This window comes from Ranitomeya imitator, chromosome 5 (genome assembly GCF_032444005.1).
Source record: "Ranitomeya imitator isolate aRanImi1 chromosome 5, aRanImi1.pri, whole genome shotgun sequence".
NCBI lineage: Eukaryota > Metazoa > Chordata > Amphibia > Anura > Dendrobatidae > Ranitomeya > Ranitomeya imitator.
In genome coordinates, this window is record NC_091286.1 from 39,510,791 (window position 1) to 39,622,927 (window position 112,137).

The 112,137-nt window shown below is 44.7% G+C and overlaps 1 protein-coding gene and 1 long non-coding RNA gene across 2 annotated transcripts; one reads left to right on the top strand and one right to left on the bottom strand.

Annotated features, from left to right (window-relative positions):
* Window positions 1-344: 344 nt before the first annotated feature.
* Window positions 345-61,920, top strand: LOC138680519 (uncharacterized). Its single transcript, XR_011321631.1, has 3 exons — window positions 345-461; window positions 38,714-38,921; window positions 61,813-61,920. It is a non-coding gene; the product is annotated as an uncharacterized lncRNA (long non-coding RNA).
* COX7A2L (cytochrome c oxidase subunit 7A2 like) lies at window positions 28,503-35,728 on the bottom strand. The gene is made up of 3 exons (XM_069768591.1): window positions 35,573-35,728; window positions 29,812-29,940; window positions 28,503-29,073 (listed from the first exon to the last, which is right to left on the bottom strand). Exons 1-3 carry the CDS (start codon window positions 35,642-35,644, stop codon window positions 28,933-28,935), a joined length of 342 nt encoding a protein of 113 aa, XP_069624692.1. The 5' UTR covers window positions 35,645-35,728; the 3' UTR covers window positions 28,503-28,932.
* Window positions 61,921-112,137: the final 50,217 nt, after the last annotated feature.

The window sequence follows — 112,137 nt, forward strand, 5'->3', positions numbered from 1 at the left end:
GCTAAATAGTGGAAATTCTGTAGCAAGCAAACGGCTGTCAGTTTTGCGGTGCGGTTCACGGTCAAGTGTAATTTCTCAGCCGAGACTGCAGTGTGAGAAGCGAGTCTTTCTAAACTTAAGTTGCGCCACGGTTAAATCAGAAATTCCGGTTACAAAATCTGATGGAACATATTAGATCACTAATATATTTGCTTACATATAAAGCTTAAAGCAACAAGATTGTGATTCTTTTTAAGTCTGTGAAAAAGGATAAACGCATGTGACATAGCAAAAAGGAAGAAATTAATCCGAAGCTCCATTACTTTCAAAGGCCATGACTGTGACTTTCTTTTCAGAGCTCGTATGGAGAAGAAAGGGTTTGTGATCTAAAATGCCCTTGGATCTGAGTATCAGAAGCAGAAAGTCAATACGACGTGAGCCTTGCAGCATCTTCTAAGGATTTTCACAACTCTAGGATTATGGTAATTATTTTCTCTTTAACTATGTCGTGACCGGGGAGCAGCTGATAATACCTGAGACTGGTGCATCCCAACCAGTGGCGGAGGATCCACATGTGCCTCTCGGCTCCCGGTGAATGTGGCTTCTCAGCTGGGAACACTGATGGTACCAGCGATGTCATATCATTACTAGCTGTTGGTGGTACCCAAATAATTAAATTGGGCAAAGGGATAGAAGGTCATAGTGGGCGAGACAAGTCATGTGTGCAAAGTAATATATGATGGTGGTTGTATGTGCATCCAAAAGCCATGAAAGCAATGTAATTATTACTCTGTGCTTCCATAGCTTTATTTTCTACACTAAACCACCATGTTAGGTATGAGACCATACATTTATGGTAACTTGGCATGTAAAAAACTTTTGGAGGGGACATCTCAGAGATTCTTTAGTGTCACATTTACAGTTTTTTAAGATACCCAATGCCCATTGTCTACAGCCCAACAGTACTTGACAGTATATAGGACCAGATTGATTATGCTGCAAAATGAAGTATTATAGAGAATTTGGCACTCACAAGTAGTTATGGGGAAGAAATAGCTTTTATTTCAGTTTTCCACTAATGGTGTATATACAATAGGCAACGTTTCGGTCATTATAGACCTTTATAAAACCACCGTCGCATGACAGGACAGCGTTCTCCTGACAAGCAATGGTGGTCGCATTCATGTCAGAGCAGCTTCTCCTTTGCATCCAGGTCCTGTGGCGATCCACTATTAGTCTTGGTTTGATAAAGGTCTGTAATGACCGAAATGTTACCTATTGTATATACACCGTTAGTGGACCACTGAATTAAAAGCAATTTCTTCCCCACACCTACTTTTGAGTGCCGGATTCTCTTCAATACTTGACTTTGGACTTTGAGGGGCCAGAATATTATCCAAGCACCTTCCAGTTCCCAGGAGTTACCGGTATGTATTCTTTAATGAATCGCTGTAAAACAAAGATATACCACATCCCAGATTCCCTAAATAAATGCACACAGAAGTGTCAGTTGCTATATGTAATAATAAGGGAGGACACTATGTAATAAGGCATGGTTCCCCATCTGTAGCTCGAGAGCCACATGTGGCTCGCGACTGTCTACCGGCTTGGTTGATTTATTACCAGGTGTAGCAAACAACTATTAAGAGTAGATCTCTCGATAGTGACTTTTGTAGCGCCCCTGCACAGAAGAGCCAATCTGAATGGGAGTAAGATAGGAAACCCTGGAGCTTGGCATACTGCCTTGGTGTGATTTCAGTGGAAAAGCTTAGGCTGCCATTATACCGGTAATAGTGGGCTCTGGATGTCACCACTGTGAGTAGGGTAGATGCTGAATGTGGTCCGCGACTCTCTCTCACAGCTGATTATGACTCTCAAAGTCAGAAAGGTTGAAGACCTATTAAATAAGGAATGGCACTATACATAATATGGGGAGACACTGTATAGAATAATAAGGTACAACTGCATACAAAATTAAGGGATGACACTCTATATAGTGTTAGGGTAGGATACTGTATGTAATAAGTAGCAATGCTTTATATACTAAGAGAGGAAACTGTTTGCTTACACTTACAGGTAATGCCTAATCAGGTTTCATACTGTTTTATTTTATTCTCTATCTGTTCCAGGCATTCATAATTACTTCTCCCTGCCACGTCTTGTCTCTGCAGAGTTCATAGCTCAAATAACTTTGGCTCATTCCTATTATCACAGATGCACACATTGTGCCCTTGAACAAACCAGTGCGACATATACTATATATGTCCCCAAAATGAAAAATGTTTGATTTATTACCTCTAAATATAAATATTTCCACATTGTGCCCCCGAATACTCAAATGTTCCTCAATGTGTTACTAGAATAACAAATCTGCCCCATAATGTTCCACTAAATAGAAATTTCACCACATTGTTCCCCCTGAATAAATTACTCATTATGTCCACTAAAATGTATGCTTAAAGGTGTTATCTGGGCAAAATAAAAAAATTCCTGGTGATTTGGTATGTTAAAAATAACAAACCAAGTGATAATCACCTCACAGCACTTACCCTGATACAGTGCAGGTCACTCATTGGTCCATGTTTACAACAGTAACATAGTAACATAGTAACATAGTTAGTAAGGCCGAAAAAAGACATTTGTCCATCCAGTTCAGCCTATATTCCATCATAATAAATCCCCAGATCTACGTCCTTCTACAGAACCTAATAATTGTATGATACAATATTGTTCTGCTCCAGGAAGACATCCAGGCCTCTCTTGAACCCCTCGACTGAGTTCGCCATCACCACCTCCTCAGGCAAGCAATTCCAGATTCTCACTGCCCTAACAGTAAAGAATCCTCTTCTATGTTGGTGGAAAAACCTTCTCTCCTCCAGACGCAAAGAATGCCCCCTTGTGCCCGTCACCTTCCTTGGTATAAACAGATCCTCAGCGAGATATTTGTATTGTCCCCTTATATACTTATACGTGGTTATTAGATCGCCCCTCAGTCGTCTTTTTTCTAGACTAAATAATCCTAATTTCGCTAATCTATCTGGGTATTGTAGTTCTCCCATCCCCTTTATTAATTTTGTTGCCCTCCTTTGTACTCTCTCTAGTTCCATTATATCCTTCCTGAGCACCGGTGCCCAAAACTGGACACAGTACTCCATGTGCGGTCTAACTAGGGATTTGTACAGAGGCAGTATAATGCTCTCATCATGTGTATCCAGACCTCTTTTAATGCACCCCATGATCCTGTTTGCCTTGGCAGCTGCTGCCTGGCACTGGCTGCTCCAGGTAAGTTTATCATTAACTAGGATCCCCAAGTCCTTCTCCCTGTCAGATTTACCCAGTGGTTTCCCGTTCAGTGTGTAATGGTGATATTGATTCCCTCTTCCCATGTGTATAACCTTACATTTATCATTGTTAAACCTCATCTGCCACCTTTCAGCCCAAGTTTCCAACTTATCCAGATCCATCTGTAGCAGAATACTATCTTCTCTTGTATTAACTGCTTTACATAGTTTTGTATCATCTGCAAATATCGATATTTTACTGTGTAAACCTTCTACCAGATCATTAATGAATATGTTGAAGAGAACAGGTCCCAATACTGACCCCTGCGGTACCCCACTGGTCACAGCGACCCAGTTAGAGACTATACCATTTATAACCACCCTCTGCTTTCTATCACTAAGCCAGTTACTAACCCATTTACACACATTTTCCCCCAGACCAAGCATTCTCATTTTGTGTACCAACCTCTTGTGCGGCACGGTATCAAACGCTTTGGAAAAATCGAGATATACCACGTCCAATGACTCACCGTGGTCCAGCCTATAGCTTACCTCTTCATAAAAACTGATTAGATTGGTTTGACAGGAGCGATTTCTCATAAACCCATGCTGATATGGAGTTAAACAGTTATTCTCATTGAGATAATCCAGAATAACATCCCTCAGAAACCCTTCAAATATTTTACCAACAATAGAGGTTAGACTTACTGGCCTATAATTTCCAGGTTCACTTTTAGAGCCCTTTTTGAATATTGGCACCACATTTGCTATGCGCCAATCCTGCGGAACAGACCCTGTCGCTATAGAGTCCCTAAAAATAAGAAATAATGGTTTATCTATTACATTACTTAGTTCCCTTAGTACTCGTGGGTGTATGCCATCCGGACCCGGAGATTTATCTATTTTAATCTTATTTAGCCGGTTTCGCACCTCTTCTTGGGTTAGATTGGTGACCCTTAATATAGGGTTTTCATTGTTTCTTGGGATTTCACCTAGCATTTCATTTTCCACCGTGAATACCGTGGAGAAGAAGGTGTTTAATATGTTAGCTTTTTCCTCGTCATCTACAACCATTCTTTCCTCACTATTTTTTAAGGGGCCTACATTTTCAGTTTTTATTCTTTTACTATTGATATAGTTGAAGAACAGTTTGGGATTAGTTTTACTCTCCTTAGCAATGTGCTTCTCTGTTTCCTTTTTGGCAGCTTTAATTAGTTTTTTAGATAAAGTATTTTTCTCCCTATAGTTTTTTAGAGCTTCAATGGTGCCATCCTGCTTTAGTAGTGCAAATGCTTTCTTTTTACTGTTAATTGCCTGTCTTACTTCTTTGTTTAGCCACATTGGGTTTTTCCTATTTCTAGTCCTTTTATTCCCACAAGGTATAAACCGCTTACACTGCCTATTTAGGATGTTCTTAAACATTTCCCATTTATTATCTGTATTCTCATTTCTGAGGATATTGTCCCAGTCTACCAGATTAAGGGCATCTCTAAGCTGTTCAAACTTTGCCTTCCTAAAGTTCAATGTTTTTGTGACTCCCTGACAAGTCCCCCTAGTGAAAGACAGGTGAAACTGCACAATATTGTGGTCGCTATTTCCTAAATGCCCGACCACCTGCAGATTTGTTATTCTGTCAGGTCTATTAGATAGTATTAGGTCTAAAAGTGCTGCTCCTCTGGTTGGATTCTGCACCAATTGTGAAAGATAATTTTTCTTGGTTATTAGCAGAAACCTGTTGCCTTTATGGGTTTCACAGGTTTCTGTTTCCCAGTTAATATCCGGGTAGTTAAAGTCCCCCATAACCAGGACCTCATTATGGGTTGCAGCTTCATCTATCTGCTTTAGAAGTAGACTTTCCATGCTTTCTGTTATATTTGGGGGTTTGTAACAGACCCCAATGAGAATTTTGTTACCATTTTTCCCTCCATGAATTTCAACCCATATGGACTCGACATCCTCATTCCCTTCGCTAATATCCTCCCTTAAAGTGGACTTTAGACAAGACTTTACATAGAGACAAACCCCTCCTCCTCTCCGATTTTTACGATCCTTTCTAAACAGACTGTAACCCTGTAAGTTAACTGCTCAGTCATACAGTCATAGCTTTCATCTAACCATGTCTCGGTTATTCCCACTATGTCAAAGTTACCTGTAGATATTTCTGCTTCTAGTTCTTCCATCTTGTTTGTCAGGCTTCTGGCGTTTGCGAGCATGCAGTTTAGAGGATTTTGTTTTGTTCCAATCTCCTCACTGTGGATTGTTTTAGAAATGTTCTTACCTCCCTTCTGAGTATGTTTTCCTGGGTCGTCTTTGTTCGAGTCTAATGTTTTTCTTCCCGTCCCCTCTTCTTCTAGTTTAACGCCCTCCTGATGAGTGTAGCGAGTCTTCTGGCGAATGCTATGAAGTCCTCACAGTTCAAAGAATGGTGGCTCAGTAGTTCTAGCTGCCAAAAAACAGCCAAAAGCATAATGCTACCTTCACCATGCTTCACTGTGGGTATGGTGTTTTTTGTTGATAGGCAGTGTTGGCTTTGTGCCAAACATAACTTTTGGAATTATGGCCAAAAAGTTCAATTTTGCTCTCATTAAACCATAACACTTTTTGCCACATGCTTTTAACAGACCCGATGTAGGTTTTGTCAAAACAAAACCAGACTTGAATGTTTTTCTTTGTTAGAATCGGCTTCCGTCTCTGCAGCCTACACCACAGACCAGACATATGAAGAATGTGGGAGAGTGTTGTTACATGTAGTACGCAATCAGTATTTGCCACAAATAGATGCAGCTCCTTCAATGTTGCTGTAGACCTCTTGACAGCATCTCGGACCAATTTTCTCCTTGCCTTTTCATCTATTTCTGTAGGAAGTCCATTTCTAGGTAATGTCACTGTTGTGTTCAATTTAAGCCACTCATTGAGGACGTCTTCACAGTATTCCATGGTATATCTAATATCTTGAAAAAAATTTTTGTACCTTTCTCCTGATTGATAACTTTCAACAATGAGATCCCTTTGCTGTGTTGTAAGCTGCTTTTAGACCATGGCTTTTGCTGTAAAATGCAACTTAGAAATTAGCAGGAAAATCCTAGTCTTATCTTCTTCAGTGTTCCATGGTATATCCAATGCCTTGGCATTTTTTTTTAACCCTTGTATTGGCTGATACTCTCTGAATGTAAAGTTCTGACAATACGCCGACAAAATTAAAATTATCCACTGTGCTCCTTAAATATCAAACTAGCCACTGTACTGCATCCAAATACATACCTAGTTACTGTGCCAGCTAAGTATATAACTAGCTACTGTGTCCCCTGAATATATTACTAGTTACTGTAGCCTCCCCCCTCCTGCAAAAATATAACATTGCTGCAAGGTACTAATATTTGCTTAGTAACGGATGATATTTTTGCGTCATTTACTTGGTGGCGGCTCTAATATTTGTATAATCCATTTTATCTAACATTATTCCATTCATTTATTAGCTAACAATGACGAGTCATTCTTAGTTACACATACTTCCAGACGAAAGTTTTCATTCTGAAGCCGTTCTGCAGAACTTGGGGAAAATTGGACTAATTAAAATGAATGCACATAAGACAAATTGCTTAAAGACATATTAATTAAGACGATGTTTCACCATATTGAAGGCGTGTGGGAGAGCTCGCAGTAAAACGTATTGGCATGTGCACTCTGTCTCCTAAAACGAGGAGAGGAATATTAAACACATGGCGGCCAGCCTTAGGGGGTGCCCCTGATAAATGAGGCACAGCAGAAGACCTGGCATCGAATATTTATGGTCACCGCTAATCTTAAAATTGTTTAGTGAGAAAAATAAATGAGATTGCATTGCTATTAGATTACTTTTATTTATGGAGATATTATTTTTGTTTGTTATTAAAAAACACTTTTATTTGATTGGATGGGTGAAATATGCTAATTTATTGAGACAGTTTTTTGGGTTATCAGGAGTTGTATGCCAAAATCATCAGTATTAAAACAATAAAAGACCTGACAAATTTCAGTTGGTGGATAATGAATAATGAATCTATAATATATGAAAGTTTAATTGTAATCATTACATTATGGTAAATAATGAAATTTAACACTATATGCTAATTTTTTGAGAAGGACCTGTATCTCCGCAACAGAGAAATTTAAAAAAATACAAAACGTTTTATTATGCTCTGCAGCTGTCGTTACTTCATTTGTCCAATTTAAAATGAAAAATTTGGCGAAATGTCCTTTATAAGGCTGTCAAATCTAAGTCTGACAGTAAATTTGTAGAATTGGGATTAAAATTATTTTTTCATGTACACGTTTTTCAAGGATAGAACATCTACTCGTTATAGACTACGGGAGTGTTTACGTGTCCATATCCAAAAAAATGTCTAGAAAGCAGATCTAAAACACTGATGAAAATAGGTCTATTTTTTTTTGCATTCTACAAAAAATCACTGATCAGGCTGTAGGGCTTTATCAATGATTTTACATTAGCCTTTTCTTGTAAAAAAAAAAAATGTTGCACCCAATTTTTGTCCAAAGCTGGAGCTGCACTCACATCTCCCACAGCGTCAATCACCCAGGATCCAGAATGTCTCCAGAGAGGGCTGCAATGCACAAAACTAGTAAATAACTGAAGCGCAGCCCCCTAGCGACCTCATGTTCCAGGAGAGGCGATCGACGCTTTGAGGCGTGAGTGCAGCTCCAGCTTCCTGTGATGTCACGTTTGAAACTTCTCTCAAACAAAACGTCACACGAAGTATAGTAAAAAAAAATAAAATTTAGAGATTAGCTTGGTAAGAAGAGGTGTAGGGCACTTTGTAATAAAGTAAATTTCAAAAGTGGTTAGGATAGATATTTAGAAAACACATTTTAGGTACTGGACCACCCCGATTAGGCAGATTTATGAAATACGAATTCACTCCAGTAATGGGTGCAATAAAAAGTGAAAAACCCATTCTGGATTGAAGTCTTATGTGCCAAACATCTTGCGACACTCCTGATGAATTCCCCCCTATATTTCTCCATGCTAACAATGCTTCACTGGGGGAAACCATCCAGAGCATGTAAACTCAGATTAGTCCTTCTTAAGGTACCGTTACATTAAACGACTTACCAACGATCACGACCAGCGATACGACCTGGCCGTGATCGTTGGTAAGTTGTTGTGTGGTCGCTAGGGAGCTGTCACACAGACAGCTCTCTCCAGCGACCAAGATCCGGGGAAAGACTTCGGCATCGTTGAAACTGTCTTCAACGATGCCGAAGTCACCGGGTAACCAGGGTAAACATCGGGTTACTAAGCGCAGGGCCGTACTTAGTAACCCAATATTTACCCTGGTACCATTGTAAAAGTTAAAAAAATAACAGTACATACTCACATTCCGATGTCTGTCACGTCCCCCGCCGTCAGCTTTCTGCACTGACTGTGTCAGCGCCGGCCGTAAAGCAGAGCACAGCTGTGATGTCACCGTTGTGCTCTGCTTTATGGCCGGCGATGACAGTCAGTGCAGGGAAGCTGACGGCGGGGGACGTGACAGACATCGAAATGTGAGTATGTACTGTTTTTTTTTTTACTTTTACAATGGTAACCAGGGTAAATATCGGGTTACTAAGCGCGGCCCTGCGCTTAGTAACCCGATATTTACCCTGGTTACCAGTGAACACATCGCTGGATCGGCGTCACACACGCCGATCCAGCGATGACAGCGGGTGATCAGCGACCAAAAAAAGGTCCTGATCATTTCCCAGCGACCAATGATCTCCCAGCAGGGGCCTGATCGTTGGTCGCTGTCACACATAACGAGATCGTTAGCGAGATCATCGCTACGTCACAAAAAGCGTGACGTTGCAACGATATCGTTAACGAAATCGTTATGTGTGAAGGTACCTTTACTCTTCCTTTTAGGCCATGTTCACACATTCAGTATTTGGTCAGTATTTTACCTCAGTAATTGTAAGCCAAAATCAGGAGTGGAGGAAAAATGCAGAAGGGGTGCAAATGTTTCTATTATACTTTTCCTCTGATGGTTCCACTCCTGATTTTGGCTTACAAATACTGAGGTACAATATTGACCAAATACTGACCGTGTGAACGTGGCCTTCATCTGAGAGATCCCCAGGTGAATAGCTCAACTATGAAAAAGAATTTTTGCATTACTCACAATGTCTGAGAGAGTAAGGCCGGGATCACACACAGCGAGATACGGCCGAGTCTCGCTGGTTAAAACCAAGCTCTGGCACCGGCACTCCAGAGCGGAGCATGCGGCCGCACAACAAAACACGGAACCGCACGCTCCGCTCCGGAGTGCCGATGCGAGAGCTTGTTTTTAACCTGCGAGACTCGGACGTATCTCGCTGTAGTGTGACTCCGGCCTCACCCAAAAGGTTTTCTTTTTCAAAGTTGGCCATCTGTCGCTAATCATCTCGTGACATTTCAAGCCCAAATCAAAAATAAAGAAGGGCACATCTGAGCACGCAGACTATGGGGTCCTCCACATGTTGGCTATTGCTATGGGACCCCTCTACTCTGCATTCCTGAATCTTGCCCGTATTTATACCCTGCAGGTGACAGGAGGACACAATCTGGATTAAACCTCTTATTTTTAGCGATTTGCTTTTCATAAGGGAATGCAGTTTCGATCCGAGCATCTAATACATGACAATATTCTATATTTTAGCATTGGATCAGATTTTCTCATTCTGATTCTCCAAACTATTGCAACGCACCAGGAATCTGCCATCATTAGATTTGCTTAATCGTCTAGCAGGGATTATTTGGAGGATTATGTTGTTTATCTGGAATGAAAATAAAAAAAAAATAAAGTTTTATTCTGAGTTTGGTTTATTTGATGATCAAGTGGATGCAGATTATCGGATTATTAAGTTTCCCCCAGAAATCTAATGTTCTTTAACTCTTGTGTAATCTTAAATCACTGGCGCTGGAAATAATTCACAATGCAGATTTTTTTGGGGGGGTTATTAGGTAGCCCCACTGGGTTATCTTTTATGTTTTTTAGGTCAGACACTAAAAACGATGAGGTACATATGGGGCAAAATAATTTACTGTATGACCCGGACTGATACATGGGGTACTGTGGTCATTGCGAAAACTCATTTGCATATAGTATCTGATTTAGGAATTATTAATTAAAATGAGGGGTCTTGTGTTTAGGATTCTCATCTCTGTGCAGGTGTCTGGATACAACGAACAGAGATCACGAGGCGGAAGCAGTCAGGGGTTGACATAATGCTGCTTATATACAACAGTAACTTTAAACAATTAGTGTTAGTAATTATGCAAATCAGCAGTAAAAGGAATAACAATAAGTTTAGAATAATCAAGAAAGTCTTTTACTATTTCACATTAATGTCCTTTTCACAACCGTGGTGCGTCCAGTCATGGGAGTCACCATGTAGGTTCTCTCTGAAGCTCTGGCCCAAAAGGGGGTCACTGGGTTTTCCCGCTAGGCCACAAGAAGTCTCTTCCTGACGTAGTCTATTAAAGCTCATTGAGCCTCCCACGCACCAACCGGCCGCCTCCCAACCTGTAATCATAGTTCTAGCCGACCCGGTACCCTAGGTGACAGCTGGAAGGGATGGCCCTGCTTACTCGCGCTGCTCCTCCGCAATCGCAGGCGTGCCTCCCCTGTCGCAGTCTCCGCACGGCTTTTCTCGGCTTAACCGTCAGCGGACGTCTCTCAGGCTCAGGGCAGAGAGGACTGGGCCTCAGCTCTTGACCGGCGTAGTCGGGTCTCAGAGGCTTCACCAGCGCATGGCGCAGAGCCTGGCACTGACAAGAGTATGTGGTACTTGGGGATATCCTCTGGGGAATCCGGACCGGCACCTGGGTGGTGCAGACTTCCCGCTGAGGCCTGCCGCATTGGTCCCAGTGGTATCTCTGGAGAATGCCTGCCCTGCTCTCTTCCCTGGCGCCAAATCTCCTCTTGGTTGGGAGCGCAGGGCTTTTATATCAGGAAAGTCTTTCCTGTGGGTCACCTGATGTAGTCCAGCACCAGAGGTCACTTCCCCTGCAAATCGTCCAGCACACTTTAGTTCCTCTTAATTTCGGCTGGCCAGCAGATGGCAGTTTCTCCTCATTAATGGCACATCCTGCACAAGTTCTCCAGAGATACCATGGTTTCTTGTTAGTTAGATGGTAAGAGTCTCGCTCTGGAGGTCATGTCCCATTCTGCACTGCACAGACATCCCACTGATTTGAATAGTTATGGTGTAATTCTTAAATTCACCTGTGGTGGTGCTATAAGGAAATGAAACACTTATTACGTGGTTTATCCACACATCACAGTTGATCGTTGGCAGTTCTTTCAGGGAAACACTTTGTGATCTTCTTATTGCCAATAGACCCTTCATGGCCAGTAAAAATGGCAACAAAATCCTTAAATTGACTGAAAAATGTGTGACTTTTTGACCTACCAGCCATCTTCCATTTTTCTTAGAGACATAATCTGCTCAAAAAAGCATGCATGTTTACTTCAGTGGGGAATGGATCACTTATAGTTTTGGGCAACACAGTGGCTCAGTGGTTAGCACTGTTGCTTTGTAACGCTGGAGTCCTGGGTTCAAATCCCACCAAGGACAACATCTGCAAGGAGTTTGTATGTTCGTCCCATATTTGGGTTGGTTTCCTGCCACATACTAAAGACATGCTGATAGGGAATTTAGATTGTGAGCCCCGATGTGGAATATGATGGTGCTATATAAGAAACACATAATAAATAATGATTTACCGTATTTTTCGGATTATAAGATGCACTTTTTTCCCCAAAATTTGGGGGCAGAAATGGGGTTGCGTCTTATAATGCGGATATACCTTACCGGCGCGGTGGAGCAGGGTCCCAGGCTCACTGCTGGAGGAGGCAAGAGTGAAGCGTTGCTGCAGGCTGGGATGAGGGGGTGTTCGGTGGTGCGGGGGCTCTGCCGACATTATGTGAAAGCCCTTAGTCCCTGCACTTACATGGTTTACTATGTAGTAGACTCCAGAAAAATGGCTGCCGGAGGTGGCACATGTGCAGATGGAGCTCTCGGCACCAACATCTTGGGAGATGAGAGCTCTGCGCTGAGATCTTATTTTACAGTCCGTTTGCCAGTCTACACCTTCTACAGATCGGATCTACTACTCACTTATGACCACATCAAAGTTCAACTGGTTGTTAAGGCTGAGGTTATCCAAGAGAGACATATTTGTAGGCCCGAGAACGAGCTTACTGCAGTGTATTATATATTGTGATACATAGAGGAGGTATAGAACAGTCAAACATTTCAAATGAAATCATAATGCAAAATTTATTTTAGCCAAAATATGTATTTAATAGTGATAAGCGAACGTGTCGGGATACGGTGTCTTCGCCGTGCTCGAAAAATATGTTTGAGTCCCCGCGGCTGCATGTCTCACGGTTGTTCGACAGCCACAACGCATGTATGGACTGACTGTTAGGCTATTACTGCATGGGTAGTGGCTGTCGACCAGCCGCGAGACATGCAGCCACGGGGACTCAAACATATTTTTTTACCATGCCACACGGGTTTTGATGCAGAAAAATCTTCTGAAAATACTTACGTAGGCTATTGGTTTGCAATACCTTACACTTATTTCCCGTTTCCATCATTAAAAAGTTTGGATGTTATTAAGTAGATGTTTTTAATACTGAACTGATATTTTCCTATAAACACGATTATAAGTCTCACTACAATGTCACCTGGACTCATTTAATCCTATTCATTTATTCCAAGCGATGAGACTCTGGATCCTGGAAAAGTTTACTGTGGTATCACATACTCCTCATTAAAATAATAGTCTTCCTCCTAAATCACAAGGACAACAAAGCCAATCACAAAATCCTCATTAAGAACTATACTCCATAACACTCAAGCTCCTTAAAGCTTAACAAGAAAGAAAACTATTTAGATCTTTTCTGCATTTTCAAGAAATGCGAAATTAGGAGCCCCAAAAGGTAAAGTATAACTATAGATGAGAGAATCCATTGGCAGGACACTGGCACATATCACGTTTGACACAGAACTGAGCGGCGCAGGATAATCCTCTTAAAGTGCTTGAATCCCCTGTAAGAAAATGGCATTAGACTGTTTTCAGAGGAACACGACTCTCATCTTCAGAGTACCGAGAATTCGAAAACATCTCATCTTAGTTATCATTAACAATACCTAACCTAAGAACAATGATACTGAAACCCCAAAGGAGCGATAAAATGTCTTCATCTTGAGCCTTATAATAAAAAACTATATGCACGTCTCTGCAAAGTGAGAATAAATGGGAAGTCTCAGTAGTCAGCGCTGGTCACGGTGCGAGGTTCTCAACAAAAATCCATTCCTCTAACATTCCCGGAAGAGTCAACCGGTCTTTCATTATCCACAATGTCATCGTCTCCGGTACAAGTGTGAAAAATCCCAATACACTCCCGCAGGCGCATTCCTAAATTCCTGCATGTCGCAACAACCAGTGTCATAAGTAGCTACAAGCTCACAGCCCCGCGTGCTATTCCGGGGCATGGGGTAATTCTATGCTATGTATTATCTGACAAGTAGAAACTTTCTCCTTGTGATCACGGATAACGTGTTGTTCCCTGAAGAATTACTCAGAGCCGCGCTTGTTTCTTAGTGCTTCCTCCATGACATATTTAGTGCACCCTCCTTGGCATATTTAGTGCACCCTCCATGACATATTTAGTGCACCCTCCTTGGCATATTTAGTGCACCCTCCTTGGCATATTTAGTGCACCCTCCTTGGCATATTTAGTGCACCCTCCTTGGCATATTTAGTGCATCCTCCTTGGCATATTTAGTGCACCCTCCTTGGCATATTTAGTGCACCCTCCTTGGCATATTTAGTGCACCCTCCTTGGCATATTTAGTGCACCCTCCTTGGCGTATTTAGTGCATCCTCCTTGGTGTATTTAGTGCACCCCCTTGGCATATTTAGTGCACCCTCCTTGGCATATTTAGTGCACCCTCCTTGGCATATTTAGTGCACCCCCTTGGCATATTTAGTGCACCCTCCTTGGCATATTTAGTGCACCCCCTTGGCATATTTAGTGCACCCTCCTTGGCATATTTAGTGCACCCCCCTTGGCATATTTAGTGCACCCCCCTTGGCATATTTAGTGCACCCTCCTTGGCATATTTAGTGCACCCTCCTTGGCATATTTAGTGCACCCTCCATGACATATTTAGTGCACCCTCCTTGGCATATTTAGTGCACCCCCCTTGGCATATTTAGTGCACCCTCCTTGGCATATTTAGTGCACCCTCCTTGGCATATTTAGTGCATCCTCCTTGGTGTATTTAGTGCACCCCCTTGGCATATTTAATGCATCCTCCTTGGCATATTTAGTGCATCCTCCTTGGCATATTTAGTGCACCCTCCTTGGCATATTTAGTGCACCCTCCTTGGCATATTTAGTGCACTCTCCTTGGCATATTTAGTGCACCCTCCTTGGCATATTTAGTGCACCCTCCTTGGCATATTTAGTGCACCCTCCTTGGCATATTTCGTGCATCCTCCTTGGCATATTTAGTGCATCCTCCTTGGCATATTTAGTGCATCCTCCTTGGCATATTTAGTGCACCCCCTTGGCATATTTCCTGCATCCTCCTTGGCATATTTAGTGCACCCTCCTTGGCATATTTAGTGCACCCTCCTTGGCATATTTAGTGCACCCTCCTTGGCATATTTCGTGCACCCTCCTTGGCATATTTCGTGCACCCTCCTTGGCATATTTAGTGCACCCTCCTTGGCATATTTAGTGCACCCCCCTTGGCATATTTCGTGCATCCTCCTTGGCATATTTCGTGCACCCTCCTTGGCATATTTTGTGCACCCCCCTTGGCATATTTCGTGCACCCTCCTTGGCATATATAGTGCATCCTCCTTGGCGTATTTCGTGCATCCTCCTTGGCGTATTTAGTGCACCCTCCTTGGCATATTTAGTGCACCCCCCTTGGCGTATTTAGTGCACCCTCCTTGGCATATTTAGTGCACCCCCCTTGGCATATTTAGTGCACCCCCCTTGGCATATTTAGTGCACCCTCCTTGGCATATTTAGTGCACCCTCCTTGGCATATTTAGTGCACCCTCCTTGGCATATTTAGTGCATCCTCCTTGGCATATTTTGTGCATCCTCCTTGGCATATTTAGTGCACCCCCTTGGCATATTTAGTGCACCCCCCTTGGCATATTTAGTGCACCCTCCTTGGCGTATTTAGTGCATCCTCCTTGGCGTATTTAGTGCACCCTCCTTGGCATATTTAGTGCACCCCCCTTGGCATATTTAGTGCACCCTCCTTGGCATATTTAGTGCACCCCCCTTGGCATATTTAGTGCACCCTCCTTGGCATATTTAGTGCATCCTCCTTGGCGTATTTAGTGCACCCTCCTTGGCGTATTTAGTGCACCCCCCTTGGCATATTTAGTGCACCCTCCTTGGCATATTTAGTGCACCCCCCTTGGCGTATTTAGTGCACCCTCCTTGGCGTATTTAGTGCATCCTCCTTGGCGTATTTAGTGCACCCTCCTTGGCGTATTTAGTGCACCCTCCTTGGCGTATTTAGTGCACCCTCCTTGGCGTATTTAGTGCACCCTCCTTGGCGTATTTAGTGCACCCTCCTTGGCGTATTTAGTGCACCCTCCTTGGCGTATTTAGTGCACCCTCCTTGGCGTATTTAGTGCACCCTCCTTGGCGTATTTAGTGCACCCTCCTTGGCGTATTTAGTGCACCCTCCTTGGCATATTTAGTGCATCCTCCTTGGCATATTTAGTGCATCCTCCTTGGCATATTTAGTGCACCCCCTTGGCATATTTCCTGCATCCTCCTTGGCATATTTAGTGCACCCTCCTTGGCATATTTAGTGCACCCTCCTTGGCATATTTCGTGCACCCTCCTTGGCATATTTCGTGCACCCTCCTTGGCATATTTAGTGCACCCCCCTTGGCATATTTCGTGCATCCTCCTTGGCATATTTCGTGCACCCTCCTTGGCATATTTTGTGCACCCCCCTTGGCATATTTCGTGCACCCTCCTTGGCATATATAGTGCATCCTCCTTGGCGTATTTCGTGCATCCTCCTTGGCGTATTTAGTGCACCCTCCTTGGCATATTTAGTGCACCCTCCTTGGCATATTTAGTGCACCCCCCTTGGCGTATTTAGTGCACCCTCCTTGGCATATTTAGTGCACCCCCCTTGGCATATTTCGTGCACCCTCCTTGGCATATTTAGTGCATCCTCCTTGGCGTATTTCGTGCATCCTCCTTGGCATATTTATGTAAAGTGTATCCATCTACTATTTCAGTATACAGGTAATTTTCTATGAGGAGCGCCGATGTTGGGAAGGTAAATGCACTTGCATGACACTCGCAGCACACGTATGCAAAACACGGTAATTCTCTTGCTGAAATGTATACTAGTGCGAGTCAAAACAGTAATGTTTGCATCACTCATGATAAACATCAGAGCAACTATTTTCCATGCTCTGTATAAACCCAGCACATGTGTAGATGTCTGACCAGGGCTCTATTCTACACTGTAGGGGCAAACACAACATTTTTTAAAGGGTGACCAAATTCTTGATTTCTAACTACAGGGTTATTCCCAAATGGCAAGCTACCCCCTAAGCCAAGTACAGCGCTTGGCCATTGCCAACAGCCCTATAGACAAGGAATGGGAAAGTGCAAGCATGCACGATTCCATGGTGATCAACATGGGGCTTCGCGAAGCCTTGGATTCAGGGTAGCTAGGTATATAGTGCTGTGGTGGAACCACCAGTGATCACCATTTCATCCACAGGATAGGCAATAAGTTCTTTTTTTTTTGGGATAACTAAAGCAAAAAAAAATTTTTGTGTTTCATGCCTAGTGTTTGCTTGTGGAAGTTGTCGAATTCTGTGTTACGTGAAATGTTTATGCTCCATGACAACCAGTAATCCAGTCTATCGTTGATATTTATTGCACAGATTAATCCTGATCATAAAGAACAGCATTCTATAATATAGTGCAGTAAATCAAACAATCAAAATGTTGATACTTTCATGCAGGGAAGAGGTGGCTTCTCCTACATCACAGTCTTTGTTTCCAATTTTTCCTTAAAGAGAACCTGTCAGCAGGATTTTGCTAAGTAAACTACAGGCATCGTCATGTTGCTGTTATACTGATTAAAATGATACCTGGGTTGAAGAAATCTGTCTTGTGGTTCTGGTGTAATCAGCGTTAGAAGTTTTCAGTTAATAATATGCCTGTGCTCCGGGGTGGGACTGTAGGCAGAGTCTTATCTTGGTGAACTAGGCCAGAGAAACCAAGGAGAGACCCGACAGGCCGCCCTGAAGCACAAACAAGTTCCTCATCATAGAGACAGACTGTTTGTGTTTTGGGGCCTGTGGTCAAGTCTCTCCTTGGTTTCTCTGGCTTAGAGCAGGAAGATAAGACTCTGCCTACAGTTCCGTATCACGGGCATCTCATTAATTGAAAACTTCTAACACTGATTACACAAGAACCACAAGACAGATTTCTTGAACCTAGGTATAATTTTAATCAGTATAACAGCGCCAACCTGACAATGCTTGTAGTTTACTTAGCAAAATCCTGCTGACAGGTTTGCTTTAATATCTTTTTCTTATTGTTTATACCAAACAGCCTAGTAAGTGACATCCCTGGAATCAGGCTTTCTTGTCCTCTGTTATACTGCTCTCAGATTATACAGCAAAAACCCAATGACAGATTCTCTTTAAGGGAATGGGTGGACTGCAATAACAAGACTGGTGATCAAACTTGGGGTGATCCAGTTTTGAAAAATAAAGGTTTAGGGATGATCTTATTGCAATGTACAAATATATGAGGTGACAGAGATCTTTCTAAAGATTCTAAGGCTTGCAACAATGACAAGGGGGCATCCTCTACGCCTAGAGGAACAAATCATCACAGAAGGCGATTATTTTCTGCGTGAGCAGCGATACTATGGATTATTTACCGTAAGCGCAGTGAGATTATGGATTCTTTACTGTAAGCGCAGTGAGATTATGGATTCTTTACTGTAAGCGCAGTGAGATTATGGCTTGTTTTCTGTAAGAGGAGTGAGAATATAGATTTACTATAAGAGCACAGATTATGGATTATTTACTGTAAGCGCAGTGAGATTATGTAACTGAGATATGTCATAATCAATTCACTAAATAAGTACAAGAAGCGTCTGGATGTGATTCGATTAATAGAAAACATTACAGGTTATGGCCTCTAGGTTTTGTAATGGGATGTTGCTCCAGAAAACTAGTCTGATTGGCATATGTGGATTCGGGAAGGAATTTTCCTCCCAATATGAGGTAGATAGCATCTGCCTCATGGGGTTTTTCCTTCCCTCTGAATCAAAACGTTAACTCAGTTTATAAATCGATGGACATGTGTCTATTTTCAACCTAAACACTACAAACTATACATAATTTCATGCCTCTTTGATAGCCGGTGCATATCCGCTTGTCTTCCAGTTCTGGCATGTGTTTGCACAGTGAAAATGAAATTACTTGCACTGAGCACCCGCTCCTGACGGCTCCCTGCGCAGTGTGTGGACGCAGCCAGTACAAGTACACCCAGCGTCACTGCGCATGCTTCAGAAGACGTAGTCGGCCCCCTGGGACATGAAGGCTGCTTGTGAGTGTTTAACCCCTTCCCAACCTGTGACAGCATAGGCATCATGAAAGTCGGTGCCAATCCGACCTGTGACGCATATGCTGTGTCACAGAATGATCGCGCTCCTGCAGGCCGGGTGAAAGCGTTAACTCCAATTTCACCCGACCTAGAGGAACAGGGGGAGAGGTACTTCTGTCCAGGGGGAGTGGCTTTGCCCCCCGTGGCTACGATCGCTCTGATTGGCTGTTGAAAGTGAAACAGCCAATCAGAGCAATTTGTAATATTTCACCAATATTACAATCCAGCCATGGCCGATGCTGCAATATCATCAGCCACACGGCTGGAGACCCCAATCTGACCCTGCCACCGACTGACAGCAGCGATCCGCCGCCGCCGTCAGTCTATCCTACCCCTCCGTTATGTCCTCTGCGCCATCCTCTCCCCTCCAGCCCCCCCGTCCTGTCCGGCGCCCCCCCACTGTCTGTTCCAACCCCCCGTACCTCCGGAGTCCCTCCCGGTGTCCGTCCGGCCTGTAGCATTTGCGCCGCCATCTTCCAAAAAGGCGGGCGCATGCGCAGTGCGCCCGCCGAATCTGCCGGCTGCCAGATTCATTCATTCATTCATTCTGATCACTGTGATAAAACCTAAATAAAAAAAAATAGTAAATAGCCCCCCCCCCCTTTACCACCCCCATAGGTAGAGAGCAGCATAAAATAAAGAAAATATATTTATTTTTATTTTTTCACTAGGGCTAGGGTTAGGATTGAAATCAGGGTATGCGCACACGGTGCGGATTTGGGTGCGGATCCGCTGCGGGTTGGCCGCTGCAGATTCGCAGCAGTTTTCTATGCGTTGTACAGTACCATGTCAACCTATGGAAAACCAAATCCGCTGTGCCCATGGTGCTGAAAATACCGTGCGGAAACGCCGAGTTGTATTTTCCGCAGCATGTCAATTCTTTTGCGGATTCCGCAGCATTTTACACCTGCTCCTCAATAGGAATCTGCAGGTGTAAAGCCACAGGAAATCCGCAGGTAAAATGCAGTATGTTATGCCTGCGGATTTTTCAAAAACGGTGCGGAAAAAATCGGCACACAAATCCGCAACGTGGGCACATAGCCTTAGGGTTGGAATTAGAGTTCGGGTTGGGATTAGAGATGGGGTTGGAATTAGGATTAAGATAAGGGTTAGGGGTGTGTTGGGGTTAGGGTTACGGTTGGGATTAGGGTTAGGGGTGATTCCAGCCTATCTTGCATTCAAAAAGTCAAATGGTACTCCCTCCCTTCCGAGCCCCGACGTGCGCCCAAATAGTGGTTTACCCAAACATATGGGGCACAAGCGTACTCAGGAAAATTTGCAGAAGAACGTTGGGGGTCTAATTTCTCCTGTTACCCTTGGGAAAATAAAAAATTGCGGACTAAAAATAATTTTTGAGGAGAAAAAATAAGATTTTTTATTTTCACGGCTCTGCGTTATGAACTTCTGTGAAGCACTTGGGGGTAAATAGTGCTCACTACTAGTGTTGAGCATTCCGATACCGCAAGTATCGGGTATCGGCCGATACTTGCGGTATCGGAATTCCGATACCGAGATCCGATATTTTTGTGATATCGGGTATCGGTATCGGAAGTGTAAAATAAAGAATTAAAATAAAAAATATTGTTATATTCACCTCTCCGGCGGCCCCTGGACATCAGCGGGAGGATCCGGCGTCCGGCACGGCTTCTTTCTTCAAAATGCGCGCCTTCAGGACCTGTGGTATGACGTCCCGGCTTCTGATTGGTCGCGTGCCGCCCATGTGACCGCCACGCGACCAATCAGAAGCCGCGACGTCATTCCTCAGCTAAAGTCCTAGAATGAGCGCCTTTTAGGACCTGAGGAATGACGTCGCGGCTTCTGATTGGTCGCGTGGCGGTCACATGGGCGGCACGCGACCAATCAGAAGCCGGGACGTCATTCCACAGGTCCTGAAGGCGCGCATTTTGAAGAAAGAAGCCGTGCCGGACGCCGGATCCTCCCGCTGATGTCCAGGGGCCGCCGGAGAGGTGAATATAACAATATTTTTTATTTTAATTCTTTATTTTACACTTTAATATGGATCCCAGGGCCTGAAGGAGAGTTTCCTCTCCTTCAGACCCTGGGATCCATGAGGATACATTCCGATACTTGATGTCCCATTGACTTGTATTGGTATCGGATATCGGTATCGGCGATATCCGATATTTTTCGGGTATCGGCCGATACTATCCGATACCGATACTTTCAAGTATCGGACGGTATCGCTCAACACTACTCACTACACATCTTGATTAGTTCCTTGGGAGGTCTAGTTTCCAAAATTGGGTCACTTGTAGGGGAGCTCCAATGTTTAGGCACACAGGGTCTCTCCAAACGCGACATGGTGTCCGCTAACGATTGGAGCTAATTTTTCATTCAAAAAGTCAAATGGCGCTCCTTCCTTCCCTTCCGAGCCTTGCCGTGCGTCCAAACAGTGGTTTACCCCCACATATCAGGTATCGGTGTACTCAGTAAGAATTGCCCAACAAATTTTAGGATCTATTTTATTCTGTTGTCCATGAGAAAATGAAAAAATTGAGGCTAAAAAAAAATTTTTGTAAAAAAAAAAAAAAAAAAGTACTTTTTCATTTTTAAGGTTCAATTTGTGAAGCACCTGGGAGTTCAAAGTGATCACTATGCATCTAGATAAGTTCCTTGGGGGGTCTAGCTTCCAAAATGGGGTCACTTGTGGGGGAGCTCCAATCTTTAGGCACACAGGGCTCTCCAAATGCGACATGGTGTCCGCTAAAGCTTGGAGACAGTTTTTCATTCAAAAAAATCAAATGGTGCTCCTTCCCTTCCGAGCCCTGCCGTGCGCCCAAACAGTGATTCTCCCCCACATATGAGGTATCAGCGTGCTCAGGACAAATTGGACAACAACTTTCGTGGCCCACTTTCTCCTTTTCCCCTTGGGAAAATAAAAAAATTGTTACTAAAAGATAATTTTTGTGACTAAAAATTTAAATGTTCATTTTTTCCTTCCATGTTGCTTCTGCTGCTGTGAAACACCTGAAGGGTTAATAAACTTCTTGAATGTGGTTTTGAGTACCTTGAGGGGTGCAGTTTTTAGAATGGTGTCACTTTTGGGCATTTTCAGCCATATAGACCCCTCAAACTGACTTCAAATGTGAGGTGGTCCCTAAAAAAAATGGTTTTGTAAATTTTGTTGCAAAAATGAGAAATCGCTGGTCAAATTTTAACCCTTATAACTTCCTAGCAAAAAAAAAAAAAATTTGTTTCCAAATTTTTGCTAATGTAAAGTAGACATGTGGGAAATGTAATTTATTAACTATATTGTGTCGCATAACGCTCTGGTTTAACACAATAAAAATTCAAAATTTGAAAATTGCGAAATTTTCAAGATTTTCGCTAAATTTTTGATTTTTTTCACATATAAACGCAAAAATTATCGGCCTAAATTTACTACTAACATGAAGCCCAATATGTCACGAAGAAAATCTCAGAACCGCTAGGATTCGTTGAAGCGTTCCTGAGTTATTACCTCAAAGGGACACTGGTCAGAATTGCAAAAAATGGCCAGGTCATTAAGGTCAAAATAGGCTGGGTCATGAAGGGGTTAACAACCTCCATAACACTTTTGTTGTGCAAATTATTTTATATGCATTTATGTTAAACTACAGCTAATATTACATGTAATGACAACTACAGTAACAATAAAAGCAGAAGTTGGGGGTTTAGTAAATTGCTTTCTTTAAAGGACGCAAAGAACTCAGAATACAGCACAATGCAAGTTTCTGTACCAGAGAACCCTACAACTCACACAGACCCTCATTATCCCCCTTATATTAGGTCAATAAGTCAGTTCTACATAAAATCTACATAGTGCAACAAGTCAGCAGCTTTAACCCTGCTGTTCTGTTGGTCAAAAATGACCGACTTTGAACTTCAATATTCTTTAAAATATTCAAGATGCGGCTCTGAAACCCGTGGCCGACCGACCCATCCTCATTTAAGTCAATCAACCACAAGTTTCAGAACCGCATCTTGAACACCCCAAAAAATACCAAAGTTCAAAATAGGTCTCCCCAGACCGAACAGAACAGCAGGGTTAAGAGAACTCTGCATTGTTTTTCACGGTGAGTTTCATGCAAGTTATTTACAGGCATCAGTGGTATGCATAAAGTTGTCTAGTCATCCTGAGTTTCTTTATCTTTGAGCCACTTCTCCCCCCACGCTTTCTGATCTCATCAATCTCTCAGAAATAGAGTTCAATATATAAACTTGCTAAACACAAAACAGACTACCAGCTAACTGAGGAATCAGGTTACAGCTGCCTGAAGTCAACGGAGAGAGGAGGAGCAGAGAGAGCGACAAAATCAGATTGTGCTGCTACTTTGTAATCACAGTGCTGGATTCACATTCATAATGCTCAGTACTGCTGTATAATGACCTCCATACAGCGGCTGCTTTCTAAAATTACAGTGCTGGGTTCACAGCTACACTGCTGTATAATGACCTCCATACAGCTGCTGCTTTCTAATAGCAGAGTGCTGGATTCACAGCTACAATGCTGTATGACCTCCATACAGCTGCTGCTAATATCACAGTGCTGGACTTCCAGCTACACTGCTCAGTACTGCTTAACGTCTTCCATGCTGCTGCTGATTATGTGCTAAGAGACAGGAGAGCAGGAATATCTGGTGTATTTGTGTGCTCTGTATAGGAGATATCACAGTTGCAGCATTAGTAATACACGCATTAGATTTTTTTTTTTCCTTCTTCCCTCCTGAGGTTAGGAAAACTGCAGGCTGATGCAAATTTGGTTATGACAAGCATGTAGGTTCCATTGTGACCCTAGTCACTTGTAACATCTATGGGCATACAACAATCTTTAGCCGTGGGACCTTGGTCACGGCCAAGGTTGAACCTGTAGTACAGAAGTCGTAGAAGGGCCAGAGATAGTTCTTCATCTACACACAAATGTAGTTTACTCTGCAGTTTCCAACATGGTGCTAAAGTAGGCAAAAGGATGATACAATGAGCACCCCACGGTCCCTTAGTCCAGTATGTGTCCCACCTTATGGTCCTGGACACGAGGCCTAGAGATAATTTAGGAAGTTTGATAACCAAAGCAAAGTCCTCTCCCCTAACCTCAGTACTAGAGCTATATTATAATGGATGAAGGAGGTGCCGAGGGAGAAGGACCAGGGTCGGGAACAAGCCGCTGATAACGGTGGCATGTAATCTCAGAGGCTATTTTGGGAACATTTCTCTTGACAACAACGTTGCTGTTTCGGGATTCTAGTAGCTGAATTGTGACATCTTTAAAGATAGGCTCATCATCGAAATGGAAATTAATAGCGGAATGAACGGGGTCTGGATAATTCACCTCCACTACATGCTCTTTCAGATTAACCAATGCGAATATCACTTATCTTCCTTTCCAGGAGCCTCTTCACCCGTCACTCTAATATCTTTCATGTTCCTTCAGTCATCAATTATTTTTGCATTAAGCTTAGCAGAGTGAAAATCAAATTATTCCACCTTAGTGTCTGAAATAAAAGGCAAGAAGAAGCCACAAGATGCAAATAGAACGCCGCATCGACTATCATTGCCCTGCAATATGCCACATCGGCCAACATTGCCCTGCAATATGCCACACCGGCCATCATAGACCCACAAAATGGCACAACGGCCATCGTTGACCCGCCATATGCCGCAGCGGCCATCCTTGACCCGTATTATGCCGCAGCGGCCATCCTCCACCTGTAATATGCCACAGCGCCCATCCTCCACCTGTAATATGCCGCAGCGGCCATCCTAACCTGTAATATGCCGCAGCGCCCATCCTCCACCTGTTATATGCCGCAGCGCCCATCCTCCACCTGTAATATGCCGCAGCGCCCATCCTCCACCTGTAATATGCCGCAGCGGCAATTCTCCACCTGTAATATGCCGCAGCGCCCATCCTCCACCTGTAATATGCCGCAGCGCCCATCCTCCACCTGTAATATGCCGCAGCGCCCATCCTCCACCTGTAATATGCCGCAGCGGCCATCCTAACCTGTAATATGCCGCAGCGGCAATTCTCCACCTGTAATATGCTGCAGCGCCCATCCTCCACCTGTAATATGCCGCAGCGGCAATTCTCCACCTGTAATATGCCGCAGCGCCCATCCTCCACCTGTAATATGCCGCAGCGCCCATCCTCCACCTGTAATATGCCGCAGCGCCCATCCTCCACCTGTAATATGCCGCAGCGCCCATCCTCCACCTGTAATATGCCGCAGCGCCCATCCTCCACCTGTAATATGCCGCAGCGGCCATCCTAACCTGTAATATGCCGCAGCGCCCATCCTCCACCTGTTATATGCCGCAGCGCCCATCCTCCACCTGTAATATGCCGCAGCGGCAATTCTCCACCTGTAATATGCCGCAGCGCCCATCCTCCACCTGTAATATGCCGCAGCGGCCATCCTAACCTGTAATATGCCGCAGCGCCCATCCTCCACCTGTTATATGCCGCAGCGCCCATCCTCCACCTGTAATATGCCGCAGCGCCCATCCTCCACCTGTAATATGCCGCAGCGGCAATTCTCCACCTGTAATATGCCGCAGCGCCCATCCTCCACCTGTAATATGCCGCAGCGGCCATCCTAACCTGTAATATGCCGCAGCGCCCATCCTCCACCTGTAATATGCCGCAGCGCCCATCCTCCACCTGTAATATGCTGCAGCGCCCATCCTCCACCTGTAATATGCCGCAGCGGCCATCCTAACCTGTAATATGCCACAGCGGCAATTCTCCACCTGTAATATGCCGCAGCGCCCATCCTCCACCTGTAATATGCCGCAACGCCCATCCTAACCTGTAATATGCCACAGCGGCAATTCTCCACCTGTAATATGCCGCAGCGCCCATCCTCCACCTGTAATATGCCGCAACGCCCATCCTCCACCTGTAATATGCCGCAGCGGCAATTCTCCACCTGTAATATGCCGCAGCGCCCATCCTCCACCTGTAATATGCCGCAGCGGCCATCCTAACCTGTAATATGCCGCAGCGCCCATCCTCCACCTGTTATATGCCGCAGCGCCCATCCTCCACCTGTAATATGCCGCAGCGCCCATCCTCCACCTGTAATATGCCGCAGCGGCAATTCTCCACCTGTAATATGCCGCAGCGCCCATCCTCCACCTGTAATATGCCGCAGCGCCCATCCTCCACCTGTAATATGCCGCAGCGGCAATTCTCCACCTGTAATATGCCGCAGCGCCCATCCTAACCTGTAATATGCCGCAGCGCCCATCCTCCACCTGTAATATGCCGCAGCGCCCATCCTCCACCTGTAATATGTCGCAGCGCCCATCCTCCACCTGTAATATGCCGCAGCGGCCATCCTAACCTGTAATATGCCACAGCGGCAATTCTCCACCTGTAATATGCCGCAGCGCCCATCCTCCACCTGTAATATGCCGCAGCGCCCATCCTCCACCTGTAATATGCCGCAGCGCCCATCCTCCACCTGTAATATGCCGCAGCGCCCATCCTCCACCTGTAATATGCCGCAGCGGCCATCCTAACCTGTAATATGCCGCAGCGGCAATTCTCCACCTGTAATATGCCGCAGCGCCCATCCTCCACCTGTAATATGCCGCAGCGCCCATCCTCCACCTGTAATATGCCGCAGCGCCCATCCTCCACCTGTAATATGCCGCAGCGGCCATCCTCCACCCGTAATATGCCGCAGCGGCCATCCTCCACCAGCACATGTGTATTCAATTATGTGCTAAAAAGTCTAGAAATTTAAATTGTAATATTACTGGGTGAGGCAGCATGATCGAATATAGAGAGCGTCCGTATAACAACATGGAGAAATGTTCTATTTAGGAATTGTACCGTGTGGGATACTGGTGGTCCACCATAAATCCATGTACTTAAATGTAATTTTGTGGAGGCCGGAAGTTGGGTGATGTAACATCCATAAAATGTTTTGTATTTCATCTGTGAAGATACGTTCCCACCATGTGTTTTTGATGTTACAGATTTTTGTCATTTCTGCATCCGTAAAATAGGATACTTGCATTTTTTTTAAATACGCAGAGTAAAAACACTCACCAAAAACTTATGGGAACGTTGCCTTTGTCCACCACTGTGTTAAAGGAAATCTGTCTGTAGGTTTTTGCTATGTAATCTGAGAGCAGCATGATGTACAAGCTGAGACACTGATTCCAGCGATGTGTCACTTAGTAGGCTGGGCGCTGCAGTTTTAATAAAATCAGGGTTTGATTAGCAGGATCACTACAGGACTAGGTATCTCATGGCTCCTGGTCCTACCACGCCCCAAGCTCTGATAAGCAGCTTTCTGTCAATATACCGTGTACACACACTGCTGCCAGAGATGTGGGCGGGGTTATATACCGCTCAGCATTTGAGCTCTGCTAGATCCTCAACAGAAAAAACTGTGATTGAATCACAACTGCTGCACCCAGTAAACTAAGTGATACATCGCTGGAATCAGGGTCTCTGCAACAGAGCAGGGTGCCAGTGAGCATACATGTAGGGGTGCAACAGAGCAGGGTGCTAGTGAGCAGACATGAAGGGGGTGCAACAGAGCAGGGTGCCAGTGAGCATACATGCAGGGGTGCAACAGAGCAGGGTGCTAGTGAGCAGACATGAAGGGGGTGCAACAGAGCAGGGTGCCAGTGAGCAGATATGAAGGGGGTGCAACAGAGCAGGGTACCAGTGAGCGTACATGCGCGGGGAGGGGGGGGGCACAGACCAGGATACTAGTGATTGTACATGCAGGGGTGCAACAGAGCAGGATGCCAGTGAGCGTACATGCGGGGGGGGAGGGGGGTTTGCACAGGCCAGGATACTAGTGATTGTACATGCAGGGGTGCAACAGAGCAGGGTGCTAGTGAGCAGATATGAAGGGGGGAGGGGGTGCAACACAGCAGGGTACCAGTGAGCGTACATGCGGGGGGGGGGGGGGGCACAGACCAGGATACGAGTGTACATGCGGGTGTGCACCAGAGCAGGATGCCAGTGAGGTGCAGCTTCAGCTAATTGTAAGACTGGATTGAGCAGCTGTTTTGGTAAGGACCCTGGTCTGACATTTTGGTGCCCCTTAGAAACCAGCACAAACATTCACATGTACCTTATCTCTACAAAATAAAAAAATATTTGGGCAGGTTTATTATAAAGAGTAGTTTCATATTTTTTACTTTGGCGGTAAATGCAAAAAACGTTAATCCACATCGGAATCTGGCTATGAGACCTACGGTAATTACACATTTATGCCATTTTTTTTGCGGGTCATTTGAGAAAGGGGGCATAATTTCATTAAAAAAAAAAAAAAAAGCGGTGTAAAGATCGCCCAGCCTGAGCCACTGGTTGTGTAGTATCACAGCTCAATTGGAGTTGAGGCCCGATATGTAATATCACATACAACTTGGCCAGATGTGCGCAGTTTTTGGACAAAAAAAAAAAAAAAACATTTTTCTAATCCTGGAGAACCCCTTTAATCCTGCTAATGTGATAAATGGGCCCTCCACTGCTACAACACAGTACCAGCAGTCATTTTGTGGTCACCTTTTATTTATTTCCATGTACATCTTTCCATTCTTGATCTCTATTGTACATATGACTGATTCCCTTATAAAGCTGCAGGGTCGCCGCTCATTTTATATTAACTCTTTATATTACGAAGACTTGATACGACCATTTTATGGAGGAGCCGGCGACAATGTGCCACATCCTTGGATCTCTACGGTCAAATATTAGGAAATCTTCGGCTGTGAGTGGAGGAACGAACTTTGCATACATTTTTTTCCCTAACGACTAACGAGTTATTCGCCTGGATGCTCTTGGCGTCTTCTGTGCTCAACACATCATTAACCTATTAATTATGAAGACGTTGACCGGTCTGTAGATTTTCTTAACCAAACATACATCAAAAAAAGCAGCAAAATGGACAGAATTCAGAGGTCTGCTGGAACCGTACTGGTTAGTTCTTTTTCGGCTGCGATGCAATGTAGATTGCTATGACGCAATAGATGGCCCCTCCGACTGTCAATGCCATAGTGGTTCTGTACAGCAGTTTGTCAGGAAATCCTCGCTTTAAGTGGACAGGAATCCCATCTGGTTTCTTATAGGATAGAAAAAAAATATATATATAATTAAACATAAACATCAGGATAAGAAAAAAAAAAAAAAAAAAAGAAACAGATGCAAACGCACAGGCAACATAGCTGGCTGGAGTAAGAAGAACATCTTCCATTGTTCCCAGACATTTTTGGGGGGTCTATCACCTTTTTCGGGACCATCATAGTAATTTTAAGTAGATAACAGGCCGCTCCCAGGGCAGGCGGCGGCCGCTAGATTGTGCAGATGATGCACAGCCTCCACTTTATTCCGTAAGTTTTGACAACTGGTTCTGGGTCCTTTGCTCCAATAGTGCGGTGGTCACACATGCGCCCAGTCTAGTGCCTGGCTATCTCCATCAGCCGCAAACATTTCTGTCAATCCACTGACCTAGAAGCCATCCACCTATCCGTGGAAATGTTATATCTTACAACCAGAATATCCCCTTTAGGGCTCATACTCACTTGCGTGAAATACGGCCGAGTCTCGTATGTTAAAACCCGGCTCTGCGGCCGGCGGCACTTGGGAGCGGAGCGTGCAGCTCCATGTATTGCTGTGCGGCCGCACGCTCCGCTCTGGAGTGCCGGCGGCAGAGCCGGGTTTTAACATACGAGACTCAGTCGTATTTCACGCAAGTGAGTATGAGCCCTAAAGGTTGTGTACAACTGTTCCACCCACCAATGACCCAAGAGGTAGGTAAAACATTTCCCATTTCTACCATTATTCCCAGCCCATTACTTACCTGGAACAATTTTTGCAGCTCTGGCACTCTGTTTTTACCGCGATATTCAGAACCCGCTTCACTTGGAAATTTTGTTGGAGAGGCAAAAATGGGAGCAGGAGCCTCTGGATATGTGAATGGTCTTAGCCCCTGTAAGGACAAGAAAAACGGGAAAAAAAAAATAGAATTTTAATGAAGAAAAACACAGAAATGTTTAAAAAAGGATGCAGTTATTTTGATTCCAAGAATAAAGGGGCTATATAGCCGAAATCAGAGTTTTCTCTGATCCTGGCCATCACCCTCTCCTGTAGATCACTTTGATGGCACAACCATTGTATCCCAAGATCACAGAGGCCTAAATGTAATTACTAGCTGCCAGTTAAATGGTCGCTGTCATCTTTCATCTTCAGGAGTACACCGCTCCCCTGCCTCCCGATTTCATGTTTGCTGGGAAGCCTCTAGCCCTTTCCTATGGAGCTACAGACTGATATCGCCTCCTATGTGCATGAGGCGCAACAAAAACCATTGCAATCAAATATCCAGTAACAAAAACATTTTTTGTTGTTGCCATGAAGGTCAGACTGATCTACAACAGCCAGGGATATGTTGGGTTTCATTTGTTTATCAGCCTATATTCCAGTGTCCCGCGGCAGGGATGGAGGAGAAAATAATGATTGTGGGCCATAAGGAATAAATAAAAGGTTACCACGTAGAACTGACACTCTCTGTTCTCACACCCGCCTGTCACATGTACTTAGCAGTTGCCAGGACAGCAGGCGAGGTGGCCTATTTCTGGCCGACCACCTCTGGCTCCTGCGGGAAAAATCAGGGTCATTTGCTGTACACTTATCACACGAAGGTGTCTAATGATATGAAAAAGCCTCTCAAAGTCTCGCTGACCTTGAAAGCCGCTCACCCACCGAAGAGTGGAGACGTGAGACTGACGGCGGCAGAATAGAGGTTTCCTGCTCCCGCAGAGCTCATTACTGCGCGTGTTCTGTATCTCCAGCCACAAGATTTCAGCCTCCGCACCCAACCTAATATTCAGTACACTACAGCATCCAAATACTAAAAAAGGTAAATCCACCACAAAATGCATCTCTGCTCAGACAACAGGTCATCACGGAACGGTACAACATGGTCCGGAAATAACATGGCCATGTGTATCAGGCCTTAGATGCCATTCACATGGATGTAGCCTCGTTCAATGTACCACCGTTTGTCCCCTGAATAGTGAGCTAGCTCTGTTACAGACTTTGCAGGTTTAACTCTGCAGCGTGAACATGAGAATTTGCAAAGTTTAATAACGTAGACGCTCTGCACACGAGTCAGCAGCTATCAGTCCTGTGTGGAGGAAAGCTTCTTGGAGAAGAAATGCTAGTCTTCATTAGGATTTGGCCTGGATTGGGGAACGTGCTCAGATACGGTGTTATTCGAGCATGCTCGGGTGTTCACTGGGTGACTTCAGTATGCTCAAATAATATATTTGATTCCCTGCGCCTGCATGTGTTGCGGATGTCGAACATGCTCATATTTGAGCATGCTCTGATAACACCTTATCCCAGCACGTTCGCTCATCACTAGCCTGGATCAATTTATTTTTTCTTCTTCTTCAATGAAAGAAACATCTTGGGATCTTTTACCCATTTGTCTCTAAATCATCACCCAAAAGGCAAAAGAAAAGTGGCAAAACATCAGTACATAGTGAGTGAGTTGCTCAGGAATCACTAAACGTTTTTCTTGCAAAAATCAAAACCAAAAGTGCTAATAGAAAGCGACCCAAGAAATTCTGTTTCAGAAGGACTTTTCTAGACCCGTTTGCTTCTCGATTCCGAAGACTTTCTCCTTTCTTACAATAACATTGTAGAGAGTTATTACAACACTTTGGATTAAAGAATTTTCCAGATTTCATCACTTGTAAGACCAGGTTAGCAAGAGGTGAGAATAAAGCAGAGGTCTCTCGTACTGCCTGGACCCCACAGGAGGTCTGAGTGTGGTCACCAATTCATTCATATCAGTGGAAGAAGCAAATGCATTCGGGTGGGGGAGGATGGGACCTTATTTCTCTAGTAAGCCAGGATCTCAGTGGTGGCATGTTACGGCCAAACCAATAATCTGCAAGTTTGGAATTCTTGCAAATGGGTTAGGCCTCATTCTCCTGGTCAAAGTACGGGCTGCGACTTCAGGACTGGCCACAAGTCTCCTAAACCGAACACAATCGCCTCATATATTCAGATCATGATACATGGATGGCGGAATTCAGCCAGAGAGCAATAAAACTTCAATCGCTTTTTTTCTAAAGGAGGGATCATATACAGTACATCAGATACCTGTGGGGAGTCACCTTGATTACACACAAAGCATCCATCATTGAGGAATACAGAAAACATTATGGGGCATTATATATAAGAAACCCACAGCAAGCAGATTGGAGCCCTTATTAACCCCCTCCCCCATCACTACTGATAATGTGTGCTGGCTTTGAATTCATTACACTGCCTCCTGTCTGTATCCTCATGATCGGTCTGAATTTTTTTAAATCAGAGCAGATTGTTAGCAGAACAGAGAGCACAGGTAGAATGTCTCCAACACTTCTTTCATGCTGCACCAGTTCTCTGGAATCACTACCATAGGCAATCGGGTTAACTCCCAATGGCCACAGTTTTAAGCGAGCACTGAAAAAAAAAAAAAAAAAATGAAATCTTAATAGACAGGCTTAATCAATTTACTAACTTTTCTGTTCCCCCTTCCTATATTTTGTCGTCCCCTTTTTCACCTGCTCCCACACCTTCAATGTACTCAGTAGCAGACTGTGTCTGTACAGATAGAAATGATGGATGATGGCCGCTTCAAGCAACTTTACATGAATATCCTGATTATAAAGTTGACTTGGCCATAAAATACAAGGAATTTTTACGCCCCCTATTTCCATGTAGACTCTAAGCTCTTGTCTTGTGAGCAGGGCCCTTATTTCTCCAGTTTGTGTTGTTGTTGATCATCTTCTATCCATCACTGACCTGACCCTGCAACCTATTTATGGCTTCAGTGGTCAAGAGACTGTAGACAGCAGGGTCGGCACCAACATACAGCGAACCTAGATAAGTGTCAGGGCTCAAAATGCCCAAGAAGACCCTCTCTGCCCAGGTTTCAATTTCTCATATCGACAGTATGTGTACAGTGTGTGCACAGCTCAGGAGCAGAGTTTGCAGTCAGAACTCCATTCTAAGGGCTTTTTCACATGTGTTGTGCTTTTTCCCCAACAGAAAATATGCAAGTTTTACAGTATCTGCAAAGTAAATAAGATTTCTGAAATCTCGGGCACACGCTGCTTATTTTTCCCTTGAAGATTTGAAGGATTAGAGTGTTTTATTTTTTCTCAAATTTGCAGCTCGTCAGTTTTTAGTGTTTTTGCATGTCACCCATTCAAATATATGGGGAAAAGAAAAATTAAAAAAAAAAAAAAAGCGTTTACTTTATGCAGCGTTTTTGCTGAAAATACTATAAAGTGTGCATACAGCCTAACTCTGATCAGGGCTGTAGAGTCGGTATAAAATAGAGCGACTCCTAAAATATATAATACATTGGGTACAATAGTAAAGTGCAGAATGTGCTGGAAGTGTTTTCATAGTAATTTGGGAAAGTCATTAAATGTCTGTTCCTGATCTAAGGATCTCGACTTTTAGTTGAGAAGAATCTGTGCTGCACTTTATGCACATGCTCAGTAGTGAGATAGTGCTGTAGAGACGGAGTCAGAATTCAGGGAAATTGAGGAGTCGGAGTTAAGAGTCTGAGTCGGTGGTTTGACTTACAGACTCCACAGCCCTGGTTCTGATTGCAGCAGCGGCTGTCTGTGCTCCACAGAAGATTGGTCATTTAAAATTTTTTTATTTTTTTTTTTTTTTTACACTTACCGTAATTTTCACGGTCTGCCGCAAAAATCTTGCGGAGCGCTGTTTTTCTGGTTTTGAATACTAGGGAATAAGCATTGAAAACAAAAAAACGGCGCTCCGAAAATCTGGTCTTTACGGTGCACCGCAAATACAAGCTACCGTTATTTTTGCGGCCCCACTGACTTTCAATGGGGGCCGTGTCCGTAAGCCGTGAAAAATGTCAAGCAGGCTCGATATTTTTTCACGGCCGTAAGTACGGCCCTCACAGCCACACAGAGCTCCGACAAATTTTTGCGGATGGTTTTTTCGGCCCCATAGAAATGTATTGGGGCCGCAAAAACACGACAAGTGCAAAAGAAGCCTTAAACTAACACAGCGGCATTGCAGCATTGTCCAGTGAATAAATGATCACAGATTCAAAACCTCAAAGAGGGACAAATAAAAAGTAAAAAAAAAAAAAAATACATATATGATGCAAAAAATGTCAGCATTCCAAGATTCAAGTAAACAGAAAACGTTTTGCCTTTATTAAGCCATGTGGTTACAGCAGCTCGGTGCTACTTCTGCTCTACTTACACAATTTTTTTATTGAATATATACAACTAAATAATTGTGTGATCTGACAAGGTGGAATAAAAATCAGTGACCCAAAAGACACCCAGAACAGTGCAGAAAATCATAAAAGATGGCAATCGGGGAGTGAATTACCGCACTTGCACTACATTTACAAAAGTTCAAACAATAAAAATGTTCATGTGCGTGCTTCCTTAAAGTGAACCTGTCACCAGAAAAACCCGCTACTAGCCTGCAGATATGGGCTTATTCTGCATGTTAACAGCCTTCCTAACCTGCCCCAAGAAGCAGAGCACTGCAGGGAGAAAGTTACCGTAAGTTCATTCATTTGGTTTGAGTCACGATCAGAGTACAGGGGGCGGCGGTTGTAACTGCGCCCCCAGCCATGAGACTGCAGAGCGGTGACTGAAACCGCGCCGCCCTGTGACTGATCCCGGAACGCTGCCGGGAGGAATAAAGTTCATTTTCTCCCTGCAGCGCTCGGCTAAGAGCAGGCACCGGGCAGGTTATTAATGCTATTAAACTGCAGCTTAACCCCATATCTGCAGATTAATGGGGGTTTTTATAGTGACATGCATTTAGGGCTAAAATTTATTTTTTTACTTTTTTGCAGTTTGGTTCCTTGAAAAATTTTGCACCGCTTGGCATTTATCATCTCTTTTTTTCTGCATATTCTCCAACTTGGCTGTGGGCAACAAACAGCTGAGAGGAGCTCGGAAAAAAAAGCCAGACACCGGTCCTAGCGAGCTCACTGATGGGGTCTCAGAGAGCTCATTCTGCAGCCATTTATAGCGTGCAGCACAGAGACTATTATTATTTATTATTATTATAGCGCTATTTATTCCATGGCGCTTTACATGACTATGGGAGGAAAGCTACTCATTTCTGAGGAAACCCCAGTCTTAAAAATGATTTTTAGCCAAAAAATGCGAGCATTTAAATAAGAGAAAAAAAATATCTCCAAAACGGGGGGCGACCCCAGGCAACGGGGGACGTATAACCCAGCATGTGACATTCCGGTACAGCCACGTCTCCTCTCCATGGGATCCACTAGATCTGACTCCAGGGATGGGCTCAGTGCAGGATCTGTCACATAGAAGCTCGTTTCAATAAACTTTATTTATAAACCTCCAGAACACACTTGCTAAACAACTAAACTGCCCCCCGTCACCCTGTGCAGGAGCGAACATTTTACTGACACCCGCGGTATTTGCGGACAGTTCCCCAGCAGCTGCCGGCAGTGCCCGGTGAAGGTCAGGGCCATCTTCCCGCCTCCTCCCTGCTTCCCCTCACGTCCCGGCCTCTCCGCCTCCTCTCACCTGAGGACTGTAGGCCTCCGCTGGAACAGACCCCACCAGCTTCTGGGTGAAGCCGTTGAACTTATAATACATGTTGGCGACCTCGGTCCGTCTCCGGACGCTGTTCTTTTCCGCCGGGAAGGACCTGAGAGGGTGAATCGTCGCCGTTTGATGACGCAAGAGTCTCGCTTTGACGCTGCCTGTTGTTATTTACAAGGTTAAATATCTATTTTCTTGTCATTTCAACACAAAAATATTTTATTAATCATTTATATTTCGTTTTCGCCTATTACTAGTAAATAATGTGCTGTTATTTGCGCTAATAAAATGTTATCATGTTACAGGCAGGGCGCGGGCAGCCCGCCCGTGTCACCTTGTGTGAAGCCGCAGACAGCCGGTCGCCTCCTGTGGCGTCACGTGACCTGCTCACTGGCTGCGCTCTGTAATGGGGGGTTATTATGATGGAGGATTCATGCAACTATTCATTTTTTTAAATCATTATTTATTTATCTATCCTTAACCCCATCATGACCAGAATTTTTATTATTATTATTTTCTCTGCTTTTGTTTTATTCATCCTCTCCCTTTTTACAAGAGCCAGCATTTTGATTATATATATATATATATATATATATATATATATATATATATATATATATATATATATATATAATTTTTTTTTTTTTTTTTTTTTCATTTTACACATTTTTGACAAAGCCCTATGAGGGCTCTTTTTTTTTGTGGGACAAGAGTGGCACCATTTATTTTTATTTTATTCGCTTATACCTCATTCACACGTCCATGTTTCACGGCTGTGATCTAACGGTGGATTTCACGGATAGAACACGTACCCGTTACAGTCTATGGTGCTGTTCACTTGTTCTTTCTTTTCTGGTATCACAGTTCAAAAAAGGGCCAATGAAAGTCTATGGACCCGCGAAAAACAACTGATGGCATCTAAGTACTATCCGTGTGCCGTCCGTGTTTCACATTTCAAAGTACAGAACAAGCTTTATAATCTATTTATTTGTGAAAAACACTGATGGTAAAAACGGCACATGGAGCGTACACTGATGACACCCGGATCCAAAACGCTAATGACATCGGTACCGTTATTTCACAGATGTGTTAAAACATGGACGTGTGAATGAGGCCTATGTAGCGCCATTAATTTCAGCAACACTTTAGAGACATCATCATCACTGTCCCCGTTGGGGCTCACAATCTAAATTCCCTATCAGTATGTCTTTGGAATGTGGGAGGAAACCGGAGAACCCGGAGGAAACCCACGCAAACACGGGGAGAACGTACAAACTCCTTGCAGATGTTGTCCTTGGTGGGAATTGAACCCAGAACTACAAAGCAGCAGTGCTAACCACTGAGCCTCCGTGCTTTTGTGAAGCAGATGGGGTGTTCCAAATGGGGAGCTACTTGTGATTTAAAAAACAAACAATCCCACCATTGTTTTTTGAGTTTTATTTTCATAGCGTACATTATGCAATAAAAATCAGTACGATTACGGCGATACCGAGCTTTTCCTTTGTTTTTATTTTTACTGTTTTTGCAGAATTAAAACATATTTTCTTTAAAAAAAAAAATCATTTGTTTCCCCATTTTCTGAACACCAGATCTTTTATATTTTTCCTCAGCCGGTGCTGTGTGAGGACTTGAGATTTGAGGAGCGAGCTGCTGCATTTTTATCACTATTTTGGGACACGTCACTTCTTGTCTACCTTATATTCATTTATTTTTTGCACCGTAAAGTGATAAAAATAGTGCAATTCTGGCGTTGATTTTGCTTTAACATAGGCTGTTATGGATACACAGAAACCACTTGTGTGAGTCCTTTTTAATGTATGTACTTTTCTTTTTTATAATACATTTTTATATTTTAATATTTTGTTTTCTATTTTTAAACACTTTATTTTTTTATCAGACCTTACAGTCCTCCAGCATTGCATTGTATTATCATCAACAGCACAAAGTCTTGGACAAAGCTCAGCAGTTAGGACAACCCGTCAACACCTGTCAGTCGAGTCGCATTGTTGGCAAATCTATGGGGTTGACAATCCCTTTGTCTAACCACTTAGAGACCAAACTTGAAGCCCTATTTATGTCATTAATGTTCTTTTATTATTATTATGATTTATTTATATAGCACCATTAATTTAATGGTGCTGTACATGAGAAGGGGTTGTTTTTAGCTCATTACTTTGCATAATCCTTTAAAATGTTGCACATAAGCCTTCAACTGCGCCAAATTATAATCTGCCAAAAACTTTACTTTAGCCATGTGCGAGATGTGCCCAAAAAATTGCGACATTTTTGAAAAAGTTGTATTTCTCCAATCTGTCTAAATGCATCTGGACCCAAAACGTTGTCGAAGACAAATCGAAAAAGACTTAAAAGAGAAAAACAACATAAAAAGTGGCGCAAAACTTAGAATAAGGAGCAAATACTGAAGATAATAAAGAACAAATTAACCCAGAAATTAGTTATGTATGAACATTGCTTTATTTTTTTTGCCCTCTGTTGAGTCATGAAATAGAGCAAAGACCCCTATTTTGGTGGTCTCTCTATTCCTATAAAGGGGTCACCATACCACAACGTGGCTCCACTTCATGTTGCTTACGAATTTACATCACGAACTTCGTTCTGATTGACGCCAACTTTAATCGGTGTTACCACCCTGTAAATTAATGTCACCGCATCATCTCCTCAGCACGAGATGGTACAAAGGGGATCATAAGAGGGGCTGCTGTCATCCATTAAAATTAAAGAAATTAGCCACAAAAATGGCTGCAGATCCTTGAATACAGGAAGACACTGGACCTGTCATTTGTACTGGAATTTGGAAATTGAAGTGTCAGACGGATTTTACACTTTAAGAACAGTGGCCCATAAACTGTGTCAATGATGTAGATGGCACAAGCCGCTGAACTTAGTGATTGCCTGCAGCGGTGATGTGAGTCGTGATACATATCACCACTGCTGCCAAAACACTAAGACTGGAGCAGCGGTGGAGAGTCGGTGCAGGACCCAGGGAGAGTGAGGCCCTGCTCTGTCTGTTATACTCCAGACATAAAAGTAGATGAGGTTTACTTTTTTTAACATGGAAAAGCCTTTTATATGAAATTACTGATATGTTTTCATTTGGGGCAGATTTTCTTTTGCAGAGTGCTCCTTTAAAGAAGTGTAAATCCAGAAGAATCCTGCATGGAAGACTTTTCTTCTTTATCAGCTGTAAGAAGCAGATTTTCCACGTGAGGACTGATGACGTCTTGTACGTTGTTGCACTATGGAAGAAGACACAATGGCACAGTGACTGGCACTCACCTGGTGATCTGAATCTTAATAGCACTTTGTCCAGGTGAGCAGTCGTAGTGCAGTAAGGAGGTCCAGATGGAAAAAAGAAGCTGTGGTGGCAGATGAATCAGCAATGAAGAACTGGAACAGCTGAGCTCAATTGCACAACACATTGTTAAAGTGGACTTATTGATATAGCAGAGCTGAGTTTAATGCTGAGTTCATTAAAGATCTGGAAATGGTATAGGAGATTTGACATGGTGATATAGCAGAGCAGAGTTTGCCACAATAAAGAGCTAGCTTTGGTAAGGAGTTAAATCAGAGATATAGCAGAGCTGACTTTGCCACAGAGTCTTTCGCAGAAGTTGCCAGCAGTATCGTAGAGTTACCCTGCGAAGTAGCAGACCTGGGTTTATCATAAAGTCCAATGCAGAACTGACCAGCCCAGCCATATGGCACAGTAGCATAATGATGTAGCAGAGCTGGGTTTATCATAAAGTCCAATGCAGAAATGACTAGCCCAGCCATATGGCACAGTAGCATAATGATGTAGCAGAGCTGGGTTTATCATAAAGTCCAATGCAGAAATGACTAGCCAAGCCATATGGCACAGTTGCATAATGATGTAGCAGAGCTGGGTTTATCATAAAGTCCAATGCAGAACTGACCAGCCCAGCCATATGGCACAGTAGCATAATGATGTAGCAGAGCTGGGTTTATCATAAAGTACAATGCAGAAATGACTAGCCCAGCCATATGGCACAGTTGCATAATGATGTAGCAGAGCTGGGTTTCTCTGGAGGTTAATACAGAGTTGGTACAGGAAATCAATCCAATGTAGAACCATGGATGCCACCTTTATAAATACTGAGATAGCATGCCGCCTCCTGAGCCTTGCTAGATGGCAAGAGAGAGATGTCACTGAGGTGCATTGGGTTTCCATTGTAACCTGATGTGCAGAGGGCCCTGGTGGCAGCAGAGGATGAAGAGCCTGGCACTGGATTCAGGAGAAGTCACAGTGCTTTCTTGGCGCTTTACATTTTTTCAACTATATTTCCATAGAGTAGTCCATGCTTCCATGGCAGTAGAAGTAGGACAACCCTTAGGCTATGTGCACTCTGCGTCTTTTTCTGGCAGATTCCTCCTGAAATCTATCTGTAAAGGTGCTGCAAAAAATGAACATAATACACAGCAATGCCAAAAACGACATTGCTGTGCTCATGCTCTGTTTTCTGTCATGTATTTTAATCGCTTTAGGGTTTGGGAGCCACTATATGATTAAAAGAAGTGACATGCTCATTCTTCTGATGGCTTCTTCTAGAAAGCCGCCATGAATCCATACTTTCAAATACAGATTAAAAGATGCTGGAGGCCGAGCCATTGCAAGAACGACGGCAAAACCGCTTCAGAAATATGACCACCAGCGTATTCCTGAAGCAGCTTCGCCTGGGAAAACTCAGCAGGTGCGCTGACGTCTTAAATAAGCCACGTGTACACTCTGTTTCTTTGGAAAATAGAACTTTATGAGCACCAACTGTCATCTTCCATCGTAGTAATGGGGAAATCTGTATTCTCTGAAGAGTTGTGAATTTTCAGAAGGAATGATCGGTACTATTGATTTATGAAAAGAAAAAAACTCCTAAAACGACGGTTGCTCTTAAATAATATGGCCAGAATGCTTACTATATGGTAAAACTGAAAATTTGTCTGGATAATGGGGGCGATCATTTTCAAGAGGTGGTCTTTTATAGAGGTATCACTATATATGGTGCACAGGATCACGCTCTTAGGTAGCTGCTTAGAACATGAAGCCACCCGGTTTTTATCTCCGAAACAGAATAATGTGTATTTCCACAGTTTGCCCAGAACCAAAGCAAAACCATAAACCTACAATCCCTAGCCTTATCCAGGCACTAAACAATCCAGACACTGGCTACTCAGACTCAGCTGAGCTAGTCCCAGTTCGGTCACACAAAGGAGCTATCGTCCATAACAAACAGTGATACTTACAGTTTGGTGCACGCGGTCTGTGCATTGTCTTCTCAGAGAGATGTCTCTCTCCAGCTCCAACACAAATCCGCTCTGCTCAGCTTCCCCCCCAGCTGACTGACCAATGCTCACATGGTCTGGTTCTAGTCATAGCTATCTAGGTGCACCTAATCATGGCCTGCATTGCTAGGATTTAACCCCAGCCAACCTACTATTTCTGGAGCCTTCACCTTCGGGACTTACATCACAAAGGCTAGCCACCTCAGTGACACACATCTTCCTTCCAAGACTTTATCTAACGCTTTCCTACAATGGTGAGAACACAAACTGCTTATATATGCCCATGTCAACAATGCCTTTATATTTGTAGCTGTGCGACTTTCTGATGGACTCTAGGGCAACTTTTGAGACCACCGTAATTTGCCAAATTGTCCATAACTGTTGAGCTGGAACATCTAGGCCAGGGATCCCAAACCTGTCGCTTGGGAGCCACATGTGGCTCGCCATCCCATGAATTGTGACTCGCGGCTGTCTGTCAGCTTGGTGAATTAGCTCCAGTTCTCGCAAACAGATATGAAGAGCAAATCTGAAAATGGTGAATTTTGTGAGCAGCCCTGCACAGAAGAGCAGATCTGGATGCACATATAAGGGTCTTAGGTGTTTTGAGATGATTTCATTATGGTATGCTGGAGACAGGATGACACCACCTGTCAGAGGATGTGTTTGAGGCTGGATGTGACCGTGTCTTGGGAATGCTTTATAGAAGAAAACTGAATGGGAGGTATTGTAGGAACCCCTAGATCTTTGTATACTGCTTTGGGGTGATTGATTTTTTGTGGAAAAGCTTTGGTTACCATTATTCCTGTGATGGGTGCTTTGGTTGCCACTATTGTGAAGGGGGCACGAGCTGAATGTGGATCGCGACCCTCTCTCAGAGCTGAATGTGGCTCTCAAGGTCAGAAACGTTGGGGACCTCTGATCTAAGCTCTGCAGCTAGACTATTCAGAGACACATTGTTCTGTCCTCACTAGCTGAGGCAGGCTCATACGTAGCTATACAGTCAGCTAAACCGCTATACCGGGGTCCAATAAGGAGACTGTGGTTGAGTCTGTGCTTTATTAAACGTAGTGGTATATTGATGCGGTGAAACTGTGAACAATAATATACATAGAATCAGTGCATGGCATAGAACAGATACATAATACACATGATATACATTATGCATAACATTTAGAAAGCTAGTGACTAAACTGGGAGTACAACTGGTTAAACTAAGCTAATATAGAGCAGGAATATCTATATGAAGCATAAAGACATACCGGCAATGCAATCGCAAGGGGGATGAAGTGAAGCGTCTTTCCTTGAAGGCAAACTGAAGAAAGTGAAAGGAAAAATGGAGGGAAATGGAGGCTGAGCTACCATAATGCATTGCAAAGGAGGAGGAGAATCAGACATGGATAATACAAAAACAAGATTGAACTGCCAACATAACTCTGACCGCTAGAGGGAGCCAAAGCATCACAGATGAATAAAGGCATGAATATATCAATACTGTATACTGAGGAAACTGCAATTATGCAAGCAAATAATCAGGGTAACAATATTAGATGGCGGAGACAGAATACTCCCCGTCTGGCATCAACGGATGTCACTACTCCTTTCTTCCGAAGGCAACAATAGGACCAGTTCAGATAACGGTCTGGAAAATGTCTTAGGTTCATTCCCTTTGCAGTGGCGTAGGAAGGGGGGTGCGGGGGGGGGGGGGGGCGGTCCGCCCCGGGCGGCACAATGCTGGGGGCGGCCGGCGCTGCAGGAGAAGAAGATAAAAAAAAAAAAAAAAAGACGCCCCTTTAAATCTTCGGGCGGCGCCGTCCGCCGCCACGACCAGGGCCAGCTCCCCCCACCCCCGGGTCCCGCCCCCGCCCCCGCCCCCCGCTCTATACTCACCTCTCCTGGTTCCTGCGGCGCCGGCAGCTGCAGCGTCCTCTGACTCTGCGACGTCTCAGAGCAGAGGGCGCGATGACGTCACTACTGTGCGCGCCGCTCTGCCTCTCTGTCCTGAGCGTCGCAGAGCCGGAGAGACGCTCACTGCACCGGACCAGACCTGCGCTGGGAACGGGAGAGGTGAGGATTTTACTTTTTTTTTTTTTTTCTTTATGTCTGACTGTCTGGGGCTGGGGCAATGCTGGAGACCATGGGGCAGATTGCTGGACACACTGGGGCAGTACTGGAGACCATGGGGCAGAATGCTGGACACACTGGGGCAATACAGGAGACCATGGGGCAGAATGCTGGACACACTGGGGCAATACAGGAGACCATGGGGCAGATTGCTGGACACACTGGGGCAATACAGGAGACTATGGGGCAGATTGCTGGACACACTGGGGCAATACAGGAGACCATGGGGCAGATTGCTGGACACACTGGGGCAATACAGGAGACCATGGGGCAGATTGCTGGACACACTGGGGCAATACAGGAGACTATGGGGCAGATTGCTGGACACACTGGGGCAATACTGGAGACCATGGGGCAGAATGCTGGACACACTGGGGCAATACTGGAGACCATGGGGCAGAATGCTGGACACACTGGGGCAATACTGGAGACCATGGGGCAGAATGCTGGACACACTGGGGCAGTACAGGAGACTATGGGGCAGAATGCTGGACACACTGAATACTGGAGACCATGGGGCAGATCTCAGGACACATTGAGGCAATGCTGGAGACCCTGGGGCAGACTTCTGGACATACTGGGGCAATACTGGAGACCATGGGGCAGATTGCTGGACACACCGGGGCAATACTGGAGACCATGGGGCAGAATGCTGGACACACTGGGGCAATACAGGAGACCATGGGGCAGATTGCTGGACACACTGGGGCAATACTGGAGACCATGGGGCAGAATGCTGGACACACTGGGGCAGTACAGGAGACTATGGGGCAGAATGCTGGACACACTGAATACTGGAGACCATGGGGCAGATTTCAGGACACATTGAGGCAATGCTGGAGACCCTGGGGCAGACTTCTGGACATACTGGGGCAATACTGGAGACCATGGGGCAGATTGCTGGACACACCGGGGCAATACTGGAGACCATGGGGCAGAATGCTGGACACACTGGGGCAATACAGGAGACCATGGGGCAGATTGCTGGACACACTGGGGCAATACTGGAGACCCTGGGGCAGATTGCTGGACACACTGGGGCAATACTGGAGACCCTGGGGCAGATTTCTGGACACATTGAGGCAATGCTGGAGACCCTGGGGCAGACTTCTGGACACACTGGGGCAATGCTGGACACTGGGGCAGATTGCTGGACACACTGGGGGTAATATACTGGACACACTGGGGCAATGCTGGACACTGGGGGTAATATGCTGGACACACTGGGGCAGACTGCTGGACACACTGGGGAAAGGCTGGACACTGGGGCAGATTGCTGGACACACTGAGGGCAGATTGCTGGACACACTGGGGGTAATATGCTGGACATACTGGGGCAGATTGCTGGACACACTGGGGGTAATATGCTGGACACACTGGGGCAGATTGCTGGACAACATGGGGGTAATATGCTGGACACACTGGGGCAGATTGCTGGACAACATGGGGGTAATATGCTGGACACACTGGGGGCAGGACTTGAGGCATGGGCAGAATGTATATACGGGGCATGATTGGAGACACGGGGCAGGATTGGATCATGGGGCAGGACGGATACGATGGAGGCTGGTGGGGCAGGATGGGGAGATCATATGGGGTAGAATGGATACTCATGAGGGCAGGATACGACAACATATGGCTGGAGCCAGGAATGAGATAAACGGGGCCAGGGTGGGGAATATTATTACCATAGGGGATAATTAAGGGATATTGTTACTGCAGTGATGTATTTATTTTATTTTTTGAGTATACTGTTTTAAATGGGGGGGCGGTCCTGTTACTGTGCAGAGTGACACTATATCACCTTTTTTTCTTCATGTGGTGTAATGTAGAAGTTGTGAAAAATTAAGTAATGTGTTCTGCAAGCGGAGCTCGAGATAACTGTGTTATTTCCTGCAGAAACGAGTCCTGGCTGGAAGAAATGATGGCGGTCTGTGCTGGATAAAAGATGAAGGACTTCACCTAGAGACGTCACTGGTGAGTCAGTGTTACCTATACACTGACACTATACACTGTATACTATATAGAGGTCCTGTGTATAATGTCACCAGTGATCTCTGTATTACCTCTACACAGACACTGCATACTAAGTACAGATCTCCTGTGAATACTGGCACTTATGGTGATAGTATTGTGGTTTTTTTTTTATTACTGATCAGTATTGTAGTATTCAGTCACTATGTGGTGGTAATATGTGGTCTGGAAATGGTGCGGTGGTATTTGTCCCTTGTATGTAGTATTATTCGGTCACTATGTGGCCTGGTCATGGTGTGGTGGTATTAAGTCACAGGTGTGGCATGTGGGGGTGACACCATTAGGCCCAGTTTAAGTTCTACAAAACAGGAAAACCATTTTTGGTAACCTTTGTGTGTATTGAGCTGGGGTAGGGCGCCAAACTCGGGAACAGCCCCGGGCGGCAAAAGCTCTAGCTACGCCTCTATCCCTTTGGTCATCCTTAGCTCAACTTTGCGGACGTTGCCGTCCTTGCTCGGGAACGTTGCGGTAACTAGACCAAGTGGCCACTGGTTCCGGTGAATCTGACAGTCTTTCACAAGAACAAGGTCACCTATGTTCAGATTAGGTTTAGTAGATTGCCACTTCGTCCGTGGCTGCAGGGTAGACAAATATTGTTTGCGCCACCTGTCCCAGAAAGTATTTGCAAGACTTTGTACCTGTCTCCATTGGCGCTTGTAGAGGTCCTTCGCGTCGAATCCTCCTGGAGGGGCACTGGACAGTCCTGTTTTCTGGGTAAGTAGAGTAGCTGGAGTCAATAACAAGAGCTCCTCAGGGTCGTTAGGAACTGGAACCAGGGATCTTGCATTGATTATAGCTGCAGCTTCAGCCATGAAGGTGATTAGGCTTTCGTGGGTAAGCCTCGCTGCTCCTTCACATTTTTCCATGTCATGAGTTCTGGTGGTCCTGAATGAGCGAGCTATATGTGTCAGGCAGGTAATGGCTCGAGTAAGTGACTTCCAACTTGAGAATCTGTCGAACCTGCAAGATCCAAGCTGGATAACAGAGGTCATTGTATGTAGTGTAGACACCTGAGGGCGGATTTCAGCATCTGAGTCCTCTCCTACAAGTTCGAAGGTGTCTGGAAAACATTCCTCAATGTACAATAGTTTTGGTCCCGAGAGCCACGTTGTGCTTCCTAGTCGACTTGCGTCAACTGCTCTAGTTGCATGATCTGCGGGATTCTGGTCTGTGGGTAGGTAATGCCACTGCTTTGGATGAACTGATCTCCTGATTCGTAGCACTCTGTTATTGACATAAACGTAGAATTGCCTGGTTTCGTTGTGGATATATCCCAGGACTACTTTGCTGTCTGAGTAGAACTTGGCTTGTGTCAGGTCGATATCCATTTCGGATGCGATGAACTCCGCTAACTCAACGGCTAAGACTGCGGCACAAAGCTCTAACCTGGGTATAGTGTGCTCTGGTTGTGGTGCGAGTTTGGCCTTTCCCATGACGAAACCAATGTGGCACTGACATTTGGAGTCTACAGTTTTGAGGTAGGCAACAGCGGCAATTGCTTTGACAGAAGCATCTGCAAATACGTACAGTCTTTGGCTCTGTATCTCAGTAGATGGCACAGGGGTGTATGGTCTAGGCATATGCAGGTTGGAGAGTGCCGCTAACGAGTTCTTCCACTCTTCCCACTGGATCCTCTTATCAGGTGGCAGAGGTGCATCCCAGTCAGATGTTTCCCTAGTTAAGTCTCTTAGTAGGGCCTTACCTTGTATAGTAACAGGAGCTGCGAAACCCAAGGGGTCGTACAGACTGTTGATGGTAGACAGGACGCCTCTACGTGTGAAAGGCCTTTCTTCCTGGCTGACCTGAAAGGTGAAAGTGTCTGATTGTAGATTCCAGAGAAGCCCGAGGCTGCGTTGCATTGGTGCGGGGTCTGACCCCAGGTCCAGGTCTCTGAGACCATTACATAGGTCTTGAGAAGGGAACGCTTCCATGAGTTCTTGGCTGTTTGAGGCTATTTTATGAAGCCTAAGGTTCGAGCAGGCAAGCATGTCCTGAGCTCTCCTGAGAAGACTGATGGCAGTCTCATTTGAAGGCATGGCTTTTAGACAGTCGTCGACATAAAAGTCCTTTTCTATGAATTGTCTAACATCTGCTCCGTATTCTGGTTCTCCTTCCTGAGCTGACCTTTTGAGTCCGTAAATGGCGACTGCAGGTGAAGGACTGTTGCCAAAGATGTGCACTCTCATGCGATACTCTGTCACTTCTTTAGTAGGATCATTGTCTCTGTACCAGAAGAATCTTAGGAAGTTCCTGTCTCTCTCTCTCACAAGGAAACAATGGAACATTTGCTGGATGTCAGCGATGAAGGCAATGGAATCCTTACGGAAGCGCATAAGTACACCCAGTAGTTTGTTATTGAGGTCTGGTCCTGTCAGCAGAACATCATTCAGGGAGACATCATTAAATTTAGCACTGGAATCAAACACGACTCTGATCTGGCCTGGTTTCTTAGGGTGGTATACTCCGAACATGGGTAGGAACCAGCATTCTTCAGAGTCTTTGAGAGTGGGAGCTAGTTCTGCGTGACGGTTTTCAAAAATCTTTGACATGAAGGAGAAAAAGTGATCTTTCATCTCTGGTTTCTTTTGCAGATTACGAATGAGAGAGGAGAAACGTTGTAATGCCTGATTTCTGTTGTTCGGTAGACGTGGTCTGTGGGTTTTGAAGGGAAGAGGTGCGACCCAGCTGTTGGTCTCATCTTTAACGAGTCCCTTGTCCATTACCTCTAAGAACAACTTGTCCTCTACCGACATTGCCACTTGGTTGTCCTGCTTAGTTCTCTGGAAGACTGTGCCCCCTAACTGATCCTCATAGCTTCCCGACACTATACTGCTGTCGTGAGTAAAGTCTATTAAATGATCAGGTAGTTGGATGCTGTGTGGCAGTTCCCTGACATGGAACTCATTGTTACAAGGTTGAAACAGAGATGGACGTCCTTTCTCCAATGTATTTGTCAGCATGCTTGTCACAGAAGATGGGGCGTGCATGCGTCCCAAGCATACGTTGCCAATTATGACCCATCCTAGGTCTAGCCTTTGGGCATAGGGAGCATTGTGGAGTCCATTGATATGACGTCTCACTTTATGAACCTGTAGGATATCTCTCCCCAACAGCAGAATTATCTGGGCCTGATGGTCGAGTTCCGGTATGAGGTGTGCTATTTGTTTTAAGTGAGCGTGATGGATTGCTACATCTGGCGTAGGGATTTCAGATCTGTTGTCTGGGATCTGGTTACATTCGATGATCGTAGGTAGTGGTAGGCAGAATTGTCCGTCTAAAGACTCGATCTGGTAGTCAGTAGCTTTCCTGCCTGCTGTTGTCACAGTACCTGCACACGTCTTTAAGGAGTAGGGAGTGCTTGGCCCTTTGATGTTGAATAGGTCAAAGAACGTTGATCTAGCCAAGGATCGATTACTTTGGTCATCTAAGATAGCATACAGTCTTACAGCTTGGTCTCTATGGCCCTTCGGGTATACTTTGACGAGGCATATTTTTGAACAGGACCTACTGTCTATTGTCCCTTTGCAGACCTCGGTACATTGTGAAGTGATCTCTGGCGTAGCTGTATCAGTGTTCCTTTCCTCCCCGCCATGCTCACTGTCAGCTGGCGTGTTTTGTGTACTCCATGGAGCTGGGCCGGGGTGTAGAGCAGTGTTATGATCTGTGGTGCCACATTCTGTGCATTTTACACTGACCTTGCAATCCTTGGCGAGATGAGCTGTGGACGAGCAGCACTTGTAGCAGATACCGTTTTCTTTCAGGAAGCTTCTGCGATCTGGCATAGATTTTCCTCTGAAGGCTCTGCATTTCAGGAGAGGATGAGGCTTCTGATGAAGTGGGCACTGCTTGTCAGGGTCCTGCACCTTTGTCTCTGATTGGGAGCAGCCAGCAGACCTGTAATTAGAACCTGGAGAAGAAACATAAGTCTTGTGTACTTCCACAGATGTTCTGCGTGGATTTGCAGGTGGTGACGGTGTGGCATATGGTATTGCAAAGTCAAAGCTGGGATCGTTTCTAATTCTTGCTTGTTGGTGTATGAAGTCAACAAAAACGGAGAAGGGAGGGAATGGAACGCTGTGTTTGTATTTGTACGTGGAACCATGTGTGAGCCACCTCTCCTGTAGATTGTAGGGCAACTTCTGGACTATAGGGTTAACACCTCTGGCTGTGTCGAGAAATGCAAGTCCCTGTAGGTCGTCCTCGTATTTGGCAACTTGGACTTCCTTTAGCAAGTCGCTTAGCTCTCTAAGTTTCTGGAGACCTTTGTTAGATATTTTAGGAAAGTCATCGATTCTTTTGAACAAGGCTCTTTCTATTACTTCTGCTGAGCCGTAACACTCATCCAGCCTTTTCCAGATCTCTTTGAGGCCAGTCTCAGGGCGGTTTATATTAATGTCTCTGATCCTTACTGCGTGTTTGACTGACTCTTCTCCCAGGTATTTGACTAACAGGTCTATCTCTTCCCTGTGTTGTAGCCCCAAGTCTCTAATGACATTTTGGAAGGAAGCTTTCCAAGCTCTGTAACCTTCAGCTCGGTCAGTGAATTTCATGAGTCCCTTGGCAACCAGTTCACGTCGTGTGAAGAACTTGGCAAATTCTGTCGTGAATCGGTTGTCAGCAGAGTATACTGGTGATGGGTCGCCCTGATAGTGATGTGAGGTGCGTTCGTACCTGTTAGTGTCCTCATGGTGGCGCCAGCCGGTGTCGTATTGCTTCGGCCTGATGTACGGTGCGTCAGCAGGGTGATCCACGTTGGTTACCTGATGAGGGGCAAGGTAGTCATTAGCAGAGTTGTTTTGCCTCACATTTTCGAGTTTGTTTCTGTCCTGAGCCTCGTGACGACTCTCGCTCACTTCGCTGGAGGTGTCGTATTCTGGTTTTGATACTGGTTCAGGGTTATAGTTTGGATCAGGAAGGTCATTAACATACTGAGATGTGCGTTGTGGTGAGTCTTGCAGTGGAAACTCCAGACTCGACGTACTGCTTTGGCTATGCAGCTTGGGATTTTGCACGGCTTCTAGCGATTCTGCTTCAGCGAGGGCTGCGGCAGCTTCCCTTTTTGCTGCTAGGCTTTCTAAGGCGGCATCCACACGTGCCTTCTCTAACTGCGTTCTTCTCTCTTGGTCGGCTCTCTCTAAGCGTGACCTTCTCTCTTGCTCGTCTCTCTCTAAGCGCGACCTTCTCTCTTGCTCGTCTCTCTCTAAGCGCGACCTTCTCTCTTGCTCGTCTCTCTCTAAGAGTGACCTTCTCTCTTCGTCATCTAGGCGTGCTTTTTCTAATTTAAGTTGCATCTCTTGGTCAGCAAAGCTCGCTCGTATTTTGGCGGCTTCAGCATTTGCGCGGGCAATGGCGACCGCGCTGCTGATGGATGTTGTCTTTGAGGAGACGGAAGTAACAGATCTTGTCCTATGTGATTTGTGAGACATGGTGTCTTGGGAGAGTGCTTGGCTGTGCAGAGATTGCTGCAGCTGTATTCAGTCTCTGTGTAGCCGGTGACTTGAATCCCACTAGTTGGATGGCTGCCGTTTCACTGTTCTGTCCTCACTAGCTGAGGCAGGCTCATACGTAGCTATACAGTCAGCTAAACCGCTATACCGGGGTCCAATAAGGAGACTGTGGTTGAGTCTGTGCTTTATTAAACGTAGTGGTATATTGATGCGGTGAAACTGTGAACAATAATATACATAGAATCAGTGCATGGCATAGAACAGATACATAATACACATGATATACATTATGCATAACATTTAGAAAGCTAGTGACTAAACTGGGAGTACAACTGGTTAAACTAAGCTAATATAGAGCAGGAATATCTATATGAAGCATAAAGACATACCGGCAATGCAATCGCAAGGGGGATGAAGTGAAGCGTCTTTCCTTGAAGGCAAACTGAAGAAAGTGAAAGGAAAAATGGAGGGAAATGGAGGCTGAGCTACCATAATGCATTGCAAAGGAGGAGGAGAATCAGACATGGATAATACAAAAACAAGATTGAACTGCCAACATAACTCTGACCGCTAGAGGGAGCCAAAGCATCACAGATGAATAAAGGCATGAATATATCAATACTGTATACTGAGGAAACTGCAATTATGCAAGCAAATAATCAGGGTAACAATATTAGATGGCGGAGACAGAATACACATAAAATACTATTACCGGTGTCGTCCTAATTTATAGAATTGATAGCTAGATGTCCTTAAAAAAGAAAGATAATTTCAAATGGGAGTCGTCACCCCCGGCAGATGGGTGATTTTGCCAGAGGAAACCACATCTCTGCAGATTGGACAAATATAGTAATACATGGCGGACATTTGTTCCTCTCTTTTCTAATAAAAAAATGGATCCCTAAGCAAGCGAGCCCTCCATATTGTATCCGATTGCCGCAATATGTTGCATGAACCTGTATTGTTTCCATAGCACAGGGTCATTATGTAACACAGAGACGTGCAATGATTACCATGAGAATACTATCTAGATGCAGAGAATACAGAATCAAAATAACCAATGGCTTTCTTTTTTCATTGCCAGCAATCAGTAATTATCTTTTCTAAATGACGAGTAAATGCGGCAGTAGATAACCTTGTACATAACAACCCAATGACTAATATTCTACCTTTGATATCAGCCAGATTCCCGCAGTAAGAGGCAGATGTTCCCACTCATACAAGTCTTATTCATTGTAAAATGTTTCAATCAAACACAACTCACCTTTTTTTTTTCTCTTCTAGGACAGTTTTCGCATTATGACAAACCCAAATAAAAAAATTAAATCATTCTCTCGTACCCGTACATTTTTTTTGAAAGTAGACACCTCGCACTTTACAGTCGTGGATGCTTACATGCAATATTGCATCGAAGTATAATAATGTGCTGCAAAAAAAGGCATTAAAATGAGTGTGGATAAAAGTGTGATCCAAGTAGAGCCTGAAATGCACAAAACCTGCTAACAATACAAGACCTTCATTATGCCTTTGTTTTCCTAAAATACCTGCAATGATGGAATACATTCGGGTCCCAATGGTCTGATTAGGTACTGCTGGTAATTAGATATGCATCTGCTTATATTCTAACACTTTACTAAAAATTTACATAACTTGGTCCTATGAATGTGACAGCCCAAGAGTACATGTACTCCCTGATGGGTAAGGAGGGGTGATAACATAAAGAAAAGTTCCTGTTTTTACCCAGAATTAATTGGAAACTGTATATTGTGAAATGACAGTAGCAGGCTGTTACTGAGCGAGTAAAGAGAGCACGTGTAAAATATATTTCTAAGGGTGATATTTTCAGTGTCTCCCCACTTAAACATGGCAAGCGGACAGAGCAGGAGACATGTAAGCTATGCCAGATATTAAAGCAAAACATTCTCCTTCAGTTGTACTACACCAGATCATACTTCTCTACTTCATATATGTTTTAGCTGCTGCTTCCCTTTACCTCTACCACCCTTTCACATATTCTACTAAGTCTCCATACATGATCAGCCCCTCTCTCCTCCCCTCTCCCATGTACAACACTAAGGTCTCACTGACTTTTCTCAATCATTCCAAACCGTCCAATACCCCTGTGAGGAGCTGGCTACTTAAAGGCTAGAGGAAGAATGGACGTAGAGCGGAGTCCACAGCTCCAAGTGATTTTATTAGATATTTTCTTTCTGTGTTTTATTAGTGATTTACTGGCTAGTCAGTTCTTCCTCGGGAATCAATGTTTCCATTCAGCGACGGAAAGCGGAGGAAGGTGTGCAGGCTGGATCTTATGTATACCTATGGCCAGATAGGAGATTGCCAAAGGTAAAGGTACCGTCACACTAAGCGACGCTGCAGCGATAACGACAACGATCCGGATCGCTGCAGCGTCGCTGTTTGGTCGCTGGAGAGCTGTCACACAGACAGCTCTCCAGCGACCAACGATCCCGAGGTCCCCGGTAACCAGGGTAAACATCGGGTTACTAAGCGCAGGGCCGCGCTTAGTAACCCGATGTTTACCCTGGTTACCATCCTAAAAGTAAAAAAACAAACACTACAAACTTACCTACCGCTGTCTGTCCTCGGCGCTCTGCTTCTCTGCTCTGGCTGTGAGCGCCGGGCAGCCGGAAAGCAGAGCGGTGACGTCACCGCTCTGCTTTCCAGCCGCTGTGCTCACAGCCAGAGCAGAGAAGCAGAGCGCCGAGGACAGACAGCGGTAGGTAAGTATGTAGCGGTTGTTTTTTTTACTTTAACGATGGTAACCAGGGTAAACATCGGGTTACTAAGTGCGGCCCTGCGCTTAGTTACCCGATGTTTACCCTCGTTACCAGCGAAGACATCGCTGAATCGGTGTCACACACGCCAATTCAGCGATGTCTGCGGGGAGTCCAGCGACGAAACAAAGTTCTGTACTTTCTTCCCCGACCAGCGACATCACAGCAGGGGCCTGATCGCTGCTGCCTGTCACACTGGACGATATCGCTAGCCAGGACGCTGCAACGTCACGGATCACTAGCGATATCGTCCAGTGTGACGGTACCTTAAATGTAAAGCAATCATCCCATCAATCTCATCTGTATCTCAAGGTCTCAATCCATTGTGCTGCCAGTAACTAGGCTCATTGTGTGGATGGGGAATGTAGACCCAGGGAAGCCATAACCACAGGGAGTCTCAGATGCAACCCCATGTGATGGGCTTATGGAATATGCTTCATTCTGTGAGCTAAAGGAAAATGTTTAAAGGGGGAGGGACAAAAAGATGCAACAGATTTATTGAGGAGATATTGGAGTGACTTTGAAGGGAGAGGATCCAAGCTGGGATGGATGGATGGTCTATGGAGTTTTGGAGATTGGTTGCTGGTTGGGCTGGAACCCCCTTATGTGGTTGAGGGATCTGTTTATTGTTGGTCCTGGATACATGGACTACAGCAGCCCTGGCAGACGCTGGAAACACGTTTCCTCCAGCGCTGCTCAAGGTGTGCTGAGCGTCTTTGGAGAAAATCACTTTGAGCAGAAGACTTCATCCACTATAAGTTTATGCTCAAAACTTACAACTCTGCGCTCCATCTGGCTAAACAAGTCTACTTCACCACCCTTATCACATCACTAGCCAGCAATCAGAAACAACTATTTGATGGGCAAGCACGGTGGCGCAGTGGTTAGCACAGTAGCCTTGCAGCGCTGGGGTCCTGGGTTCTAATCCCACTCAGGACAACATCTGCAAAGAGTTTGTATGTTCTCTCCGTGTTTGCGTGGGTTTCCTCCGGGCACTCCGGTTTCCTCCCACATTCCAAAGACATACTGATAGGGATTCTAGATTGTGAGCCCCATCGGGGACAGTGATGATAATGTGTGCAAAATGTAAAGCGCTGCGGAATATGTTAGCGCTATATAAAAATAAAGATTATTATTATTTATTATTATTTGAAGCCTCTCACTTCCACCTGAGCCCTAAAGTGCATGCCCCTGTCACCAAAGTAAGTGCTGATCTGGCCACTTATTTCCTACAAAAAAAAACAATCATCCATCAAGACTTTTTGCACAATCCCCTCAGAGCTTTGATTCTTTTACCACCCACACCTCAAGTTCACTTTCCATCTTTGAACAAAAAAGTGACCAGGCTTCTCGCTTCTTCTAGAGAAATCTATGTTAGCTCTGTGACCGAGCACTCCGCCCATCTACATGTGGTGGTTTTAATTACAGCAAGATCCTACCTACCTATAAATGCAGACTTTGCTGAGAGTGGTGTCCATATTCACCCAGGAATTCAGACTTCAGCCTGAATGGGCTGACCCCCACTAGTGCAAGAACTGCACTAAGTGCTACCATTTTGTCTTGATTTGCTGTCTAGCCCAGAGGACAGTGTTTATTTTTGTGCTTAAAACCTTGGTTTATGCTGTACTAAATAAACCAAGTGCACCCTTAAAGGCACAGTGTTCTATTGACTACCTCCGTGTACAGCCGAGTGAGACAATCTACCACAGGTGGTATTAGAAGTGCGGGCAGCATTTCCAGTGAACACAAGTGACGGCCACAAGCCAATGGACGATCACAGGCAAGATGGAGGACCTGCTCAAACATCTACTACAAGCACAGCAGCAACAGTAGCTACAACATCAGCAGCAATAGATGGTGCAACAATAGACAAGTAAGCTGCTTATACAGCAGATGCAGCACCAGCAGCAGATTGACTTGCTTACAGAGGCGGTTCATGGAAGGTCGGCAGCCCCTCCCTCAATTCCGGTGATGACATGTACGTACGGAAGACGGTAAGACGAGCCATGCAAAAAATAACACTGGGTGATGATGTGGAGGCAATTCTGACTGTGTTCGAGTGGGTAGCGGAGCGTGAGAAGCTACAGCCAGAGCAGTGGGCGGAGGTGCTGGCCCCCTATTTGAATGGTGAGCCCCAGAAGGCCTATTTTGATCCGGCATTACAAGATGCGCAGGAGTATGCCAAGTTAAAGACTAAAATTTTGGCATGCACAGGAGTGACTATGTCAGTCAGAGCACAGCGGGTTCACCACTGGGCTTATTATGGAGACAAACCGCCTCAGTTCCGAATGTTTGACTTACTGCATCTGGTACAAAAATGGGTGCAGCCGGAATCCGCCACTCCAGCCCAAAAGGTCAAGCACGTTGTCATGGACAGGTTCGTGCACTTCCTTCCTAGGCCTGTGCAGACCTGGGTTGCCCAGGGAGATCCCCAAAATGTAGACGAACTGGTGGGCCTAATGGAACAGTTTCAGGTGGTTGCCTTACCTATCAGTTGATCCCGAGGAAACACATGGGTGTACGCTGTATCCATGGGGAGGCCAAGGACTAATCTATGCCCAGAGTGTCAGATAAAACAAGCTGGGGTACGGAGTCCCATGAGATCGAGGTGGTCGAAGGTTTGCTGCACCCCGTGATAATCAGGAGGAACCTCAGCCTTTTCTGGGACTTGTGGGGAAAGGCGGAGGTATCAAAGGACAAAGACAGGAGCCAGCCCAACCCTGTCGAAAACCCCATCACAGTCGGAGATGGATGAGTTCCCCTTGTGTGTCCTGGCTGGTGACGAGGATAAGATGGTGAGCAGTGAGACTGAAATTCCTGAACTGGGGGTTTCTGATGGGAATTTTGGGACTACCCAAATGCAGGACTTGACTTTGAAAAAGGTACGGTAAAATGTCACTGTGATAAGTGGGACTGTCCAAGAACCAGGGACTGACACCAGGTTCCCGTACTTTGCGGTCAATGGGGAGTTGCTATATCGGGTCACTAAACAGAGAGGGGAAGTATCAGAGCAGCTATTAGTCCCAAGACAATATAGACATAGGGTACTAGATCTGGCCTATGCTCATGTCTTGGGGGGGGCACCTAGATGTAGATAAGACCAAAAAACGAGTCCTTCAAGGTTTTTCTGACCTGGGTGTCTCAGGAACATTGTTAATTTCTGCCGCTCCTGCCATACCTGTCAGCTAAATGCCCCTGCACCCCACTTCCGTAGACACCCCTAGTTCCATTACCATAATCAAAGTCCCGTTTGCAATGTACCTCATCGGGCCTTTTGTTAAGTCCGCCAGTTGTCATAAATACGTCCTTGTGGTAATGGACTACGCTACGCAGTACCCAGAAGCGGTACCCCTGAGAAACTCTTTCGAACGGACTATAGCATGAGAGCTAGTCTAAATTTTATCCCAGACTGGCCTGCCAAAGGAGATCCTGACAGACCAGGGGACACCGTTTATGTCCACAGTAATGAGGGAGTTGTGCAAGGCACTCCAGAATACCCAACTTAGGATGTCGGTGTACCATCCGCAGACAGACGGCCTGGTGGAGAGGTTCAATAAGACCCTGAAGTCCATGCTGAAGAAGGTTGTGGAGAAGGATGGCCGAGATTTGGATTGCCTCCTGCCATATCTACTGTTCGCCATCAGGGAAGTCCCCCAGGCCTCTACGGGATTCTCACCATTTGAGCTGTTATATAGACGGCACCCCCAGGCACTTCTAGATGTTGCAAAAGAGACTTGGGAACCAGAAGTTAAACCCCACCGGAGCGTCATCCAGCATGTGGTCCAAATGCAGGACTGGATCACAAGGGTGATGCCGATTGTGAAGTAAAGCCTCCTTCAAGCACAAGAAGCCCAGGCGAGGGTCTACAACCTAGCCGCAAGGCTTAGACAGTTTAGCCAAGGAGGAGGTCACAGTGACAGAGACACTATCGCCGGCCCAGAAACAACAGTGCTGTGAGCTGCTTCAGCGGAACTGAGACCTGTTTTCGGAGTTACCAGGATGTATGCCGGTGGTGGAGCATGAAATCCTGATGGAACCACATGTGAGGGTGAACCAAAGGCCATATCGGATTCTTGAAGATTGCCGTGAGGTGATCTCCCTAGAGGTGAAGAGTGGGTGTCATCGAGGAGTCAAAGAGCGGCTGGTCCAGTCGAATTGTCCTGGTGCTAAAGCCAAATGGAGAGTGGCGCTTCTGTAATGATTACAGAAAGCTCAATGAAGTTTCCAAGTTCGACACGTAACCGATGCCCCGGGTCGATGAGCTTATTGAGAGGCTAGGGTCAGCCTGGTACATCACCACCCTGTATCTAACGAAGGGGTACTGGAAAATTCTCCTGTCTGACTTCAAGGAGGCCCAGCCACCTTCCAGGGAGCTATGGACTGGATACTAGTCCCTCACAAGAAGTAGGTCACCGCTTATTTGGACGATATTGTGATTTTCAGCCCGGATTGGGGAAGTCACCTGCAGGCAGTCAAAGCGGTACTCGATGCACTAAGGAAACCGTGGTTTACCATAAACCCAAAGAAGTGCACCCTCGGGAAAGAGGAGGCGAAGTACTTGGGCTATATCATTAGAAAAGGCGAGATAAAGCTGCAAGTAGACAAAGTAAAGGCAACCCAGAAGTGGCCACAGCCGGTCTCCAAAAAGCAGATCAGGGCGTTCCTTGTAATTTTGGGATATTATCGTCGATTTGTCCCGAACTTCATCATGATAGCTGCCCCCCCTGACTGATCTTCTTAAGGGCACAAAATTGACAATGGTCAAATGGTCATCTGAGCGGAGATGACATTCCAGGAGTTGAAGACAGTCCTGTACAGACAGCCAGACTTCACTGAGGAGTTTGTGCTCCAGACGGACACCTCCAAAGTCGATTTAGGAGCTGGAAATAGATGGTGATGAACACCCAGTCCTACACTTGAGTAGGAAACTCTCCTCCTGTGAGAAGAACTATACCATCTTGGAGGAAAGAATGCTTAGCTATCAAGTGAGCATTCGACACCCTGAGATACTACCTTTAAGGCAGAAGGTTCAGGCTAATATCCTATCATGCACCCCTGAGATGGATGAGGGAAGAGAAGGAAAAGAATGCCCTGGTAACAGGGTGGTTTATGGCGCTCCACGACTTCGCTTTCCATGTGGAGCACAGGCAAGGGAGGTTGCATGGGAATGCAGATGGCCTGTCCAGAGTTCCCTGCTTAGCCAGTGAAGGTGCCAAAACCCCCGTCTTTGGGTAGGGGGGGAATAAGTGACAGAGTCACTGGTGAAGTGATGGAGGGGAGATACATGTCACTGCGCATGATGGTGTTAGTGATGTACAACCAGAGTAGTTTGCTCCAGCACACCACATGTTGAAAGTATGGAAGGAGAGTTATGTTATGGACTGGTTTTAGTGCACCTTCATAGAGTGGGTGGGAGGAGGTCCACCGTATCTCCACATGCAGAGTCCTGACAGGACCTGTGTGATATCAAGATTATGTGATCAGTCACATGATGCAGAGTCATACGATCTGGCCTTAAATAGCTGAACTCCAGGGTTAGTCTGTGCTGTTGAGGGCCTGGAGAGGAAGACTTCAGGAGAGTGTTTAGGCTCACAGTGCTTGTGCAAGGACATTGTTAACCCGGGAGGAGTAAGGCCGGTTTCACATTCGCATTTTGCTGATCTGCGGAGGGCTGTGGACTTCCTCCGTGAAGCCCCGCCTTTGGCCGCACCTCCGCCGCTAGCTCCGCCTACTTCTGCATGCGGCATATATGCGGCCTGCGTACCTGTCTTTAACATTAGGTACGCAGGTCGTGCCGCTATATGCGGATGCTTCCGCATGCGTCGTTTTAACGATGTGGCGACCAGCGTGGGACGCAGCTTGTAGCAATTTTTTTTCTCCTCATCGTCAAAACGATGCATGCGGAAGCATCCGCATACAGCCGCACGAGCTGCGTACCTAATGTTAAAGATAGGTACGCAGGCCGCATGCTGGCCACATGCAGAAGTAGGAAGAGCTAGCAGCGGAGGTGCGGCCGAGGGCGGGGCTTAACGGAGGAAGTCCGCAGCCCTCCGCAGATCAGCAAAATGCTAGTGTGAAACTAGCCTAAGATGCACACTGGTAACACTTTCCTTCTACTATTTTTGCTGCAGATTTTCCATCTTAAAATTCTGATAGAAAATTTGCAAAAAGTGGACGTTCCCTTAAACACCTTTAACTGCTTATAAATAAGTTTAAAAAAGACTCGAGCTCTACAAATAATCACATAATACTTTATTACCAGCCCAATTACACTAATAAAGCTTAATGCGCACATTAGGAAAAGTACTGGCATAACGAAACAATATCCCCTGCGACAAATAAAGGTGAGCGTTGCTCGTCACTTGACTTCCACTAAATAATGCAGCATTTCTCCTCAGCACATATCCATATTTATGAAATCATCATTTTTAAGCCTGACAGTTGAAATCGCTCAATTAAAATAACATTTATTCCGCACAACCATCCACGAAGCAGGAATTAATCAGATGAGAAGTCGGAGCTTTTCACGTTCGTTGGACTACATATTCAGCAATAGAATTTCTTCACTTTGATTTCTTTTTGGTTTCCCGCTATTAGGAATGACTGGAGTCACAACGGTCTTCCTGGACGAATCGTCAACTCAACAATAACAACTTTGTTGTTTGAGGAACAGACTTCTCCAGCGAGATGAAAGCCTCCGTCATCTGCCAGGGTCTGGGATAGACTGACAAGTGGCATTTTCAGTAAAGGTTATCACTTGTAGCTCATTAGGCAGCCATTGTTGTGCCGCACAGAAGTCCTTTAACCATGCGTTGCACTCACACAGAGGTCAGTCACTCGCTGATGTTTTTCTTGTTCCCATATAGAACTATCCATCGAAACATCAATAGTGAAAATGAATTTCCCTGCTAGTATTTTCATTAGTGAGCATCAAGTATTGAGAAACTAAGTCAATATATTCATTTATTTACTGTAAGATGTGGATCGCCACATTCATGTATAATCTGCTAAGTTTTCCTTCAACGACTGCCCCAGCACTATCACCTCCTCTTCTTTATGGAGCATACAGTCACCCATCTTTACAGAGATATTGCCATTCTTCTGATCTTACGGCACGTCAATAGTACATATCATAACTTTATGATTGGTGTGAATGGTAAAATTAAAGGGTTATTCCATCGTAGCAAGTTATCACCTATCTACCGGACTGGGGCGTTTAAGAGATCTGTCATGCTGTTGCAGTGCAGTATAGCGCAACCTCCACTAGGGGGAGCTAGAGAGGGAAGTGAGACTGCACACACAGAGCAGCAGCACAGACGCCACCAAATGGTGAGAGAGTGGTCAGACAAGCTGAGTCAAAAAAACGTTAGAAGCAGAAGTACCAATAGTAGCAGCAGTATACGTGGTCAAGAACAAGCCAGGGGGTTCAGCAATGGTCAGAAGTGCATAAGACAAAGACAGAAGGCAGAAGCGAGTCGAATACGAGCCAAGTCAAAAACCAGAGAATGAAACCAACAGACAGGGAAACACGGGGAAAAGGACAGACAGAGGGAGTCAACAAACACGGGGCAAATCATGGATCACAGCAGGACAGATCAAGAGCTACCAGAGTCAGGTTCACACGCAGAAGGCAGAACTATAGGTGACACCGCCAGTAGGAAGCATCGGAGCTAAATAGCAAACCTGAACCCAGAATGAGGCAGAGCAAGGTTAACCCTTGAAATGATCCGCCCGGAAAAAGGGAAGACCGGATTAAACCCTGGAATGGATCATGACAAGATCCTCATCCATTAAAGAGGTGTTCTGAAATCCAAATTAATTTTCATCCTAAATCCCTATATATTTAACACTATAATCTAATCTATTTTCTAATAAACATTAGATAAAAATTCCCTATCCTTCCCTAACTACACTAATTGCTTTTCTTTTTTGTTCCTACTCCCTTTTTGATGATGCTTTGTTCAAGAATCTCAGTGCATGCTGGGATACTCAAGCAAAGCGTCACCAGCGGGAAGATGCTGTGGTCACTGCCACAGCCTCTTCCCCTTCTCTGAAACCAAGTGTCATCAATGACCTTCATGTAAGGAGCTGGGCAGTCCCTGCGTGATTTACACTGTGTGATGTACACAATGACAGTGCGCTCTCTGTCCGGCCAAGATCAGCAGTAACGAGCTGGCAACAGAGCGCACTGTCAGCGCGCAGAGACCAGTGATGTCACTTGCAGGGGGGGTGCCGCTTTCTGCAGAAATATTATTTATGACATAAATGCTATTCCATTCCACATTACTGAGAACATGCATTGAATTCATTAGGTAGTGTGTGCCTCTTAATGAACGTACTCCAACGAGCCCTTCAATGCCAGTTTTGATGAATCGATCCCTTTGTGTGTACTGGAATTGATGTGGATTTTCTCATGAAATATGAATAAATCTGTGAAGTAAAAAAAATCTACAACAAAACACCACAGTTGTCCATTTCCTAAGGGAGTTTATTTATTTTTCACCTTCAGCTTTTTCCGTGGGGAAATCGAGAACCAAATCTGCAGCAAGAAATCAAGAACAAAATCTGCTGTGAATTATCCTGTGGATTCTGGCAGAATTCCATAACTTATCCGAACTGTTTTTGCACTACATACTTTGCTTTGTGTCCTGCATTAATTGCCACGTCTGCTCTGTGCGTAAACAACATCGGAACCCTGGGTGTTAAGATGAAGCTCCGTCACTGTCAGATCAATGAATTATCTCCTTCTCAATCTGCAGTTTGTATAGAACAGATGTGAAACCGTAAAGCAAGGTAAGCTCGTTCTGTGGCTACATTCATAGTTCCAAGAATCTGCAGGCGGAAAGCATCTGTACCCGTTACTTCTACATGAATCTGCAGCGTGCCACCGGCGGCCAAGAAGTGAATGAAAAATTAATTGCTAAGAGCGTCATGATTTAGTTTATACTACAAGATATGATGTGAGCCGAGTATTTTACTTTTGACTGTTTTTTTTAAATGTAAAGCTAATTTAAAGGGCTTTTCCACTTTCAATTTTTTGTGACCTATAAAATAATAATCACACCTGTTTGTTATTCACTCTTTTATATCCAGTCCCGCTTCTTTGCCATCGCTTTGGCCTTTGTTGATAAACTGAAGCAGTGACATTGGGTTTACGGCGCACATCACCACTGCAGCCAATCACTGAGCTTAGCAGTTTAGAGGTCTACATTAGTATCACCGGCGTTGACCCTAGTGATTGGCTGCAGTGTTCCCATGCATTGTAGATATGACTTTACCAATGCAACCTATTAACAATGAGTCGAGCAGTGATGAAGAGGCAGCACTGGACCTGGGGAAGGTGAATAGCAGATTTGCAGTTCTACTATTCTATAGGTCTGCAAACCTATGGCCAACCCCTTTAAAGAGTACTTGTTAATATATTAAAAAAAACATGACAGCCAGCCCTTCAAAGTTTAGATGAAGCTAGAAATAGTGCGTGGAACCTATATATTTTATGTTTTTTTCTCTTCTACAATGTTGAAAATTTTGGAAAATGCACAATTTTGTAACCGACCCTCGCACTTGTGATGTCAGAGCCGTACTGATGCCGTCGTTTGCTGTTCCATCTCACATTTTCACATAGGATGAGACACAGAAACTGCAGCATAATCCTCCTCATCTTCATCTCTTACAGTATTGAAGTCATATTAGTTGCCCAACAAAAATTGTGCACTGGACAACTCCTTATTAACAGCTCCACGCCCCATTATACAATATAGAGACGTATACTTACCTCCAGGATCGGTGCCGTTCTTCCGATCACTGCGCTTTGTTCACCAGCACAACCCCCTCCATATTCCTCAAAACAGGGTTCTGAATCCCAAAAGCTGGGCTCGGTAAAAAAGTACCATTTTTAATGGAACAGAGGTGCACGTGTTCAATGTCTTCTCCAGAAGGGCAAAGCCTATTCTTGTGATCCCTTGAAGTCGCAGCAGTCGGACCTCAAGCAATCGGTAAGTCATTCACGATCCACAGGATAACTTTAAATTCTGGAAACATCACTTTCAAGGAGCCAAAAATTCATACAGAAAACAGGGAGAGCTGGATGCACATATGCAGGACTCTCTCCATTTAATGGGTAGCAAAAATTTCCAAATTTCAAATACTTTTTGGGGAATAAACTGTCCCCTAAAAGATTATGAGGAATAACACTATTTCTTGTCATGATATGACTAATATTCTACATTTCATCAGTTTTCCCCTCTGAGGGCTCTTTCTCTTAATTTGATATTTGACTGAGCTGGTAAGTGTAAACTAGCTGCTGTAATCTCTGCCATACACAGCACAGCACACAAAGAGAGATTCCTGCTCTTCATTCCGTAATTAGCCCACAGTAAGGAGCAGCAAATGTATGGCGTACAATATACAGCGGTACTGAGCAGTGTAAATGTCAATCCAGCTCTGGAAGGAAGTAAGACTTGTTAGAAAGCTCAGCATGATCTTTCTGTCTCTCCTTCCGGTATATCCGGTTTTTGTATGTCTTATAGCCTATTTTTATTTTAAATGAATACTATTAAAGTTAAGTGATTTTATCTCTTGGAGCTGGATTCCCTTTTTTTCCACATGTGCATGGAGTACAAAATAGAGGAGTACTAAGCAGTGTAGATTTCAATCCAGCTCTGGGAGGAAGTAAAAGACTTGTTAGAAAGCTCAGCATGATCTTTCTGCGTCTCTCCCTTTGCTTCTTACTCCTCCTTCACCCTCATCTCTCCATAGAGTATAATGGACTGTGTAACATGATACCACAGTGAGCTGGCTGTCCGTCTTCTACTGAGCAGGATGGATTTGATCTCTCCTTAAGGGTACCGTCACACTATAACATTTCGATTGCTACGACGGTACGATTCGTGACGTTCCAGCGATATCGTTACGATATCGCTGTGTCTGACACGCAGCAGCGATCAGGGATCCTGCTGAGAATCGTACGTCGTAGCAGATCGTATGGAACTTTCTTTCATCGCTGGATCTCCCGCTGTCATCGCTAGATCGGTGTGTGTGACACCGATCTAGCGATGCGATGCGATCCAGCGATGCGTTCGCTTGTAACCAGGGTAAACATCGGGTAACTAAGCGCAGGACCGCGCTTAGTTACCCGATGTTTACCCTGGTTACAAGCGTTAAACTAAAAAAAAACAAACAGCACATACTTACATTCTGGTGTCCGTCAGGTCCCTTGCCGTCTCTGCTTCCCGCACTGTGACTGCCGGCCGTAAAGTGAAAGCAGAGCACAGCGGCTGTGCTTTCACTTTCACTTTACGGCCGGTAGTCACAGTGCGGAAAGCAGACTGCAAGGGACCTGACGGACACCAGAATGTAAGTATGTGCTGTTTGTTTTTTTTTAGTTTAACGCTTGTAACCAGGGTAAACATCGGGTAACTAAGCGCGGTCCTGCGCTTAGTTACCCGATGTTTACCCTGGTTACCCGGGGACCTCGGCATCGTTGGTCGCTGGAGAGCTGTCTGTGTGACAGCTCCCCAGCGACCACACTACGATTTACCTACGATCACGGCCAGGTCATATCGCTGGTCGTGATCGTAGGTAAATCGTATAGTGTGACGGTACCTTTAGAGTGGATGACAACAGCAGGAGGCAGGGGATAAGAAAGAAGTGTCTCATAAGTGAAGAAAGAAGCATATTTTTCTGATAAGATATATTACAAAGTTTCTTATTTTTTCGTATACTTTTGAGTGATTCAAAGTTTCTGAAAAGTATATTTCCCTCTTAACACTTCTAAGACTACAGAAAAATCTAAGTCTGGTGCAGCCGCTAGTATATATAATATAATCAATAAAATATGCTAATCTAAGATGACACACATGTCTAACAGATACATATGAATTTTTATCTGAATGATGCTTGAAACAGTTAAGGCATAGTCATTAAAGTTCCTGGTGGTACTAGGTAGTGAAAGTTTACATGAGCAGCTCTCAGTTTGCTCCTGGAAACCTTGACCTTGAGGGACCTGTAGGAAATGGGGGTATGGCGTCATTTCCCAATGCATCACTCATTACAATTGGTCCTGCCACTGCGAAAACAGTCACAGTTTTGACAACTAGCAGTTAAATATCTAAGTAGGAAACGTTTCCCCTTCTACCAGGTATTAGAGGGAGCGCTGCGATCTGTCCGCGCACTTTATTCCACCATTCAGTAGGATCTTCCATCTGTAGACGCTGAGATGGGTTTGTCAGTCTCGTCCGCTATCCCTGCTGTATTCTCCCCGTATTAGTGAAGTCGGTGTTGCTAAGGTAAAACTTTCCATCAGTAATGGACACACATATTATTTCCCATCACTTTAGCACAGATGTCTGTTCTGAGCCTTCATCATAAATCCTCCCGTGCAGGTTTGTTCTTACATAATAGAGAACAAACGAGTGGGTGGATGTAGAACATGAAATTGCAGCGTGTCCTCTTGTTTTGTTTATGGAGCAATCGCTCTGAAAAGGTTTAAATTTCATGTTTGCCCTTTATACAAATGAATCTTCCTGTAGTGAAGAAGACACCACTGGAAAACTGATTACAATGGCCGCACTGCCGAAGAGAGTGGTAATCGGACCGCTCGGCGGCGATGGGGACTGCACGGGAGGGCGGCGATTATTAAACCTTATCAATAAATATATATATGTATACTTTTATCAAAATAATAGTGATGTAACATGATAAAATACTATTTATTTCTTCTATCTTATCAGTCTTCTATCTATCATGTAATATGGAATCTAATATTCTATATAATACTCTATCATATATCTAAGTATTCTATCTATCCATCCATCCATTATCCATCTATCTATCTATCTATCTATCTATCTATCTATCTATCTATCTATCTATCTATCAATCAATCATCTATCTATCTCTCTATCTATTATCTATCCATCCATCCATCTATCCATCTATTATCTATCTATCTATTCTATCATCCATCTATCTATTATCTATCTATATATCTATCCATCCATCTATCAATCTATCATCTATCTATTATCCATCCATCCATTATCCGTCTATCTATCTATCTATCTATTCTATCTATCTATCTATCCATCAATCTATCATCTATCTATCTATTATCTATCCATCCTTCCATCCATCTATCATGTATGTATTATCCATCCATCCATCTATTTATCTATCTATCTATCCATCCTTCTATCTATCTATCTATCTATCTATCTATCTATCTATCTATCCATCCTTCCATCCATCTATCTATCAATCTATCATCTATCTATTATCCATCCATCCATGTATCCATCTATTATCTGTCTATCTATCTATCTATCTATCTATCCATCAATCTATCATCTATCTCTCTATCTATTATCTATCCATCCTTCCATCCATCTATCAATCTATCATCTATCTGTTATCTATTATCTATCTATCTATCTATCTATCTATCCATCTATCTATCAATCTATCATCTATCTATTATCCATCCATCCATCTATTATCCGTCTATCTATCTATCTATTCTATCTATCTATCCATCAATCTATCATCTATCTATCTATTATCTATCCATCCTTCCATCCATCTATCATGTATGTATTATCCATCCATCCATCTATTATCTATCTATCTATCTATATATCTATCTATCTATCCATCTATCTATCAATCTATCATCTATCTATTATCCATCCATCCATCTATTATCCGTCTATCTATCTATCTATTCTATCTATCTATCCATCAATCTATCATCTATCTATCTATTATCTATCCATCCTTCCATCTATCTATCTATCGATCGATCGATCTATCTATTATCTATCCATCCTTCCATCCATCTATCATGTATGTATTATCCATCCATCCATCCATCTATTATCTATCTATCTATATATCAATCTATCATCTATCTATTATCCATCCATCCATCCATCCATCTATTTATCTGTTTTGGCTGCCATGATTATTGGTACAATGAAGCTATGTATATGAAAGCTATGGATGTGTAATATAATAACCAGTACCTAACTGTTTAAATGTTGCTTATAAGAGACAGACTACATTTCAGAATTTTTGTGAATGTAAGAAAATACGGTACAAGAAGTTGTCAAATTTCAGACTCCTTCTAACATCCAAAGGCAAAGATACTGCATAAATTGTCTTCAGCCCCGGAGGATTTGGCAGAGCCTTCTATAACCAGCGTCTGATGCTACATCCTCCCCGGGGATATCAGCTGACGACACATTGGTCTATGGCAGAGGTTGGGCTTTTGGGACAAGCCCTTTTATTGGAATCTGTCACTCCAAAACACTAATTAAACCACTTGTACCTATAAGTCCTGTAGTGTCGGATCACCGGTGGCTCCTGCCTGCGGCTGCCGCTCGTTACTGTGCCATGAGCCAGCGATGAGAGCCAGGAATGACAGTGTGAGTGCGGCTGGGCTCCCGCAGTGTCGGTGCAGAGGTGCACGACCGCAGATTCCGTTCAGGCAGCGCTCTAGTGCTTTCAATCAAGATATGACAAAGTGGTCAGTATACAAATTGAGGGGGTACAAAGATGCACTGAGGCCTACCATACCAATGGTGCTCCGAAGTCCCTCACTTGCAGGCAAAATAAATGTATTTTTTACTGGCAACTAAGCCGTTATAATCTATGCTACAGGTATGAGTTTTATAGGGGTGTAACTGGGCCCCAACGGTAGTCATGTGAGTGGCTGCTATTTCCAAGCTACAGAAAATTGAGTGTTGTGAGTAGGCTTGAGCGAAACGGATCGGACAAATTCAAAAGTCGCCGACTTTTGGCAAAGTCGGGTTTCATGAAACCCGACCCGATCCTAGTGTGGGATCGGCCATGCGGTCAGCGATCTTCGCGCCAAAGTCGCGTTTCGTATGACGCGTTTGGCGCCATTTTTTCAGCCAATGAAGGAGCGTGGGCAGAGTGATGACATAGGTCTTAGGGGCGTGGACCCCTATCGCCATGTTGTCGCTTGTGCGCTGTAGCGATTTGCAATGTGTAACACCAGCTTTTCTGTTCAGGGACGGGAGGGAGAGAGAGAGAGAGAGATATTTTTCCCATTGACTTTGCATTGGGTTTCGTGTTTCGGTCGATCCCCGACTTTTCGCGATAATCGGCCGATTTCACTCGACTTTTGAGATAGTCGGGTTTCGCGAAACCTGACTCGACACTAAAAAAGTAAAAGTCGCTCAACCCTAGTTGTGAGTGTGCATGTGCAACAGATTCTGAAACTTCCACCATCCATTCTGACGCACTTGGCGCAGTACCGTTCCCTTTATCCTTTACAATGAGGAAACTGAGCCAGCTTTTACATGTCCTTTTTATGCGTGGCCAAACTGGTGAACAGGAAGTAACAGGTCATGCATTCTCCATCGCCTTCCATCCAATACACCGGCTCCTTCCCCAAAGTTATAGTTAGCAGTTTGTTCCCGGCAACATGTACAGCAAAGGAAGAGGCGCACGCTTAGAATGCCTGCATATTACTGGGTGTAGGGTCATACAGGTCCAGGTGTGTCGCTATGACCCTCTTACCCTGTTTCTTTCCTTACTCTAGTCCCAGGGACCACTTGTAAAGTTATTGCTCCCCGACAGTCCCCGTATCAGTACCCACAGAAGGGCGCTACCTTTTCCTAAAGATCCCTTCTCGCTGGACAATACGATTCCTGGACTTGAAAGACTTTTCCTTGCAGGGGGTTCCCACTTGCCTGTGATGTCCTGCCGCCTCTGTAAGAATTCGCTCTTCGTGCTGAGCCTTGTATGTTCAACCACTGGTCCACCTGTGTTCTCCCTTTCACCTGGTCTCCAACACTCACCCCCAACACCATCTATATCCATAAAGATTTCCCACTAGGAATCCGTCTCCCTTTAGGGGCCAGCCTTGCAGTTAACCCTGACACAGACCACGGCCATAGGGATAAATACTTTTTAGAATAAATTAGAATATAAAACATATTTTTTACTTTAACTTCAATTATGTCCTCATGGGGGGGACATAATATCTTCTTCTAGAAGGAGGTGACAATTAGAGGTATCAATCTCAATAATGTCCACACTGCCTCATAAATCATGTAGAATGGGGTTTGTCATTTAGGGTACGTTCACATTCGCGTCTTTGGACGCAGCGTCGTCGCCGCAAAACAACGCATGCGTCATGCGTCCCTATCTTTAACATTGGGGAGGAATGGGCATGCGTTGTCATGCGTTTTGGTGCGTTTCGCGACGCATGCGTCGTTTCGGCGCACCTGGCAGGGCGCGGCAAACGCAACATGTTGCATTTTTTCTACGTCCAAAATTTTTTAAAAAACGCATGCGTCGCACTTGCGTCATTGATGCGTCAAAACCCCCATTGAAATGTATTGACAACGCAGAATACGCAAGTACTTGCGTTGTTGTGCGTTGTACGATGCATGCGTTCTTTAATTAAAAAATAGGATAAGTGTATAGACGGTGTCTAGACACTGAAAAGACCCTACATATATAAAAAAAGGTTGAACGCATGCGTCAAAAAAGCCTGCGTTTTACATGCGTCTTTCGTGCGTCGTGCGTTGCGTCCACGACGCTGCGTCCAAAGACGTGAATGTGAACGTAGCCTTACATGACCTTAGCATCTGATCAGTTGTCCGTTTTCTTTTCTGCCTTTCTCCCTTATAACATTTATGTTGTTTCACGGGTGGACATACCAACGGTGCAATCTGTGCAGTCGCACAGGGGCCCAAGAGGTTCGGGGGCCACATCAGCCACCAACGCATTATGATGGAGCTACTGGGCTCCAAAGGTCCGATACGTTGTTCTTGTACAGTGGCCTCTTCTGTCTGCGTTGCTTTATTGATTTTTCCAATAAGAATGTAATGATGAATTTCTTTTTTGATGGAAAACTAGTTTGAGGAATAAAGGTATCGATTCTGCGCACGTGCCGAGATCTGAGCAGGTAATGTGGACACTTCAGACGTACAGTAATTGCACAGAAAATTGCAGTCAGAAATGGCCTAAAAATCCTGCGCTGTGGACAGGAGAGGAGGTCACATCGGGCCGTGTGTGGGCGCTACCAGAACAGTGCGGAGACTAAGGAAAGAATACAACGGAGTATGATCCATCTCATGAATGAAACGTCTCACGGGGATATTTTTGGGGTAATAATTCTTAGAAAAATATTTGTTTTCCTTAAAGGGGGTTTCTAATAAAAGCTTATCTATTGCATAATGAGAAGATCTGAAAAATTATGAGAAAGGTTGGTATTCACTTCCTTGTCATTTTCAACATCTCTGCTTTCTGGGAACATTCTTATTTACATATAGAACCTGAGAAAATAGAAAAAGGGAATCTGTCAGCAGGATAGCACACCCCAAAACTATTTATATATTCAGTATTAAATCTGTTTTAATGAGGCTGAAGAGCTATGGTAGATCTGAAGCCTCTGTCACTCCAGCTCTATGCCCGGCGCCGCCTCCTCCTGCGTGACTGATGGCTCCTTTGCCTGAAGTCACACAACATGAAGGCCATCAGCCAAGAAGTATGAGTTGGCGCTGGGCAAGGAATAGAGCTGGAGTGACATTGACTTCAAATCTATCCTAGCTCTTCAGCCTCAATCAATTTCAAACTCTGATTTCTCAGTAACGGAGGAACGGACTGGCCATGTAAAGGTATCACTTGACTTGTCTTTAAAAAAAGCTACGTGTGCATATGAATAGTTTAAGGGTGAGTTCCTGCTGACAGATTCTATCAGTAAGCTCAATGCCCCCCCCCCCCTCAAAACCGCATACATGGAAAATTGTACATCTATAGACACCTTTATATCTTTTATCTGTTGCTGCATTCCTAAGTAACCTGCATTTCAATACATATGCAAATGAGGTGTTAAGGGCTCGGGGCATGACAGAGCACTTCCCAAGCCTTCGGGAGTCCTCACTCTTACTTACCTGGTTTCCTTTGTAACCTTACTGTTATTACTTTCCACTTTGTGTCATTAATGTGCATTATATGTCCTGATTTGAGGCTGATTGGACTTTAAAATATCAGCGAGGAATATTTTGCAGATGAGACTCTGGAACTGTCGACGTAACACTGCCGGTCCATTATATCCGCGTACAATGAAGCTTTTTAGCACAGGGATTATTATCAAAAGCACATTCTGATAACATTTCGTCTGTGACCGGTCCCCTGGATGATAGATGATATTTAGAAACCTGGAGATGCAAGCAGCAAAGGATCCTTAAGTGCGATGTGTGAATAATTGATTCTTTCTTTAGAAGCGGCGTGCGTACTGTTGGCGAGCCGGGCAGACAGGATGCTTCCCTGACATAACAATGGGACATTCTCCATTTAATTCTCACTGATTTGGCAGCAGAGAACGAGCTAATTATTCCTCCAGCCCTTCTGTCGGATTTTTAAACAAACCCATATGCTTATTTTCAGTTATCATCTAAATGCACTCACGAGACGAGATTGAACAAATGAGTCAATCTTTTATGACATGGACCCCGGAAGGGAAGGATGATCATTTCTTCTGTCTTTGCCCATGTATGTTTGCAATTGCTGTTTACTTGTCTACCTGCGCAATAATTGGAAAACAACTATATGGAAAAACTGAAGCGAAAATCCCCATCTATCCCCAAGATACTGTTCTCCACCTAAGCAAAAATCACCGAGTCCGACTGCTGGCACCCATCTGGTTGCCTTGTGCCCCCCATTCAAGTTTTTTTTGCGCAGCTCCACCCCATGAACCTGAACTTTGACCCGAACATCGGGATCGCTGGGGTTTGCTAAGGTCAGATCCTCACTGATCGGCCATTGATCGCGTGTCCTAGCCATACGCCATCACTTGCTAAAGGTATGTTCTCACCAAACAGCCTTGATGTTCTGCTAGATACCAGTAGCACCCGATGGATCCTCATTGACTTACAAAAAAGGTTTTTTGCTTGGGTTCCACCATTGTTTCTGTCTTTTTTTATTTCGAAAAATAACCCTGTATCACTGGCGAACACGGACAGAAGAAGGCTCATGTGCAAGTGTGAGGATGATCTCTTAAAGGGAGATCAATATGATTGCTTGTACCTGACCAAATATAAGCTGAGTGCTAGTTTAGAGGACAATAATGCATCAGATTCACAGAGATGATACACACAGCCTCTCTCGGCGAAAGTTGTTCCCCAACTGAACTTTATTCTGAACAAAGGAAGATACTAAAAACAAGGAATAGGGGAGGTCGCACAACTTCTGAATAGTTAGTGTCACTCTGATTGGTTCATTCCAAGCTTCATTTTCAAATACGGTGTATTCCAGTATCTTCACTCCTGCATTCCAAAGATTCCTTCCAAGACAGTTTCAAGGGTTTTCAAGACATCTTCAAAGACGCAATCGCCATCCTGCTACACCATATCTGAACTGACTTATATAAGGTTTAATAATTGATTTCATTAGCCATTTTCTCCTTCACATAAGAACAATATATGGGCCCCTTGCAGGCCAATAGCTCATCATAATGCACAATTCCACCTGCTTTGTAAGCAGTAGTGGACCCCTTACTTCTTGGACCAATGATATGGCTGTCCCTGCCCAGTATGCAGTCATGGAGATGGTCATTTTTTCCTGGTCACAGGTCCTCTTTAAACACATGCAATTTACCCTTTCCTTTTCTGTCAGATAATACAGCACTGTTTATATATTTATTGTATTTATCCCCATTTTTATATGCATCCATACCTATGTTTTCATTACTATCCTCCAATATGGACATTAATATGAAAAATCTATTTACGTTCCACCATTGTCCCCTGTTGATGTTGTTCCATCGTCCACTGTGGCTTTGTTTTTATCCACAAATTTTATTATGTAGTGATCAAAAAAGGTTTATGAAGTTTCTCATTTTGATGGTTATGATGTACCATAATTTTTTTTTAAAGTCCCCATATAAGAATAGAATTTGTAATTGCTTACCCAAAAGTGTTACGAGTGGCGGGATGAAGTCATGATCACGTGATGTGCGTGACATCAGGGATTATTTATAGGCGATATTTGTAAGCTGCGCTTGCACCTGTTACTTTATTGTTCTGTTCAGGTGCAATGTTCTTATCATTATATTTTTTTCACATATTAATAGTGTTATTGTTGTTTTTGTTGTCCAGTGTGGTTTCTTTAGAGAGTGGTATAGCAGTGTTGCAGAATATAGTGGCAGGACGGCAACTACCTGTATACTCCGCTGCATGAGCCGTGGGGGTGGATGACATGTGTCACGGCTCTGTTGTCCGGTGTCCCGGGACTAGGGTCTCCTTCCCTGTCCCTAACGCTATGGCCGGCCTATCGCTCTCTCTTCCCCGTATTACTTCTGATGGTGACGATGTCGGGGCCACGTATCTTGCCTTAGCTCCTGAATCCACCCTCAGTCTGTACCCTTCCGTCACCCATGGAAGAGGGGAGTAGTAGTGTACCGTAATACACCAACCAGACTAACAAGGTAATACGAACAGGGATAACGAAAAATACCAAACATACAAGTATACTCACACATATAACAGAGGAATGCACCTGGGAGTGGAGGATGAGGTTAAACAAAAGTAGGAGATGAAAGGGAATTATCACACACTCAAAACCTAGCAACAGTCACACATAAATCCACCAAACACCTTCTTAAATAGCAACCACCAACAACCTTCAGCCATGCAGCATAAGCTAGCTCTGACAATGAGTGCTAGCAAGGGCCCAGATTATATAGGAGATGGGAGTGGCTAACAGTGCACAGCTGAGAGCCTTAATGCTCCAGGAGCTCTCAGCAGTGCAGTTTAACCCCTGCCCTGCTAAAATAAATTTACATTGTTTAAAATGAAAGTGAAGTGCTTCTAATCCGTGCAGGGGTAGGAGAAATCAGACGCTGCGGTCTTCTGGCTCCTCTGTGTCGCGGTAAACCCATGACAATATTTGTGATGTGCATCAGGCTTCTGTGGTAACCTGATGCACATGTGAGTATGCTCTTCACTGTATCCAGACCAGGTGAGTAACGAAAAGAAGGAAACAAAGTTCTGTTTATCTTGTGCTCCATCCTGTAGTAAGGCTCATTGAAAATAAATATGAAGGAGCCATAACATATCAAATGAAAATGTCGCATCCAGTGCCACTAGACTAGCATTTCTTAAATAGTAGCCCTTTTATTATAGTCTTTACCTTGATATTTGTCCGTGTCGGTATGTTTTCCGCCGCCTGTTTATCATAGCAGTTGCTCCTTACAATGATTGCCTGATTAGGAAGCTGCGGCTGTAAAGGAGAGACTGACAGATTGCATTTACCACCTATAACAGCAGACGGCATTGATTATAATGTTACTAATGGTTAAGTGTGAATGGCAGGCCAGATTTCAGCATCCGTCATTGTTAATAGGAGCCGTGTCCAAGGCCGTGTCAATATGGAAGGCGCAGATGATGGAAACAGCCTCAGCTTCTCTCATGTCAGGGTAAGATGTTATATTAGCAGGAATTGACTTTCAGTGTCCAGGATTCTTCTTGACTGTTCATACGACATGGCTGCAATTTATAGAAACATTAACGATTTATTTTTTGGCAAAACTTTGATTAAAGGAACACTTAAAGGGGTTTTCCAGGCTTACAATATTGGTGATCTATCCTTATCAGATTGTGGATGGACTCCGGCTCCTTATTTACTGGTAGGTGTCAGCTGGGGCTCTCAAGGAAAAGAGAAGAATTATATGGTTTGGGTAGGGTCACTTAACCCCTTCATGACCGGGGGATTTTTCGTTTTTCCGTGTTCGTTTTTCGCTCCCCTCCTTCCCAGAGCCATAACTTTTTTATTTTTCCGTCAATTTGGCCATGTGAGGGCTTATTTTTTGCGGGACGAGTTGTACTTTTGAACGACATCATTGGTTTTAGCATGTCGTGTACTAGAAAACGGGAAAAAAATTCCAAGTGCGGTGAAATTGTAAAAAAAGTGCAATCCCACATTGGTTTTTTGTTTGGCTTTTTTGCTAGGTTCGCTAAATGCTAAAAATGACCTGCCATTATGATTCTCCAGGTCAGTACGAGTTCATAGACACCTAACATGACTAGGTTATTTTTTATATCTAAGTGGTGAAAAAAAATTCCAAACTTTGCTAAAAAAAAAAAAAAAAATTGCGCCATTTTCCGATACTCGTAGCGTCTCCATTTTTCATGATCTGGGGTCGGTTGAGGGCTTATTTTTTGCGTGCCGAGATGACGTTTTTAATGATAGCATTTTGGTGCAGATACGTCGCGGCGACCCAAAAAAACGTAATTCTGGCGTTTCGAATTTTTTTCCCGCTACGCTGTTTAGCGATCAGGTTAATACTTTTTTTTAATTGATAGATCAGGTGATTCTGAGCGCGGCGATACCAAATATGCCTAGATTTGATATTTTTTTTATTGATTTATTTTGATTGGGGCGAAAGGGGGGTGATTTAAACTTTTATGTTTTTTTTATTTTTTTCACACTTTTTTAAACTTTTTTTCTTAACTTTTGCCATGCTTCAATAGCCTCCATGGGAGGCTAGAAGCAGGCACAGCACGATCGGCTCTGCTACATAGCAGCGATCTGCTGATCGCTGCTATGTAGCAGAAATGGAGGTGTGCTGTGAGCGCCGACCACAGGGTGGCGCTCACAGCCACCGCTCATCAGTAACCATAGAGGTCTCTGGGACCTCTATGGCTACAATATACAAGCATCGCCGACCCCCGATCATGTGACGGGGGTCGGCGATGACGTAATTTCCGGCCGCCCGGCCGGAAGCGGTAGTTAAATGCCACTGTCTGCGTTTGACAGCGGCATTTAACTAGTTAATAGGTGCGGGCAGATCGCGATTCTGCCCGCACCTATTGCGGGCACATGTCAGCTGTTCAAAACAGCTGACATGTCCCGGCTTTGATGCGGGCTCACCGCGGAGCCCTGCATCAAAGCAGGGGAGCCGGCATCGGACGGTATAGTACGTCCGATGCCGGTAAGGGGTTAAAGGGAACCTGTCACCTGAATTTGACAGGACCTTTTTTCGGTCCGATGGGCGGTGTTTTCGGGTGTTTTATTCACCCCTTCCTTTCCCGCTGGAGGCACGCTGGCCGCAATATTGGCTTGAAGTTGATTTGCTTTCCTCCGTAGAACACGCCTGCGCAAGGCAATCTTGCCTTGCGCACGCGCAGTATGCTTTGCCCAACTGCGGGCAAAGCCGAAAAGCATTAGTGTGTATGCGCTGGCACACTATGTCCCGGAACACAGCTAAATACTTCCGGGACATAGTGCGCCGGCGCATGCGCACTAAGGCTTTTCGGCTTTGCCCGCAGTTGGGCAAGGCATACTGCGCGTGCACAAGGCAAGATTGCATTGCGCAGGCGTGTTCTATGGAGGAAAGCAAATCAACTTCAAGCCAATACTGCGGCCAGCGTGCCTCCAGCGGGAAAGGAAGGGGTGAATAAAACACCCCAAAACACTGCCCATCGGACCGAAAAAAAGGTCCCGCCAAATTCAGGTGACAGGTTCCCTTTAAGCCTTTTCTCCACATTCTGATCAGAGTTTGAGCAGATTGGCATCAGTTTTTTGGGACGTAGAGAGAGAGGAAAAAAAAAGTATTTCCATCTTTTCCATTCCGTCAGTCATTGAAATTTGGACTCTGCCCGATTTCTGTCATGGACCTATAGACCTGGATTGCCGATTTTGATCCAACACTTGGATCAAAACCGGACAGATCTCCGATTTCTTCCACGGACCGCTCAACAGCGTCATAGAATATCAGTGATATGACTTTGATTTTTGTAGACCACCAACAACTCTTCTTAGAGAAAATTGGTTGTCTGCACGAGTCCTTAGGCTGAGGTCAGATCGGTGGTGGTCAGACACCCAGTAGCCTTATCAATCCATTGTTTTCAGCTCTGGTGCCAGCTGAATAAAAACAGTCAAGGCAACTCAGCCCAGTCCAAAATCTTATATAAAGCCTTCCTAGAAAAGTAAATCCCATATTAATGTCTATGGATGTAGAATAAAAGATTGTAAAAGCTTCTGTGAAGGTAGTCCAATACTTTTTGTCCATACAGTGTACGTTCAGATTAGGCTTTATTCACACGTCAGTATTTGGTCAATATTTTGCATCAGTGTTTTTATGCAAAAGCCAGGAGTGAAACTTACCTAGAAAAACTATAATTGAAACATTGATTAGTTTTTACATTGTTTTGGAGACACTCTTGGTTTTGGCATACAAATACTGAAGAAATACTGATAAAAAATGCTGATGTGTGAATGCTCACATTTGGGATTGCAGGAAAGAAGTCCACAGAGTATTACATTAGCGGCAAAGTGGATGAGATTTTTTTCAAATCTGCACATAAGAATCTGTCGAGGTCTGGCCCTATATTTGGCTATGCAGCTCTCTACATCAATGTGTGAACACAGTCTAACAGCTACAATCCTGCCACATTGGTTGGAGTCCAACGCTAAACTAACAGCTACTAATAAATCAGGAACATACAAAAATAAAAATCACTCCAGGGTTGGACTGGAGTACATTAACACAAAATGTACATTTAAAAAAAAAAAAAATCGCAATTGATTAATCATCCGCACTCATCTGGAAAACAAAAACCACGCTCACAATGGTGAACATAAAAAACAAACAAACAGGCGAACAAATATAAAATAGACATAAAAAATGAAAATGAAAAGATTTTGGAGAAAACAATAAAAAGTGAAACGCCTATGGCTTTCTGAAGAATCCGTACTCCTATCTGTACACTCCTCTTTTTGTAATTCTCGGTGGTCTTTTGAGTGGTCATTGGGGGTCTGGATCCAAATCTCTATCGATATGTAGGCAATTAAAATGTCTTTTTAAGGAGAGCGCACATATGGCATATGGAAACTTATGTACTGTGCAATGATTCCTTGGAAATAGGTGGCACTAGAGACCTCTGTGAATTTAGAAGTAGGCATAGGCATGTAATCAGTATGTGTGCTTCCTACAGGTCAAAGGGTCCAACTGAACAAGGCTAGCTGAGTGCCCCCCATAATCACTGTTAGAGACCCCACATGACCACACAAGCCAAATGTCCATAAACAATAGCAGCCAAGTTGCCCACCATAAAGAACGCTAGAGGAGTTCCCACCTATAGACAACACCAGCAGAGCGTTCCCCGAGGACATCGTCCACACATCATCAATGTGCCCACCAGTAACGGCACCAGCCAAATACCCCACCATACACAACTCCGGCATGGCAGCCTCCATACACATGGCCGGTAAAGTGCCCTCGCCAGCCAAATGCTCCCACTAGAAATGCCGGTTGAGTGTGTCCCTCCCAAAAAAATGCCAATATTGTGTCCTGAGTGCCTAGTGCGGGAACCGATGCACAGTATACAGCTCCAGATATAGGAATAGAGCAGCAAACTGAATCTTGTCTCCCCATCCCCGGGTGAAGCAAATCCGAGCTACCGCCCTGCTCTACACTTCTTAATATTGAATTAGACGGCGAACAGTGCGTAATCCCGGGTATTACAGATGCAGATGCTCACTTAGATAACTCAATCCAAAATTCAAGAAAACCATTGCCGAGCCTTTCTAATCAGGCTTAGCACTGCTGTCGCCACTCTGCAAGGTTAAATCTCCCCAGGCACGCGCAAACACAAAAAAATGTCATGAACAAGTGAGATCTTGCATAAGACGACTTTACACCCAGGCGGCTATTACGACGGAAAAACTCATATATTCCTCATTACAGCATCACGTGGCCAAGATTTACATGTATTCATAACACCTCCTATATGTATAAAAAAGAGAAAGCGAGCTATCAAAAGTGTCCAACAGCAGCGCCCCTCGCCCCCTGCTAGTGGCCTTACATGAAATGCATTTTACGAGCATAGCTGGCACCGCGAGAGAGCGCCCACCGTGAACTTCACCGGCTGGAAAACGCACAGAGACTAATGCGCTTGGCATGAAACCAAGATGGAAATTCAGGCATAATGGTCTGATCATTCACCGTGACTAGTGCGGGTACACCGGGATCTCACTTCTATTTTTGGTGCGTATATGCGACAGGAGCAAACGACAGAAAGGTCCGCAGGATTCGGTGTTACTCATGCTATTTACTGAAGACTTCGTTATATCCTTGGAATAATTTGGAAAGTGATGCGTCAGTCAGACGGAGGGGATATAGCGATATAATAGAGGACTTAGATTGCCTTATGAGACCATGGGTCATAGTCCATGACATATGCAATATATGGCCGGGTATTGATGAGAGAGACTCACGCGAGTGTCTTGCAATGGACTCGCAAGTGTGACTCCGGCCTATCAATCTATTCAAAAAATGCACCTATAGCATTGCCCGCGCCCCCTTATTTTGGTATATGTACCAGCAAAAACTAGTAACGTTACAATTAAAAAAAAACAGGGCAAATAATACCACCATATAGTGCCCTAAATAACACCTGTAATATAATTTTCAGAAAATATCACCATAGAAAGCAAAACTACTATTTTGCAGTGCATGAATAATACAGTATCAGCAGACGCAGCATTAGTTGGGCAAGAGACGTAGACGACCCGACGTACGTCCTCAAAATATGTGGTTCATAGATCTCCCATTAACTATTAGTCATAGTTCTTCTCTCAGTAATGTCATTTATAGTGCCCCCATAACAATGCCTCCATAACTGCACAAGGGTCCATGTAATGTAAGCCACACTCCTGCCCCCCACAAATCGTGGGTCATTGTTATTGTATCAGTTCAGTAAATGTTCAAAAAGGCAGATACGCCTTATTTATTGTGGGCACCTGTATCTAGCAGCAAAAGTTAGGATCAAATCACAAAATAGTAACCAATCGATAAATAGGCAGGTGGAATAATATTGCCAGAGAGTGAAAAAATTACACCGTAACATAGTGCTCAAAAATAACACGTGTATACAATGCAGAACTACTAATATGTGTGTAAAGGAGGGATGAGAGGTCCGCCAGGCCCGGAAGGCTGTTTGCAATATTGAATTGTGTTAGATTATTGATGTGACATTGAGAGTTTACAGAGTTTTATCAATTTTACCTCAGTGTCTAGAAAATGTAGTTAGTAAATTCCGGCACTGATCTCTGCGGTCACAGACCGCTCTTACCGGGGATCCAGCAGCCTTCGCTGATGTCACTTCAACAGAGCCTAACTGTGAGGAGCTGTCAATCAGTATGATGTCGGCAGTCACGCCCCATTAACATAGCAGCCCGGAAGAAGAGCTGCTCTTTTGACGGGGAGCAGCTGGATCGCCGGCAGGAGCGGTAAGTCCCGCCCTCAGCAGGTGCAGGTAGATCAGGCAGGTCGATCCATCTGTTAACAACTACTTTCCTGCTGTTATTTTTTTTTAGGCTCATAGTAAAAAAAAATATAATAGTCCTGGAAAACCCCTTTTATTTGTTTTGCTTTTTTTTTTCTCTTTATGCTACCAATAAAAAAAAACAAATATTCACTAGTAAGAAATTTAAGGAAAGGCGTCCATAACAACTGACATTTTTGTTAATAATACAGGGTGCCATCAGTGTTGAATGAACACTGTCGCGCTTGTCTGACAGTTTTAGTTAAATGTTTTGTTTCTTCATTTATGCATTGTAGCTACTGTACATCTGTGAACTTGAGATAAAGGAAATATTTCGGATGGGGAAACATTACTGGGACACTGATGTGATGTAATGCAGGGAGAGACTTTCCAGATGATAGATCACCTTGCTACGTCATTACACAGCCAGCACTGTTTGCACTTCACTCTGATGAATTCAGAACCCTTGGAATTTATTAAATTATTACGGCACATATTTACACATATTTGTTTCATCACATAAAAATAGTCAATTAATGAATGCATAATAATAAATAGGTTTTTTTTTGTTTGTGTTTTTTTTTTTGTTTTGTTATTTCTTTTTTTCACACGAGGTTATGAATTCTTCTTGTTATCTTCATTTAACGGGGCGCTCTGAGTTTGGTGCAACATAAGATTGGAACATTTTCATGTCCTAAATTCAAATCCATTTTATCTACACATAAATATATTTATGCGCTGTGCGCTGCTGTGGGTGTTCGGTGGTGCGGGGGCTCTGCCAACATTTTGCGAAAGCCCAGAGCCTCTGCACTTACATGGTTTACTTTGCGGTGGTCTCCGGGAAACTGGCTGCCGGGGGCGGCGCATGCACAGATGGAGATCTCGGGAGATGAGATTTCAGCGCCGAGATCTCCATCCGCACATGCGCCGCCCCTGGAAGCCATTTTCCCAGAGTCCTCCTAATAGTATCCCATGTAAGTGTGGGGGCTCTGGGCTTTCACAAAATGTCGGCAGAGCTCCCGCACCATCGGACACCTGCAGCGGTGAACATCCGAACCCCCTCATCCCAGCCTGCGGCCTGCAGCAACGCTTCACTCTTGCCTCTTCCAGCAGCGATTCTGGAACCCTGCTCCACCACCGCCGGTAAGGTATATCCGCATTATAAGACGCACCCCCATTTTCCCATCAATTGTTTGAGAAAAAAGTGCGCCTTATAATCCGAAAAATACGGTAACTCTATACTACCAGCCTGTGAAGACTCCTTTTTTCTCTCTTTTTTCCCTGATGAACTTTGACACATCGGGTGTCCATCATGTGTCTATTTGGCTCCAATATTTGAACTTTTTTCACTGTAAATGTGACTGCATGGCGGTCTGAGCGATACGTTTCTTGCCCTGTTTCTTGCCCTGATTGAAGAAGTCTGTGGTACTTCGAAATGTGTCGACTAAATAAAGAAAAACCGCATGAACTTTCTGTCTGGATTTGGATTTATTATATGGAATACCAGCAGTGCAGATTATTCACAAATCCTCCTTATCCGTGTTTTCCCGGTCTGATGACCCGTTGGACCTGCAGCAGCTGGATCTATAAGTCATTGAAATGTTCTATATACACAACTACAGCAGGTCAGTATAACCTTATTTAAGCAGCTTCATCTCCCTCGGATAATACCCCATTGCGCTGTCTTTTTCCTCCTAGTTTTTTTCTGTAAAGCAGTGACTGACTGGAATAACTTTAGGTTGTGTTTATGGTGGGTGCATTGCACAACCTGAAGACTAAGGATTTCTATCCTACGTAGAAATATATTTTTTCTGGTAGTATGCCCACACTGCTACCAAATACAGTAACCTTGCCGAGTCATCCGACAAAACCAGCTCTGCTATCGCTGGGCTCTGCTCCAGGCTGCATCAAGTGTGACTCCTCCTGACTAATATACTTCTGCTAGTTCACACATTTGACTTTTCTTTACCAATGAACCTGTACACACACTCGGCTATGTTATACCAAGATGCCTGTCTGCCAACTCAGATCTGTTGTTCCAAGGTGCCATCTGCACATTTGGGTTTGCTATACCAATGCCAACTGTTTTGCTTTTGCAAGGTGTTTTCACAAACTCGGATTTGTTATACCAAGGTGCCTGTCCACTAACTCAGCTCTGCTGATCCAAGGTGATGTCCGCACACTTGACTGCTATACAATGATGCCTGTCTGTCAACTCGGCTTTGCTGTTCCCAGGTGCTGTCTGCACACTCAACTTTGCTATACCAAGGTCCCTGTCCTCCAGCCTGGCTCTGCTGTTCCAAGGTGCTTTCCACAAGCTCAGATCTGCTGTACGAGGGTGCCTGTCCATCAACTCGGCCCGGCTTCTTCAAGGTGCTGTCCAAACCCTCAGCTCTGCTATACCAAGGTGTTTATCCTCCAATCTAGCTCTGCCGTTCCAAGTTTCTGTACACACACTCAGCTCTGCTATACCAAGGTGTCTGTCTGCCAACTTGGTTCTACTGTTCTAAGATGCTGTCTGTATTGTTTACAGTATCAATCTACTATATAATTGTCTAAGGGTCACTTCCTTCTTTCTGTCTCTCTGTCCTTTTGTCTGTCAGGGATATTCATTGGACGCGGTCTCTGTCTGTCATGGAATCCAAGTCGCTGATTGGTCTTGCCAGCTGCCTGTCATGGCTGCCGCGATCAATCAGCGACGACCACAATCCGATTAGTCCCTCCCTACTTCCCTGTAGTTAGTGCCCGGCGCCCGCTCCGTACTCCCCGCAGTCACTGCTCACACAGGGTTAATGCTAGCGGTAAGGGACCGCGTTATGCCGCGGGTAACTCACTCCGTTACCGCCGCTATTAACCCTGTGTGTCCCCAACGTTTTACTATTGATGCTGCCTATGCAGCGTCAATAGTAAAAGGATCTAATGTTAAAAATAATAAAAAAAATAAAAAATCATTATATACTCACCTTCTGCCGCCTTTCCCGCTCCTCGCGACGCTCCGGTAGCCGCTCCATGCAAGCGGCAGGTTCCGGTGGCAAGGATGGTATACGAGAAGGACCTGCCATGACGTCACGGTCATGTGACCGCGACGTCATCACGGGTCCTGCGCTACCAACCCTGGGACCGGAAGCTGCCGAGTGCACCGCACATGACTACCAGGGCTCCCTGTGACATACATGGCTGGGCAATATACTACGTGGCTCTGTGCTGTATACTACTTCGCTGTGCAATATACTACGTGGCTGGGCAATATACTACGTGGCTGGGCAATATACTACGTGGCTGGGCAATATACTATGTGGCTGGGCAATATACTATGTGGCTGGGCAATATACTACGTGGCTGGGCAATATACTATGTGGCTGGGCAATATACTACGTGGCTGGGCAATATACTACGTGTCTGGGCAATATACTACGTGGCTGGGCAATATACTATGTGGCTGGGCAATATACTACGTGGCTGGGCAATATACTACGTGGCTGGGCAATATACTACGTGGCTGGGCAATATACTACGTGGCTGGGCAATATACTACGTGGCTGGGCAATATACTACTTCGCTGTGCAATATACTACGTGGCTGGGCAATATACTACGTGGCTGGGCAATATACTACGTGGCTGGGCAATATACTATGTGGCTGGGCAATATACTATGTGGCTAGGCAATATACTACGTGGCTGGGCAATATACTACGTGGCTGGGCAATATACTACGTGGCTGGGCAATATACTATGTGGCTGGGCAATATACTACGTGGCTGGGCAATATACTATGTGGCTGGGCAATATACTACGTGGCTGGGCAATATACTATGTGGCTGGGCAATATACTACGTGGCTGGGCAATATACTACGTGGCTGGGCAATATACTATGTGGCTGGGCAATATACTACGTGGCTGGGCAATATACTACGTGGCTGGGCAATATACTACGTGGCTGGCCAATATACTACGTGACTAGGCAATATACTACGTGGACATGCATATTCTAGAAAACCCGATACGTTAGAATCGGGCCACCATCTAGTGTATCATATTCACACATCCAGCTGTACTGTTCCTCATGATCCATTTGTCTTGCAAATCCAGTTCTGCTATTCCATGCAACTTCAGGTGTCGACTGGCTGATTCAGCTCTGATGTATACATGCATTGTCCAGCTTATCAGACTCCACTGCATCAACATCTCTTGTTCCTACCACTCTCCCTGATTTATGGCTCAGCGAAAACACAACACCATGTGAGCCATAATAGTGGGTATGTTTTTTTAACATCGTTATGGGCCCCTCTTAGTCTAGCCTGAGTTTAAAGAGTTTGGCCATGTACTTAGAGTGTGTATGGTTCCCTATACAGTTATGTGAAAAAGTTTGGGCACCCCTATTAATCTTAAGCTTAATGTTTTATAAAAAAAATGTTTTTTTGCAACAGCTATTTCAGTTTCATATATCTAATAACTGTTGGACACAGTAATGTTTCTGCCTTGAAATGAGGTTTATTGTACTAACAGAAAATGTGCAATCTGCATTCAAACAAAATTTGACAGGTGCATAAGTATGGGCACCCTTATCATTTTCTTGTTTTAAATACTCCTACCTACTTTTTACTGACTTACTAAAGCACTTTTTTTCGTTTTCTAACCTCACTGAGCTTTGAACTTCATAGCCAGGTGTATGCAATCATGAGAAAAGCTACTTAAAGTGGCCACTTGCAAGTTGTTCTCCTGTTTGAATCTCCTCTGAAGAGTGGCATCATGGGCTCCTCAAAACAACTGTCTAATGATCTGAAAACAAAGATTATTCAACATAGTTGTTCAGGGGAAGGACACAAAAAGCTGTCTCAGAGATTTAACCTGTCAATTTCCACTGTGAGGAACATAGTAAGGAAATGGAAGAACACAGGTACAGTTCTTGTTAAGGCCAGAAGTGTCAGGCCAAGAAAAGCATCAGAAAGGCAGAGAAGAAGAATGGTGAGATCAGTCAAGGAGAATCCTCAGACCACCTCCAGAGAGATGCAGCATCAACTTGCTGCAGATGGTGTCACTGTGCATCGTCAACTATACAACGCACTTTGCACAAGGAGAAGCTGTATGGGAGAGTGATGCGAAAGAAGCCGTTTCTGCAAGCACGCCACAAACAGAGTCGGCTGAGGTATGCAAAAGCACATTTAGAGAAGCCAATTTCTTTTTGGAAGAAGGTCCTGCGGACTGATGAAACCAAGATTGAGTTGTTTGGTCATACAAAAAGGCGTTATACATGGCGGCCAAAAAACACAGCATTCCAAGAAAAACAGCTGCTACCCACAGTAAAATTTGGTGGAGGTTCCTGTTGTGAATTCTGTGGCAGAGCTCCCTCCTGTGGTCACGAGTGGTACTTCGGCTGATTCTCTCTGTGAGCTTCCGTTGGTGGAGGAAAGTGGTACTGCGGCTTCTGAGTTTCCTTCCTCAGGTGATGTGGTGAAGTCGTTAGGTGCTGCTCTATTTAACTCCACCTAGTGCTTTGATCCTGGCATCCAGTCAATGTTCTAGTATTGGACCTGTTTCCTCCTGGATCGTTCCTGTGGCCTACTGCTCTGCATAGCTAAGTTCCGCTTTGCTATTTTGTTTGCTGTTTTTTTCTGTCCAGCTTGTCTATTTGTTTTTTCCTGCTTGCTGGAAGCTCTGGGACGCAGAGGGTGTACCTCCGTGCCGTTAGTTCGGTACGGAGGGTCTTTTTTGCCCCCTTTGCGTGGTTTTTGTAGGGTTTTGTGTTGACCGCAAAGTTACCTTTCCTATCCTCGCTCTGTTCAGAAAGTCGGGCCTCACTTTGCTAAATCTATTTCATCTCTACGTTTGTCTTTTCATCTTTACTCACAGTCATTATATGTGGGGGCTGCCTTTTCCTTTGGGGTATTTCTCTGAGGCAAGGTAGGCTTATTTTCTATCTTCAGGCTAGCTAGTTTCTCAGGCTGTGCCGAGTTGCATAGGGAGCGTTAGGCGCAATCCACGGCTGCCTCTAGTGTGGTTGGAGAGGATTAGGGATTGCGGTCAGCAGAGTTCCCACGTCTCAGAGCTCGTTCTATGTTTTGGGTTATTGTCAGGTCACTGTATGTGCTCTGACCTCTATGTCCATTGTGGTACTGAATTACCTTATCATAACAGTACTGGAGACACCAAAGTACTAATGATTCTCAATAGAGGGAAAAAAGAAGTTCTGAGACCATTTTTTTTTCTCTGCACTGTGTTTTGCCTTTTTTTTTCCCCTAGACGTTTGGGTGGTTCAGGACACAGGTGTAGCGATGGACATTAAAGGTCTGTCTTCATGTGTGGATCAGCTCACGGCAAGAGTACAAAATATTCAAGACTTTGTGGTTCAGAATTCTATGTTAGAACCGAGAATTCCTATTCCTGATTTGTTTTTTGGAGATAGAACTAAATTTCTGAGTTTCAAAAATAATTGTAAACTATTTCTGGCTTTGAAACCTCGCTCCTCTGGTGACCCAGTTCAACAAGTTAGGATCATTATTTATTTTTTACGTGGCGACCCTCAGGACTGGGCATTTTCTCTTGCGTCAGGAGATCCTGCATTAAGTAATATCGATGCGTTTTTCCTGGCGCTCGGATTGCTGTACGATGAACCTAATTCAGTGGATCAGGCAGAGAAAAATTTGCTGGCTCTGTGTCAGGGTCAGGATGAGATAGAGGTATATTGTCAGAAATTTAGAAAGTGGTCCGTACTCACTCAATGGAATGAAGGTGCGCTCGCAGCTATTTTCAGAAAAGGTCTCTCTGAAGCCCTTAAGGATGTCATGGTGGGATTTCCTATGCCTGCTGGTCTGAATGAGTCTATGTCTTTGGCCATTCAGATCGGTCGACGCTTGCGTGAGTGTAAATCTGTGCACCATTTGGCGGTATTACCTGAGCTTAAACCTGAGCCTATGCAGTGCGATAGGACTTTGACCAGAGTTGAACGGCAAGAACACAGACGTCTGAATGGGCTGTGTTTCTACTGTGGTGATTCCACTCATGCTATCTCTGATTGTCCTAAGCGCACTAAGCGGTTCGCTAGGTCTGCCACCATTGGTACGGTACAGTCAAAATTTCTTCTGTCCGTTACCTTGATCTGCTCTTTGTCATCGTATTCTGTCATGGCATTTGTGGATTCAGGCGCTGCCCTGAATTTGATGGACTTGGAGTATGCTAGGCGTTGTGGGTTTTTCTTGGAGCCCTTGCAGTGTCCTATTCCATTGAGAGGAATTGATGCTACGCCTTTGGCCAAGAATAAGCCTCAGTACTGGACCCAGCTGACCATGTGCATGGCTCCTGCACATCAGGAGGTTATTCGCTTTCTGGTGTTGCATAATCTGCATGATGTGGTCGTGTTGGGGTTGCCATGGCTACAAGTCCATAATCCAGTATTAGATTGGAAATCCATGTCTGTGTCCAGCTGGGGTTGTCAGGGGGTACATGGTGATGTCCCATTTCTGACTATTTCGTCATCCACCCCTTCTGAGGTCCCAGAGTTCTTGTCTGATTACCGGGATGTATTTGATGAGCCCAAGTCCGATACCCTACCTCCGCATAGGGATTGTGATTGTGCTATCGATTTGATTCCTGGTAGTAAATTCCCAAAAGGTCGACTGTTTAATTTATCTGTGCCTGAGCATGCCACTATGCGGAGTTATGTGAAGGAGTTCTTGGAGAAGGGGCATATTCGCCCGTCATCGTCGCCATTAGGAGCAGGGTTCTTTTTTGTAGCCAAGAAGGATGGTTCACTGAGACCTTGTATTGATTACCGCCTTCTAAATAAGATCACGGTTAAATTTCAGTACCCCTTGCCGTTGTTATCTGATTTGTTTGCTCAGATTAAGGGGGCTAGTTGGTTCACCAAGATAGATCTTCGTGGTGCGTATAATCTTGTGCGTATTAAGCGAGGCGATGAATGGAAAACTGCATTTAATATGCCCGAGGGCCATTTTGAGTATCTAGTAATGCCATTCGGACTTGCCAATGCTCCATCAGTGTTTCAGTCCTTTATGCATGACATCTTCCGAGAGTACCTGGATAAATTCCTGATTGTGTACTTGGATGACATTTTGATCTTCTCGGATGATTGGGAGTCTCATGTGAAGCAGGTCAGAACGGTGTTTCAGGTCCTGCGTGCTTATTCTTTGTTTGTGAAGGGATCAAAGTGTCTCTTTGGTGTTCAGAAGGTTTCATTTTTGGGGTTCATCTTTTCCCCTTCTACTATCGAGATGGACCCTGTTAAGGTCCAAGCCATCCATGATTGGACTCAGCCGACATCTCTGAAAAGTCTGCAGAAGTTCCTGGGCTTTGCTAATTTTTATCGTCGCTTCATCTGCAATTTTTCTAGTATTGCTAAACCATTGACCGATTTGACCAAGAAGGGTGCTGATGTGGTCAATTGGTCTTCTGCTGCTGTGGAAGCTTTTCAAGAGTTGAAGCGTCGTTTTTCTTCTGCCCCTGTGTTGTGTCAACCAGATGTTTCGCTTCCATTCCAGGTCGAGGTTGATGCTTCTGAGATTGGAGCAGGGGCTGTTTTGTCGCAGAGAAGTTCTGATTGCTCGGTGATGAAACCATGCGCCTTCTTTTCCAGGAAGTCTTTGCCTGCTGAGCGAAATTATGATGTGGGCAATCGAGAGTTGCTGGCCATGAAGTGGGCATTCGAGGAGTGGCGTCATTGGCTTGAAGGAGCTAAGCATCGCGTGGTGGTCTTGACTGATCATAAGAACTTGACTTATCTCGAGTCTGCCAAGCGGTTGAATCCTAGACAGGCTCGTTGGTCGCTGTTTTTTGCCCGTTTTGACTTTGTGATTTCGTACTTTCCGGGCTCTAAAAATGTGAAGGCGGATGCTCTGTCTAGGAGTTTTGTGCCCGACTCTCCGGGTTTATCTGAGCCGGCGGGTATCCTCAAAGAGGGAGTAATTGTGTCTGCCATCTCCCCTGATTTGCGGCGGGTGCTGCAAAAATTTCAGGCTAATAAACCTGATCGTTGCCCAGCGGAGAAACTGTTTGTCCCTGATAGGTTAACGAATAAAGTTATCTCTGAGGTTCATTGTTCGGTGTTGGCTGGTCATCCTGGAATCTTTGGTACCAGAGAGTTAGTGGCTGGATCCTTTTGGTGGCCATCTCTGTCGCGGGATGTGCGTACTTTTGTGCAGTCCTGTGGGATTTGTGCTCGGGCTAAGCCCTGCTGTTCTCGTGCCAGTGGGTTGCTTTTGCCCTTGCCGGTCCCGAAGAGGCCTTGGACACATATCTCTATGGATTTTATTTCAGATCTTCCCGTCTCTCAAAAGATGTCAGTCATTTGGGTGGTCTGTGATCGCTTCTCTAAGATGGTCCATTTGGTACCCTTGTCTAAATTACCTTCCTCCTCTGATTTGGTGCCATTGTTCTTCCAGCATGTGGTTCGTTTACATGGCATTCCAGAGAATATCGTTTCTGACAGAGGTTCCCAGTTTGTTTCGAGGTTTTGGCGAGCCTTTTGTGGTAGGATGGGCATTGACTTGTCTTTTTCCTCGGCTTTCCATCCTCAGACTAATGGCCAGACCGAACGAACCAATCAGACCTTGGAAACATATCTGAGATGCTTTGTTTCTGCTGATCAGGATGACTGGGTGTCCTTTTTGCCATTGGCTGAGTTCGCCCTTAATAATCGGGCCAGCTTGGCTACCTTGGTTTTGCCGTTTTTCTGCAACTCTGGGTTCCATCCTCGTTTCTCTTCAGGGCAGGTTGAGTCTTCGGACTGTCCTGGTGTGGATACTGTGGTGGACAGGTTGCAGCAGATTTGGACTCATGTAGTGGACAATTTGACCTTGTCCCAGGAGAAGGCTCAACGTTTCGCTAATCGCAGACGCTGTGTGGGTCCCCGACTTCGTGTTGGGGATTTGGTTTGGTTATCTTCTCGTCATATTCCTATGAAGGTTTCCTCTCCTAAGTTTAAACCTCGTTTCATTGGTCCGTATAGGATTTCTGAGGTTCTTAATCCTGTGTCTTTTCGTCTGACCCTTCCAGATTCTTTTTCCATACATAACGTATTCCATAGGTCATTGTTGCGGAGATACGTGGCACCTATGGTTCCATCTGTTGATCCTCCTGCCCCGGTTTTGGTGGAGGGGGAGTTGGAGTATATTGTGGAGAAGATTTTGGATTCTCGTGTTTCAAGACGGAAACTCCAGTATCTGGTTAAGTGGAAGGGTTATGCTCAGGAAGATAATTCCTGGGTCTTTGCCTCTGATGTCCATGCTCCCGATCTTGTTCGTGCCTTTCATATGGCTCATCCTGGTCGTCCTGGGGGCTCTGGTGAGGGTTCGGTGACCCCTCCTCAAGGGGGGGTACTGTTGTGAATTCTGTGGCAGAGCTCCCTCCTGTGGTCACAAGTGGTACTTCGGCTGATTCTCTCTATGAGCTTCCCTTGGTGGAGGAGAGTGGTACTGCGGCTTCTGAGTTTCCTTCCTCAGGTGATGTGGTGAAGTCGTTAGGTGCTGCTCTATTTAACTCCACCTAGTGCTTTGATCCTGGCATCCAGTCAATGTTCTAGTATTGGACCTGTTTCCTCCTGGATCGTTCCTGTGGCCTGCTGCTCTGCATAGCTAAGTTCCGCTTTGCTATTTTGCTTGCTGTTTTTTTCTGTCCAGCTTGTCTATTTGTTTTTTCCTGCTTGCTGGAAGCTCTGGGACGCAGAGGGTGTACCTCCGTGCCGTTAGTTCGGTACGGAAGGTCTTTTTTGCCCCCTTTGCATGGTTTTTGTAGGGTTTTGTGTTGACCGCAAAGTTACCTTTCCTATCCTCGCTCTGTTCAGAAAGTCGGGCCTCACTTTGCTAAATCTATTTTATCTCTACGTTTGTCTTTTCATCTTTACTCACAGTCATTATATGTGGGGGCTGCCTTTTCCTTTGGGGTATTTCTCTGAGGCAAGGTAGGCTTATTTTCTATCTTCAGGCTAGCTAGTTTCTCAGGCTGTGCCGAGTTGCATAGGGAGCGTTAGGCACAATCCACGGCTGCCTCTAGTGTGGTTGGAGAGGATTAGGGATTGCGGTCAGCAGAGTTCCCACGTCTCAGAGCTCGTTCTATGTTTTGGGTTATTGTCAGGTCACTGTATGTGCTCTGACCTCTATGTCCATTGTGGTACTGAATTACCTTATCATAACAGGTTCCATCATGCCTTGGGGCTGTGTGGCCAATGCCGGCACCGGGAATCTTGTTAAAGTTGAGGAACGCATGGATTCCTCCCAGTATCAGCAGATTCTTGACAATAATGTTCATGAATCAGTGACAAAGTTGAAGTTACGCAGGGGATGGATCTTTCAGCAAGACAATGATCCAAAACACCGCTCCAAATCTACTCAGGCATTCATGCAGAGGAACAATTACACTGTTCTGGAATGGCCATCCCAGTCCCCAGACCTGAATATCATTGAACATCTGTGGGATCATTTGAAGAGGGCTGTCCATGCTCGGCGACCATCAAACTTAATTGAACTGGAATTGTTTTGTAAAGAGGAATGGTCAAAAATACCTTCATCCAGGATCCAGGAACTCATTAAAAGCTACAGGAAGCGACTAGAGGCTGTTATTTTTGCAAAAGGAGGATCTACTAAATATTAATGTCACTTTTCTGGTGGGGTGCCCATACTTATGCACCTGTCAAATTTTGTTTGAATGCAGATTGCACATTTTCTGTTAGTACAATAAACCTCATTTCAAGGCAGAAACATTACTGTGTCCAACAGTTATTAGATATATGAAACTGAAATAGCTGTTGCAAAAAAAACAATTTTTATAAAACATTAAGCTTAAGATTAATAGGGGTGCCCAAACTTTTTCATATAACTGTATTTTTTGAGATTTTGATGGCCTCCAACCACAGTCTAAAACCCGCTTTCTCTAAAATCGAGCCCAGTGTGTAAATAGTGACAATCTTTACTGCGCTCCTGAATATGTTGGCGTGATAAGAGTCACAATTAAATAATGTTTAATAGATCTGTTATAAATGCTTCAACTATTAAGTATTTATGATTCATATTGTTTGATCCATTGGTAAATACCATAAAACAGCATTTGGTCCGGACTGGGACTGAAATTCAGCCCTGGCATTTGAAATCACACAGGTCCATGTTGTCACTGTCTCCAAGAACCAGATGGGCTATATTACTCTTCATCTTTCCTTCATCCCATATATCTTCTTTACCTGACCTATCTATATCAATCAATGACATCATGCTTTCCCTCATACCGGAAGTCCGCTGCCTCGGAGTAACCACCTTCGACTCTGCCCTGTCCTTCAAACCGCACATCCAAGCTCTTTCCACCTCCAGCTCAAAAATATCTCCAGAATCCGTCCTTTCCTCAGCCGTCAATCTACTAAAATGCTTGTGCATGCTCTCATCATCTCCCGCCTTGACTACTGCAACATCCTTTTCTGCGGCCTCCCTGCTAACACCCTTGCACCTCTCCAGTCCATCCATAACTCTGCTGCTCGACTAATTCATCTCTCTCCTCACTACTCCTCTGCTTCCCCCCTCTGCAAATCTCTTCACTGGCTCCCATTCCCTCAGTGTATCCAGTTCAAATTAATAATACTGACCTACAAAGCCATCCATAACCTGTCTCCTCCATATATCTCTGAACTAATCTCCCGATCTCTTCCCTCACGTGATCTCCGGTCCTCCCGAGACCTCCTTCTCTCCACACTTATTTGCTCCTCACCCAACCGTCTCCAAGACTTCTCCCGAATATCCCCCATCCTCTGGAATTCTTTGCCCCAACACGTCCGACTATCAACCACATTCGGATCCTTCAGACGGAACATGAAAACCCACCTCTTCAGGAAAGCCTATAGCCTGCACTGACCCCGCTGCCTCCTCACCACTACCGGAGCTACTTCCTCACCAACACCGGAGCTCCTGCAACCCTCAACCTACTGTCTCCTTCCCCACCATCATGTAGAATGTAAGCCCGCAAGGGCAGGGTCCTCTCCCCTCTTTATCAGTCTGTAATTGTTAGTTTGCTTACTGTAAGTGATATCTGTAATTTGTATGTAACCCCTTCTCATGTGCAACACCATGGAATCAATGGTGTTATATAAATAAATAATAATAATAATATTACTAATATTACCCTGGATGGAGGAAAGCAAGATTTATTACAGGACCAATATTTCTAATGATACCCGTGGCCTGCTGGGGTGAGTGACGGAGTCAGCGACTTTGTGCTCCATCACAGCTCTTAACATTATGGGTATCTTGAGAACACCGATTCTGTTAACAACTTAGCAAACAACGTGGCCCACAATCACACAGGCCCTTCTGGCATTTGCCAGAATTGCCAGACGGCCAGTCCGGCCCTGCATAAAGCCAACCCTGCAGCTAAACAAAGTAGAAGGACCTGACGGGAGATCCACTTTAAACTCTCAAACTTCAGAAAAAAACCAGCTATATCTGAAGAAGTAATGCTTTCACAGCCCGCTCATTGCTTTATGACCGTGTCGATGCAATTAAGCCCAGCACATAAAATTCACAAGAGTCGCCCCTGACACCAACGCTGCAATCTGAGAATTTCCTTAATTACATTTGAGAACCTTGATTTAGGGAACTCGTAAAACCTAATAATGATTATTTTCACAAGTAAAGTCTCCGGACTGTCCATGCAATTTACTATGCGGAATGTAATGTACTTTATGAGCGGGGAGCGCTCTCCTCGCTTCCCAAATAGACTTCCAGTCTAATTGAGTCTCGCTGTTTAAATGCTGCTTTAATAAGACTCATCCGGGCGCTAATTAGTCCTACAGTGGCCGGGATTACTCTGTTGCTGCTCTACTCATAGCCTGTGGTTAGGTTTTAACTGAATGAGAAATACATCTGGCTCCATGTGATGATGCTGAAGATATCACAACATTTTACCGAGCGTCGTTGTGGCGGGTAATGACGCTGAAATTCTAGAAGAGCGATAGTAGAAGTCTGAAAATTGTGTTTTTCTTTAGGTAATAAAGTCCAATTCAACTGCTTCTGAATCTACATCATAATATATTTGTCATTTTATAATTTCTTCCTGTTTTCATATTTTTTTTTTAACAATGACTTATGGCGAGGCCGCTTTTCTGCTCATCGACTCGGCTGTACTTCCAAAATGTGTTCTTGTTTCTTCTCCAAAGTTCATGAGCATGGACCTCCTGTATCAAATATAGAGACTATAACAAAAAGTGTGTCCGACTTTATAAAAAGTTGTTATTCTCAACTTCTTCAATCGGCTGTAGCAGAATGGATCGATTTTTAATTTTATTGTTTACTACTCATTGCCTAGGTTTCCGGCTACCTCTGCAGTCTAACAGCAGTGGCCAGTCTCCTAGGGAAGGAGTTCAGCACTTACAAACTCTTTTACAATAGAACTTGGGCTAAGTTCACACTAGGCTTTTGTTTGCTGCGTTTTTTTAATGCTAATTTTCAGCTGCTTTTTACAGTACCAACAAAACCTATGAGATTTCAGAAATATCATGCACACACATTGTTTTTTTATTTTTGTCATCAGTAAGTCACTTCTTTCAGTGTTTTTCACCCACTGACTTGAATGGGCGGTTTAAAAAAAACACTGAAAAAATGCACCAAAAACGCAGGCCCGCCTGATCTAATAGAAGGGTGTCACTACTAGCATCTCCATTGTGTGAACAGCGCCACATACAAGTCTTTTATGTGCAGCATTGTGCCAAGCAGCCACCCCCTCCATTAGTTTGGTAGGTTGTGAGTGGCTGCCTCATCGGTTATGCTGCATCTGCGTAGTCTCCATCTTAACCACATGGGTCCACTGCATCCTGATAGTGCATTTTAGAGGCCTAGGCAGGTAAGAAGCTCTGCCTCGTTTTGCTGTTTTTTCAAAACCTGATTCTATGCAATAGGTGTTTTTTTTCAACACTAAACTTTATCAGCGTGCACAAGAAAATAATCTAGCGTCCCAAAAACACTGCAAAAAATGCACAAAAAAAATGCATAAAAAGCACAAGAAAAAACAAGGAAAACATGCTTTTTTTTTCTACAGCTTCTTCCAAGTTCCTGTTAAGAAATGAGGTTTTGCTGCATAAAAAAAAAAACACTGAAAAAAAAACGCCTTGTGTGAACTTACCCTTAAAAGGCACTGGCCAGATCCATGGCTGTGATTGGGTGTATTGCCCCTGCGCTCCTCTGACACTGCCAAGGCTAGGATGCAGTATCGGAGAGCACACAGTTTGGGTCAGCGGTGCCACTATGTCCCTGGTTCAAGCTATCACTCATATTGGGCATACTGAACCCCGACAAATTGATTTAAAGTGAAAAAAGATAAAACATTCTAAGATCCTTGAAGTAAGAAAGCTGTCCCAGTCAGCAATGGTTCCGGGTCCAGCCAACTCTGCTATAGGGGTTGTTTCTACACAGGACCGAGCGTCTTCCTTCTCCCCGTATTAGTGACATATATGAAGGGGGCTGGCTGATTGGCTTATTTGAATATCTGATCAAGTTCCCTTTGGTTCCACACTAAAAGTCGCCGATTTATGAAAATGACCGATCCGTTTCGCTCAACCATAGTCACAGGTAAGATACCTGGATGTAAATGTTTATTTGTGATACAGCCTGCGTCTCATCAGTGCTGTGGTTCCTGTATGGTCCACAGTCTGATGACTGATGACAACAATTCCCAGTTTCTCCATTGTTAAGGACATACTGGGAGTTGTAGGTTCATGTGATACAAAGGTATATGGAGTTGAGTTGACACTACAATTGATGTACCATGTACTAATGGTGGTTCAGGTGATGTATTCTGTATACTGGCGTGTTTGTGCCTGTCTGCATGTTTGGGCCTGTCTGCGTGTTTGTGCCTGTCTGCGTGTTTGCGCATGTCTGCATGTTTGTGCCTGTCTGGTGTTTGCGCCTGTCTGCGTTTTTGCGCCTGTCTGTGTGCTTGTGCCTGTTTGCGTGTTTGCGCCTATCTGTTCATTCTGTGCTGACAGAGAGCCTTTAAAGAGGTGTCCGATACACCTGAAAGGTTTCACTGTGACTCAAAACATTGTATACAATGCACCCAGCATTATATATGAGTATATATCCTTATAATGTCGGCACGATCCTCCTCCAGAGCGGGTCCACTGTGGGATACTAGCAGTGGGCATCCCGCAGTGGGCTCACTAGTGTGAAATTGCTATAAAGGTGTATCCAGGGTTTCTGTTACAGGGAATCTGTCACTGATTTCATAACTAAGAGTAACAAACTAGTGACAGATCCCCATAGCAGAATGCCGGGTCACTCAGTTGTACCATAATTTTGTATTGGGGCTCCAGCACGTAATGATGAGTCCTGAATATTCATGAGTTCCTGACATTTTCTGCCCTCCGCTGCTAATTCAGTTTAAAAAACAAAAACCAAAAAAACAAACAAACCTGTAAATCAGGGGCCGGGTGTAGAGAAAGCCGGGAGCTCAGGAACATCGGACTCATAATTAATTGCTGCCAGAAACTTTTCCTAATGAGGTATATTGCAAATATGATTAATATCCCTGTCCATATATTATATATAAAAAAAAAAAGTTTATGGGAGCTGTAGAGTGGGCCGGTAGAGTTAATTCCCCTGGTGGGCCCTAGGCACACCAGTCCAACCCTGATTGCAGCAGTGTGACAATCAGCATGCACAAGAAACAAATCTAGCATGCCAAAATCACCACAAAAAGCGCCTTGAAAAATGCAAAGAAAACAGGGAAAACTTGCTTTTTTCTGCAGCTTTTTTCCTGCCAAGAGATCAGGTTTTGCAGCAGAAAAAAAGACGCCTAGTGTGAACTTACGCTTAGGGGTTACAACTAGAGTTGAGCGACCTTGACCTTTTTAGAGTCGAGCCGGGTTTTGCGAAACCCGACTATGTCCAAAGTCGGGTCGAGTGAAATCGGCCGATTATGACGTAAAGTCGGGATCGACCGAAACACGAAACCCAATGCAAGTCAATGGGGCAGCATAGTCGGCAGTGAGTGGGGGCCAGGAAAACACCTAGAGTGGCCATTTTAATGTCAAAACCATCCATTCTTCTTAATGAAGCTTGTCAAGCGTAATTTACCTTATAATAATTGGAAGGCATTTGAAATTGGGGGTCATTTGGCTAAAGTTGTGGGGGGTAGGGCTGGTTCAAGTAATTAGTGGGCCCAGGAAATCTGGACCACGTCACGGCAGTGGAGCAGGGAGAGGTAAGTATTTCAACTTTGCAAGTGCTGTGAACCTGAGCAAGCAGGGGGGGCCCACTCGTTGGCATTGGCACTGGCACAGGGCCCCTCAAAGTACAGCGGTGTGTTTGCACGGCGGGGGCGCCTCCCACCGGCAGCAACACTTTTGCGTACTATGAGAGGCCCTGTGCCAGTGACGTCGCCAACTAGTATTCCTCCCCCCACCTGATGAAGGAACCTGCACTTTCATCTGCACCTTCCTCTTTGTCCCCGTGTAAGGTGGTATGGTATGCGGGAAGAGCAACCTGACTTTCAGCAGGGTCACAATGTTGTTGTGTAGCGTGCACGGGGAATGTTGCGTTATGGGTCAATGTACCAGCAGACTCATCTATCACTGGCTGGGCAATGGGCACGATGAAGTGGAAACACAGATATAGGCCCAAAGAAGAAAGTGGGCTAAATGCAGTTCAAAATTGGTAACACAGGAATAACCAGGGGGCATTGCAGTGGAGGACAACTGGAATGAGAGGCTGACACAGAGAGTAGGGCCAAATCAGTAAGTAGTCGAAATGCAGTTCAAAATTGGCAACCGTAGTAAACAGGCGGCACAGCTTTGTTCAGTGGAGGAGAACAGCAAGGAGTGGCAGACACCGATAGTAGGCCCCAAACCAACTAGTACGCCAAATGCAGTTGTTCCATTTAACCACAATTTAATGAGAGCCTGAAGATAGAAGCTCAGGAAAGGCAACCTGGGGAACACCTTGGAGTGTAACACACCATCTCTCTCCACCCCATACCCATTTTGTATGGCCTAATGCAGTGTACTTTTCTACAACTACTAAACGAGAGTCGGAAGACCGAAGCAATGGCAAGGAAACCTGGGGAACACCTTAGAGTGTAACACACCCTCTCTCTACACCCCATACCCAATTTGAAGGCCTAATGCAGTGTAGTTTCCAAGAACTACTAAACGAGAGCCGGAAGATCGAAGCTCAGGAAAGGCAACCTGGGGAACACCTTGGAGTGTAACACACCCTCTCGCTACACCCCATACCCAATTTGAAGGCCTAATGCAGCGTAGTTTCCAACAACTACTAAACGAGAGCCGGAAGATCGAAGCTCAGGAAAGGCAACCTGGGGAACACCTTGGAGTGTAACACACCCTCTCTCTACACCCCATACCCAATTTGAAGGCCTAATGCAGTGTAGTTTCCAAGAACTACTAAACGAGAGCCGGAAGATCGAAGCTCAGGAAAGGCAACCTGGGGAACACCTTGGAGTGTAACACACCCTCTCGCTACACCCCATACCCAATTTGAAGGCCTAATGCAGCGTAGTTTCCAACAACTACTAAACGAGAGCCGGAAGATCGAAGCTCAGGAAAGGCAACCTGGGGAACACCTTGGAGTGGAACACACCATCTCTCTACACCCCATACCCAATTTGAAGGCCTAATGCAGAGTAGTTTCCAAGAACTACTAAACGAGAGCCGGAAGATCGAAGCTCAGGAAAGGCAACCTGGGGAACACCTTGGAGTGTAACACAACGTCTCTCTACACGACGGAAGGGCTGATTCTTAGGAAGGAAGGCTGTTGGAAATAAGCATTGCGCGTCCGAGGGTGATTATATTCTTATTAGGTATATACTCACCCTCGGACGCGCCCTGCTTCTTTATTTGGAATGAATGTTTATTTGCAATGTGGTGTTGACTTTCTCTATTATTTTGGTAATTAATGATTTTATTATTTTCATTATTTTGCATCTTCTCGGCAATAATATAAAGAAGACGCGACAGGACAACACTCGGTGGATGCCATATGTGTGTTTTCAATTTAAAAAAACTTTCAGTTAACTACTTGCAGGAGAAAGTAATTGTAGCTGGTGGCCATTTTTAGTACTGTACCAGATTAGAGTTGTGTGTTTGTTTTTAATGTTAAAATGTCTGCATTTGATATCTCACCAGTATTTTCTTTTTTATAAGCAAAATACTTATTTTTATATTTTCTGATGTTGGTTCCAGGGGTACACGGCCAGCAGTGCCCTGGTCAGTGTAGTAGTAGTTGAAAGAATGGACCGCAGACAGGCATCGAAGGCCTAAAATAATAACACATGGCTGTAGGCAATTTTAAATTGGTTCCAGGGGTACACGGACAGCAGTGGTGTGGTCAGTGGAGGCCTAGTGGAAGGAGTGACCGCAGACAGGCATCGAAGGCCTAAAATAATAACACATGGCTGTAGGCAATTTTAAATTGGTTCCAGGGGTACACGGACAGCAGTGGTGTGGTCAGTGGAGGCCTAGTGGAAGGAGTGACCGCAGACAGGCATCGAAGGCCTAAAATAATAACACATGGCTGTAGGCAATTTTAAATTGGTTCCAGGGGTACACGGGCAGCAGTGACCTGGTCAGTGTAGTAGTAGTTGAAAGAATGGACCGCAGACAGGCATCGAAGGCCTAAAATAAAAAAATTGGGCTGGCTGTAGGCAATTTTAAATTGGTTCCAGGGGTACACGGGCAGCAGTGACCTGGTCAGTGTAGTAGTAGTTGAAAGAATGGACCGCAGACAGGCATCGAAGGCCTAAAATAAAAAAATTGGGCTGGCTGTAGGCAATTTTAAATTGGTTCCAGGGGTACACGGGCAGCAGTGGTGTGGTCAGTGGAGGCCTAGTGGAAGGAGTGACCGCAGACAGGCATCGAAGGCCTAAAATAATAACACATGGCTGTAGGCAATTTTAAATTGGTTCCAGGGGTACACGGGCAGCAGTGACCTGGTCAGTGTAGTAGTAGTTGAAAGAATGGACCGCAGACAGGCATCGAAGGCCTAAAATAAAAAAATTGGGCTGGCTGTAGGCAATTTTAAATTGGTTCCAGGGGTACACGGGCAGCAGTGGTGTGGTCAGTGGAGGCCTAGTGGAAGGAGTGACCGCAGACAGGCATCGAAGGCCTAAAATAATAACACATGGCTGTAGGCAATTTTAAATTGGTTCCAGGGGTACACGGGCAGCAGTGACCTGGTCAGTGTAGTAGTAGTTGAAAGAATGGACCGCAGACAGGCATCGAAGGCCTAAAATAAAAAAATTGGGCTGGCTGTAGGCAATTTTAAATTGGTTCCAGGGGTACACGGGCAGCAGTGACCTGGTCAGTGTAGTAGTAGTTGAAAGAATGGACCGCAGACAGGCATCGAAGGCCTAACATAACAAACTTGGGCTGGCTGTAGGCACTTTTAAATTGGTTCCAGGGGTACACGGGCAGCAGTGGTCTGGTCAGTGGAAGTCTAGTGGAAGGAGTGACCGCAGACAGGCATCGAAGGCCTAAAATAATAACACATGGCTGTAGGCAATTTTAAATTGGTTCCAGGGGTACACGGACAGCAGTGGTGTGGTCAGTGGAGGCCTAGTGGAAGGAGTGACCGCAGACAGGCATCGAAGGCCTAAAATAATAACACATGGCTGTAGGCAATTTTAAATTGGTTCCAGGGGTACACGGGCAGCAGTGACCTGGTCAGTGTAGTAGTAGTTGAAAGAATGGACCGCAGACAGGCATCGAAGGCCTAAAATAAAAAAATTGGGCTGGCTGTAGGCAATTTTAAATTGGTTCCAGGGGTACACGGGCAGCAGTGGTGTGGTCAGTGGAGGCCTAGTGGAAGGAGTGACCGCAGACAGGCATCGAAGGCCTAAAATAATAACACATGGCTGTAGGCAATTTTAAATTGGTTCCAGGGGTACACGGGCAGCAGTGACCTGGTCAGTGTAGTAGTAGTTGAAAGAATGGACCGCAGACAGGCATCGAAGGCCTAAAATAAAAAAATTGGGCTGGCTGTAGGCAATTTTAAATTGGTTCCAGGGGTACACGGGCAGCAGTGGTGTGGTCAGTGGAGGCCTAGTGGAAGGAGTGACCGCAGACAGGCATCGAAGGCCTAAAATAATAACACATGGCTGTAGGCAATTTTAAATTGGTTCCAGGGGTACACGGGCAGCAGTGACCTGGTCAGTGTAGTAGTAGTTGAAAGAATGGACCGCAGACAGGCATCGAAGGCCTAAAATAAAAAAATTGGGCTGGCTGTAGGCAATTTTAAATTGGTTCCAGGGGTACACGGGCAGCAGTGACCTGGTCAGTGTAGTAGTAGTTGAAAGAATGGACCGCAGACAGGCATCGAAGGCCTAACATAACAAACTTGGGCTGGCTGTAGGCACTTTTAAATTGGTTCCAGGGGTACACGGGCAGCAGTGGTCTGGTCAGTGGAAGTCTAGTGGAAGGAGTGACCGCAGACAGGCATCGAAGGCCTAAAATAATAACACATGGCTGTAGGCAATTTTAAATTGGTTCCAGGGGTACACGGACAGCAGTGGTGTGGTCAGTGGAGGCCTAGTGGAAGGAGTGACCGCAGACAGGCATCGAAGGCCTAAAATAATAACACATGGCTGTAGGCAATTTTAAATTGGTTCCAGGGGTACACGGGCAGCAGTGACCTGGTCAGTGTAGTAGTAGTTGAAAGAATGGACCGCAGACAGGCATCGAAGGCCTAAAATAAAAAAATTGGGCTGGCTGTAGGCAATTTTAAATTGGTTCCAGGGGTACACGGGCAGCAGTGGTGTGGTCAGTGGAGGCCTAGTGGAAGGAGTGACCGCAGACAGGCATCGAAGGCCTAAAATAATAACACATGGCTGTAGGCAATTTTAAATTGGTTCCAGGGGTACACGGGCAGCAGTGACCTGGTCAGTGTAGTAGTAGTTGAAAGAATGGACCGCAGACAGGCATCGAAGGCCTAAAATAAAAAAATTGGGCTGGCTGTAGGCAATTTTAAATTGGTTCCAGGGGTACACGGGCAGCAGTGACCTGGTCAGTGTAGTAGTAGTTGAAAGAATGGACCGCAGACAGGCATCGAAGGCCTAACATAACAAACTTGGGCTGGCTGTAGGCACTTTTAAATTGGTTCCAGGGGTACACGGGCAGCAGTGGTCTGGTCAGTGGAAGTCTAGTGGAAGGAGTGACCGCAGACAGGCATCGAAGGCCTAAAATAATAACACATGGCTGTAGGCAATTTTAAATTGGTTCCAGGGGTACACGGACAGCAGTGGTGTGGTCAGTGGAGGCCTAGTGGAAGGAGTGACCGCAGACAGGCATCGAAGGCCTAAAATAATAACACATGGCTGTAGGCAATTTTAAATTGGTTCCAGGGGTACACGGGCAGCAGTGACCTGGTCAGTGTAGTAGTAGTTGAAAGAATGGACCGCAGACAGGCATCGAAGGCCTAAAATAAAAAAATTGGGCTGGCTGTAGGCAATTTTAAATTGGTTCCAGGGGTACACGGGCAGCAGTGGTGTGGTCAGTGGAGGCCTAGTGGAAGGAGTGACCGCAGACAGGCATCGAAGGCCTAAAATAATAACACATGGCTGTAGGCAATTTTAAATTGGTTCCAGGGGTACACGGGCAGCAGTGACCTGGTCAGTGTAGTAGTAGTTGAAAGAATGGACCGCAGACAGGCATCGAAGGCCTAAAATAAAAAAATTGGGCTGGCTGTAGGCAATTTTAAATTGGTTCCAGGGGTACACGGGCAGCAGTGACCTGGTCAGTGTAGTAGTAGTTGAAAGAATGGACCGCAGACAGGCATCGAAGGCCTAACATAACAAACTTGGGCTGGCTGTAGGCACTTTTAAATTGGTTCCAGGGGTACACGGGCAGCAGTGGTCTGGTCAGTGGAAGTCTAGTGGAAGGAGTGACCGCAGACAGGCATCGAAGGCCTAAAATAATAACACATGGCTGTAGGCAATTTTAAATTGGTTCCAGGGGTACACGGACAGCAGTGGTGTGGTCAGTGGAGGCCTAGTGGAAGGAGTGACCGCAGACAGGCATCGAAGGCCTAAAATAATAACACATGGCTGTAGGCACTTTTAAATTGGTTCCAGGGGTACACGGGCAGCAGTGGTCTGGTCAGTGGAAGTCTAGTGGAAGGAGTGACCGCAGACAGGCTTCGAAGGCCTAACATAACAAAATTGGGCTGGCTGTAGGCACTTTAAATTGGTTCCAGGGGTACATGGGCAGCAGTGTATGGTCAGTGGAAGTCTAGTGGAAGGAGTGACGGCAGACAGTCTTCGAAGGCCTAACATAACAAAATTGGGCTGACTGTAGGCACTTTTAAATTGGTTCCAGGGTAACACGGCCAGCAGTGGCCTGGTCAGTGTAGTAGTTGTAGAAAGAAGGGACCGCAGACAGGCTTCGAAGGCCTAACATAACAAAAATGTCAAAACAATGGTATTGTCAGTGCCAGGCATTGAAGGATGTCAGCGGCTAGACTACACATTGGTGAAGCTGTGAGAGATAATTTTGCTAGTGGTAGAGCACTGTTTGAGCTGGGGGGGGGAACTGTCTTGTGGCCGGCGGTACAGGCACAGGGCCCCTCATATTACAACGGTGTGTCTGACGTTGGGTGCGCACCACCACCGCCAGAGACACTTTATTGTACTATGAGGGACCCAGTGGCAGTGCCGTCGACCAAAAGCGGCCACACCCACCTCTTCAGACAAACAGCACTCTCAAGGGTCCAAGCGCAAAGTGGCGATAGCACGGCCCCGTGTGGGGAGTTTGGCCATTTCGTGAGGTGGAAACATGTCGTATGCTGGACAATCAGGTGAAGAAAATTACGAGATTGGAAAAGTCATTCAGAATAGTCCACAGGCAAGACCTTTTCATAGGAAAGCTAGGTGTCAGCCGGGCAGGGTGGGGCAAAAGATTTTGAAATCCAGTTGTGGTTCATTTTAATGAAGGTTAGATCATCTACATTTTGGGTAGCCAGACGAGTCCTTTTTTCTGTTAGTATTGAACCTGCAGCACTGAATACTCTTTCTGATAGGACACTAGCTGCCGGGCAAGCAAGCTCCTGCAATGCATATTCTGCCAATTCTGGCCAGGTGTCTAATTTGGATGCCCAGTAATCAAATGGGAATGACGGTTGAGGGAGAACGTCGATAAGGGATGAAAAATAGTTTGTAACCATACTGGACAAATGTTGTCTCCTGTCACTTTGAATTGATGCTGCAGTACCTGTCCTGTCTGCGGTCATAGAAAAATCACTCCACAACCTGGTCAGAAAACCCCTCTGTCCAACGCCACTTCTGATTTCTGCCCCTCTAACACCTCTGGTCTGCTGGCCCCTGGAGCTCGTGTGAGAACGATCACGGGCGCTGTGTGCAGGGAATGCCAGAAGCAAACGGTCAACAAGAGTTGATTGTTTTGTTGCTAATATTAGTTCCAAGTTCTCATGTGGCATAATATTTTGCAATTTGCCTTTATAGCGAGGATCAAGGAGGCAGGCCAACCAGTAATCGTCATCGTTCATCATTTTTGTAATGCGTGTGTCCCTTTTGAGGATACGCAAGGCATAATCCGCCATGTGGGCCAAAGTTCCCGTTGTCAAATCTGCGGTTGTGCTTGGTTGAGGGGCAGTTGCAGGCAAATCTACGTCACTTGTGTCCCTCAAAAAACCAGAACCCGGCCTTGCCACGCCACCAATTTCCCGTGCCCCCGGGAAAGCTTCCTCATTAAAAATATACTCATCCCCATCATCCTCCTCATCCTCCACCTCCTCTTCGCCCGGTACCTCGTCATGTACACTGCCCTGACCAGACAATCGCTGACTGTCATCAAGGCTTTCCTCTTCCTCTGGTGCAGACGCCTGATCCTTTATGTGCGTCAAACTTTGCATCAGCAGACGCATTAGGGGGATGCTCATGCTTATTATGGCGTTGTCTGCACTAACCAGCCGTGTGCATTCCTCAAAACACTGAAGGACTTGACACATGTCTTGAATCTTCGACCACTGCACACCTGACAACTCCATGTCTGCCATCCTACTGCCTGCCCGTGTATGTGTATCCTCCCACAAAAACATAACAGCCCGCCTCTGTTCGCACAGTCTCTGAAGCATGTGCAGTGTTGAGTTCCACCTTGTTGCAACGTCTATGATTAGGCGATGCTGGGGAAGGTTCAAAGAACGCTGATAGGTCTGCATACGGCTGGAGTGTACAGGCGAACGGCGGATATGTGCGCAAAGTCCACGCACTTTGAGGAGCAGGTCGGATAACCCCGGATAACTTTTCAGGAAGCACTGCACCACCAGGTTTAAGGTGTGAGCCAGGCAAGGAATGTGTTTCAGTTGGGAAAGGGAGATGGCAGCCATGAAATTCCTTCCGTTATCACTCACTACCTTGCCTGCCTCAAGATCTACAGTGCCCAGCCACGACTGCGTTTCTTGCTGCAAGAACTCGGACAGAACTTCCGCGGTGTGTCTATTGTCGCCCAAACACTTCATAGCCAATACAGCCTGCTGACGTATGCCAGTAGCTGCCCCATAATGGGAGACCTGGTGTGCAACAGTGGCAGGTGCGGATGGAGTGTTTGTGCGACTGCGGTCTGTGGACGAGCTCTTGCTTCTGCAGGAGGACGAGGAGGAGGAGGAGGAGGGGGTGCGAACGGCTACAGACAACTGTTTACTAGACCGTGGGCTAGGCAGAACTGTCCCAAACTTGCTGTCCCCTGTGGACCCTGAATCCACCACATTTACCCAGTGTGCCGTGATGGACACGTAACGTCCCTGGCCATGCCTACTGGTCCATGCATCTGTTGTCAGGTGCACCTTTGTGCTCACAGATTGCCTGAGTGCATGGACGATGCGCTCTTTAACATGCTGGTGGAGGGCTGGGATGGCTTTTCTGGAAAAAAAGTGTCGACTGGGTAGCTCGTAGCGTGGTACAGCGTAGTCCATCAGGTCTTTGAAAGCTTCGCTTTCAACTAACCGGTAGGGCATCATCTCTAACGAGATTAGTCTAGCTATGTGGGCGTTCAAACCCTGTGTACGCGGATGCGAGGCTAAGTATTTCCTTTTTCTAACCATAGTCTCATGTAGGGTGAGCTGGACTGGAGAGCTGGAGATCGTGGAACTAGCGGGGGTGCCGGTGGACATGGCAGACTGAGAGACGGTGGGAGATGGTATTGTTGCCGCCGGTGCCCTAGATGCAGTGTTTCCTACTACGAAACTGGTGATTCCCTGACCCTGACTGCTTTGGCCTGGCAAAGATACCTGCACAGATACAGCAGGTGGTGCGCTAAATGGTGGTCCTACACTGCCGGAAGGGATGTTGCGTTGATGACTAGCTTCATTGGCCGAGGGTGCAACAACCTTAAGGGACGTTTGGTAGTTAGTCCAAGCTTTCAAATGCATGGTGGTTAAATGTCTATGCATGCAACTAGTATTGAGACTTTTCAGATTCTGACCTCTGCTTAAGGAAGTAGAACATTTTTGACAGATGACTTTGCGCTGATCAATTGGATGTTGTTTAAAAAAATGCCAGACTGCACTCTTTCTAGCATCGGATACCTTTTCAGGCATTGCAGACTGAGCTTTAACCGGATGGCCACGCTGTCCTCCACCAGGTTTTGGCTTTGCCACGCGTTTTGGGCAAGATACGGGCCCGGCAGATGGAACCTGTGGCGATGTTGATGCCTGCTGCGGCCCCTCCTCCTCCTCTGCTTCAGAACTGCTGCCGCCTGCACCCTGTTCCCCCAATGGCTGCCAATCGGGGTCAAGAACTGGGTCATCTAATAACTCTTCTTGTACCTCCTGCGCAACTTCGTCTGTGTCACCGTGTCGTTCGGTGGTATAGCGTTCGTGATGGGGCAACATAGTCTCATCAGGGTCTGATTCTTGATCAGCACCCTGCGAGGGCAATGTTGTGGTCTGAGTCAAAGGACCAGCATAGTAGTCTGGCTGTGGCTGTGCGTCAGTGCACTCCATGTCAGATTCAATTTGTAATGGGCATGGACTGTTAACTGCTTCACTTTCTAAGCCAGGGACGGTATGTGTAAAGAGCTCCATGGAGTAACCCGTTGTGTCGCCTGCTGCATTCTTCTCTGTTGTTGTTTTTGCTGAAGAGGACAAGGAAGTGACTTGTCCCTGACCGTGAACATCCACTAACGACGCGCTGCTTTTACTTTTACCAGTTTCACGAGATGAGGCAAAAGAGCTAGAGGCTGAGTCAGCAAGATAAGCCAAAACTTGCTCTTGCTGCTCCGGCTTTAAAAGCGGTTTTCCTAATCCCAGAAAAGGGAGCGTTCGAGGCCTTGTGTAGCCGGACGACGAACCTGGCTCCACAGCTCCAGACTTAGGTGCAATATTTTTTCCCCCACGACCACCTGATGCTCCACCACTACCACTACCCTCATTACCAGCTGACAATGAACGCCCCCGGCCACGACCTCTTCCACTAGACTTCCTCATTGTTTTAAAAACGTAACCAAACTAACGTTATTTGTTGCAGTCACACAACTTACACGGTGAGCTATAACTTCTGTATGATTTAGCTACCCCTTTACAGGTTGGTGAGACCACAGCGAAAATCAGGCCCAATGTTACACACTCTTTTTTTGGTGGCTGCAAATTAGAGAGATGCCCCACACGCAGGACTGTCACTGAAGCACAAATGTTAATATTAATGTCACACTATTATTTTTTTTTTATTTTTATTTTTTTCAGGAACACTTTAGAAACCCCCCAAAAAAAAAAAAATAGATTTTTGCAGGGAGAATTTAGAAAACAAATGTAACAAACTATATGCTTTCTATGGGCCACTGAGTGAGAGATGACGCACACAGGAATCAGGAGTGGCACACAAGCCCAGAGGCCAATATTTTTCTACCAATGATTGATGGAGTTATTTTCTCTGGTAGATTTTGGAACCCAAATCAAGGAAAAAAAATGTAGGCTTTCTATGGACCACAATTGGAGAGAGAGAGAGAGAGAGATGGCACACCCAGGAGTCAAGACTGGCACACAAGCAGAAAGGCCAATATTAATCTCCCACTGTTTTTTTTGGTTGTTTTTTTTTTTTTTTTTTTCAGGGAGACTTTAGAAAAAAAAATAATAAAAAAAATATGATTTTATCAGGAAGAATTTAGAAACCAAATAAAATAAAATGATTTTTTCAGGGAGAATTTATAAAACAAATAAAACCAAAAATAGGCGTTCTATGGCCCACTGACTGAGAGATGACGCACCCAGGAGTCAAGACTGGCACACAAGCAGAAAGGCCAATATTAATCTCCCACTGTTTTTTTTGGTTGTTTTTTTTTTTTTTTTTTTCAGGGAGACTTTAGAAAAAAAAATAATAAAAAAAATATGATTTTATCAGGAAGAATTTAGAAACCAAATAAAATAAAATGATTTTTTCAGGGAGAATTTAGAAAACAAATAAAACCAAAAATAGGCGTTCTATGGCCCACTGACTGAGAGATGACGCACCCAGGAGTCAAGACTGGCACACAAGCAGAAAGGCCAATATTAATCTCCCACTGTTTTTTTTGGTTGTTTTTTTTTTTTTTTTTTTCAGGGAGACTTTAGAAAAAAAAATAATAAAAAAAATATGATTTTATCAGGAAGAATTTAGAAACCAAATAAAATAAAATGATTTTTTCAGGGAGAATTTATAAAACAAATAAAACCAAAAATAGGCGTTCTATGGCCCACTGACTGAGAGATGACGCACCCAGGAGTCAAGACTGGCACACAAGCAGAAAGGCCAATATTAATCTCCCACTGTTTTTTTTTTTTTTTTTCAGGGAGACTTTAGAAAAAAAAATAATAAAAAAAATATGATTTTATCAGGAAGAATTTAGAAACCAAATAAAATAAAATGATTTTTTCAGGGAGAATTTAGAAAACAAATAAAACCAAAAATAGGCGTTCTATGGCCCACTGACTGAGAGATGACGCACCCAGGAGTCAAGACTGGCACACAAGCAGAAAGGCCAATATTAATCTCCCACTGTTTTTTTTGGTTGTTTTTTTTTTTTTTTTTTCAGGGAGACTTTAGAAAAAAAAATAATAAAAAAAATATGATTTTATCAGGAAGAATTTAGAAACCAAATAAAATAAAATGATTTTTTCAGGGAGAATTTATAAAACAAATAAAACCAAAAATAGGCGTTCTATGGCCCACTGACTGAGAGATGACGCACCCAGGAGTCAAGACTGGCACACAAGCAGAAAGGCCAATATTAATCTCCCACTGTTTTTTTTTTTTTTTTTCAGGGAGACTTTAGAAAAAAAAATAATAAAAAAAATATGATTTTATCAGGAAGAATTTAGAAACCAAATAAAATAAAATGATTTTTTCAGGGAGAATTTAGAAAACAAATAAAACCAAAAATAGGCGTTCTATGGCCCACTGACTGAGAGATGACGCACACAGGAGTCAGGAGTGGCACACAAACCCAGAGGCCAATATTTTTCTACCAATGATTGATGTAGTTATTTTCTCTGGTAGATTTTAGAACCCAAATCAAGGAAAAAAAATATAGGCTTTCTATGGACCACAATTGGAGAGAGAGAGAGAGAGAGAGAGAGAGAGAGAGAGAGAGAGATGGCACACCCAGGAGTCAAGACTGGCACACAAGCAGAAAGGCCAATATTAATCTCCCACTGTTTTTTTGGTTGTTTTTTTTTTTTTTTTTTTCAGGGAGACTTTAGAAATAAAAATAATAAAAAAAATATGATTTTATCAGGAAGAATTTAGAAACCAAATAAAATAAAATGATTTTTTCAGGGAGAATTTAGAAAACAAATAAAACCAAAAATATGCGTTCTATGGCCCACTGACTGAGAGAGAGAGAGAGATGGAACGCTTAGTACTGGCACACAAGCCCAAAGGGCAATATTAATCTCCCTTTTTTTTTCCAGGGAGAATTTCTGAAACCCAAAAAAAAAATAAAATAGGCTTTCTATGGCCCACTATTTGTGAGAGAGATGGGACGCTCAGGACTGGCACAGATGGCACGCTCAGGACTGGCACAGAAGCCCAGAGGCCAATATTAATCTCCCTTTTTTTCTGGGAGAATTTATAAAACCAAAAAAATATTTAAATAGGCTTTCTATGGCCCACTATTTGTGAGAGAGATGGCACGCTCAGGACTGGCACAGATGGCACGCTCACAACTGGCACAGAAGCCCAGAGGCCAATATTAATCTCCCTTTTTTTCTGGAGAATTTATAAAACCAAAAAAATATTTAAATAGGCTTTCTATGGCCCACTATTTGTGAGAGAGATGGCACGCTCAGGACTGGCACAGATGGCACGCTCACAACTGGCACACAAGCCCAGAGGCCAATATTAATCTCCCTTTTTTCAGGGAAAATTTATAAAACCAAAAAAAAAATTAAATAGGCTTTCTATGGCCCACTATTTGTGAGAGAGATGGCACGCTCAGGACTGGCACAGATGGCACGCTCACAACTGGCACACAAGCCAGAGGCCAATATTAATCTCCCTTTTTTCAGGGAAAATTTATAAAACCAAAAAAAAAATTAAATAGGCTTTCTATGGCCCACTATTTGTGAGAGAGATGGGACGCTCAGGACTGGCACAGATGGCACGCTCAGGACTGGCACAGAAGCCCAGAGGCCAATATTAATCTCCCTTTTTTTCAGGGAGAATTTATAAACCCAAAAAAAAATAAAATAGGCTTTCTATGGCCCACTATTTGTGAGAGAGATGGCACACTCAGGACTGGCACACAAGCCCAAAGGCCAATATTAATCTCCCACTGTATTTTTATCAGGGAGAATTTATACACCCCACAAAAAAAAATACAGAAAAATGAAAAGGCTTTCTATGGCCCACTATGTGAGAGAGATGGCACACACAGGGATGGCACTCTAGCAGAAATGCCAAATTGCCAATCTTAATCTCCCACCAAAAAAAAAAAAAACAGGGAATGTCCTACAATTACTATCTCCCTGCCTGCAGTAATCTCAGCCAGGTATGGCAGGCAGCTACTATCTCCCTGCCTGCAGTAATCTCAGCCAGGTATGGCAGGCAGCAATAAGGAGTGGACTGATGCACAAATGAAATAAAAAGTGTGGACAAACAAAAAGATAGCTGTGCAGAAAGGAAGGAACAAGAGGATTTGTGCTTTGAAAAAAGCAGTTGGTTTGCACAGCGGCGTACACACAGCAATGCAGCTATCAGGGAGCCTTCTAGGGCAGCCCAATGAGCTACAGCGCTGAGGGGAAAAAAAAAAAAAAAAAAAATTCCACTGTCCCTGCACACCGAGGGTGGTGTTGGACAGTGCAAATCGCTGCAGCACAAGCGGTTTTGTGGTTAATGGACCCTGCCTAACGCTATCCCTGCTTCTGACAAAGCGGCAGCAACCTCTCCCTAAGCTCAGATCAGCAGCAGTAAGATGGCGGTCGGCGGGAACGCCTCTTTATAGCCCCTGTGACGTCGCAGACAGCAAGCCAATCACTGCAATGCCCTTCTCTAAGATGGTGGGGACCAGGACCTATGTCATCACGCTGCCCACACTCTGCGTTTACCTTC

Bases quoted from the DNA above. Each gene is read 5' to 3' on its own strand.
- COX7A2L (XM_069768591.1), bottom strand. From the start codon at position 35,644: ATGTATTATAAGTTCAACGGCTTCACCCAGAAGCTGGTGGGGTCTGTT. The intron at 29,941-35,572 runs GTGAGAGGAGGC...TTGTCCTTACAG, and splicing joins CGGAGGCCTACAGTCCTCAG to GGGCTAAGACCATTCACATA. The intron at 29,074-29,811 runs GTAAGTAATGGG...CTATCCTATAAG, and splicing joins AGCTGCAAAAATTGTTCCAG to AAACCAGATGGGATTCCTGT.